We start from the raw sequence: 144179 nt of genomic DNA, 5'->3' as shown, positions 1-144179 counted from the left end.
GCTCTGTCTGACGGCAGCCCAGAAACAATGGAGTCAGGCAACCTCCGACCAAAACCTCTGAAGCAATGAGGTCGAACAACACTTCCTCCTTTCAGTTTTCCTTCTTTTTTTTTTCTTCTTGTGTTTGTGGTACATGCATATGACATTTTCATGTGTGTTCATTTCCCTGCACATAGAGGACAAAGGTTTACACCCGGTGTCTTCCTCGATTGCTCTCAAATGTATTTTTTGAGACACGGTATCTCATTGAACCTGGTCAGACTTGCAAATGTTCACCATGGCTGGATGATGATGATGATGATGATGATGATGATGATGATGATGATGATTATTTGTGGAGGTGGCTGTCTACGTCAGGTATTTTGACACAGTGATGAGAAACTGGCTCATGAAGTTTGTACAACCAAGAATGGACCAGGACTGCCTTTCCCACAGGAAGGATTGCCATCCACTGCCTCTGCAGACTTCACTACTGTGTGTGTGTGTGTGTGTGTGTGTGTGTGAAGGAATAACTCATGTTTTCCCCTTACATTGCCCTGGTAACTAGTCTGAGCATCTTCTCATGCGCTTAGTGGTCATCTGCCAGCTCCCAAAATAAATGTCTAGTTGAGTCCTTTGTCCATGTTTTAATTGTTTTGTTTCCCTTTCCTGTTGAGTTGTGAAAGTTTTTAGTATATGCTGAAAACATGATCCTATCAGATATCTGATTTGCAAAAATTGCCTCACTTTCTGCGTTGTTGGTTTTTTTTTTTTTTTTTTAATGTTTTGATGTGTCCTTTGAAGCACAAGCATTTAAAATTTTGATGAAGCCCAATTTAGCTAATATTTTCTTTGGTTGCTATTTCATTCACCTCCTGATGAGCGTTTGGGTCGTTTCCAGTTTGAGGGCTATTTTGAGTGAAGCTGTGATGAACATTAAGGATGCATTTCTGTGTTTGTGTTTGTGTGTGTGTGTGTGTGTGTGTGTGTATGGGTACATTTGGTCCTGCTAAATATTTCTGGGTGAATATTTAAGCACGAAACTGCTAGCTGTTCCCAAAAGAGTTCCAGGTTGGTTTTGTTTGTTTGTTTGTTTTGTATTTAACTGTTTTATTTGTCCATTGAGAATGTCAAACAAAGTATTTTGATCATATTCACCTCCAAACTCCTCCCAGATCCACTCCACCCTCCCTACCCACCCAACTTTAAGTCCTCTTTTAAAACCCATCTAGTCCAATTTGTGTTGCCCATGTACGATTGGATGAGTAGCCTTCCACTGGGGCGTGGTCAACCCACCAAGGGCTGTGTTCTTACAGCAAACTAGCTGTCTCTCTCCTGGCGCTATCATCGGTCACTAACTCCTGGGTTAGGGGTGGGACTTGGTCTGGCTTGATCTTGTGTGGGCCCTGTGCATGCTTGTCACAGTCTCTGTGGGGTCATAGGAGGACTGCCCTGTGGTGTCTGGGAAACACTATGTCACTGTTGTCATCCACTCTTTCTGGCTCTTACACTCCTTATGGCCCACCTTCTGCAGTGAAGGCCGAGGCCCCTCACAGAAGCCTCTCGGTTTGGCCACCTCCAGGAGGCCTGGCCACCACTGTGGTTTTCTGTGTGATTTCTTGGCATGCAGTAGTGAAGAGGCTCTTTCCGTGTCCCTGCTAGCCATCAGTCTGCCTTTTCCTTCTCTGAGATGTCCAGATGTTTGGGCTATTTATTATTGGGTGGATTCCTTCTGAAGCTTAAGGAACATTGCATGGCCTGATTATAAGACCTTCCCCAGGTGTGTGTGTTAAAGACATCTCTTGTGTTTCGTGTCTTTTCTTTTTATTTTCTTAATGGTATCCCTGTGGTACATAAGGTCTTCATTTCTGCATAAATTGAAGCCTAATTTGCTAATATTTCTTTTGCCTCCTTGGATGCTACTACTGAAATCCTTGCTTCTTCCAGCACAGTCCTGAACAGATGGTCAAGGTGTTACCCTTTGATTTTTATCTAGAACCTTTAAGGTTTGGGATTTACATTTAATTGTATAATTTATTTCAATATTTGCTAATAGCTTGAAGTTAGGGTCAAGGTTCATTTTTCCCACATATATCCACATGTTCCAATACAATCTCTTAAAGAAAAAGATGTTCTTTTCGTTGAATTAACTGAGTATCAGCGTAAACGCTGGTAGAGCTCATCGTGAGTCTATTTTTAGGCCTTCCACTCTGTTGAGAAGAGATGTCAATTGTCACAGGGACATCACCTTCTCTTGATTAGGCTTTATGCAAATTAGACAATGTTCCCTTTCAGCTCTGTTCTCCATGGTTGCTTTGAGTGTGGTTAGTGTACTCTGAGCATTTGTGCAAAGGTCACAATAGTGGCTGAGACAGAAATGAAATGGATTTTTGTGTAGTGGCCTGTCTCTGACATTTTGCTGGCCATTCACAGGTCTCCAAAGCCTTTTGACGATTCTTCTGGCTCTTTTTAAGTTTTAAAAATTACATGGTGTGTGTGTGTGTGTGTGTGTGTGTGTACCCATGCGCATCACATGTGTGAATGTGCATGCAGCATGGCACATGTGTGAAGGCCAGAGAATGAGTTCATTCTCTCATTTTACCATGTGAGACCCCGAGGTAGGAATTCAAGTCACCAGGCTTAGAGATGGGTGTCAGGTGTCTTTATCCACTGGACCATCTCATCACCTCTTCTTGCCTCTGCTGTCAGGAGGAGATCATTCAGCAATAAAACTTTCATTTCTTCTTTCCCAGCCTGTGTTTTCTCCACTGTGTCTAGACGGTACAACCCCAAATAGCAGGCAGATGGTGAGCACTCAGCACAAGTTTGGGGAGGTGACATCAGCCGCAGGCCTTTCTGTCATTACACCCTTACTGAGTGGAGGAAGCTTCCTTCAGACTGTTTCTGTCAAGCACTTAATTTCATCATATGCTTTTCCTGTATCTACCAGGACAAAACCGTGTCTCCTTCTCATTGTAACATGTGTATTGCTCTTTTACATGCTAACACTTTATTTATTAGCTCACAGAACCTTGGAACCAACATGACCTAGTGATGGCGTGGTAGCCTCTTTTGTATGTGCTGCAATTTGATGTTACTTTTTTCTAAGATTTATTTTTATTATTTTAAATCATATGTACTTATATGTGTTTTTGTATAAGCATGTGCACATAAGTTCGGGTGCCCTTAGATGCTAGAGGTGCAGATCTCCTGGAGCTGGGGTTATGGGCAATTGTGAGCTGCTTGACATGGGTGTCAGGCAAACTTGGAAACAAACTTGGTTCTCTGAAAGAGCAGTATGCATTCTCAACTCCGAGCCCTGTCTCCAAACCCATGTCAATATATTCCTTTTTTATTAATTAATTTAATTTACATCTTGGTCATAGGCCCTTCCCTCCTCTTCTCCCAGCCCCTCCCTCCCGCATCCCTTCTCCCCTCTTTCTCATATAGTACAGGATAGACAGAGTACAATGCACAGACCCCAAGAAGATATGTCTGGTGGGCATCTTAGGCTTCTCTACCAGGCCATAGAGGAGGAAGATGAACTCAGTCCTTATGCGTATTGCTGAGCTGGGGTGTCTGGGTAGGGGTGCTCCCCCACTCTTTCTTTCTTTTCTTAAGGCAGGATATCATGTAACCCAAGCTCACCTCAAACTCATCATGTAATGGAGACCACTCTTGAACGTGATCCTTCGGCCTCCATATCCAGAGCTGGGATTACAGGCCTACGCTTGTCCTACCGCCAATGAGCTCATAAAGATTCGTATCCCTGCTTGAGGGGAACTTGCTTCCCTTGATTACGGCACTGGAGAGACACTGGTCTGGTCAGCAGAGCTGTCCACGTTTCTCCTTCTTCTGTTTCCTATAGACCTTATTCAAAACAGACAAGTATTTGGTAGACCCTCCAAGGAAGCCCACCTGTGCTGGGGTTCCACCCAGAGACTCTCTTCCAACTCAGATCCTCTCACTGTATCCTTCCGTTGATTATTGTCTTTCCAAGGAATCGCCTCTCTTGCTGAAGACTGTCATGAGCACTGGTGTGTCCCAGCATTCACCCCTCCCCTGCCCATGTCTATAGAGTCTGAATGGGGGTGGGGGGTGGGGGGCTTTACTTTTTTACTTAGGAAACTGATGGCTTCCTTTCCTGACACCCTAGCTTGGTGCATTTAAATGCTATCGATCTTTCTATGCAAACCATTTTTGTGTCATTCTTGTGTTAATTGCTACCCTACTTTGTCTTTCATGCCCTTTCTTTACAGCAACTCAGTGTGCCCATCTCGGGGGTTTATCTTGTTCTCTCCAGGGTCTCTGAGCCTAGGAGCTCAGCTCATTGATTTCTCTTTTTTACTAAGGGAAGCACTTGACGCTCAAGCTTTCCTCTGGGCATTGATTGTGCTGCATGCCCATGCTTGGAACCACAACTATTTACATTTCCACCAATTTGTATGCCCTTTCCAGCTCTGTTGTGAAGTGTGCATCAAGTTCCAAATGCCTGGCTCTTTTCTAGATATGATGGTTAATTTATTTCTGGTTTAATCCTTTTATTGTTCAGAGAACACACTCCGTTTGGTTTCATTTTTTTCAAAAAGCTGTTCTATCCCTCTTTATAACCAGTACATGCCGAGTCCGTGCACACATGTGCGGGTGTGAGTGTGTTCATGTAGGTGGGCATATAAGCTTGTGGAGGTCGCTGTCAGCTCCCCCGCTGCTCACTCATTTACATACATTGACTGACCAGCGAGCTCCAAGGACCTGGCTGTCCCTTCTTCCCCAGCAAGGACTGCAGACGTGGGGTCTCATACCTGTTTTTTTTACCCTTGTGCTGGGAATCCGAACTCAGGTCCCCATTCTTGCATGGCAAGCCCTTTAGCGAGCCACCTCTGCAGCCATGTATGGTGACTCATGGAACCATACCAACTCCTCCTGGCGCTTTCCTGAAGGCCTACTGCTCAAGTCCGCTAGATGTTATCCTTGAGTTTCTCTAACATCCATGACTTTCCATCTGTCCTCTCAGTTAGTACGGCTGGGTATTGGAACCTCTAAAGGCCCCTGTGGGTCTTCCCTGTTTCAACCCGCCTTTTCCTTCCTCTTGTTTGGTGCCCACACATTAGCAATCACCTTGTCATCATGGCAACCTACCCTTTGTGCTGTTATGGATAGATATTACTGTATTATTATAGACAAGCCTCTTTTACACTAATATTTTTTTTTGGTGGTTACTGTTCTGGTATTACGGTGGCCACTACAACAATCCTTTACCAGAATCTAGGTGACACAAACATTTTCATTTCATAATTACACGAGACTGTGTATTTAAAGCTGGATTCTCATAAATAGCGGGTAGTCACATTTTGCCCTTTCTGCCTGGCCTGACAATATCTGCCTTTCCTCTCTTTAGGTGCAGTCCAATTCCCATGAAGGCTGCTGAACTGCAGAGGTTTTTTCCCCCATGCCTTATGTAGAACACTCTCTTCTGTGAGGCCAGGTTTAAACCTACGACCTTGCTACTCATTCAGTTTGGCTTATCTGCCTCTTTTCCCCTGAATATTCTTAGGATGTCATTGTCACCGCTGATGCTCTTCTTGGCTCTGATTCCCTCTCTTTTGCTCTCTGTTGACCCGGTGTTTGCAGGGCTCATGTCTCCTTTACCAAAACTCATCTTCAGATAGCATCAATTTAACATGAAGACCCTGTCAGCTCTTCTACCTCAACGTCCATCTTCTTGCCCCACACCTGGTATCCCTGTGTGATGGGCCCCGCATTGGGTCACGATTTTCACTTTAATTAGGGACTTAGCGTTCACATAATTTTAGAGACCTCTTTATGGTCCCCCTATTTTCAGTATGCAGCATTCCTCTTTCTGTTGAGACTGAAGTTTCCATCTGGTGTCAGCTTCCCTCTATCCCCAGGACTTCCTGTAGCAGTTTTTGAAGTGTCATTGTTCTGGCGATGTCTTCTCTCAGCTTTTGTCTACAGAATTGCACGGTGATTTTGTTTCTGAAAGGTTTTCACTGCATATAGATTTCTAGATTGACAGTGTTTTTTTCACTTTTTTTTCGCACTTGAAAGCACCATTCTGTTGTCTTCCAGCTTGCATAAACCCATGACAAGGATTTGGGATTATTCTTATCTTTGATTTTTTGCTACACTCTTTCTCCCAACTAATTTTAAAAGATTTTTTTTTCTCTTTATTTGTCTCTTAACGATGGTGATGGTAGATCCAAAGGTGATGATGGTGAAAACGGTGGTGGTGGTGCTGATGTTGCCTGCTGGTGGTGATGGTGGTTGTGATTGTAATGGTGATGATGGTGATGGCAGTAATGGTGGCAGTGATGGTTGTGAGAGTGGTGGTGGTGATAACTGTGATGGTGATGATGATAGTGATGGTGGTGACATAATGTATGTATTTTCTGCCCTTTAAAATGTGCTTGGGTTTGTGGGGATTTTCTAACTCCTGAAGCTTGCCATCATCCCCTCAAGCATACCCCCATGTTCCTGCCCGACACACACATGTTCGATAATCACAATTATCAGCTACCAGACAGTTGATATTATCCCACAGGTCATAAAATCTGCTTTCAGATTTCATGTTTTATTATGTTTTGCTTTGTACAGTTTTCTGTGTTCACAGGATGACCAGTTTTTTTCTCCCTTGTATCTCACCTCTTATTAGAGTTATACCTAGTTTTGTGTCACACCTTAACTCTGTTGTTGAGACCTAGCTGCTATGTATGGCACCCACTCCTTTCCTGTGGTTCCGGCATTTCACTTCCATGCAAGAACCTGAACATCCTACTTTGTAATAGGCTCCCTGCTTTCCCAAGATTTCAATTCCCCCGAAACTGTGTCACTGGATTGTCTTCCTCCCGGATGAGGATTAAAGGTTCATGCTCCTTCTGGCTGCTCTGCACAGGTAAACTTGTGCTCCCGTTTTCTTAAATGCTGTATTTTTGTTAGATACCTTTAAAGAGTCTGACAGCCTGTTAGGTGGCCTAGATTGGGACTATCTTTATCCTCTTCTTTCTTTTTTCCTCATTAATTAATTTATTTACTTTGCATCCCAGTAGGCAGTTCTCCTCCCTCCCCTCCTCCCAGTCCCTCCTTCTCTCTTCCTGTCCTGTCCCCCTGTGCTCCCTTTCCTTTCTTCTCAGAGAAGGGGAGACCTCCCATGGATATCAACCTGCCTCTTCTTTCTTGTTCTTTGGCTCTCTAAGGTGAAAGCTAGCACTCCTTTCAGGGCCTTTGGAACACCTACCAAGTGCGCTGTGTTCTCAACTAGGAGAGAGAAGTACTCGCTCTGGGAGTGCTGGCACTGCACAGCTTGGCCCTCATGTCCTGCGCCTATTCACAGGGCATAGAACCTCTCTGTGCATGGCTTCCTGCTCCCTGTATCTCCACCCTACAAACCCACACTGCACTCAGTGTAAATAAGCCTCTGGGTTCTGTTTGGGTCCCCTTCCTGTGTTTCACCCAGCGTGTTCTTTAGGTGGGTAGGGTGGACGGCAGTAGGTCTGCCTATTTGTGGATTTCTTCTGGGATCAGTCTTCAACTGCCTGACCATCATGATCTACAGATGTCTGCTCTTCTTACTTTTGTAGACTCCTGGGGTTTGTTTTCTCTTTAGGTGAGTAATCCCAGGCCGTTCCATTCGCCCTCCGTGATCTCTGAGATCTTTGCACTGAGAGATACTGACATGAGGTACCACCAGCTCTGGGCCATTGGAATCAGTCAAAATACATCCTGATGTCAGAGAGCCTGGCTGTGGTAGTGGGCAAGAGACAGGTGTGCTAGCTGCTCACGATTGTGAGAAAACTGCCAGGTCCATTGACGCTCAAGTGGCTAGACTTGGAAAGTGGCAGGCCCAACCTGCACGTCAGATACCCAGAGATGGCCACATAGACACACAGGACTCCCACTCTGGTTTCCCCACTGTGGCTTTCTGCAGCAGGGAGTCCAAGGTATTCAACCCTCTCTCTTCAAAGTGCTCCCCAGTCCAGTGAATCTCATTATTCTAGAAAATACTGTGCTCTGAGCCTTCAGGCCACTCCACTCGCCTCCTCCACTAAGTCCCATTTCAGTTCTCTGCTCCATAAACTCTTGATCCCTGCTCCTCAGCTAAAATGGCCATATTCCTTTTTATTGCCCTAAAATTGCCTTAAATCAGTCCTCATTAGACTCCGGTCCCTAAACATCAGCTAAGTCTCTACTGCATGGCCCTACATGCGCCAGGCACATTCTTATTTGATGGATCATAGAATTTCCACAAAAACTCTGAGAAGCAGGTTTTACTCCAGGCAAGTAGCTGATAAAGATAAAAGGCTGTGACTCATCTCATTTACGTAGCTTTGATCCTTATCATATCCCCCTGATTTATGGCTCTTTGAATCTTTAGAAAGATAGTCCTTCATCAGTGTGACCTTGGGTAATTCCCTGGGTTCCTCCAACTTCAGTTTCTTCCAGTGCAAAACAATGGGCCCAGCATACCGTAGCACGCTGAGGTGAGGACAGAGGGCTGGTGACTTCCAGCACGTGACAGATGTGGGTGAGTGTCTGACCCTCTCATCACAGGGATGGGTATGGGGTGTCTGCTTTCTCAGAAAGTGCTAGCGTTGTCCAGATAATTCTACGTTGCCCAACTGAGGCAATTCGAGGGTCATTCAAAGTCACCCAGCATCCCTGATGCCCATATTACCTCCCCAGACAGGGTCATGGGCAATACCACCAAGAGCCGAGTCTCTTGGGTGAGGACTGCTCTATGCGTCTAGACAGTGTCTTACGTAAATGACCTAGTCAGAGGTTGTTAATGGTGGCAATGCCAGTTGAAGGACAGACCAGTAGGATCTTTGAGTTCAGGTCATTTTTCCTAGACCCCAGAGGTCTGGATAACAAGCTAGCTGTCTATCTCTGAGTGGCTCTTTTCTTGGCCTACCTATTGCTAGAGTTCCTCTGAGAAAGGGTTATCCTCCACCCTGGGGACAGGACACATTCTCCAAGCACAAAAGACAGCCCCATCCAGTAACATGTGACCTGACCAGAGGCCACAGAGGTGCCATATTGTTTCAGTAGTAGCCACAGGAGATGGGAATCTGGGGAGCAGAGTCTGAGTGTGGGATGAATACTGAGGCTCAGCATGGGCGGAAGTGCACCCAGCTCTGGCGGTCTCTGGCTGGAGGCAGTAAAGCTCAGTGTGTACACAAACTGGGTACTTCTCTCACTGCTCTGACAAAACACGTGCCAAAGCAACTTAAGGGAGAAAGGGCTTATTCTGGAGAAGGGAAACATAGGGTGCATCTTGGCAGGGAAGGCATGATGGCAGGAGCACACGGCAACTGGTCATGTCATGCCCGGAAGCAGAGAGATGCTTGTCGCTCAGGTTACTTTCTCCCTTTGATGCAGTAAAGGACCACAGCTCAGGGGATGGTGCCATCCACATTCCAAATGGGTCTTCCCTCTTCAGTTAAACTGTTCTGAAAATACCCTCATAGCGATACCCAGGAGTGCGTTTCCATGGTGATTTGAAATCCAGGCGAACTGACAATTAAGATTAAGCGTCACAGAGGCGTCTGCCCTGGCTCCACTGTTTCCAGCTGCGCAGCCTTGAGGCATCTACTGAACTTCCTCATGCTTTGTCTCCCCACCAGGGACGAGGCTGCCAAGGGTTCCTCCTGCATATGACTGTGGCGAGATCTAGATGGGTTCCTAATACATGTGCTCTCTCATGGTGAGTATGTCGCCTGTGACTCCATAAATGTCAGCCTTCACAGTTATTCCAGCCTGCCGAGCGGGTGAGTGGTCAGTGGGAACAGACCTGAATCACCTGTTCCAGACGAACGATGGGGTAGAACAAAGTCATTTATCTCTGTGCTTGTTTGTATCAGCTCCAACAGCTCTCAGATCTTTTCTCCGTGGGTAGAAAACAGGGTCCTTTGGGACCATCAGGCTGACAGTGCTCTGAAGAATTCAGTGAGTTTCTGGCCTCTGTCTGGACCATTGCCAAGCTGACGAAGACATTTAAGCACAGCCGAGCCTGGTGACAGTGGCAGCAATCCCACAGGCAACGTGGCACCCATTCTAGCCTTGCAAGTCATCATGGCTGGTGTCCGGGGTGGAGTCATGGCTATCCCTCAAGCAAATGATATCCACACTGAGAGACGTGGTTGTGCAGAGGCAGGGAAGGAATAGGGGGGCAAGCTGCTATGGCCTCTGTTGGGGCCTCTAGGTTTCAGGCAAGCTTCGGGCTAGGCTGAGCTCTTACATAGAGCTCTATGGCAGGAGAGCTCTCCCGTCAAGCGGTTGGTAGGATGCATTGCCCGGAGTGTGTATGGCCCCGGGCTTCTTGCTGGCTGCTGCACTGAGTCTCGTAAGGTGCCCAAGTGCCACCTGTAGCATCTGGAAGATTGTGACAGTTCACACAGCTGTGACCTTAAGCGAGCCAGGGAGGGGCAGCAGGCAGTCACACACAATGTGACATTCCAACAGAAAGCCATCTGTCACCTTTGTTGCATTCGATGACTCGGAGCTAATCATCATTCCACACACTAGTGGGGAGGGCTGTGGCTAAGGCAGGGAATGGTGGTTCAAGAGGACTTGCTCTTGCTCTTCAGGATCAGAAAAATCCCCTAAGGCCAGCAGGGCTGCGGCTCCCAAGACAGACAAAAGACGTTTTCCCGGTCAAGGACCTCGTGCATAACTGTCCCTGCACAAGCCTCTCTGTCCTTTGACTGCCCTACCCTTCCTGAGCCCCCTAAATGGAATGAGCTGTGTCCTCCAAGGGTGTCTGTAGCTGGCACTGCATGCCTTTCCTTTACCCCTTCTTGGAAGCACAGCTAAGTGGTATGTCCCAGCAATGAGAAGGAAAGAGAGGCGAATGACTAAAGACTAGGAAGATGCGCCCAGAAGCCCTCTGCCAACAAGCCAGTGCCCAGGATTGGGAGAGGCTGGTGTCCTGAGAGGGACCATTCTCCCACAAGCGATGTGTCCAACGCAAGGCAGGCTGTGTGGCATCATCTCATAGAGGGCTGGTGACTGTGCTAGATGCCAGCTAGGACCAGCAGCTGCCTTTCTAAACACAGCCTCCTTGAAGAAGGGCTTGGGTCTTAAGGCCATCACTTGTCTGGACGATGATAATTGCCAGCATTCATGCCTCTGTGGCAGGTAAGCTTTCCTGTGCTTTGCATACACAATTACATTTTAATCCTCACAACAATGACTAAGAGGTTTAAATGAATCTCTGGGAGGCAGAGAGCAGAGGGAGTGGGGATCTGACCTAAAAAACCAGGAAGAAGCTGCAGCCCAGGCCAGGACCTATGGTAGTAAATCTACCCCTAGTATCTAAGGGAGTCGAGAGGCCCATTGGTAACAGAAGCAGAAGCAGCAGAGGCTGGTGAGTACCAAGACAGACATAGTGTCGGCATTGAGCTACACATGGGGCAACCTCCCTGAACAGTTCTCCAGGGCCCCTGCCACCAGATCTCAGGTGTGCACCCAATCTGGAGAGTTTACAACAGAAGCCGAGTATCCTGCAGGCACACCGCAAGCAAGCATGGCAGCCAGAGCTAGGCAGATCCCAGAGAGAAGACCTTTGCACATTGTCAGTGAACACAAGACCCTCACTTCACAGACACCCTCACTTCACAGACACCCTCACAGCACACACCTGTCTTTATGACCTTGCCGAATCAGCGTGATTGAGTATCCAGTTGAGCCAAAAGCCGGTTCTGAGAAGTCATAAACAGGAGGCACACACCATCACCCTTATCCTTTAATTTCCCGTGCAAATAGGTTGTCAGTACACCCGAGGGACCAGCAGTGTGAAAGATAGAGTCAAATGTCCCAGAGACACCTAAAGTCAGAGGAAGCTAGTTTCAGAGAAGCCATGGGATAGGACAACTAGAAAAACCTAGCGAGAACTAGTCACTCCAGTTCAGCACCGGCTCTGGAATATGCTGTGGCCCTGTCATAACACTGCAGGGTGGGAGTCAGGCTCAGAACACTGAAGAGCACAGATCTCAGAGATGTAGGGATGGCACTGTGAGCAAATAGATAAGGAACACTACGATGCCTCCAAGAGTCCAAGAGCCAGGCAGAGGTGAGGGAGGAGAGCAAGATGAGCTAGCAAAGAGTGTGTGAACTTTGTTATTTTCAAGCCCAAGAGAAATGCAGCCTTGAAAAGGAAGAGAGCCTATGCCATGCCAGGTGGGACCAATCCAGACTCATAGCAACATAGTGTCACTAAGTGTTACCCAACAACCAGGACAGAAAAGAGCAGCAGCAGTGAGAGGAACTTCCAAGAGAGGAAAGAGTCAAGGACATAAAGCACACTGGTGGCTGTTCTCGCCTGAGCAGCTGCACCTTAGTGGATTCCATTCATAGTCAATCTGGAGCAAAGAGTTACCCAGGCCCCTCACACACCCATGAGCTCTGTTCACAGGGAGAGAGTGAATAAGGACCATCCTGTTTGTCTTTTAGACCACTTAAGAAAGGCTCCACTGTTTTCCTTCTTCACTGTTTTCCTTTCCTTTTTCCTGAAGAAGGAAAACAGTGGGGAACAGGAATCTAAAGAGGAGAGTGCAGAATTGGCCAGAAGAACAGAGGGCAGAATAGAAAGCTTAGGGAAAGAACACTGGGTCCCTTTCCTGTGTGAGCTGGGGGCTTCTGGATAGAGGGAACCCCGCATCATACATACAATAATTGAGTGTTGGGAGTAAACACCTGGGCTGTGAAAGGCAGGAAGGATAAGACGACACAAAGGTGGCGGGAGTCCACAAAACCATCCACACAACCAGATGGCTAAGCAGGTTAAAAAACCTTGCTTTGAGGCCTGACAACCCGAGTACAAGCTTCATGACCAATGTGTAGGCGACAGGAGAGCTTCACTCCACAAAACTGTCTTCCCACTTCCACAAGCAAGCTGTGGCACAAGCCCATCACACACAGAATAATTATTTAAAAGAAGAAGGAGAGAAGTGAGAGGAGGAGTAGAAGTAGGAGAAGAAAGAAAAGGAGGAGGAGGAAGAGGAGTGGGAAGAGAAGAAGGAAGAAGAATGGGAGGAGAAGGAGAAGGGAAGACCACAGGTCCAGGCAAGAGGGAGAAAATAGAGTCTGGGTGGCCTGGGTTTGTCTGCAGTGACTCTGTGATGATGAGGTGGCAGTTATAGAGAATGGAGCCCTTGTACCCTACCAAGAAGACCGCCTCCACCTCCTGCACTTGGGACTGCCTCTCTATTACTTTTTCTCATCACCCAAGACCTGGCAAGGAGCAACTTAAAAGAGAAAGGTTTCTTTTTATTGGCTCTCAACATGTGGTGCCGTCCATCCTGAGTGTAGACAGGTGTTCAGTCCAGCCCCTGCCTGTAGCTGGGAGGATGCTTGTTCGCACCTAGATGCAGCAGGAAGCAGAGAAAGGGGGATACCGTGTGCGGTTAGCTCTTCCCCTTTTCTCTTTATTCAGTCCAAGACCCCAGCTCATCAATGGTATCACCACATTCAAGGTAAATAATCTGCCCTGATCGATCATCTCTGGAAATGCCTTCACAGATACATCACAAATGCCTCATTAATTCTCTTCAGGTGTTGTCTCAGAGTCTTCGTTGCTGCAATGCAATATTACCAAAAGCAAGTTGGGGAGGAAAAGGTTTGCTCGGCTTAAGCTTCCACACACTGTTGTCTGCCATTGAAGGAAGTCATGACAGGAACTCAAACAGGGCAGGAACCTGGAGGCAGGGGCTGATGCAGACACCATGGGTGGTGCTGCTTGCAGGCTTGCTTTCCATGGCTTGCTCGGCCTGCTTTCTTATAGACCCAGAATCACCAGCCCAGGGATGGCACCACCCCCAATGAGCTGGGCCCTCCCTCATTGATCACTAATTGAGAAAATGCCTTTCAGGGTTGCCTACAGCTAGATCTTACGGAGACATTTCTTTTGCCAGTTGAGTCTCCTTCCTTTCAGATAACTCTAGTTCAGTGGTCCTCAGCTTTTCTAATGCTTTAACACAGTTCCTCATGTTGTGGTGACCCCCAACCGTAAAATTAGTGTCTACTTCATAACTGTAATTTTGCTACTGCTGTGAATCGTAATGTAAAGATCTCATATGCAGGATATCTGACATACAACCCCATGTGAAAAGGTTGTTTGACGCCCAAAGGCGTTGACACACGCAGGTTGAGAACTGCTGCTCTAGTTTGTATGTCAAGTCGACGTAAGACTAGCCCGCCCATGTGTGTCCAACCTCTTCACGTTGGGATGGGCATGTTATCTACAGACTTCATAATTGAGAATGACTGACGTAGGAGGAAAAGCAAAATTATCCCATAATGATTGCATGTTGGGCAGAAATTTATAGCCACCCTCCCCCAACCCCACTGCATGCAGCATAGGCCTCAGGCTGGACGTACCTGTTCAGTGTCTCTTTTTATTTTATTTTTATTTATGTATATATGTGTATCATGTGTAAAGTGCCTTTGGGGGACAAAGGATGACATCAGATCTCCCTAGAGATCTAGTTACAGATGGGTGTGAGCTCATGGTAAACTCATGATCTCTGGAAGATCAGCAAGTACTCTTACCCACTGAACCAAGCTGGCAAGGGAAACCAGCCAACACTGTGGGGTCCACCTAGAGTTCCGGTTTCCCCCTTCTAAGAACATTCCAGAAACAGAGCTTGGCTTGGGGCACCCAGCCTGGCGGCAAAAGCAAATGTGAATGTTAAAACTTGGAGGATGTAGAAGGAGGGGCCGTAAGGACCAGTGTGCAGAAGTGGGAAGCAGAGCCAAACAGGAGGAGCTGTCAACCCTAGCAGCATGGAAACCAAGGGTGAGGGGCAGCGGATAGTGAAGGAAACGTGGTTTAAGCTGCAGATACACCAGCTGAAAGTACCAGACAGCCCAATGGGAGTACTCAGGACTCAGGGTTCAGAGAAGGAAAACAGCAGGTTGGAATTCACCCTCATGCCTCACAGGTTGAATTAAAAATACATCGCGCCTTGGTTTTAGTGAGGTCCACAGGTAAGAAATGGGCATGTAGATTGTCTCATTAGCGAAGGGCACCAGCTGCAACCATAGGACACCCTTGCTCTAGACCTGGCACTGGGATGAGCCGGATGCACTGGAGAGTTTTAATGACACACTGTTTGTGACGACTCAAAAAGTGAGAGGTGAGGAGGCAGCTCAGAATAATGAGTGAGACCCTGTGAGCTTATTGCTCAGGAAATAGCTGGATGGCGTCCGTGTCCCTTAGACTTGACACCAGCTGAGACACCTAGTTACCCCTGAGCCAGGGAAAGCACGAAAGTCACTGTGGGGTGCATGGGGATGAAGTGAAGAACAGGCCCCCCCCCCGGGCCTGAGCTCCTTCTCCGCTGTGGCCTTGCTATCTGCTGGGGCCTGTGGGTTCTTCCCAAGTCTATGGGGTCACAGACAACAGGGGCTTTCTAAGTATGTGAAGTCACATCTGGGCAGGTCTTCTCTGTCAGTTCATCCCTCCTGAGATATCCCACAGACACACTCAGCAGCAGGCCTGGTTAATACTCCGGGCAGATCTCAATCAAGATGGATACTCTAATTAGCCATCACAGATATCAAGGGTGCTCGGCTATGGTCCCTTTGGCTAATCTTACTCATAGGAGTTCAAGGAAGTGGAGAGGTGGAGCCAGGTCTGGAATCGACTGAAGGTTGGCCGGGCAAAGGTCTTTGTCATCATGCACAGAGGCTGTATTGCAGGTAGAAGAGAAGGGGGGCCAGGATGAGCTTTTAGCAGCACACACACTCACACACATTCACATACTGTCGCACACTTACACATACATACATACTCTCACACATATACATACACACACTCTCACACACACCCTCACACACGTGCACATACTCTAACAAGTACACACACTCACACATACATACACATATGTGCAGTCTCACACAAAGCTATATACACACTCTCACATAGACACTCACACACACATATAGTTACACACTCTCACACACTCACACACATACGTATACTCTAACACGTACACATATACACACGCTCTCACACATACATATATACACACTCTCACTACACCCCACACTGACCACACACACACACACACACACACACACAAACAGCAGGGACTCCTTAAAGATGTGGCCCTTAGGGTTGCTGTAACTCTGGGACATCTTTGTCTTAGTATTCTGTACAGTTCCCAAATAGGTAAGAATGAATTTTAAAGTCAAACATGGGGGGTGTGTAAAAATGCTCTATCCAGGGAAAGGAAATTCCATCGATCATATCCCTGCCCCTGTGGGGAAGATGGTCCTGGGCTAACCTTCCCCAAATTACCATCAGTCCCACTCTAGAGACACAGAAGGGATCAGCTGCCCACAGATCCCACCAGCCCCGTCTGGAAATCCCTGTGTCTGTGCCACAGTGCTCTGGAGGACACCCTGAGGCTTGAAAAGCAAACAAATGCTTATGCCTTTTCAGGTTCTTGTCATATGTACTCAAAAAGGATGTGGGTGGTGTCATAGTGACCCTCCTGTCTGAGTGTGTTTGGCGGAACTGTCTCCCCTCCCCAGAGTGGAGCTGGATTTGGGATAGACCCTTCAAAGGGTGAAGGGTCAAGTAAGTAACTGGAGCAAGGCCTAGTCCAGTCTGACTGTGTCCTCCGGAGAGGACCTGTCTGTGGACAAGCACGGGAGGACCATGCGGGGGTGGAGGACACGGGGAAGCAGCAGCCACCTACAGGCCTCAGGGAGCAGCGCTGGGAAGGCCAGTCCTCTGACGCCTTGACCTTGGACCTGCATCCTCCAGAATGGAAGGCAATGCATTTCAGTTGTTTAACCCTGAGAGCCTGTGGCCCAAACTCCATATGACTTAGAGACAGACAGACAGACAGACAGACAGACAGAGAGACAGAGAGAGAGAGAGAGAGAGAGAGCTATTCCCAGAAGGCTCTGGTATGGGGTAGGAATGATCTAGGGAGTTGGAGAAGGGCGTGGGAGGCAACCGCATTTTAATGAATGTGTGTTCTCATCTTCTGTGTTGTCTTTGGGATTTTTTATCTTGGAAATGAAATTTAAAACACATGTGGGAGGTTTAATGAATTGGAAATATCTGCCTCATGGCTGTTCCAAGGGTGGTGGGGGGGAACAACTAAACTAAAATTAGAAGGGAAAGTGTTTGTACTATTTGAGAAGCTAGATTATAAAGCTAGATAAACTCAGTTCCCCCAAGGCTGGCTGGGCTGGGGACTGACCTGCCATTGTGACCCAGCATAGACGACACGCATGTCATTGCAGCCCTGTCACGGAGATCGAGTTAGGAGGCAAAAGGTAAACCTCACCAAGACTCATGCTGACGGCAGATGTGGCAACATACATGCTTGCATTTCCCTGCCCAAATGCCACCTGAGCACGGTGCTGGAGGAAATACTTCATGATGTGTTTAGACAAAGGGTTAATGATCCAAAGACCATCTTAAAAACAAAAACAAAAACAAACCTGTGGCGTACACACACAGGGCGGAAAGCCGCCAAGAGAAGTCACCCAAGCGGTCAGCACGTAAATGAGAAATCGCTTACAGTTAATTACAGAATAGCCACCAAAATGAGTGGGAGCAGGGGATTTACTCTCAAACCCACCAAACATGGCAACAGCTGTGGCTCAGTGGGAAATATGGGAGCCTGTGTGACAGGCTGCCTGTGACCAGGAGGAAGGGGGCAGGGGATGATGTATCATGCCCTGCTGACAGGAGTGTCCTGAAGAGACACTCTGTGTGTGGAAATGTGTGTACAGATATGGGCAGTAAAGGGACACGGTAGCACATGCCTTTAATCCCAGGACTCAGGGAGGCAGAGACAGGCGGATCACTGAGAGTTCGAGGCCAGCCTGGTCTACAAAGCAAGTCAGGACAGCCAAGGCTACACAGAGAAACTGTCTCAGATGGAGTTGGGGCAGGAACCCACTCATTTATTCATCTGCCATCATGCCTGCTGTGTGCCGTGAACTCGGCTGAATGTGTGTGATGGAGTGATGGTGAAAGTGTGGTCTCACGAAGTCTGGAAAACCCAGCTGTCTCTGAGTGCATACTTAGATATGCATGGGGACATGGGGAGCATGGGGACAGTGGGAGTGAGGGTGGGGCCCTTCAGACAGGTGCATCCATAGCAGGGGCGGGTGTATCTGAGCGAGAGCAGGTTGACCCTTGCGAAAGTAGGCAGAGGAAGGCTGAGTTATGGCCAGGGAAGATTCTCAACCCATACGGAAGCTACACTTTCTTCTTTGTGCCTCGGGAGGCCCTTGGAAGGACAAAGCCACCGTCCATGCATGGGCTGGACAGGAAAGAGGTTGTTGGAGACAGGGGCAGAAGGTGTGGCCTTTCAAGGAAGGAGAGACCCAGAGGAGGGGACAGGACAAACCATGGGACAAGCCATGCAAAGGAGGAATGTGGTGGGTAGCCGTGGTTGGATAAAAAAGATGTCCTCAGCCTGACCTCCGGAAGCCGAGAGGATCAACCACAGCATGCAATTTTGATATATGCGCAAGGAAAAAGGAGCGAGGAAGCGGGGAGAAGACAGCACACCCCCCAAAGCGACAACGTTTGTCTCCGTAATTACAGACAATCTTCTCCTCCCATTGTTTGTTTCCCAGGTTCCGCACTGAACAAATATTGACCGTGTAATCTAAAGAAATGTATTATGAAGAAGATAAAAGTGGCTCACAAAGCCTTCTTGCGTCTGTCTTGTTGGATCCAATCAGCTGGCTGCCCAGGGCTCCTGCAGGTGGGCAGCTCTGCCCCAGCTGTCCAGCAGCTGTGCAGACCCTGCAGGACTGCCCTCAAAGGCTGCTGGCCAGACCGCCCACCTTTCTTCTTGTGGTGTGCCAGGGGGACACTGTCAGGAGGTACTGTGCCCTAGCCAAGCACTGTGCAAACACACACCCTCTCTTTCTCTCTCTCACACACACTCCACAGAGTTGTGCATCATCACACAGTCTTGCCATGCATACTCAACTACACATGCACACACACACACACACACACACACACACACACACACACACACACTCAGCCTTGCATGTCTAGCCTAAACAGTAAGAGAAGTAGATCTGGTGAGGATGAGCAAGCTCCCACCCCTTCAGAACCGCCTAGACCTTGGGGTGATTCAGAGCTGCTGTGTCTCTTCAGCAGTGGGTTACAGTGCCCCTGTTTCTTGGGGTGGTGACAGTCAGGTGTCAAGGGAGTCTCAGGTGCCCCTGGACATGGCGTGCACTCATGTTCATAGCTGAGGCGAGACATACCTCATGGTGTGGCCAGGGTTCTGGGTCACATAGGTCCTTCCTGCAGAGCATGGGGGCAGCTGGGAATGCTCGCCCAAGAAGCTGTTAACCCTGCCCCTTGAGGGTGTGGGTGTTACCAGAAGGAAAGGTGAGAAGTGGTCTCTCAAGGGATCATCCAATGCAGGGTGGGGGCAAGACAAGCCCCGCCCTGCATTGGGTTAGGGCTGCAGCATCTTTGGCCATCTGGAGCTTGGCTGTGGAAAAGCATGGGCTATCTTGGCCTCCAAGGATCTGGACCTTCTACAGGAGACGGTAAGTCTCTGCCTCCTTACACACAGCTCCTGTGTGAGCTTAGGCCAGTCACTTAACTTCTCTGTGTTGGGTGCGTTAAGAATTAAGTTGAGGAACACTTTGATGATCAAAATAGCCTTTGGGACACATAAGTGAGCCTGAAGAGCCCCTCAGATGGCCCTCAGTAGCCCCTGCTCTTGGGGCTACTTGTAAGAGCCTTGTAAGCTCTCTGACCCTCCTCCAGCCCCATTTTCCTAGCATATGGGTGGTCTCAAATCCCTGGAAGATGGCACCATTCCAGAAAGTTTTATCCTAGACTTGTAACCAATACCATTTATTCCTCTTCTGAGAGAAAATGGGATCTGGCCAGATACGCCCCTGGAGGAGGAAAAAAAGCCCTGGAGTCTATCAGTGAGGCACAGGGGACTCTTGAAAATGCTGGCAGTGAGGCAGGGGCATGCAGGCCACACCCAGGGTTGAGGATGAGAAGAGAAAGCACCAGCTAATAAGCACCTCTGGCCCCTGGTTGTGGGGTGAGGAAAGCCAATTAAGGCTAGATGCCTGTGATCTGGTCTCATCTTCCTGAGAGAGTTTGGGGCTGAGACAGAGGCCTGAAGCAACACCATTTGCTGCTTCTGGATAATAATTTTCTCCTGCATAGACTTGGGTGGGGACACCTGCCACATTAAGAAGTATTTTCACTGCAGTGTCCCAGTAGGCTTTTAAGGGGTGATGAAGTATGCACATCTGGCCAGATCCCATTTTGTCTAGGAAGGAAGATAAACAGTATTGGTTGCAAGTCTAGGATGGAAGTTTCTGAAATGTCGCCATCTTATAGGGATTCGAGACCACCGGTGTGATAGGAAAATGGGGTTGGGGGTGGGAGGAGGGTCCGATAGCATTTAAGGCTCCCTGAGAGTTGGCCCCATCAAAGCTCCATCCGGGGAATCATAACAGGTAGGGTGGGGGATGTGTCCCTTGGAGCTGACCTTTGTTCTGTTCTCCTGGCATAGCTCACTGCATGAAATGGCAGGCACACGTAGCCTGGGTGGGCTCGCAGGAGGTGCAGGGGGATCCACAGCAGAAGGTGATGGCCAGCAACAACAGAAATGGAGGGTGATGACAGATGCCTGGAATAGAATGAGGGAGCATGAAGCCTATCGTGGTTGAGCAACGAAGTCACACAGGGTAATGGGAAGCTGAACATCAAACTGAGGGGAGAAGGCAGTGTTAGGAAACCTGGATGATTTCCATCCTGGGTGGGAATTCTGGGGCCCAGTTAGAAAGCCTTGTGGGCAGGCACAAGCGGGAAAGGGTGGGCATGGCTTAATGAGAAGTGTTCTGGAGGAAGAAGCTGACCTAGGGTGGCCCCCATGGGTGATGGGGAGCCCAAGAGCTCTGGGAGGAAGTGGGGAGAGCAGAAAACCAGCTGCTGGTCTGGAAGGGAAAGAGGCCACACCTGTCAGGTCAGCCTGCAGAAGAAGGGCTGAAAGCCATGACGAGAGTGCAGCTCTATGTCCACCCTATAGATACCCCAAAGGACACCCCCGCAACCGATGGGCTGTGTGTAGTCTTTTGGTTAAAGACATCACAGTACAGTAGGTAGGAGGAAGGATGGGCAGATGGTAATTTGGAGGCAGCAGTACTGTCAAAGGTCATGTCAGGAGGACAAAAAAGAGGGTCATCAAAAAGGGACATGCCTCCAGTAAGCCCCAAAGGGTTGTACATGGGAGTTCAGGAGAGGATAAATCCACAGAGGAGCTAGGTTTGCTTAACGATAGACTCAGGCAATATTTAACAGCAAATGAGACAATAAAACATGTAATTAGCAGATGTGTGACACTGGCTGCCAGGATGACAATGGAAGGCGCCAAACACATTGGAGATTAGTAGATTAGTTGTCAGCCTGTAAGGGAGCTAGTTAGAGGCAGGTGGGCTCTGGAGGAGGAAATGGGGGCCTGTTGGCAACGAGGCTCTGGGGTTTGGGGGAAAAAAGGGATGTGAATCCTGTGCTCTGCTCGTGGCCCCAGGCATGCAACTCTGTGCTTGCATTTTTATATTATGGGGCAACTGATAGCAGGAGCTTTGTGGGAAGGTCCTGTGTAGGTTAGTCACTCAGCAAACTGTCTGGCCCAAGGGCCCATGGACACTGTTGTCCTTAATACAATTCATTGTCACCAACATCCTCACCACCATCACCATCACTTTCATGGGCACCAACATCGACACTATCCCTGTTAACATCAACACTATCACCATCAGCATCACACTGTCAACACTATAACTGTCATAACTGTCACTCTCCTACACGCTCTCAGCAGCATTAGTATCACACCCCCCCCCACAACCATCATGCCTGTCAGGGTCATGTCATCACCATCCCTTCAACACCATCACCATCAGCAGTGCTAGTACCCCTGCCATATGTCATAACTGTCCTCATCACTCTCAACAGCACCATCGGAATCACCGGTCACACTAACAATGCCATAATTTCCCTGTCACCACTGTCACCATCACTGTTATCATCATAGTCACCACTGTCATCATCATCGCTCTCATAATCACTATCATTGACCTCATCACATCAGCACCACCACTACTGGTACCATCGCCAACCTCATCATCACTATGCCCATCATGAAGAACACCAACAGCATCATCCTCACTATCCCATCACTATTACTGTTGACGTGGCCACTCTTGATGCTTTACTGCCATCACCCTTGTCTTCATCACATCTGTCACCATGGTCACTACTTATGATGAATACTGTTGACTCCACATCTATGCCACCACGATCATCATGATTTTCACCGTCTCCGCTGTCACCATCAATGTTATTAGCAGCATTGCTGTCCCCTGGCAGGTAGTTAGAGGACCCTTGAATCTGCTAGGAACATCTAGACCCAGTCTCTCTGCATCAGATTATCCCAAGAAAGAAAAGAGGGACCGTATGACTTGTTCAGTCAATGTCACAGAACGTTCGTGTGGCATTGCTTGTGGATACTGAAGGTGGCCTCCACTGTACCTGATGACCACCTACCACATGTTATTATTTGCACCCCTCTCTCCCGCTAAGCGAAGTCAGGAAGGAGACAGAAGCCCTGCAGAGCTGCTGTGTTCCCCAGGCTATTCCCAGCTTAGCCTTCATGAGACCCCCAGGGATTTTGAGAAGAAAGGAGGGTGAGGTCACACAAGGGGATGGGGTTCCAGCAGGGTTGGAGTAGAGGGATGAGAGAAGGGAGGGTGGGGTTAGAGAGAGGGTGTGACAAGACAAGACAGACAAGACAGGGCCAAGTCACTCTCCCTAGCTGGGTAGCCTAGGGAAAGTTCCTAGCTTTTCCTTCCCTCCAGAACTCCAGTTTGCCTACAACAGGATAGGGTTCAGTATGTGCTGGTGACCTTGTCTGCACCCCCGCTTTTCTTCTGAAAGAAGCAGAGAGAGCCTGGAGTCTGTCCTCAGGGTTCCCACCATCCAGGGCAAATGGAACTCTGATGACGCAGCATCTTCCTGGAAAGCCACTAGGCTGTGTGGTAGGACAGCCTTGAAACACACCCCATCCCTGCATCTCTGACTAGCTCACCCCATCAGGGTGCAATTGGATATTCATCTTTGTTCCTATCAGGCACTCATGAGGGGCCATTATGTGTAGGAGGAAGCTTTTCCAGTGATCACCGGGGAGAGGGGCTGGGAGCCCCGGGTGAGAATCAATTTGAGCCGGGAAGGGCTGGCCATCTATCTCCCTTTGCCGGTAATTTAGGCCTCTGAGCAGATAGCAGTGGCTGCGGTAGTGACCTGCTTGCGCTGAGGCTGAGGAATGGACGTATCTCTATGAGGCTGAGAAGAGGGGGAAGGGAGGAAAATGGACCTATCTGAAAGAGTCATGTTTCCACTCCAGCTGGCCTCTGAGGAGGTGGCAGTCACAAGTCCCCACTGTGACCCTCTCAAAGTCACTTCCCTGTGGTGACCTCCATGTGGCCCTTGGCTTATGGGATCAGTATTGTGCAGCAGCCACACGGGCAGTATGGATGGACCTGGGAAGTGATACTGCCCGAGCAGCCTACACAAGCTGCTCTCCCCAAGCCACCCATCATTCTCAGGTACGCCCTGGCTTAGATTGTTCACTGTGAGGTCCCGACCTGCATTCCCAGAAGTCAGACCCCAGAAATTGCCCCACCTATAAGCCCATCTGAAACCCAAAGGCCAGGAAAGGGTAAAGCCTGAGGAGCAGTTCAACTGCTAGGCAAAATACCCCAACTCCTCATGAGATCCCCAGTCCCTCTGGGTCCCCCTACCACACTGGGTCTTCTACCCTCACCGGGTCCCCGCCTCACACTGAAAACCGAGCTGATATCAACTCATCGTATCTCACACAGCTCACACCTGGGTAGACAGTGGAGAAAGAGCTCAAGGGTCAGAGTGGTTCAGTGTCTCACTGGGCCACTTGGGTTTCAAAACCGAGTTAAGATCAGCTCGCTGAGAGCTCTGGCCCAATTTCAGCAATGAAAACAAACAAATAAATAAAAGCCAAGAGAGAGGATAGAAGGAGAGAGTGAAGCAAGAAAATCTCTCCCTCACACACACACCACCGTCTGTATCACGAGGACAAGTGATCAATGTCACAGCATGCCCAACAGGAGCCACCCCGCCTGGCCACTGCTCTCACCCTGGCATTGCCTGCTCCCGACACATGGACTGCAGATAGGAGCCCAAGGAGGAAATAGTAACAAACCAAGGAAGAAACATTGTCTTGGTGTTGATAGCAGGTACAGCCTCTGGCTCTGTCCCACAGGGCCTCCTTGAGAGCAGAGACACATGACTGTGGTATTGGGGCACATGGACTGTTGGCGAGGGAGGCCCGGGAAAGCCATTTCTGAGATGGGAAGCCTCTGCTTATCCAGAAGTCTCTAGGGGTATCTGCCTCGAGTCACCGAGAGCTGACCCCTGCTTTTACGGAGCAACAACAGCAGGGGCATAGCCTGAACAAGAAGGCGTAGGGAGGAATGGAGGGACATGGCCTGGGTGGGAGTGGTGAGAACGGGTGGATCCTGTCCTCACCGGCCATCATCTTGAATAATCCGGTTGGAGCAGAAGCATCAGAGAGGTACCCAGACATAGTCTCTCTGGTACACAGTCGGGTAGAGCCAGGGTTCACCAGGCTCCCCACCTCCCAGAAATGGCAGTGGCCAGGAGGTCTGGGGATATATACCTCCAAGTCACCCTCACAAGGTCGGGTTTCCTGTCCCCCTCCAGCAGTGAGGGGAGTGCTCATGTGTCTTGTGTGCTGAGTCATTCAGCCTCTTCCTACCTTGACTCACACTTGTGACAAGGGACAGAACTTGATTTTTTAACAGACATCCATAGCTAATCTAAAAAATATTAGTCAGTTAAAGTGTCTTTCCCAGAGGGGGAAAAAAACCTCCCATATAAAAATTCCAGGTCTTGCAAAGAATACAAATGGCTTGTCTGGTGTTCATTCAGATTTGCGCATGCCTTGCCACAGACAGGAGGAGCTCCAGGCCCTGAGCTGGTAGCTGAACAGGAGCTAGGAGGACCCAAGGGGTACTTTCCTTCTACTCTTTGCACTTCCCGCACTCCACTGGCGCCCTTGAGAAAGGCGTGTTCTCCAAGGTCACATGACCTCCTCCCTCCCAGGGAAAGGTACCACCAATCAGAAGGCCTTGGGACACAAAAAACCCAGTACACAGAAGACAGAGGACCTGGGGTACAGAGGACCTTAGGACACGGAAAACCCAAAGAAAGGCTCCTGACTCAGGTGCTTTAGTATCCCTGGAGGAAGATACTAGCAAGAATCAGAGGTGACTCAGCTAAACTCAGGCAAGGATGCAGGGTTGGGGAGCAAGTGGAGAACACTATGATGGTGGGAGGGTGTTCACCTCACGGGAGATGGGAAGCAGAGAGCAGAGCAGCTCACATCCCGGAGGACAGGAAACACACAGGGGCCATCAAGAGATCTGGCCCTCAAGGATGCTCTTACTTCCTCTGCCCAGCTCACCTGGCAGAGCATCAGGATGTAACCTCCCTGAAAACACGTCTCACTAACTTCCCAAGGCTGCCAATCAAGTTGTGCTGACAGCCAAGAACAACCATCGCATATTTGACTTAGCCACTCAGGCGGGTTCATTATCACGTGAGAGAGTCATGAGACACTGGAGGACCCACGCTTTTGTTTACTTAATAAATGTTTTTACTTCGGACTAGTTTTGGGTCCACAGACACGGGTGCACGCAAGCAGGGCACAGCCACACCCACCAGGTACCTGTACTATTCGTCTGTCACAGTCTGAAGGCACGTTGTCTGCAGTTAAAGTACCAGTGCTGATACACACTTGATGATGGAGGCTCTCACTCTGCTTGGGTTCCTCAGTCTTTCCTGACATTCTTTTCTGTGCCAAGATTCACTGTAGGTGCCACATTGCATGTAGTCTCTGTATTTCCAGATTGAGTGAGAATTCCCCTCTTGGGATAGCCCTCTCCTGTGAGAAGGACTCGCTTCCTGACTCCATGGCCTCCAGACTCCACCCCTAGGAACCATGGGACTAATGATTTGTTGTTGTTTCTGACCTTGAGTTGTGTACTTCAAGTACACAAAGAGCAAAGTTAAGGGGTGCGTTGGTCCCCACAGCCCGGTAACACCACTTTTCATATTCAGCTCCCTGCTCATGGCCTGTGCCCTTTATCTGCTTATGCTCCTCCTCCTGGCATCCTCAGGTGCCAAAAGGAGCCAGCGTTCTCTGCTTACATCCTGCCAGCTTACAGGCATAAACTGGAAGTATGGTTGGCCTGATGGCATTGACCCTCACCAAAATAGCATCCGCTTTTGCCAAGGTGCTTCTGCCTTCCATCGAGTGGAGATTTTTCAGTGCTGCATCCTTCATCCAGCCACCATCACGATGTCTACCCGAAAAGCAGGCATCCCCCTGCTCGCCCCACACTGCCAGTGTTAGATCTTTTCTATCACTCATTCGGAGGCGGCAGGCAACGCTGGACACAAGTGTGAGTTTCTGCCCTATTTCTCTAGACAGAGGATTCTGGGCTGCACCGGCTGCGTGTTCAGCATGACTACACAGCCTCTTGACAACTCAAAACTGCCCGTTGCCTTTGTCCGTGCATCATAGCTGCTAAACTGTGTCGATTGTGTGGCTTCAACGTGCTCCCTGCACAGAGCAGCTTCCTCACGCCTGCAGCGCTTCTGTTTGTTTGTGTGAAATTGCTCACAGTACCTCCCCCTTTAGCATTCTAGGATGCTTATTTCTGCTCTCTTACTTTTTTCTTCATTCTGCCTGTCAGGGGGTCAGTCCTTCTTGTCATCCATCACCAAAAAAAGCTACAAACAAAACCCGAAGTAAGCCCAATGTGGCTGTTTTGTGCTCTATTTTTGAATGTTTGCTTCCATCCTTTATTATTCTCTTTTTTCCCTCCATTTTGACAATTTGTTGTTTTGTGATTGTTCTTATTTTAGCCCTTTGAACTAAGAAATTAACCATTTTTTGTGATATCCAAATGCCTGCTAAATGCATCAGAAGCTAAGATTTGGCAGCAAGTATCAGTGTGCTGTTTATTGATGGTATTCAAGAGAGTAGGGCTCCCTGGGCCCCTTTCTTTATTTTGGGGATCTGGGATAGAAACATGTGAGGAAGATGCTCAGTGTCAGGGTCCTAGTTGGGACAGGGACTCCTCAGTGGCCGAGGGCCTCTCTGTTGCTCTCATGTCCCTGCTGGGTTGGGTGGTCTTGGACTTCTTACTTCTTAGTGGCCACATAGGCCATGAGGTCCACCGCCCTGTTGTGCTGAATTCATTGTCATACCAGGAAATGAACTTTACAAAGTTGTCATTGAGAGAAATAGCAGCCTCATCATCAAAGCTGGAAGAATGGGACTCACTGTTAAAATAGCAGGAGACAGTGTAGCCCAGGCTGCCCTTCAGTGGGCCCTCAGATGCTTCCACCACCAGCTTCTTGATGTCATTATACTTGGCAGCCTTCTCCAGTCAGCATGTCAGATCCAGGATGGACATAGTGGGGGTAGGGCCATGGAGAACCATGCTAGTGAGCTTCCCGTTCAGTTCTGAGATGACCTTGTCTATAGCCTTGGCAGCACCAGCAGATGCAGAGACGATGTTCTGTGTAGCCCCATGGCCATCATGGCACAGCTTTTCAGAGGAGCCATCCACAGGCTTCTGCATGATGGTGATGGCATGGACTGTAGTCATGAGTTCTTCCACGTCGCCAAAGTTGTCCCAGATGACCTTAGCCAGGGGGCTGAGCAGTTGGTGGTACAGGAAACATTTTTGACAAGCTTGAGTGAGTGCTATACTTCTTGTGATTCACACCCATCAGAAGCATGGGGACATCAGCCAAAAGGGCAGAGATGATGACCCTTTTGGCCCCATCCTTCAAGTGAGCGTCAGCCTTCTCCCTGGTGGTGAAAATACCAGTAGTCTCCACAACATTCTCGGCACCAGCCTCACCCCACTTGGTGTTAGCTAGATCCTGGAAGATGGTGATGGGCTTCCTGTTGATGACAAGCTTCCTGTTCTCAGCCTTGACTGTGCTGTTGAACTTGCTGTGGGTAGAGTCATACTGGAACTCGTAGACCATGTAGTTGAAGTCAGTAAAGGGCTCATTGATGGCAACAATATCCACTTTGCCAGATGAGCAAGCAACCCGGTTAACCAGGCACCCAACATGGCCAAATCTGTTCACTCCTACCTTTCCCATCTTAAAGGGACCAGGTTGGCACTGCACGAGAAGACTCGGTTGTTTCTGGAACAAGGAGCAGCCCATCAGTGTGCTTTTATCCTTGGCTTCACAGTGTTTTTAAGATCTCCACCTTTTTTTTTTTTCTTCTTTTTTTGTATCCTGATAGTTTCATCAAATTTTGGAAGTTTACCGCCGTTGTTTCTTCAAATACTTATTTCCATTTGATATTATTGTGTGTGTCCCTCGGGCTGTGTTCATTTTTCTTTAGTCTTTTCCCCTCTGTTCTCCAGATTGGATAATTTCTATTGATCCATCCTCAAGTTCACTTACTCTTCTGCCAGCCCCAATCTTTGACAAGCTCTCGCAGTGAATTCTTTATTTCAAGCATTCATTGCACCTTTCATCTGAAGGCATCTCTATGGGTCTAATGCATGGCCCTTCACAGAGCCGAGACAGAGCATCCACGGAGATGGATGAAATTGTGTACAAGGCACGTGGTGGAATATTACCCAGCCATAGAAAAGAGCAAAACCCCATCATCTGTAGCAAAGTGGATGGGCCTGGAGGAAACTGTGTGAGTGAAACAAGTCAGCGTCATAAAGGCAAGCACCCTGTGTTCCCTGTGAAGTGGGAGCTAAAAGATTGCGGCACTTCCTGGAAGTAGAAAGAGAGGGAGGGAGGAGGAAAGGGATGGGAGGTGACAGGAAGTAGACTCTATGTACCCAGATGTGGATGGACAGGAGGAAAAGAGTTCCACCTGTAGTAATGTAGTTAATGGAGACCTACTGTAAACCTCAAAATAGAGCACTTTATTTGGACACTCCCCAAGTAAAGGAGCCTCACGTGCTTTGCTGCCCTGTGTTACTTCCATCAGAATGGTGCGTGCAGTCACGGGGCAGACATGCTACCAGCTGCTAACAGGGCGCCTTCAGACACATAGAGCCACCCAAGTCAACACGAAAGAGAGAATTCCACTCTGTCTCTCCTCGTAATTTCCACTTCCCAGCAGAGATCGTGTTTCTGGTCACCCCTAGGACCTCATTTCTTTTTAATTCATTGACAATATCTTCCTGGGGGAACTTGTAACCACTACTGGGAACCCCTTACCTGTAGGCAGAGGGCCATGTCAGTTCTGTGTCCTGTTGACTCATTTTTTTTCTAGGCTATGAATCAACATTTTGGGGGCTCCTATGTTCTTCAGAGTGCCCTTTGGTTGGACTCCAGACCAGACCAGGAGGCTCTGGACTCCTCAGTGTTCTTTCTCTGATGCTTGCTGCTGCTCCTGTGGCTGGCAGTGTACTCCAGACTGGTCACCTGGACCTGTGATGCCTGGTATCTGTGATTTGGAAGAGACCTTGGCCATCTTCCTGGCCACTCTACCCTGGGGTGTACACTGGCGGCCTGCCACCTGTGGCTCTCATCTGAAGCTCTCATCTGAGCCCTACTCTAGGCTGGCCTTTGCCTGAGCTGCAATACTTGGTGCCAGCTGTCCCTAGAGCCCCAAAGACCATGATGGGCCATGACGCTTTGCCCAGAGTCAGCTCTCAGTGCCTGCTTGGAAAACTGTCTCCACAGGGACTGTTGAGTGCTCCTGACCCCCTTTCCCCATGCTAGGTTTGCTGTCTGTCACCTGCTGTGGAAAAGCCTGCATTCCTTTGCTCGTGCTAGTTTGAGGCAGCTGATGAAGTGGTCACTCAGCACCTCAAGCTCTTTTGTTTTAGACATAAGAGGCCCCTGAGAAACAGCATATGCCATACAAAATGTCAAAGCTTAAGGCTACCGTTTGATGAGGTGTGGTTGTGATGTCCAGAATATTCTGACACCTAAGCGTCTCTCACCCTATTTAGCATGCCCAGAAGCACCTGCTCCTATGTTTCTGACATCACACGTTGGTTAGTCACGACTGTTCTAGAACTGCCGGTGAATAGAGTACCCCAACAGGGTACCTCTGAGTCTGATCTTCCCTTTTCAACAACACATTTAGGAGTTCATGCCTGGTTTATTTCTCTTTAGAGTCAAGTCATTGTTCCAATACAATGTGCATTTGTTTACCCATTCTCAGGGTAATGAGTATAATAAAAAGATGCCAGATTGCATCACAATAGTTAGGCAAAGCGGGTGAGGTTAGAACTGAACTAAAGGTAAAGAAGAGTAACAGTACTCCAGGGTCATGCACAGGTCATGGTAGGCAACAGGGACAGGTGAGGTGGAGTGAGATCCTCAGAGCAGATGCAGGACATTCTGGCAATGATGCAAACTTGAGCACCACGGGGCTGAGGTGTAGCTCAGGTGGGAGGGTACGGAGCCCTGGGTTTGATCTCAGCATAGCATAAAGAGAGCAAAGTAGCATATGCTTGCAATCCCAGAACCCTGGGAAGTGAAGGTGAAAGAACAGAAGGTGAAAGGTCATCCTCACTTGAATAGTCAGCTCAAGCCAGCCTGTCTATAAACAAACAAACAAACAAGCTGGATAACCTTGTGTTTGGTACCTCATGGTCAGCAGAAGGGGCGTGGTATCCTGAAGTTCTTAGGGACTATAGTTTGTACTAACTGCCTTCTGGGACAAGCTTTCTGGGTGTGGGACATGAGTACTTGTAGGACAGGAGGAGCAGGAAGACAGGGAAGCTACCTGGCTCCTACTTACCCAGCAAGCATGTTGCTGAGGGCACGGATCAATAAAACTCCTGTCGCTTCTGCTTGGGGCTGTGCAGGAGCCGAGAAATTGATTTCGTGAGCAGACACCTCACTCGGGCAGGAGTGAGGAATCATCTCTGGCAGGGAGGAAATGGGCTTTGCATTGGATTTTGCCTGGAGGCGTCCTGCACACTGTCATCCCTGAGCTGCAATGAGCCCACAGAGGAGAGGGAGGCGCCTCCTGGCAGGCTGGTCTTCCAGCCCTGTATGGTGTATCAGGATGCCACCAGGTGAGAGACAAAGGGTATAGGATCTGCCTGTCAGCCCACTCTACTCTTTGGTCACCATTCACACGTAATCCCCAACATGTCCGGAGCCTGGTTCGAGACTTTTTTGTGAAGGCAACTTTGGCTAGCACTAGGTGGGCCTCTCCAACATGGAGGTCAGATTGTGCTGCTGGCCCAAGACTATACAAAGTCTATGGACAACATAAGACCCTAAGGTAGGAAGAAGCTCTGGTCCTTTGCAAAGCCCCTGACTATTCCTCAGACCTGCTCTGGACCTGGCTGGACATTTCCTTCTGCACGGATGGCCCCTTGCATCATGACTGAGAGCCAACCTTAAATGACCGAGATAGGCATCTGAATCAGAGCATGTTATGTTCTAGTTAGAACCTCTGGTCCACAGGAAAGCCTCTAAACAGCTGCGATGTTTGGTTTTCTCCTCTGGAAAATAGATGCTATCAAACAGATAACTGAGCTACAGAAAGCTTTTGGGCAGGGTGATTGTAGGCCCCAAAAGAGAGTGAGCTCAAGCTGGGAATACCACCAGAGGCCTTCTCAAGGGGATATTTGAATCCTGACTTCAACAATCCTCTGTGGCAAGTGACTTGGGATACCATGTCTCATAAGGCATGTGACATGTAGTTTACTCTTTTGGACCCCTAGTTATAAAGAGCAAAACTGACCCAGAAAACCATTCCATCAAGCAGGAAAGAGGCACTTCTTGCCTAAGACTCGCCATCCAGAATCTGCCAACACTGCCAAGGACAGTGGCCTGAGGGCCTCACACAGCACCCACCTCCCAAGGAATGTGTGGTGGGGCTAGCTCTGGGTGAAGGTGGGAAGGCCAAGAGACTCAAGAAAAGGTGAGATGAGAGGAGTGGGCCAAGAGTCTCACTTCTGAGGGAGTTCATCTCCCAAGTAGGTTTGAATGCAAAACACCAAGATGTCTGCCGTCCACGGAGCCCTGAGCACGGTAGGGAAAGTTTCTTCCTGTTTCTTCCAGCTTTCGGGTCTCCAGATGTTTGTGGCTGTACTTCCCTATCCCAAGCCCAGGAATTACAGGCTCTCTTCCTTGCTGCCTGTAGAATCCTTCTGTATATACATTGGCCACAGCATGAAAGCCCCTTAGATAACCATGTTGATATCCTCATGCCAAAAGCTTGGGGTTTGTCACATCTACAGAGACCCTTTTCCAAGTGAGGTCACACTCACACACTCCAGGGATTTGATGAGGATGTCTTTGTGGGGAGCACTTTTGTAGGGAGCACTACCTTCCCTCTAGCTTGCCAAACTGGTGGCTGAGAGAGACCACACTTATCAGCTCTTTCTATTCCCTTCTCAAAAGCATGGTACCCCCATAGGACAGGGAAATTTGTTCAATTCATCTAAAATTGCACACACACACACACACCCCAAGTCATCGGGGAGGCAGAATGCAAAGACTAGAGCTGCTTCTCTAATGACATCCTAGAAAAAGAAAAAAGAAAGAAAAAAGAAAAGAAAAGGCTAGATCAAGTTGCTACCTGGAAGTGCCTTAGCAGGGGTGCAAAAAGCCAGCTGCCAGCACGATGCCTACATTGGCCTCCTGCAACGGGAGTGTGTGTGGCCTCCTGTGTTGTCAGTCACAGGCTGTGGTGAAGAGGAGCTTCTCAGCCTACCACGCGTGGTGGCAGCCATGGGTGTCAGCAAGCTACAGGGAGTGAGCAGGGAAACCAGACCCACACTGAGAGAACAAGCTAGACACAGGTGAAGAACAAGGTGAAGACACGGAACGAGCCAGAGAATGAGAAGGAGCCAGGAGATTAGAGCAGATTGCTGGAGTTAGTTTGAGGCCAAGCAGAGCAATTCCAGGGCCAAGAGATGCCGGATAAAAGAAGTCAGCTGGGAGAGGAGTTTGAGCCAGAACAGCTGAGTTGAACCCGGCAGCTATGAGCTCAGTAAGAACTGAGAAAGGGCGTGCTTATTTAGAGGGTGAAAATGTTCTAGGCCTCGGTTAGATTGTACAGAGGCTAGAAGCTTCCAGGGCTAGGCCTAGATGGAGCTGATGGAGGCTGTAAGCCTCAGAGACAACTTAAAAAAAAAATAGAGACTGGTTCATCTTGTTCTATGACAAAAGGAATGCCATGTAGTGGTTTTTGGAAGAGAAGCCCAGAGGCGTTGCAAGACTGCTCCTGAACGCAGGTTGCTGGTGAGGACGTGGTTTCTTCCAGACAGAACTTTGTCTTCAAACACAGCTGGCAAGAGCCTTGGGCGACTTGTCTTTAGGTCTACATCAGGGAAAGAAACGCCCAAGGCTACAGCTGAGCAGGGACCTGTGGCACCTCCAGTAGGTTCTCACAGCATGACCTACATGCAGCCCTGAGCCTGACAAAGAAGAGCTGTCACAGAGGACAAAAAGACAGCCATGAAGGGTGAAAGGCAGGCAGACGGCAACCGTTACCTCTCTGTGTGATCTAGCCTTGGAGAGGGGTAAGCCTGGTGTGCCATCCAGCTAGAATGCAGAGGTGTGACCTTGAGAAAGGCCTGACTGGACTAGGAAAGTCATCCAGTCTGTGTTCAGGGTTGGGTAGCTCTTGGCTGGCTGTACTTTTCCAGACTAACTGAGAGTGGCGGGCTGTCCAGGTGTCCTGGACCATCGGTCTGTGTGGGCTCCTGGTGGCTGTGGGTTCGCAGTTTGCTGTGGGTGGGGCTGCCAGTTACCTAGCCAAGAAAATGAATTATATAGATCATGGGCCCAGGTGAGAACCTACTAATATTGTCCTACTAAAGGAATAAATAATAATAAATAGCAACCTTTATAATAAATAGCAACCAAGTGACATATTGCTATACTCATAGGTCAATCCTTATTAAATACTCACCTTCTTGCAATTCTTGCAATGGATGGGGATTAACATGGTAACCCACACCTGGACAATGTGCAGAAAGAGCAAGAGGGGGCAGGAGGATATTCTGGAACATTCAGTCCTTTATCAAACCCCTCCCCTCAAGAGTCAGAGGTCTATGCCGAAGAGGAGGCAGGAAGATTGTAAGAGCCAGAGGTGATGGATGACACCAAGGAGTCAGTGCTTCCAGACACAACAGGACTGACCCGCATTTGAACTCACAGAGGCTGTGGCAGCAGGCACACGGCCTGCACATGTTCAAGCCAGATGGTGAGGGTCCCAGGACAGAGAGGAGGAAGTGGACACGGGGTCCCCCACCCTAACTAATCAGCATAAGGGAAATAAGTTTTCTCTAATGGAGTGTCACCGGTTTTCTCAGCCACACTCCAGGGCAGGCTCTATGCCCCAGAGCAGCAGAATAACAGATTCTATAGTTTTGTTTGTGGGCTTTTTGCTTTATCTTATTTTATTTTATCTTATTCTTTTTCTTTTGCTGTGCTGAGGTTTTGCTTGTTTGGGGTTTTCTTTTTTGTTGTTTGTTTGTTCTTCAGACAGAGAACACGAATGTTGTATAGGAAGGTGGAAAGGATCTGGGAGATGTTGAGAGAGGGGAAAAACAAGATCAAAATATAGTGCATGAAAGGGAAAATTTTAAATGAAGAGGCTGCAAGTCACGCTGAGTGAATCCCAAGCCACTGGATTCTCCCTTCCCATGCATGACACAGATCCCTAGTCCTCCTATAATCCTGCACCACACACCTCCATGACAAAAGATGGGAGACAAGTGTGGCGACCACCAAAAGCTCCCATCAGATTTACACACTTCCTGCATGTCCTGCCATGGTGCTTCTCAAGCCTTCCATTGTCTTGCCTGACATTCACTACCCAACAGGTCCCCCCTTTCCGCCTTAGTCTCTCACCTCTTAAATTGATTTTCAATGACATCTGCTGGCCATCCTCAGATGGAAGGAGACAAACACAGAGAGTCTAACTCTTCTTCTCTCACCGCCATGAGGCTAGGGAGAGTACCCTGCCCTTCTTAGATCTGGGCTCCCAGAACCTAGCATGGCTCCTAGACCCTCCTCAGACTAAGACCAAGGTGCCCTTGCAAGGTAGTTGCATGATCAGCAGGTGTGATATCAGGGTCCCTGTCTCCTGCTGGCTCTGTAGTGGCCTCCCTCTCATCTAGAGAGGAGGTTCTGGTGGCTAGAATTACAGTAGCACAGGAGAAAGAGCAGGTAATGAACCCAGAAGAACAGGCAAGAAGCATGTTTGGCAAAATGCCTGCTTGCATTGAAGTTCCCGCCTGCAGTCTTCCTGGTGCCCTCCTGACTGTTTTCCGGCTTGAAATGCACTAATTGGCCAGAAGATAGAATGATAAGGAAAAAAAGAAAAGGATGTCTCAGTTTAGTCAAGGGAAGCAGAACCTGCTGGTGGAGGACGGAGAACAGAACAGGCACCCCTGTAGCCTGCAGCCTGCAGCCTATAGCCTGCAGCCTGTAGCCTGCAGCCTTAGCCCTGTAGGCTACTATTGTATACTTACAATCTGAGGCCTATCTCCCTACCCTTCCTCCACGTCAGCCTGCCTGGGATGGGCTCTAGGCTCACACGGCAAGCCCAATTCCCCACATTGCACCTGACAATGCCTAACCTCACTCCCATGGCACCCACGAGTGTTACCCATGCCACACACTCCCGTGTTCCTTGCTAGATGCTGCAGAGGAGCCGTAGTCCCCTATGCCAGCACCTTTCCAACAATAACTGAATCTGGCATAGTTCCAATGCTGCTGTGATGCTGGACACTGCCTTCTGGTTCACCCTAGCATGCTCAACAGTGGTTGTCTTTGCTGTGGCCAGAGTCACAGGTTACAAGCACACGGTGAAGCTTCTGAGCTCTCAGTACCAACCAGTCACTGCTATAGGGATCTTGTGGAGGCTAGCCGAGAATTTCTTTCTCCTTGCCCATTCAGCAGTGCTGCAAAGTTGATATTTTCACTCCTTACACACGTGCTCAGAGAGTAAATCCAGGAAAATCAGCCAGGTGGCCGATGGCGGCCCAGCTCCAATCTCTGCATCTCATTCTGACCTCCACGGCTTTGGCAAAGATAATCTCTCACAGTTTCAACTTAAGAATTTAGAGGCTAGAGAGATAGCTCAGAGGTTAAGAACACTGATTGTTCTTCCAATAGGACCTGAGTTCAACTCCCAGCAACTACATGGTGGCTCATAACCATCTATAAGGAGATCTGGTGACCTCTTCTGGCTTGCTGGCACACATGCAGGCAGAATACTGTATACATAATAATTTTTTTTAAAGATAGAATTTAGAAAGGTTGAGCCAGGCATGGGGGTGCAAATCTTTAATCCCAGCACTCAGGAGGTAGAGGCAGAGGCAAGTGGATCTCTGTGAGTCTGAGGCCAGCCTGGTCTACAAAGCAAGTCCAGGACAGCTGGGGCTCTGTTACACAGAGAAACCCTGTCCCCAAAACCCAACTAAACAAACAAACAAAAATCAGAAAGGTCAAGCTCATAAGTCTAAGTCACCCTAAGGATGCAGCCAGGACAGCACAGGGAGGCCATGGCAGCACAGGGCAGTCAGCACAGCACAGAATGTCCCCACGAGGAAATACCTGCCTGTGGGATGACTCACCCGCCCTCTGGATGTGAGACTTCAGCTCCTTCCCACTAAGCACTTGCGTTTTGTCACTCACAGGTGGTTGCGGTAAAGAGAGTGGGCTGGACGGAGAGAAGAGGAGGAGCCTCCATCTGGTGTCCGGGCTTGACGTGCAAACCCTCACTTCTGCTTCCTTCTATCTGTCAGAATTAAGGGTTTTCTCCAGCTCATGCCAGGTTGGTGGGGGTGGGGGATGGGGCGGGGGGATGGCAAGGTCCACCCTTTGAAGGAGGAGTGTCAAAGAGCGTGTACACACTGAGGTTGAAGGGAACAAGGGCCACTCTTTGGGAGGTGGGGTACCGAAGAGTGTGCGGGCATTGAGGACTTGTGCTGGGGGTAGAGAGAGGTTTCGGTCTCGCTGTCTGTGTTTTCTTCTTCCCTAGGGCACACCTACTCCAGGCGCCATCTTTCATTGCCTCCACTGGTGCAGTCCCTGCTCTACCTGCTGTGGTTTGCAACAAGCCCTTCCTGGGCCAGTCTGCTCTGCTTCATCTGCTTCTTCTCTCTCTCTTCCTAAGTGCCAGGGTGGCTCCCACTGCCTTTCATCCTGTTACTGTGCAATGGAGCCACCTGACCCCAAGTATCATGTCTGTGTTGTGTAGGGGTGAGTGGGACACTTTTGGCCTCATTCATCAGATAGAACCTTGCTGTAGGGAGAGTGGCAGGGGTGGGTGGGTGGGTACATGATTCGAAGCAGCTTTTTAAGAGAAGAAATTTTGTGCTGAGAGAGAGAGAGAGAGAGAAAGAGAGAGATATGGTGCACAACAATCATGCAATAAGAAGGTCCATAGACAGGTCTCACTTTAGGTATTGTTAAATCCAGTGCCCTAGTGATGCCTGGGGACTTGGTTTCTCTGACTCTCTCAGCTCTTCCTCAGGGTCCTCACAGGTGCAGCATGGCTGCAGCCTTCCAGCCTGCAGAAGCAGCCTCGAAGGAGCATACTCACAGACGCATCGCTGGGAGCAGCTTAGTCACATGCTCATTGCTGAAGCCACTGTAGCCGGAAAGTGCAGGCATGTGATTAGAAAGATATGTGTTCATGCTAGCCTCTGAGTCTTAGGGTTACTAAGGTCACATGGCATCATGGCGAGGGTATATTTCACAGCAAGATTGGGCTGGGGAAGGTGTCATAGGAGGAGAGCTCAGAGACCAGGTAGCACCAGCACCTCCTACTGCAGGCAGAACTGCCATACATCGCTAATGAGTGGGCCTTGCATGGCTAGAGGGGAACACCCACGTGCTACCTAGGGGACGGGGCCTCAGGAGGGTTCATCCTGGTAATAATATCTATCCAGTGAACCTGACGTTTCTCTCAAAATTCTAACAGAGGTCCTCCAAGGAAAAAGAACGTGAACCCAAGGAGTGGCAATGTAGGCAATCAGGAGGCTGAAGCAAGAAGGGTGGCTGTGAGTTCAAAGCCAGGCAAGGCTACGTAAAAAAGATCTTGTCTCGACAAAACAGGGAGGAGAGAGGAATGCGAGGGGCTGAGGTGTGACTCAGTGGCAGGGTCTTGTGTGCAGACGTCCTTGGGCTTGAACTCACCTCTACAGAAGAGAGAAATCTGTGCTGACTGAAAACGAGCCTGGAAGTAGGGCTCAGGGTGAAGCCGCATGTGAAGGCCAGAAGAACAGAGGCTAGCTCTCGAGGAAGAGGAGATCCACAAACACAGCAGAAAAAAGCAGCCCAGGTTGACTCAAGGTGAGAGGCAGAAGCGAAGCAACTGAGCCTGGCAATTTGTAGGTGCCTGGCACCCTGGCCTTTTTGATTCTTATCCTTTTGGCATTTGGAACCCACTGGGCAGACCTGGGTGAGGCCCAAGGTTCAAGCTGACAGCACAGAGCATGCTTGCTGCAGTCTGAGGTGACATGTGGAGTTCGGGGCTGTCGAGCTGACATCTTCCATTAGTGCTGCAATACATTTTTTAATACATCCCATTTTTCTTTAATTTCAGATTATATTGGGTCTGGTAGACTCTCTCTTCATTACGAAGCTCTGCATCGTTAAGCAGTTAGAATAGTATCCTGCGGAGCGTGATGGCCTCATTACATCTTCCTGAAACCCCCTCTTTGGAAGTCATAGCTTCAAACTTTACAGAGACGTGACGCTGTCTCCTCCAGACCACATAGCAGATGTGTATTGGTCAGGGACGCCCTGATTCCTCCCTGGGATGCCTTTAGCCTTCTATGGGAACCTGAGCTCGTGTCTTCAAGTGGGGGGGAGCTTTAACTGATGTTGTGTCACAGTGGTCTCCCCATTTATTTAATGGGGTTCCAGTGACCAGAACATGTCTGGCCCTTCTTTGTATGCCATAGTACTCAGACCAGAGGTTTTCAGTGAACTTAGAACCAATCCTGAGTTGAGCCTTGAGGGAGAGACAGAAGGTCAGGCAGCATCCTGCGGGGAGCTGTAGTCCTGCCTGGCAGGGTGCAGGTTGGCATTCTGCAGTTGCTAATCTGTTTAGGGATAAACATCATTAAGAACGAGGCGATTGGCGGTTGTCTACAGACCCACCAATAACAGAGCGAATGAATGCGGTGCACCCAAGGTTGAAATTAGGGGGAAACGCATTAATCTGGAGGTTGAAATTAAATCACAGACACATCACTGTTCAAATTAAGTCTTTCATTCACACTGCTTCTGGTCACGAGGCAAGAACCTTGGCCACTGATGTTTCTTTATGTCCCCTCTGTGTGACTCCGGATGTGATCCAAACCCACAAATGACCCCACCGTGTCACCAAGAGACACACTAGTGCAGAGGGAGCACGTTCAGATGTGAAAATGTCTGTGTGGGTTGTAAAGGAGGACCCTTCCGAGCCTGAAATCTTCATCTGTGGGTTTTTGGTGATCCTGACATCCTCAGTGCCTCCCCGGTCACTAGCTAACATGAAGGTCTCACGTAGCTGAAAGCTTCCTGCCCGAGGCTAGAGGACTGGTCCATTGTGGCAGCTTCCTTGCATCTCTGAAATCTTTCCTCCTCTGTCTTCCGGGTTCTTGGCCACAGATCTCACTCTGTGCCCTCCAGCTGTACACAGCTGGTGATAGTTCACCTGACTTGCCATCTCCCGCTTCCTGCAGTGGATCTGAGTCCTGCTGGGCACCTAGGCTTAACTCTCTTTAGGCGGGTGGTTCATGTCTAGGACTCACTGCTGCCTCCCTCATAAGCTCTCAAAGCTCTACGCCAAAGGCTGCTCAGCTTACAGGAGAGTCCAGGCCACCCTCGTTGGGGTCAGCACAGGATGCCAGCCACACCTCTCTGCTTCTCCAGGGATGTTCCCCTGGCCCTTTAGCCCCGGTCTGGGAGCCTGTCTCTGTGACTTTGGTCACTCAAGACACTCTCAGTTCAGACTGTCATTGTGAGAAGGGGAAGCTTGACACTGCCACCCACTCAGGCCACTGTGAGAAGTGAACAAGGCAATGCTTTTGACAGAGGCAGACAAGGGCAGACTTATAGATCACACGCTGCATTTCGGCCTTTGGAACTAGCCCTTTTAAGTGAGCTGGGGCTGCTGCCACTGTGGACACGCCAGGACCACCATTAGTGATACCCCTGTGACCACCACTCTCTTTACCTCTACGCTGTCACTGCCACTTTGCTTCCCCCGCCGCTCTTACTGCCATGATGGCTTCTGCTGGTTCCGAGGCGTAACCACTGCTATTGTCTTCCCCTGTCACTGCCACCACTACAGCCGCTATCACCCTCATCACTGTCGCTATCACTGCTGCACACCCCCCCCACCGTGGCTGCCATCATACCCACGGTTGCTACAACCACAGCTCCTACAGCTGTGAAGACCTCCTCAGTGAAGAAAGAATTGGATTAATGCTTACTAGAATTTAGCCCCATCATTCACGGTGGATGAAATGGTGGCTGCGGCAGAGCATCTGTTTGGCAGGCAATTAATGCACAAAGAATGAAGGTGAAAGAGTGCAGGGCAGTGGCCTAAGCTCCGTGGGGAAACACATACAATGCTGATTAGAGCTGCAGGCTTCAATGGTCCTACATAAATGGAAAAAGCTTAAAACCCACAAGCATTTTAAAGAAAGGTCCTGAGCCAAAGAAAGATGTAAACTCTTCAGGCAGATGTTAGTTTTGACCCCCACGGGGATGCTAGAGATAAGAAAGCAAGGTGATAAAATCAAATCACCAAGAAGAGTGGTGTCTAGCCTGGGATTCTACGCCCAGCCAGGCTGCCCCTGATGGCATCGTTGCAGAATAATCTGATGTGCCACTAATGCCACAGATGGCAGAATGATCTAGGGTTACAGCTGAGTTGGGATGGTGCTCGAAGCCCTGGGCTCCTTCCCCACCACTGTAGGGCGGTGTATGCCTGTCGTTTCAGCACTCAAGTGGGACACGTGAGAAGCAGAAATTCAAGGTCAATCTTGACTATGTAGCAAGTTCAAGGCTGATCTGGGGCTACCTGAAACTTTGTGTAAAATAACATCAGAACCAAAAGAACAGTAATTAATGGTTTGTGAATGGAAGGAAGGACGGCTCCTGACCTTGATCAGAAAAAGGGGGGAGGGAGGAAAGAATTCTGAACAATTCCACTCTTCTTGAGATACTGACGTTACTGAGCACTGTGTGATTTTAAGTAACCACTAACATGCTTGCAGGGCAATTCTTTAAACCTACTGCAAGGTATCAGTACAACAGGAGCCAGTAGTGGAGGCAGAATCTGGATGCATGCTCTCCACATTCATAGAGAGAAAAATTTATCTCCATAGATGGCAGTAGCAGGGGGTCTGTGGCGGGAGGCTAGGTCATGATGATAGAGCTCTCCCAATTCAGTTAGTACATTTGTAAGCAAAGACAGGTGGGAGCACATGTTCTCCCAGATCCCTACCACGTGAAGGCAGAAAGAAGCGCCCACCTATAGACGGGTAAGATAGCTTCACCCCAAACCAGATCTGCCAAGCCTTGAAGTCAGATACCCCAACTGTGAGGGAGAAAGGCTTAGGTGAGCCACACACCCAGGGCATTTGTAATGAATACTTCGAATAGACCAAGAAAGGGGATGAAAAGGAAAAGGGGAAAGAAAAAGAAAAGCAAGGGGAGGCGAGTTCAGCATAGCAGCGTTGAATTTAAATAAGTGCATACGTGCTAAAAACAGATTATACAGTGGGAATCGATGTGAAATTCCTCCTCGTCTAGATGGAAAGGTTAAAACAAAAGCAGAGACTGCTAATTATAGTACAGCGATTCTAGCAGTATCAATGGCAGGCGAGAGTGATTCTAGCACACTTGGCTGGGAGAAGTTCCACTTGAGTCAGAAAAAGGCTGAAGGCTGGTTAGATGCTCTTCTCTGTCTCTTCAGCCTGTTGTGTACAGTAAGCTAGGGGAAGTACAAACGGGGGGAGGGGTTTCATGTGGCTATTTGCAAATTACATGGTTGGGTACTTCAAAAATCCAGGACGATATAGGCAAGTTACTAGTGCCGAGGAAAGAATCTGGCAGCATTCCTGTGTTGGTGCAGTGACCAACACAGGAAAATGATAGAACTATCACTTTAAAAAAAAATCAATGGTGTTCCTATGCATCATCAAGGAGCAAATAAGAAGAAAAATAGAGAAAAAGTCCCACTCACATTCGCAACACCGATTACACACTGTCGAGAAATGGATGTGGTGGAGAAAATTGCTAACTGAGCCTAGCGATGCACCTTGCAAATCTGGTTACCTGAGAGGCTGAGGGGGAAAAAATGACTACAGGTTCAAGGCTTGCCTGGGTAACTCAGTGAAGCCCTGTCTGTCTTAGTTTCATTTCCTGCTTAGAGGAAAGGGGGTTTTTCATCTCACAATTCCAGGTAATGGCCAGTAAGTCAAGGCAAGAAGAACTTGAAAGAACTAATCACTAAGAACTAATATAGCCACGGTCAAGAGCAGAAAGCCAGGGATTAATGCACTCATGCCCATGCTTACCTAGCATCTTCCACTCTTCCATAACCCAAGATCCCTTGCCTAGAGAATGACGCCACCCACAGTGGGCAAGTCTTCCAACTGATGGAGATAATCCCTCCAGTACACGCCTACAAGCTAACCTAGTCTAGACAGTCTCTCATTGAGATTCCTGCCCCGTGTGATGCTAGATCGGGTCAAGTGGACAATTAAAACTAACCACCACACTGTCTCGTGATAACATGAAAAAGCGGGTTGAAGAATGGCTCGGTGATGATGACCCTACTGTACTACTTAGATCTGTAATCCGCTTGGTACAGCCTAAAATCATTCAATGGGGTCTCAATTGACATAGTTCCCCGGTCAGACTGGCCTATGGCTACCTCTGTGAGAGACTGTCTTGGCTGACAATTGATGCAGGAGAACCCAGGCCATTGTGGGCAGCGCCCTCCGTAGGCAAGTGGGTCCAGGCTGTAAAGAAAGCTAGCTGACCACGAGACCGGGGGGAGCAAGCCAGAAAGCAACATTCCTCCTTGGTTTCTACTTCAAGCTCCTACACTGAGTTCCTGCCTCAGCTTCCCTCCGTGATGGATTGTGACCTGGAAGTGTGAGCCAAATAAGCCCTCTCCTCCTCAGAGGGTTTTTATCACAGCAACAGAATGCAACAAAAACGTTTGCCTGCCATGTGTGGGAACCTCCGTTCGGTAACGAAAGGACGAAGAGGGGAGGAAGGAAGAAGAAATTGCGAAATGTATTAATGAATACAGAGATGTGAATAAGTGGAACACATTTCATGGATGAGTAGATACTACATCACTGCCCCCAAACTGATTAACAAACCCGATGGCACCTCAATCAGAATCTCAACAGTCTTGTTAGCGAAAATTGACAAATCTATTCCAGAATGTATGTGGGAGAGGCAAATGAACAGAATGATTTTGAAGAGACTAGGTTTCAGGAGAAGGACATGTGCACAGAAGCCAGGGAGGATTACGGAGACAGAGTAAGCACCCCGAGCTGCCCTGGTACAGGAATTACAGATGGATCGATGCTACAAAACAAAACACAGACCAGCCTGCGCCAGGATGACGTGCCCGAGCATCTGATGGATTACAGAGGTGGTGCTGGGAGTCAGTGAAGAGGAGATGGATGACTTCATATGGGGACTTTCCATCAGAAAAAAAAAGTAATTAGATTTTCTCTTTTACTACATTCAGTATAATGAGTTTCATATGACTAAAGGAAAAAAAAAAAACAACAAGGATTTTAAAACTTCTCAGAATTATAGGATATCTTCATGATGACCTAAAAATAAAAAAAAAATGATTTATTAGACAGTGGACGATGTCTAATGAGAAAGAAAGCAAAAGCAACAAATAAAAACCTTCACCACTGCCCCCTCCAGAAAAGTCTCAAGAAATATGAGCCCAGTTGATGAGCAATGTGCAGCCAAGAGACCGAGAGACCAAGATGCACTGGTGTCCCCTAGCAATCAGTGAGAAAAACTAAATAATGTAACAAAAACTGGAGAAAGGATATAGATTTCAAGCCACTGAAGAAGGTCCCCATGTGTCCATCTGATGGCAGGGAAAGAAAGCTGTGTAGTCAGCAGCCACCGGGACAGCATGAGATTAGCAGCCCACACTGCTTCCCGCCACCACGGGAGCAAACCCAAAGTGTGCCAGGATGCCAACAGCTGGTGAGGACTCACAAGAGGCAGTCACCATGCAAGAGGCACCCACCCCACAGCCAGAAGTGCCCACTGCTTCAATACCACAGGAAGTATCTACCCGGCCAGTATGAACGCCAAGCTGCGGGCTATTCTGACTGGTGGCTTTGACATCATGGAGCAGGAACCACATGGTGTGATACACTGTCACAGCCCAGACCCCGAGAGCATCGCCTATCAGTGACTCAACTACCTGAACAATAGTCTCTCTTATAAAGTTCTGAGTTCCGTGAGGTTTCATCCAGAGCTCTGCAGAGAAGGTGCAGCATGTACGTTTAGTTTACATTATATCTGTTTAAAAGAGAAGTGTTTTTACATATAAGAGCCTTAATCCATTTTGTGTTGGCTGTTGCAAAATGTCGGACCCTGAGCACTTGATAAAGAAGAGGTTGTTTGGCTCATGATCCAGAGAGCTGAAAGGTCCAAACAACATGGCATTGGCCTTTGGTGAGGGTTCATGTCTCACCGCATAGTGAGGAAGAGGTAGGGAATCAGATGCATCCAGAAGGGTCCATGGGGGTAGGGGGCTTGTTTTATAGTGACCCAGTCTTGTGAGAACTGCCACCGCCACTGTAGGGTGGCACTGACTCACTGATAGTGATGCAGACACCGTGACATAACCCCTTCCACTAGGCCCCACAGCTTAGTCGAGGACCAAGCACGTGATCCTCTTGAGGTCAAACCACATCCAGACCATCACCCTCTGCCAGGTTGGGTAAAAGTTTACCTCCATGGGTGCTCAGATGGGGCCCTCAATATTGCCCATGATGGAGGCTGATTCTTCCGAAACATACTCATCCATCATGATGTCCACCTCCCCTGGCCTCTCACCTCTATACACCAGAAGTGTAAGCATTCCTATAACCAGATTCCGACAGCTTGACAGTGGACAGTAATGTCTACTATGGGTCAAGATGCCCTGCCAACTTCTCAGGTACACACAGAGAGCTATGAACGAAGCTGTCTAGAGAGGCACTTACGATGGAAAACCTGTGTAGAGTAACCACACATGCCAGAATGTCAAAGAGCCATTAAAGCAAACCCTAGACACATTTGCAAATTATGATGGTGGTGGTGACGTGGTGGTGATGCTGGGGGTCCGTGACTGTGTCGAGTTTTTTTTTTTTTTCTAAACCGGCTCAAAATCTCCAAACAGGCTCTAAAAGCGTTGAGCAATGGAGCTGAAGAGGGTCCATAGCTGACACACAAATCTGGTAAAGGGACTTCTTTTAAGATGTCACAGCAGGTGCTTCTTTGATGAAGGAGGAACCTGCTTTCCAACAGGCAGTGCTGAAACAATGCATGTAAAGTTGCATCTTGATGCCCAGTCTCCATGACACACAGAAACGAACTCAGAGTGGACTACTGTTCTAGGAGCAAAGTGTGAGAGTCTGAAGCCTCTTGAAGAAAGAGCATCAGAGAAACTTTTTGTGACCTTGAGAAAGATGAAGAATAGACTATGGTCCATGATCCAAGTGCAGCCAAAGGCTTATTTTTAAATGAGCTGCTAGTTAGTGGCTTATACATTTTTAAGTTTCTGTACACATGCACACGCATAGACATAGCCCTCCTCAAGGAGACAGTCCAAACCTCAAGACTATGCCATGGAAACAGGTGAAACATCTTGCAAAGACTAACACATCGACTTCATGAATCTTTCAGAAATGGTCAAACCCACTGTGGAATTCTGGACCATACCACAAGACACCCAGCCTTAGTCTGGAATGCAGTTATATGCTCAGCCATATCACAGAATGCTTCACTGCCATAGGGTGTGGGACCGTGTTATTAGAAGCTGGACCATACTGAGAAGTGCTCAGCTACGTCATAGGATAGTTGCCCCATAACACTTGTGCCACTATTGCCGCTGTAGGCATGTCTTGCCTGACAGTTTGCACTGTAGTTCATTGAGTTCACAGCTGGGTAAGAACACTTAGGCCTTTTCTCCTCTGGTGAGCTCCACAGCGCCTTCCAGCAAAAGGAAAGCGAGCCAGCAGGAAGGAAGCTTCTTGCTCAGTTCTAGCTTCGTTTCTCTATACCTCGCAACCAAGGTGTGTGGTGTCTTCAGCAACAGAATGCTTAGCATTTGAGAACAACCAGGAGGAAGAGCGAGGGCCTGTATTGTCTGGGGGCTTCTGTGGCCTGCCTGACCAATGCCTGACCAATGACATTTTATAAGGAGTAGGCCACACCTGGCAGGGAGATTTCTGTTTAACAGCCTTGGCTTCTAAGAACAATGGCATCAAGCTGTGCAGAATATGTCCCTTCCAACCCTCTCTTTTTTCATACTCACATTTTTAATTGGCTTACAAAATAGTAGGTTTCCAGATCAAACAGCAAATTTTAAAATCAGACATTCTAACCCAACACAATCCAAAGATACACTAATTTGATACTTACACGCTGAGCAATGACAGTACAAAAATACCCAGAAATCTTTGTTTTGCGTAGTTGTTATATTTCCATGAGCGCAGAATAGTTTGTACAGTAAAAGCACTGCAGTCATAACAGAGGCTTTGGAGTCTCCGAGATGAGGTGTTTTAGGCTGGTTTCTGTGGTGTACGGAGTGACATGCGGCATGATGTATGTAAGGTACAGAGCACACATAGTTGTTCCCAGAACGAAAGCTGCAGTGGGGTCCTGAGACACAGGCCAGCCCTTTCAGAAGCACCTCAGGCTCAATACACACCGATTTTGAGTTAATCTTTGGGTGTTGCTCAGAACTCTGAACTCCTGAGCTGTTGTGGTATTCTTCATGATCCCATGAAGTTATGTACCCCACGAGGTCATGGCCTACAGTTTAGAAAGCTAGGATCTAGAGGGCTACAAGGTCTGATAGGGGTCTAACACGAACGGAGATCCACGCTGAAGGCTGCTCACTTCAGCATTTAGAACTGCGAACACTGGAAATCCACAAGCCAGGGCTCTATTTGTTTGCACATATTCTGAGGCAGGCTTGAGATGCCGGTGGATCAGGGTGGAATGAATGCTGTGGACCAGTTCCAAAAACAGCCTGAGTGAAGGCAGTGGGCTGTGGAAGGCACACAGCACAAGGGCAGATAGCCGTCACTTCATCACAGGTGTTGATTTATAAATCCACTGTAAGGGAATTCTTGAGATCTCCAAGGCCAGTTACACATGCTGGTTGCTGAAACACGTCATACGAATGAAAATGTAAGCTCCAGAAAGCCAATCTCCACAGGTCAGAAGGTAATTTTTCTGGGCCCTAGGAAAACAAAACAAACAAACAAAAAGCAACTTCAAACTTCAACTTTTTGGGGGATGGTTCCTTTCTTTATGTTACAGAACTCTGAAGCAAAAAACAGACACGGTGTTAATTTGGACAGTCAGGCGCAGGCATATGTTTTTAATTTACTGTGGGTTCCTTATGAAAGATGCCGCATCCTTTGCCTGTGGACGAAGCTGTGTGACACACCCGTGTCAGCCCCTAACCTGCCCTTCTATGCCCTGCTCTGTGAAGCTAAGGCTGGGACTTGGAAAGCCATTATCACCAGATTCTTCTGCTGAAAGGACATGTCAGCAGAGGTGGCAGAAAGACCCTCACTGCCAAGTTCCAGAGCCCACTGAGTGCTTCCTAGCATTCACCCAGGGGTTCCCAACTGCCTCCAGCCTCCTCGATCCAAGCAGGAAGCAGAGCTAAGATCTTCCTTCTAGGTGTGCACACTATGGGGTCCTCTGGCCTGCCAGCTATTGCAAACACCAGCCACTCTAGAAACCCTAGTGCCTGTCACCTCTGTACACCTCAGTCCCCCAACTACCAGAGGCCAAAGAGGGTCACCAGCTCTACATCTTCTGATGGGCTTAATCACAGTCCTCAGCTTATTCAGTTTTCCCTGAGCTACAGGGACACCCCATACCAGCTAAGCTTAGGCTCCACGGAGCTTTTCTCCAGGGTCTGAAGGGTCCAATTTAATGAAAACACACCTGCCTGGGAAAAGCCACAGAGCAGAGGACACACAAGGAAGCTGAAGCTGTAATGCGCATGGCTTGAAAGCGAGCAACAGCCAAGAGAAGGCGCCAGCGGTGTGTGGAAAAGAGAGTTTGCCATGTGGAACTGAAGTACAGCGGCCCATTCTGAAGCCTCCAAATGGAAGACCAAAGGGGTTTTTCTGGGCCTGAAAAGCTGAGGCCATATCTTTCTGAAGAGCAAGGGGGAAGGACATGCAGGGCAGAGTGAGACGAGCAAGAGGGCATGGGAAGGTCCAGACAACCCCACATGATAGAAGCCCCTCAGAGAACGGGAGTGAGGGCAAAGCGGGCAGCTGGCCACAAAACCCACAGTGCCGAAATGCCAACGTCAATGCTGTTGGTCACCAAGGAGCTCTGAGCAGAGCAGCCTGAGGTGGCAGTGGAGGGAAACAACCTCCATGCTGTGCCCAGGAAGTCTCTGATACCGAGGGAATGGGGCAATGAGCACTCCCGGGACAGTCACTTGAGCTCATATCTGCTGACTTCCTGTCTGCCCCCCTCATGCCCAGACCATCAATAATCCCAACGGGTTTTACTTTCTTCCTGTCTCCTGCCTTCACGGTCATCATTGCTGATGTCAGTGGCAATGACTTCTATGTTCTTATCTCTCCCCTTCTGCCCTTCCCAGCTTCAACTAATTGCCACTGGACAGACTGAAGCTCTGATGATTTCCAGTGGTGGCAGGATCCTGTCCCAGCCTTCCTGTCCATCCTCCTTGTGCTCTTTTCCCATCCTTGCACTGCACTGGGTCCTGCAGCTCCATCCTGGTCCCTGTCTGCCCTGTGCTGTATCCGTTTCCAGGTATTGGCAGAGTCTCAGAGCCAATGTCAATGTGCTACCCCACTAAAAGTCCCCCTATTTTCCCCTTCTTCCCTGAGCCAAACACAGGTGTCTTCTCCATTCCCGGGCCCAACAGGCTCACTCCTTTACCTTCTTATCCTACACCATGTCTTCCCTCACAATAAAACCCGAGTGCATCACTTTAACAACCCGAACATAAACTTGTGGTTAGAAACACTTGGAGAGCAAAAGCAGGGAGAAACTGCTTCCATTTAGTGAAAACGTCTACAAAATTTGTACTTGACACTGACACCAGACAGAATGGTAAATATCACTGAAAGAACGGACATGGTTGCTACAGCCATACTGACAGACAAGGACACCCACTCCTACCGCAGCAGTTCAGCTAGAGGTCCTAGAGAGTGGGAGAAGACAAGAAAGGGAAATAAGGGACAGACGAGTCATAAAGGAAGACATGAAACCAAGTGTTGACTGGAGGCATAATCTACACTGAAAATATCTGGGATTCCACTAAAACATATGCACATTTCCTAGATCCAGAAAGTGTGTTGATCAAGGTTTCAGGATACAAGACCAACACACGAAGATGGATTGTCCTTTTAAATACTTGAAAAGAGTATTGAGAAATCAAAACCCCAGAGACTGTTTTTAAGCAATCACCCAAATGAACTGTATAGCTATTAAAAAAATACCATTTCACAGTCTGAATATATATATATATATATATATATATGTATATATATATATATATTCAATGAAAGAAATCAAACAAGTTCTAAATCCATAGAAAGACATGTACCGTGTTTATCAATTGTAAGATTCAGCATAATGATGATGACGTTGATTTTTCCAAATTGATACACACATTTAAATGGATTCCAGGTGATATTCTAATGTGACGTTTTCTTATATGTGGTTAAGATTATTTTAATGTTCACATGAAAAGGCAAGTAAATTATAAAAGCTAAAACAGAAAAGGAGGAGGGCAGGAAGGGAAAAGAGAACAGAAAAGAAACCCAGTTTGAAGAGAAGAGAAAGAATAAGAAACCCAGTCTGAAGATTAAACTTTATATAAAATTAACTCAGAATGAAACACATATTTAAATGTAACTATAGAGTTTTAAAAATATAACACAGGAGAAAATCTTGATGAATGGTTCTTAGATCTGACATCAAAAGCAAGAACCATAAAAGAAAAAAAAAAGATAAGTTGGATTTCAGCAAAATTAAAAGGGTTTATTGCATAAAAGTGTCTGTTAAGATAAAAAAAAAAATATAGCCCATGGGCTGAGAAATGTATTTGAAACCCACACATGTAATAAAGGACTCATAACTAAATTATATGAAAAGTTCTCAAATTTTAATTAGTATGAAAACAAAACCCAAGTTTAAAAAGTGGGCAGAGGACTGAAGGCCTTCTACTGGGGAGGACATATAGGCACAGAAAGACTGAGGGCCATTCACTGAGGAGGGCACAGGGACACAGAGACTCGGGGATGCGCTGATGGTGACCCCTGGAGATAGGAAGGCCCACGCAGAAATCTCTACAGGACAAACAGCGAGGAGGCAGACAGAAGAGCTAGAACTGTTGTGTATAAAGAAGGTGAGAAGCAGGTGGAGGAACAGAGAAACTGGAGCATCCATGGATTTCTGGTGAGAAGGTAAAATAGTAAAGGCAGTTCAGAAAACGGTCAGGCAGGTAAATATTTACCATATGGCGCAGCAACCACACTCTTGGGCATCCCTTCCAGAAAAATGAGAGCCTCTGTCCACTGTGCACAAGAACACCCACAGAAGTTCAGCTTCCAGCAGCCAGAGCCACAGACAATCCAAACTACCTTCCACACTGTGGAATACTACCTAGTTGCTTCTATATCTTTTCCAGAGCCACAGGGGTTCTAGGCAGGGGTTTGGGAATTGGGTCCTTTTTTTGTAGCTTACCAGAGGGTGGGGAGGAGCTCCACGCTAGAGCTAGAGGCTTGGGGTCACTCGTGATTTCTCAGTGTCCCTCCTGGGTCCTGTCTGTGGAGCGGGATGAAAGTGTTAAGAAACAAGGCTGGTGACAGGCGTCAGACGCTTTGCAAATTGAAAAGGTGTTATGGTGGTTAATTCCCACTCTCAGCTTGATTGAATTGAGAAATGCTTGGGGCAGTAGTGTGGTGCATTTCTGGATGCGTCTATGACTATATTCTGGAGAGGGGTAACTGAGCAGGGACCACTCACCTTGGATGTGCTGACACTATCCCATAGGCTGTGGTCCCAGATTGAATCAAAGGGAGGAAAGGAGAAAGCTGCGGAGGGCAACATTCCATCCCCAATCCACCAAGCTGTAAGCAAACAGCATCCCCCTCCCACAGCCATAGGCAGGATCCCTCCCCTCCCCACCCTCTCTGAGTGTATCCTCTCAAACCGTGAGCCAAAACAAACTTGTCAGGTGTTTAGTCACAAAAATTAAAAAAAAAAAAAGTAACTAATACAGGTGGAGGACTGGGGAGAGCAGGCATTTCCTTACCAGCTGCTGAGCACCCAAGGACATCAAGGGGACTGTGCGGGTATTCTTCCTGGATCCTGGGTGCTGACTTGGCCTCTGCTTCGGGTCTCAGATGGGAGGACACGTGGGAGACGTCATTTCTCCTATCTGCAGGGGATCTTCACCAAGGAGGTGAGGCACCCCACCTCTGTTGCCAGGGCCTCAGAAATGGCAGCCATAAGTAGGAGGCTGGTGACAGCCACAGCCTTCCAAAGAGCAGGGAGGGCGGGCAAGCTGGACAGCTGGAGGCCTCCCCCTGAGAGCTTTCATAATTAGAAGCAAAATCAAAGAAAGGCCCAGCCCAGTGATGGCTTCAAACAAGCCTATTTTTAAATCATCTAATGCCAGGCCTTGTCTGGAGATCATGATTAAACGGGGTTGTGTGTGCATGTGATGTGCGTGTACGTGCGTGCGTGCGTGCGTGCGTGCGTGTGTGCGTGTGTGTGTGTGTGTGTGTGTGTGTGGTGTATGTGTGGTATGTGTGTGTGTGCATGAGTGTGTACACTGCACCTCTGCATGGTTTTACTTTTCCTGTAAATATCCCTCGCCTTCTCTGAGCTCAGCATCTTTCTGGCTTCTGTGGACTCTCCTGTGACCATCTTGCAGCTTCATATCCATTCACTGGGTGTTTTAGCTGGAGAGAGTGACCTTTGACCCATTCAGTAATGGTTGACTGAGCAAGGTCAGGGTTAGGCCCTTGCACATCCTCCCAAAGGAGAAGTCCATAGAAGCCAAAGTTCTCCAGTGGCTCGGAGGAAGAAGGATCCTTCCAGAAGGTAGAGAAGAACCAGATGGTGGATGAACCAGGGGCACAAGCACCACTCTCAGCCAGACGTCCAGGGAACCCAGCAAGTGACAGGAAAGGGCCTTGAATTCCTTCTCTGTGACGAAGACTAACCCAATCAAACTCTCAAGGCCATGTGCAAAGTCACCATCTTTAGTTTACATCTGCCTGTCCTCCCCCGCCTTTGTTCCCCCACTCTGCCTTAGGCAGCTCAAATGCAGTAGTCCCTCATCCACTGTTGACCTAAAGGATCTGGAAAGACAACCCCCATAGTTCCTTTCTCTTTCTCTCACTCCCCCTCCCCCCGGGCTGCTCAGGCAGGCCCTAGACATAATTCCTGTCCTGCCCACAGGGCTTCCCCTCATCCCGCCCCCGTCCCTGTATTTGAACCTGCCTCACCTGCTCTCTGCTGCACAGGTCAACCAGGAGCAGAGCAGCACCCCACCGTCAGCCATCTGGGAGCCTGCCAGACATAGAGCTGACTGGTGGGGTTTTAGGCCAGCCAGGGAACTTGCTAGAAATGAGATAAGCGGAGGTCGGGGGATCAGGGGATGAGCCAGGAGATCTGGAGTTTCTATAGGGTGGGGAGATAAACAGACCCACAGGAGCTTGCTACCCTCGCTGCCATCCTGACCTTGGAGCTTCCTGTGCAGAACTTCAGCTCCAAGCTGCTGAAAGCATCCTCACAGGACTGGAGGCTTGAGCAGTGCCTGACGGCCCCCTGCAGAGAACCATCAATTGTCCCAGTGTGATTTCTTAATCATCTTGCAAGTAATTAGCCAGCATCCTCATTAGCACACCGAGCTTTGTAAAAGTTTCAGGGAGGAGGCAGCTGCAATGGGCAAAATTCAAATTGGGTGATTTTTAATTACAGAGGAACCTACCAGGGAGAGTTGCCTTGTCAGTTTTGCAGCCTGCCTTCATATTCATTTTCCACCAGTTCTTGGAAATGAAGAGCCAAATGCTGTCACTCACCTTTGTGCTCACCCAGCGGGACACAAAGCGACAAAGGAACGGAGTAGCAGGGGGGCAGACACTGGCTGTGGAAGATCCTGTCTCGGACATCCAGGCCAGGCGGGCTCCTACATCTTGAAAGTGATGGGCTAACTGGGGGGAGGGACTGCCTCCACAGCCTGGCTGCCCTAACAGAACAGCAGAGACCGGAGCCATCAAAGACTGGAGTGCTCATTCCCGGTTCCAGAAGCTGAGTCCCAGAGCCAGGCAGGCCCTGTGTCTGGTGAGGGTTGCCTCCCACCAGACCTCCCCGACGACAGATGCCTTCACACCAACAGAATGGCTGCCACATTGGCCTCATCTTAGAAGGACACTGATCCCACCATAAGGCTCCATCCTTCAGGCCTACTCACCCCCCCAAAAAAAACTACTGCCTCCTGGAAGCATCACCTGAGGATGAAAATGTCACCCACCGTGTGGGTTTTAGGACAGATGTGAATGTTATTTCTAGCAGGGATTTATCTGTAGACAGTTCTAGAACTGGGTGCCAATGTCCTCATTCGATGAAGCAGGAGTCAATGGAGACCTCAGAACCTGAAAAAAAAAATGTTGGGATAGTTCGGGAACCCAGTGGTAACTGTTGGCTGAGGAGGTAAGGTAGCCCATGTCTGTCAGGTGCTCTCGGATGCAGGCACAAATTATAATGGTGGCATAGCAATGCCACTTGAACTATTAAGACAATCATTAGAAGATTCAGGCAACACAGGGTAAACGGGGTGGAGACAGGATGAGGAAGGGACCAGGGGACAGTAAAGAGTAACTATCGGTGGCTTCCCTTTTTTGTCTACTGTATCTTGGCATGTGATACTTATTAACTGACACATCCTCAATGTGGCACAGTGAGCTGTGTCTACCCAGCCGGCAGAGGGAACAGACGCAGGTGTGTTCCGCACAACGTGCTGGAGTTGCCCCGGGTCAGGTAGGAATGGCCTTGTGATGGTCTAGTTTCCCTGTCACTTGGCTCAGAGGAGCCAGCATCACTCCAGAGAAAAGCCTCTGGGTGCATCCTGTGAGGAACTGTCTGGGTTAGGTTGGCTGAGGCATGAAGAGTCACCTTTAGTGATTGGAGTGGTGCCATTTCAGGAGCTGGTGTCTCGGGTTGAACGTAAAGGAGAGCGCTGAGCACAGCGACATCTCCCTCTGCTTCCCATTGTGGGTGCACTATGACCACCGACCTCGGGGTCCTGCTTCCTAAGCCTAACCCTAACTGTAATCCTAATCCTAACCCTCCAGCCCTAACCAGGGCTCTATCCTTGAACTGTGAGCCATTATAAAGCCTTCCACTTTTAGTCACAAAGGCACTTCCCTTCTCTAAATAACTCTGTGTTCGGGGCATTGGAGAGATGGCTCAGGGGTTAAGAACACTGGCTGCTCTTCTCAATGACCAAGGTTTGAGTCCCAGCCCCTACATGGTGACTCAGCATTGTCTGTGACTCCTGAAAGTGGGGAATCTGATGCCCTTCTCTGGCCTCTGTGGGTACTGCATGGGTGGGGTGCAGAGTCGTACATGCAGGTGAAACACTCACACACATAAAAACAAAACAAAACAACACAAAAAAGTCTGTGTTGTCCTAAGTGGAGTTGACATCAATGTCAGAACTTCTTCCCCAGCACAGTCCTCCTCTACATCAGGTTTGGTGGCTTGGCAGGACTAAGATCAAGATGTGCGCCGGTCCCAGGGACAACTGTAAAAAGTTGATGTCCACTGATGAGAGCAATTTTACAGCAAGGTCAGACTTGTTCAGGCCTGGATGAGTGACCCCACATAGAATGCTGAAGCCTGAAAAGAGTGTGAGGGTGTTCCCCACGCTTAGAGGAGATCCCTTGTCTTGCAAAAGCCTTAGCTATGAGTTGGAGAGCCATAAACAAAAAGCAGACCATAGACCCACTGGGGCTGAGATGAGGCTGAGCCTGGGTGACAGAGGGAGCAGTGCTGTACAGGCAAGCCAGTAGATGCCAGACATGGGATGTTGCTGGGGACTGGAGTAAAATAACTGCAATCAGTTTTAGACAAGCCACGTTTGGGATGCCCCAGAGTCAATCAGCAGAGAGATCAAGTCATCATCTGATCATTTATTAAATTATCACTGGGCACCAGATACCTTTCAAGGTGAGTTACAGATGTCACCCATGTAATTCTCCCAAAGACCTTACACTCACACCCCACAGGTTAGGAGTAGAGTGAGGCAAAGAGCAGTTAAGTAAATCACTTAGGCTAAGACCACACGGATAATAGAAGGTGATGTGGGAGGACCATGGTCCTGGCAGGTGGTCTGTGCTTCATCTCTTCCTTGTCTGATCTGAGATCCAGGCTCCACGTCTTGCTAGAGCTTAGCCTTCTCTGTTTCTGGTGAGCTTAACTTCTGGGCCTCTTGGGGGTGGGAAGAGTGAACTAGGGTGTTGGTATCCTACCCCCCCACTTGCCATGTTGGGCCAGACCCTTCACATTGACCCCAATCCCATAGCTCAGGAGAATTCTGCTCCCCTTCCTTCCTTTGCACCTCCAGTTCTGGGGAGTGCTTGGCTCCCTACGGTGCTAATTTTGTTGGCTTTCCTAAAAGAGCCCGCATGCTTGTAAACAGTCCTTGCCTGCATCCCGTGCGAGCACACCATCTGTTTCCTGGTGAAACCTGCTCTGTGGCGAGGCACGGGGGAGATAAATTGGAGAGTCATTAACATAAATACAAACATTATCGCTACAGGTATCAGGAAGATTTCCCATGGAGAGATGGTGGAGGGACAAGGGCTTCCCACCACCCTTGAAAGACATCAGCATGGATGGATGGTGGCCAGAGGGAGAGGTGGGAAAGTAGGAACAGGACTGTGCTACCAAAAGAAGCCACTGAGTGTGGACACACTGAGCGGTCCATTGGGGTAGAGACTGAGAAGGCCAGGCTTATTTGCCCTGGCTCCCAGTTTTTCAAGTGGGTCAGGTGCAGGGACCACTCTGCAAGAGAGATGGAAGCAAGGTGATGGATCCGGCTATTCAGAGAATTGAAACTACAGAGATGAGGAAGTTACAGGGTGATGATCCAGAAGGCAGGAGTGGGCTGGGTCTCCTCTTTGCTCCACTGTCACAGCTCTGTTCTGGGAAATGGGTACCTGTGGCCAGCACAGAGAGTGCCTTGGCCCTATTTCTCCTCAGATATACACAAATAGAAGCCAGGTTAGAGGAAGAGGGCCAAAGCTGTGGCTTCCTCTGCCCTCCTGTCTAGTTTCTCTCTAGACCTCAGTAGTGTGCCTCCCTGGGAGTAGTCTCAGCCAATGTGGGAGATGCAAGGGTGGGCTAAAGGCAGGAAGAAGCAGAGGGGTCAGATAAGAGGCTTTTGCAGAGCAGGGAAACACCAGTGTGGGTGCCAATAGAAGAGTTGAACAGATCAAGAAGGTCCAGAACTCTTATTCCTGCATGTGAGATGCCTGCACGAGAGCAGTGGGGACAGTAGAAGGAGACAGTTGTCAGTGAGGAGAAAGAAGCCTGCAGGAGCTTTTTGGCCAGATACTGTATTCAGCTTGGTGCTTCCTCATCAGTGGAGTGTCATCAGCACAGGAGCATGAGAGCCGAAAGGATGGGAAACTCAAGAGTGACAGGCATAAGGTCATGGCCAGCACCAATAGCTCTGGGGACAGACTATAAAAGAGGGAAGGCCTTAACTGACAAGAGTCTTAGCATCTCCTCTGCAGCCCAGTGATGGCAAGGGTCCTGTCTCTGGCCAAGCTTGAGCCAAAGGCATCCCCGAGGCAGGAATTGATAGCCAGCCCTACTCCCCAAGGTCATGCTACTCTTCTGAGAACTCGCTGCCAGCCCCTGGATCATCTTTGTTTTCAGCATCTCTTCCTGCAGGGCCTCTTGCCTTGTGAGAGGCACTGCCCAGTGAGGCACAGGGGAGGGCTATCAAGTGTTAAGTCTGTGCTGAGGTCAGAGGCAGGGGTGAGGAGAAGGGAAAGGAAGTAGAGCTTTCCATGCTCCAGCAACATGTTAGCTGAAAATAGAGAGCAGTGTTCTCCCTGGGAAGCACTGCCAGCCCATATGCTGTTCATGAGACCAGATAGGATGTCAGTGCCTTCTACAGCATGTCCAGGACCCCAGGATCCTTGCTGCCCCAGCCCCGTCCATGGCTCTCCACTTAGGTCATATCCAACATGTACTTTCAAACAGGTCTCAATTCCCTGGGCCCCCAGATATGGGGTTTGTCCAGCTGGGCCAGCATCTGTTGTACCCAAGAGCCTCAGAATGCTAGTACTGGGGCTAGGACATCTGAGGTATCATCTTTCCTGTTTCCTCAAGGGATGTGGGGCACACTGGGGACAACATTATAACAAAGAATGGCTTCCCAACCTGCAGACATCTTACACCGCTTTTGACCTCAGAACCTGTCTTCCACACTAGACTTATAGTTATTTCATTGGCCAGAATCCCCAGAGATAAGGTTTGGCAGTCTCCACAGGTTCCATTAAGCACCAGAAGGTGAAATGTTCCAGAGACCCGGAACATCCCATCAATCTCCCTCAAGGTATATCCATCCCAGTTCCTGGGATGGAATTATGCAAGCTAGCTCAGTATCCTGAGGGGCACCCTCACTGCACTTGGTCACATCTCTGAGAATGGTAAAGGTGGGTAGTAGCTCCCCAGGGAACCATGTTTTCCAGACATATAAAATGCCCACATATTACACATATGTTAACCCTACCCCAGGGTCCCTGAAGGGAAGCAGGGGGATTGGCTGTTAGTTGTCCCAGCGGTTTCTTCTCCTTCCCTTTCTCCTGGGTCCCTGTATCTCTCGAACTTGGCTGATGGAAATGACAAGAACAGATATTCCCTGTGTTAATGCTGGTGCTTTCCTTAGTCTTTAGGGACCTATGCCACAGGAATTGCTGGGGCTGAGTCTTGGCCACAGTCACTTTGATCTGCAGCAAATCTTCCAAGCCACGCTCCTTCTATTCTTTGGTCCTTTCCCTTCATTTCTGAGACCCCTTTATTGAGTCTTCTCAGGAGAGAGTTGCAACAGTGTCGCCTGGGTAGAAGGTCTCAGCATTGGGAACCAGGACCTCAGAGACAAGCAAATTAAAATTGCTTGCCTCAGCAGACATGAAGGGACAATCCTAAACTGAGAAGGGCTTGTCAGGTGCACCTCACCTCTGCCTGCCCCACCTGTAACCTTACTGCCAAGGACATAAGAATGCTCATGTCTGAGATGACAGGGTACACAGCTGTTTGTCCCTTGGTGAAGGGGTACAACAGATGCTGGCCCGGTTGAGTCTTATGTGTAACTGGGGTTGATATGCTCTTCTGTTGCTGTTCTTCTGATAAACAGTGAAGAAGATGTGAAGCCTAAAGGATGAGGCAGATAGCCTGGCCGCTAGAGTCAGGGGTTAAATGGAAGCCACCGCCTGCCTCTCAGCTTCACTGGCTCATTCAGGCACCCATGTGGTAGCTACAAGGACCACACTGCTATGGAAAAGAACCTAAACTCTACTTTCATGGGAGATGGGGAGAGCACATATTGTGGAGTTCAGGGTTATCTTTGAGCTTGTTCAAGGTGGTACTGTGGCCCAGGATCCTGTAAAGAGGGAGGAAATTATGAAAACAGAGGGGGAAGAAAGGCAGAAAGTGTAGGTGAACAGGAAGTTATCCCTTCTAAGAACCAGAAAGGTCCTGGGAGGTGCAGCCCAGGGCAGGATTGGGAGTGAGGGAGATGAGGCAGGAGCCATCATTCTGAAGGCCTGGGAACCCTACCCTGAGGTAGCTATATCCTGGCATCTGGAAGCCCAGAGCAAATGATCCTGAAGTGCTGTGATGACAGTTGCCCGTGGAGATGAAGTTTGTACGTAAGGAACCCGAGGCTTTACATTGGGCATGAACAGGTAGGTATCTGTGGCTAGTCAGAGGGTCTAAAGAGAGTAATGGTGATCACCATGGAGGGTTGAGAGTGAAGTAAGGGCCTGGAAAGAATGACATGTGGTTCTTCATAGAACAAGAGCAGACTCTAGCTGGCTAGGTCAGGACAAGAGTATAGTGATCACTTGGGACACTCCACCTGAGATGTGTTTCCAGGGAACCTCGACTGTTTAGGCTGAGGCACCGATAAAAGGCTAGGTGGGGCGGGGAATCAAAGGCACTAGCCCAGAGGTGAAGCAGAGCAGTGGCTATACCACAATGCTTGAAAAATGGCCGTTCAGGAGGGCTATAACTTATGTGAAGCCCAGCACAGCTGCTAGGAGGGTCAGAGGTCATAAAAAAGGGGGCACATAATATCTCCCAGAGGTGCTTAAAGGGAGTAAATACTGTCCAGAAGGGAGAACAAGGCTGTAAGGAGTGTGCAGGAGCTGGCATGAAGTCACCTGGTATTCCACCACTCCCAGAGCTTTTCTGTTTCTGTGCAAAATGAAGCTTTACTGTGAAGTATTCTGGGTAGATGGTCAGGAGAAAAGAACAAGAGGCTTGTCTATGTAGGAGCAGGGCTACAGTTCACAGGGGAACAAACTAACGTCAAAGCTCTGAGATTGTTTCTTATGTGAGAAAGATCTGGACGTGTTAAATACAGATATGGAGAGTGCAAACATTTCAGAAACATTTTACTTTAAACTCTCTGTGTATGTGTGGAGGTACTCACCTATAGAGTGAGTGCCTATAGAGGTCAGAGATGTTGTATACCCATTGAGATTTTGCTATAGGCAGGTATGAGCCACCTGCAGTGGACATGAGGAACCAAATCTGGGTCATCTGGAGGAGCAGGGAGAGCTCTGAACTGCTGAGCCATCTCAACTTTTAGATTCCACAGAAAAGAGACAGAACCCTGTACAAGGAGGCTGAGTCAACAGGATGTAAATTTGCTATGTGGTGTGACGCACAGAGAATCAGTAACCCCTACCTCCAACAAAACAAAACAAAAACAAACAAACAAACAAACAAACAAACCGTAACCCTATTGTTAATTGAGGTCTCATATGGGAAGGGGGGGAGACGTCAGCTTTCACACTCAGAAATCTTTTCAATAACATCCATCATCCTGACAACCTGGAAAGAACTTCAGCACCAAGGACAGATAACAGTATTTGATGTCTTTCCAACTGGATGACCTTGAACTCAGTTCTCAAGGTCTCTGGGAACAGAAGATGTCTATAAATATCCAGTGGGTAGGATCTGCCATGTCCTTCCACCAACAAACCAGTCCTGCACAGGGCCATGGGCTCCATGTACTGTGAACCAGGTGCCAACCCACACCTTGCCCTGGCATGGTGCAAGGAAAATGAACTGACTCAGACCAGGCACCAGCAGAGAAAATTCAAGCAGGAGCCAGTCCTGAATGGGCCTGGAGCCTGAATTCACACTCACTGTGCATTTTGGAAAACAGCAAGGTAATAACTCAATTTAAAGGCTGACAAAGAGTTCCAAGACCCCAAGAGAGCACGGGGTCTTGTTCATGGCCCTCTGGGGGACGAACCAGGAGTCAAATATAAAACCATAGTGACAACAGGAGAACAGTGAGAACTGACTGAAAATGAACGTGTTCCCAGCTTGTTGAAGCCAAAGCAATAGACTGGAGAAAATGGATGGCCTGGACGCCATCATGAGGATAAAAGACAGACCATAGTTCATGATGAAAACATCCATCATTGGAAGTGAGAGGGGAAAACCTTCCAAATTAAACCCAGCACAGACTAATAAAGTTGCAAAATTAATAATAATAAAGAGAAGCTAAATTAATGAAATGGGAGAGCAACAGATAAGAGAGAAGGCCAAAGCTGCTCTTGAAAAAAACATTCATTAAAATGCAAATGTTGAGGCTGTAGAGACGGCACAGAGGTCAGGAGCACTGGCTTCTCTTCCAGGTGACCAGAGTTTAATTCTTAGCAGGGCACACACAGGCACCTGTAACCCTAGGCTAGAGGTCTGATGCCCTCTTCTGACCTCTGAGGTCACTACATACATGCAGTGCACAGACATCCGTGCCGGCAAAACATCTGTGCACATAAAAGAAAAATCTCCAGAAAGATGTTTTAATAAAATGTTTGTCATGGTGAGACATATGTACAGACAATCAGCGAAGACCAAGTCCAATAGACAGGGCTGTCCGGTGAACAGGGATGAGCAGGGGATAGAACTCTCGTTGTGAGGGGTAATAAGACTGCAAGGGGCAGTGGCCTGGCCTCTCGTCCTCATCGGACAAGAACAGCCTGTGACTGGACATGGGAAGTTGCACACATAAGCCAGAGAGCCAATGACACCCCCAAACCATTAGACCCTTGATGGTGAATTCAAGTTGGATTTATAGTAACTTGGCTGTAGCCTCATTTGTCCTGACCTCATCAACAGAATGTTGAGGGGCAAAAGAAATTCCCCCAAAAGATACACACAGCTGCCTCCACTGCTATGAAGCTCAAAATCAAGCAAGATTCAACAGCAGCATCCTAAGTTACATACAGAGAGAGTAAAGGACACAAGGAAAAAAAATATGACTTATGCCAGGATCACAGGGGAGAGAATTGAGGCTCGAGAAATGTTCCTGTTTTCTGTTTTTTTTTAGCCCCCTAGAAATGTTGTGGACACTCAGGTCACCATGGATACGTGGGTGTGTTATACATGCTCTGGGCATATGATGCATTTTATATTGACTAATGAACAGAATCTCCTTGAACGCTGGGAAAGAATAACATGTAAGCCAGAACATTCTAGAAGGCCAGATCCCTAGCTTATGCACAACACCACCATTCTCTAAAGCAGGCGCAGAAATGCTTGGAAAGCGAGCCAAGATAAAAACGAGAGTTGAGAGGAGAGAAGCAGAGGCTGCCGGCAAAGGCTGAATGCTTTTGTGAGTTAAATATGCACAAGGGGCGTAAGGGAAGGTGGGATATGCCAGAAAACCAAGTCAGCAACAAGCTTAAGCTGCAGCTCCCCACCTTAAGGAAAAATCATAAAATCCCGAATCTTAAGTGAAAAGGGTTGTTTGTTTTGTTTTGTTTGTTTTTGCTAACATGGACAGAGCACAACAATGGAAGCTCTGTGTATGGAAATGCTTCTGAGGATGCCTGGAAGCCTGGAACAATTATGAAGAACATGGCTGAAGTAACGTTACCGGACAGAAAGAGAACAGAGTGGGAAGGTCAAAGGACCTGTCCTTCCCCAGTGCCATCAGAGGAGTGCCAGGGGCCTGCCAGTTACTGCTCTATTTCTGAGATTCCAAGAAGGAATATGTCATCCTCCAGCACTGTCAGGGAGAAGAATTATACTACGGATGCACAAAAATAACACAGGTCTCTGACTTGTCATCCACAGTAAGAGATGCCAGACGATGTCAGAGCCAGGTGGGCTTTCCAGAAAGGTCTCCATGGGAGATGAATGAAAGGCAACAACTTCAAATAAGCCAAGGGAAGAATAGACTGTATCAAAGTGTGGTCCAGTCTGGAAACTGTAAACAAATGGATGGTGATGGACGCCGTGAGCATGTTCATGAGTGGCCAGAGGTGGATGGTGAAGACCAGAGGGGACGGAGCTGACACAAGGTTACAGAGGCATGTCAGGGAACCAAGAGCCACCAGAAGGAAGCAGGAAAGAATAGGACAGGAACAAGGCTGGGCATAGCAAGAGCATATGTGAGGCCCATGATGGCAGAGTGGCCCATACTGCTTGTATGGAGGGAAAGAATCAGAACAGTCGCTGTGTATGTGAGGAGGAGGAGCCTACAGTCAGACCCCATGTTTTCCTCAGCAGGTCCCAGCCACTTGTGACCCCAGTATCGACGGGTCACACCAACAGTGGAACCCACCTGTCTCCTTTGACTCCCATCTGCCTGTCATGCCTCCTGCCTGTTCTCTGTGACCCCCACCTCCCTCAACAGACACCCTGTAGCTCTGACCTGTTCTCCATGATACCCATCTGCCCCCATGGTTCCAACTCGCCTCCCATGGCTCTGACCTCCCTTCTTCTGGGCTGACTTCCGACCTCTCCATATTGGCAGCAGCCATAGACTTCTTGGAGGATAGGAGCCAGGCAAAAAAGTGCTACTCACAGACCACCCAGCTGGCCCTCTACTAGCCATCAATTACTGTGTCTGCCTGGATGGATTTTTCTACCCTGTGTCGTCAGCACTCCCAACCTTTCCCAGGGACCAGAGGTCAAAGCTGAACCAATTAATTTGAACTCGTAGTTCCACAGTTAATAACTTCCCGGCACCAAGCTCCTTCAGAGGCTTCACCGGCAGGCTGATGGATTGATGATGTTTCGCTAAGGTTTATTGTGTTTTTCTTCTGCCCTGTACAGGGTGGAGGTAGGGAGGGGAACCTGGTTTCCCCAGGGAACAATTAAAGCTCTTTGCTTCTGTGCCATGTTTAAGATCCCAGTGAGCCACACCTGTGAGCTGGATTAACCGGGGGGGGGACACAGCCATGGCACCCCCTTGCTGTACGAGGATATATGAACGGCCCTGTCAAAGGGAGGGCTGCCGCTCCCTTCTGGGAATCACCGGCTTCCATCTGCCATCAAAATGATAGGAGCATTTACATATTTTAAAGGTCAGAAGGAAAGCCGAGTGTGAATGCAATACAGGTTCTTTGCTGGTCTGTTCATAAGACAAGGAGATGGCAGAGGTGACTATTGGTCACTCATGAGCTAATTCACAGATCATTAATAGGCAGGGAGAGCAGGAGGGAACCCCAGGAGCTCCCTGAAGCAGCAGTATCTCAGGGGAGATGCCTGGAGGGGAAGAGCCTGCTCCTTGGGGAGGAACCAGAACTCACAGTGGTAGAGGTCATGGTGGGGCCCTCCTTCTGCCACCTGGGCACTCTTCAGCAGCACATGTCAAGATGCCTGTAGATGCGGTGTAAGTCTCAGGATGACACAGATAAGTGGACAATCTAGAGTCATAAAGCATGGTGCTTTATTAAATGTAATGCAGTGAAATAGGAATAAAGTGACAAACACAGCATCGTTAAGAGCCAGTGGCTTAGAGCTGCATTCCTCCTCTCAGGTGTCATTGATAACTGAATGTCAGAATATTGTTAAAGATTTCCCCCCCTTATTTTAGCACATAAACCTTAGGCTCAGGATTTGCCAAATGTCTTCCTCCTGTAGAACCTTTAAGATGCTTAATTAACTGATTTAAAACTGTTATTTAATTTCCCTGTACAAATGCCCACCTCTGCATGTTTTTGCATAAATGTGAGCACATGGCCAAGTTGGTGCAGTCCTTTCTTTTGCCTTTTGCTTTGCACATCTCCCCTGCACTGCCTCCCCTCCTAACCCCAGACGGGATGCGGCTTCCTGCTCTAAATGATGATTTATGCTGCACCGTGTGTGCAGGGCTTTGCAGTCGCATCGGCTTCCACCTGCCTAACCTCGTTTGATGCTCTGGGGGACCCTGCGGGAAGGCAGAACGGGGCTCAGTGTGTACTCCACAGAAGGCAAGGGGCTCTGCAGGAGGAAATGGTTCCCCTGGGCCCTCGCAGCATATCCCAGGAAGCCTGGAAGGTAGCCAGAGCAGCAGCCCGCCTCCTGCCGCTGCCTAATGTACAGCAAGGCCTGCAAATGGCACTTAGCACATTGTAGGGCCTTTGGCCTGCCTCCAGGTGACCAAGGGGAGAAGGTTAAAGCTTGGGTGTTCCTACCTGTCCCCATCTCATTGTGTGGCTATGCTCAGAGGCCAAGGGGGTCCAACACAGCATACAGAAGGCCACCTAGTGTGGGACCCTCCTATAAATCTGGTCTCACATGGCTATGCCGGATGTCAGGACTGAGCCCATGGACCCAGCTGTGGTCCTATGGCACAATGTCCTACACCTAAAAGGCCTTTAAATACTGTTTGTTTCCAAGCACAGAGTAAAAATGACCTGGCTGGCTAGATAACTGTCTAAGCCACAGCCTTGGCTGCAGAGCTTTCTCACTTAGTGTGCACTCCATTCCCTTGCTGACCCAATATTCCATTGGCAGGAGTCTCATCTCCAAGCAGGAAGAGAGGAGAGTGTGGGAATTTGGCTCTGCCCTTGCCTGCCCAAGCGACTGCTCAGAAGAGGGCCCTTCACAGAAGGGTCCAAAGAGTATGTCTTGCTGTGGCTCTACCCCTTAGAATGAATAGAAATTGGTTCCTAAGCAACAGGCAGGGCTGGTGAGGAGTCTCAAGGCCCTTTTAGTTTGAAAACATCAGCAAGGTCAGCTATACGGACTGAAAGCACCCACTCCTAGGCTATACCCTGACCTAAAGCCTCTCCACTCAGATGATCTGGCTGCTGCAGTGGGAGCCACAAGAATGTTGTTGTTCTCTCCCTCTCTCTCTCTCTCTCTCTCTCTCTCTCTCTCTCTCTCTCTCTCTCTCTCTCTCTTTCTCTCTCTCCAGGATAAGTGGCTATGGCCTCCTTGGGCTCTTTGGGCTGAGTTGGGGATGACCTCTATAAACAGGAGTGTCTGAACTAGAAGGTAGGCAAAGACAGGCAAGATGGAGACAGTATGCCTCGGAGATGTACTGCTACCCACTGTGGCCTAACAAATGCCCCATGAGCCCGGCATAGATCCTTCCAGGCTCTCCTCCATGCAGTCACTGGTGTCATCTGGCCTTCCCCCTGTGGGCACACTTGATACTGGCTGTTGGCTGAGCCTTCTCAGCCTCATGAGGCCTCATCCTTAGAGATGAGTCTCCAGAGGCCAGAGGAAAGCCGTAACACCTCAGGACATGTGTCTTTCTACTGAATCCTGTCAGGGCCAGCCTGGAACCAACATAGAAATAACCCCTGCCTCCCAGTCGTGGTAGGTAGCTAGCTTAATCATCACAGAGAAAAGGGAGCATGGAAAGCATGTGGAAGAGTACTGGAGCCATCTTAGCCAAAAATCTACCATATGTTTTAAACCCTTGACCAAGGTTATTACACAGGACCCCACAGAGACCTGCCTGCCCAGTGATGGGATCACATCAGGACTGAGACCCCAACCTCCACCATCACCAGCATTGTGTAAGACTATGCCTTGAAAGAAGCTGGTGTTCTGTAGGGTGCATGGGGCAGGCATCACCCGGCCTACCCCTAACATCCCTGTGGCGCTCTCTGTGGAGAAGCACCGGGGCTTTCTACAGCACAGAAGTTTCTGGATATCTTCCACCAGATCAATCAACAGAAATTCCAAACAGACCCAAGGAATGGGGACTCATTTGGACCCTAAGCCATTACTGTTTTCAGGACACTGATAGGCAACATGGCATAGATTTGTCCTCCCTGAAAGCCCAGTGAGATGGGGGCTTCACAACACTGGGTTGAAAAGCTAAGGCCGCATACAACTCCTGAGGTTTCTCATTTTCTCATATTGGACTTTTATGTGGTACTGGGAATCAAACTCAGAATCTCACCTATACCAAGCAAGAGCTCTGCCACTGAGCTACACCCCAGTCACACAATGGTTTCCTTGCTGGACATGCTTTGCCCACATCTGCAGTGAGTAAGGAGGCTCAGAGATCATCCAGCACAGTGGTTTCCAACCTCCCTATTGCTGCAGCCCTTTAATACAGTTCCTGTTGTCGTGACCCCCGACCTAAGTTTTATTTCCGTTGCTACTTCATAACTGTAATTTTGCTACCGTTATGAATCGTAATGTAAATATCTGTGTTTTCTAATTGGTCTTAGGCAACCCCTGTGAAAGAATGATTCAACCCCCGAAGGTGTCCACACCCGTAGATTGAGAACCACTGATTTGGTGGCTATAGAAAGTTTGTCACCAGGGGCTACAACCCTGGCCACATTCCAGACTCCACAAGAGGCTCTGGCACATCCTGTCTTGGCCATTCAGATTCTTTCTTTGGAAGCCTGCAGATTACAGATCCAATAGCTATCAGAGCAGCGGTTATTTTAAGCCCTGCAGTTAAAATCTATGCAATGGCATACTGGTCTGATGAGACCTTATGTTTTTATTTTGGGAAGCTCACTCCAGGGTCATTCTCCCCGGAGCTTCAGCTGACTTCAGTGTACCTGTGCACGGCTCTGGAAGTTTTTCAAGGCAGGGTTTCTGACTTGAGATGATGGGGCGGGAATGGGATGCAGGTGATGGCAGGTGAGCCATGGGCTGGCTTCGTTTCACACGCACCCCTTTCCAGGGTGTTTACGAGTCCTCAAGGCCCCAAACCTGCCTCTCTTCAGTGCATCCTACGTGTCAGATTTTCTCCCTAGAGGCGGCTCAGGAGCGTGATGAAAACACCTCGGGGCTTTTCGTGAGCTGCACAAAGGAGTCGGTGGTGGGGAAGTCACAAAAACCGTGTGTGTCATCACTGAGCCTAATTAGAGCTCCACTGACAGCCCTAGAGATACTACCAAGGAGGCCAGAGCGGGCAGGGCAGAGTCACGGGCTCCCCGCTCGCTCACAGGAAACCGCTCTGAGAACATGGGCTCTGTGGAGGCCCAGCCCCCCAGATCTGCCCGCAGGTACTCTGATATCTAGGCCTGGTTCTCTTCACTGCCACTGAGAGCTCACTTCACCTCACAGCCCTGGTGTGGGCACCATCCAGGATGGTGTCGTGGGGCTGAGAACCTGGTCACTGTGGCTGACTTCTACCACGGTGGTGATGACCAGACAGAAGCCCGGAGGCTGGTGGATCTACTTGGTTCAGCAGCCACCCCATTTGCCTCTCAGCCCAGGGTGAGCTGCCCTGGCTTGCTTAAATCGAGTAGGATGATAAGAATCTTATCTAGTCTTAGATAAGATTCTAAGATTAATCATCTGTGTTGGAGGCACCGGGCTGGCAGGAGCTGCAGACTTGCAGAAGGCGTACCTTCCTAGACAAAGGGTAATGGCTCACCTCACTATGAAGCTGTGGTCATGGAGGTTTGGTGCCGCTCAGTGACCCCAAACTTCTCCTAAGCTCCTCTCTTGGCCTGGGTTGCTCCATTCAAGTGGTCCTGATTCATTCCTCACCCCATAGAGACTACAGGCTCAAAGTCCATACAGGCTCCAGCAGAGCCCCACAGTGGCAGAAGGAGATGGACAAAGGTCAACATGGAAGACACTCAGCACGGACCCTGAGCTGTATTGTCTTTCCAAACCCCGGAGTTCTGGGCTGTCAGATCTTGTCAGGGTCTGGGGTTGTTGGAGGAGGTATAGGGAAGCTTTTGCAGCCATGGATCTTCACACGTGTGACCCTGAGGGGTCTGGACTGTAAGGTCCACCACTCCCTTTCACTCCTGACCCTGAATTCTTTCCATCCACCCACTCCCATATGCTATCTCCCATCCAGGTTGCTCAACCTGGACACGGTCGACCCGTTCACTGTAGAAGGAGCATCCCACTGATGAATGCATTCCTCACGTCCAGCAACAGTCCGGACCTCCACACCCTAAAGCCTTTGTTTCCACCTTGGTGTGACAGCCAAGAGTCCACAATCCCTGCTAGTGCCTGGGGTGGGCTGGGGGTAGGGAGGCATGGTGAAATCGTGCCACTGAGAGCTTTGGGTTAGCCTCATTTTTGCTGTGGTAACACACATCCCTGAAAAAACCTCTAGGAGTGAGCCCCAAGTAGCAATAGCAAACACGTGGTCCCTGAGCCCGTCCAGGACTGTCACACTCATTAGTCCCTGTAACACTCACAGCAGCCTACGAGGTGGGAATTACTGTCATCCCCACTTTACATGCACAAAAACCCAAAGCAGGAGTAATTTTGGTTATGCGACAGAATTTCAAGTGCCTGACTGTACGGGCCTCACCCTCGGCCTGCTTTGTCATTTGTCGGGGCTGGAAAGCGTCCAGAGACTCCCTTGAAGGGTCAGGTCTGGCATGGCTGCAATGTTAGCATGAGGCTCTCTGGCCACCTTGCATGGCCCTTCGTCTTTACACAATTCAACAGGCATTCCCGAGAGCTCTCTTTTCTACTCGATCCCACTGTTCCTTAGGCAGTCATAAAGGGGAAGGGAAAACCCGTGCCGGCTAATTGTAGGTTCTCTGCAGAAGTAGAGTTTGAGGCGTCACCATTGAAACCAGCTTATTATCGATCAGCGAAGACAGGCCTGCACAGGGCTAGCCTTTGTTCCGAGACGGCTGACATCGCTGCGTTGTTTTTCAGCTGGTAATTCCTTAAAGACTGAGACAATAGTCGTTTAATATCGTTTGCTCAAATGAACAGTTCCCCCAGCAAATAATAATAATAAAAAAATGTCCCCAAGAAGCCAATTAGACTCTGCAGCTTGTACCCAGCGACGGCCTTTTTAATAGACGCCCTTTTTACAAGCACAGCTGTGTCACCCAGATGAAAAATCGGCCCCCCTTTTGCTGCTGATATGTAAATAAATGCAGGCGATTGCATATGTAATAGCCCTCTTCCATCAACTGGCTTTAGAAACCCAGTAGGAATACTTCAGATAAAGGAGCAATTTGTGGAAGAGATTTTTCTAAAGAGACTGAGGGATGGTGGAGGGAGGGGAAGATGAGGGATGATAAGGGTCAAGAAATGTGATAGAGCCCGAGAGAAAGCATAGCTTTCCAGGAATAAGAATGTCCACAGGCTTCTATGTGCATGGATGCTGGAGCAGACAAGTCACGGCAATTCTCAATTTGGGGTGCACACACCCCTTCAGAGTTTCTAACCCCTGAGATCTCTTTTCCACAAGCTCATATATGCACTGTTCTGCATGTATGCCCAGAGTTCAGGGACCCCTGAAGTATGGATTTGCATCCTAAATCAAGATCACAAGAGACTTTTTGGGCAAGGGAAATCCACTGTGGCAATTCTGCCCTCAGGGCCATGTAGCAATGTCTGGTGCTATTGTTAGAGACAGAGACAGAGACGGGGGGGGGGGGACTACTGCTTCGCACACTATCACACAGGGCAGCTCTGCCAACAAGGAGTCACCCAACCTCCATCTCTGTGCTGGGGCTGAGACATGGGCTGTAAGGGACTTACTCTGGACCTCACACAGTGTCCTCCCAACCACTTTGCTCTTGTACATAGGGGAACCGAGGCCCAAAGCAAAACAAAGATTTTGCTTATGTACAGGTCTTGCTGTTCATAGACAAGTCATATCTGAACAGTGCAACCAGCCAGCCTCTGCCCACCACCAAGCTGGCCTCTTGGTTCTACAGGTGTCCATGAAGGTCCCCCCAGTGACTTGGGCAAGGGTCCATGAGGCTTTAGTAACCTTGGCTGTGACCTGGAAAAAGCTACTGCTCCCTGGCTTCAGAACATGCAGTGGCCTTTCGTGTCTTTTCTGAAGTGGAAGAAGAGCAAACCAGCACTTCCCTTCTCACGTGGCCATGGGACCAGGCACAGCCAGGCCACAGCTTTATGGAATGTGCTATGGCCACTTGACAGAGAAAGGGTAGCAAGGGCACCTAGGAAGCAAGCATCTCCAAGAATCAGAGGAGCCCAGGGCCAGGAGGAGATGGAACTGGGAAGAAGTGGAGGTGGAAGGCATTAGCCAAATGTGAGAACGGGTGTTAGAGAGGAGAAGATGCTTTGGGGGATGTCGGCAGCTGGACAGCTGGGCAGCTACCAGCAGGAATCATTCCTCTAGTACCCTTAAGGTGCAGAGACACTGTCTGGCTAGTGTCATAGTGGACAGGGGTCATCTCAGGGAGGGACCTTCCAGTAATAGAGCCCCTCGCTACTGGGTGCAGTGAGAAGTCTCCATTATTTGGAGCCCCTACCTGCTGTTCTGGCAGCCTGGCCATCACACACTGGAGATCCATCACCCTTTGGGTCCAGTGTATCCTGTGTCAGGCTCCGATATCCATGGGGCCCCATGGAAATCCTTGCAGGCAACTTGCCACCTAATCTCTGAGCATTGTTACCTTGCTCTCCTCCAGTCTCTAACCTCCACAAAACCTGAGAGGTGCAATATTGGGGTCTCTCATCATCTTAGACACCAGCCGGACAGTGTCCTCTGAAGCTCCAGGGCCCATCCTCCTGGCTGCTTCCTCACCCCAGGCCTGAGCTGCCCTGGCATGGTTCCTCCCCACCATTTCTTGCAGTCCTTTCAGCTTCTCTTTGAGTACTTTTTCCGTGACAAATGCCACCTCATTCAGGACTCCCAAGAACACAGGCTTGTGCGTAGAAAAGAAACAAGCCCCCATTCTCTCCACCAAGGTCACCGGAGAGATGAAACAGCACCTATTCTGTTGGCTTGTTTCTTTAATCTCATACAAACACAGGGCAGTGCAAGTTTGTGTGTGTGTGTGTGTGTGTGTGTGTGTGTATGTGTGTGATGGATGGATGTATATTTAGATGTGTAAATGTGCAGCCTTCCTTTTTTAACCAGAATGGAATCCCACGGCCTCGGTCCCCAGAGACGCTTAGCTCACGTAATAATCTGCAGAGGCCATCATTCGGGTCAGCGCGCCACGCTGGGCCTCATCCATTTTAATAGCTGCATAATAGCATCTTGCCAGGCCCTACTCACGTCTTTATCGCTGCTGGGCAGTGAGCTTCTTGGGGAGGGTAGGCCTCACTTAGCTCAGTCACCTCAATAAGATGTGTGAGGGTGTGTGTGTGTGTGTGTGTGTGTGTGTATTTGTGTTTATGTGCTCGTGTGCGTGCCTCCGCACCCTATACACTGGAGGGTCTGATGAAAGGACAGTGTTCTTTTAGGTGCAATACCCCACCTCTAAGTCTTGACTTCTCTTCAACTTTAGGACAGCATCTGAGCTCGCAGAACCTTCCATGAGACAGGAGACTCCATGAGGGTTTACTCACTGAAGACTGTACTAGCCTGACATGGGATTTTGAATAGGGTATTTCTCTTTCATGTTCTGACTACAGCCCCTGTGACAAATTGCCATACTGAGTGGGTTATACAGAAGACATTCGAAGCTCAGCAGTCTGGAGGCTGAAGTCCAAGAGGAAGGTTGGCAGGGCAAGTTCCTTGTGAGGCTTCTGCCCTTGGCTGTGCCCGCCATATTTGCCCTGTCTTCTTGAAAGGTAAATCCTCTATGTTTCTGGGTCCTGATATCCCACAGGATTAAGGACACCCTGTTGATCTCTGAATGATCTTGGTGAAGGACCTGTCTCTACAGTCAGCTCCCAGGTACTGGAGATGGGGTCTCTGCATTCACATTTGGGGACATGGTTTCGCTCTTGCCAGTGCCCCTACTTGGCTAGATGGATAGACTCCCTTTGTCATGAAGATCTGTCCAGGAATGCCACAGTGTCCTCATGGCAGGACACACAGAGCAAAGCAGGAATGGTAAACTATATTTTTCTGGCCTTGTTTTCTGAATGTGCTCTGTAGGACCAACATGTTGAGGGAGAATGCTGTATTCTAGAGTGCACTGTGACAGGAAGGGTTTATTGCTCCCCCTTTTCTATTTTCTTTCTCTTTTTTGTTCCCTGAGACAGAATTTCTCTGGGTAGCCTTGGCTGTTCTGGACTTGCTTTGTAGACCAGGCTGGCCTCAAACTCAAAGAGATCTGTCTGCCTCTGCCTCCTGCCCTATTCTATTTTCTAACCTCTCCCTCTCCTATCACACTCTCCTTTGGTTTCCTAATGGAAAATCAGCAACAGGCCTAGGAAGAGGATAGGACCATGAGATTTGATGATAGTTTTAACCTCCACTGAAGAACTTTCTGCTCTCTTGCTTCCCCAAAGCCTACACATGCTCCTTTGGGTAAGCTGCCCATTCCTCAACCTCACCCACGGTACTTGTCTCTTGCATCCTCCTGGTGGCTGTCACATGCCATGTGCATGTCATAAGCCACACAGTCATCTTCTGTTCTCTCTTTCCTGACAGCTGATAACTGTGTCGTCAGATCCAATTACAGCTGTCACTTGCTACCAGGGTGTCACAGGGAAGCAAATTCTAAGAGGCTCTGCAGCATCAGGGCCCCACCTGCAAACAGATCTGCCAGACTCCAAGCTACTCCTGTTGGCCCTCATCAATCCTGCCCAGTCTCATTTTCCAAAGACATCCAAGGCATGTGGTCTCTACATGCCAGCTCAGCCCTCAGGCTGCGTCTACCAGGTAAAAAGGTGAAGGGTAACCTCACTCTTATCTGCAGCAAGCTGTAAGCAATCTCTCCCAACTTGTTCATGAGTTATAGGGAAACTGAGGCAATGATGAGTTGCCTTGCTTACTCTGCCTCCCTCAGAAACTAGAATCCCAGCAGCTCCTGCCTAGGTGTCTCTAGGGCTGTAACCACAGCTCAGAGAGTTTGGTCTTAGAGACTGTCTGAGGCCTGTCATGGTCTCACTACCCTCTTTACCACACTGGCCCTGGGAACTGGACATGCTGCCGCTTATCAGAAGCAGACAACTTGCTTAGGGCCATACAGTAGATTACTGACCACATCTACTGCTCAGGAACCTGCATGTTCCCTACCTGGGGACCTAATCAATACTTTCTCAGTTGTTCAGGAAAATGACAGAGCAAGAGGTAAGAGGAACTGACCTGAGACCTTTTTTAATCTTGCCAGGTAACTACAAGTCACCAATGTCCCTGTCCCTCTGCAGAGCTGGCCCAGCATCCCACTGAGCGTTGACCCAGGCAGTTAGCAACCAGGCTGTTCTCTTCATCTCAGCCTCTTCTCTTTGGAGGCCACTGCCTGTGAGGTGCTTTGGTCCCTTGCACTGGATAATGGAAGCAGTCTGTAACCAGGCCTTTCCTCTAACTGCCTTGGGTATCCTGAGAAGGGATAGTCTGAGAGTCTTGAGTTCTAAATTCTCCCTACACCGCCCCTCTGTCAAGGTCATCCTCCACTGAGGTGCTCCATCGAGGTGACCTCCCCTGAAGACCTTTCCGCCCTATTCACCTGGCTCAGAGTCCTCTATCCAAACATGTCCTCCTGTGCTGACAGGCAAACGCATCCATCTCTTCATCAGGATGTGAACCACAGGATGGGACCCAGGAAGTAACCACTGGTATTTACTGAGCTTCCTACAGACATCAGCTTCTTCAACCCATTGCCCACCTTCCTTGGCAGTCACCCCCAGATCAATAATGAGACTCAGAGACACTGAGCACTCTAGGGACAAGCCGAGGTCACATGGCTCATAAACCATCCACCAAAGCTGCAAAGGTAGAGCTGACTCCAGACCCTCTGCAAACTAGCCACCAGGTTGCACACCAGCATGGCTGTGTGCAGCCCACAGCGAGTCAGTGCAGAAAAGTACCACTGAGCTCCCTATATGGGCAAGGTGGCTAAGGCTCCAGGACTGACAGGAAAGCTGTGAGAAGGAAATCAAACCCTCTCTGCTGCTCTGCTCCCAGGTCACTGTGATGGCCACTGGGGTTGGGGGTTCGGGGTGGGATGTGACCTAAGAGCTCCTTGGAACACCATCCATACTTCTCATCTCACAGTTGCCAATCAACCCTGGGGTTCTGGCTCAGAGTGCACAAGCAGAGTTGTGTATGCTCCATCCCTAGAACCTACTCTCGCTTGTGGCTGCAGGTCATACATACACCACAACCACCACCATGCTGGGTCAGCCCACCAAACATAGAACAGGGCAGGGCAGTATGAATCCTAGCACTCAACGCTGGTGGTTAGGTCCGTGTCCCACCAGAAAGCCCATGCTCCAGCCCCGCTGCTACCATTCAGGAGTGACAGAGATAGAGGTTTGGATTCCTAACAGTACCTGCCTGGGTTCACATCATGAGTTGATGGCGCCGTTCAGTGAGAAGGCAATCCGCCTCTGAACACAGGCAATCCAGCCACCAGTACTTGGGGGAAGGGAGACACTGTCTTGGTAAGCTACCTACCCAAGGAGATCCAAATCCAAGATGAGAGGAATAGGATGGAAAGACAGAGAAAATTGTAGGTACATAGAAGATAAAGCGCCCTCACCCCAGAGTCAAGTTGAAGCTTCTCTCCAGCTGAGAGTCATGAATTCCAACACAATTAACATTTGCCATGACGGTTGTCAATGTGGAGACAACTTTTTTTTTTTTTTCACATAGAGATATTTTCATAAAGAAGTGTTAACATAGCGATGAAGCATGCTTAAGGTTTAAGGGCATATGACCTGCAAGTACAGCTGTGTTTCTTTCCCCAGATGCACACTTAAAATTTTCTGGAGCTCTCATGAACTAGACTATAAACTTTTATTTACAGAAAAAAGAAAAAAAAACACACACCCTAACTTCACCTTCAACTGAAGGTGTTTATCAGCTTTGTCATCCCACCTAGTGGAACTTAGGGACCTTCCTCCAATCTCACTTAGGCACTTTAGGGACAATCCTGAGGAAACAGCTTGGAAAAGAAGTCTGGCCGCTGTGGATGGCAGCGTGGAGCTATGTCTCTGATATCACCCCTCTGCTGCTAAAGGTTGCCATCCTGGCCACTAAAGGTCACTGCTGGCGCAGGTGCATAGACTAGGTAAGGATTTGAAGAGGGAGCAGCTTTGGTGAAACGGGCTGAGAGAACCATCAGAGAGGTAGTCCTGCAAGAGTCAGGTGTGAGTAAGCAAAACAGGTGTGACAAAGGGGATGTGACAGGAGCAAAAGCTGAGGTGCTTCTGTCTCCTCTGACTCCCATTTCTGGAACAGAGCCCAAAAGTAAGTAGCGGGGAGCTGGGGTAGTGAGTACAGAGGAAAAGAGCATCATGGACCTTAGGTAGGAACTATAGTCTCCCCCGGGGTCCTAGGTATTGGGTCTGGGCCCCTGAAAAATGCCCTCACATTTAGGAGCAGCACCAGAAAGCTTATGTGCGTGCCAGACACTTGGGTGGGGCCAGAGCAAAGGCACGGAGAGCTTGTCTCAGATACCAAAATAGCATGCTGAGAAAGAGCTTCCCAGGGCTTTTGGTCAAGTCCATGTGAGTCCCTGGGTGTGGTGTGGGAAGCCTGCTTACTGGCCTGGGTTGGACTGAACTTACAGGATGTCAGGCAAGGGCCTGTTGTACTTGGCACTAGGGGCACCTTTCAGGCCCCTCCATCTCTCACTGCTCCTCCCTTCTGTACTCTTTTCTTTCCTCCCCTCTCACCTCTCCATGCCCTGAGGTAAGCAAAGCCCTCCAGAGAGACAGAGCATGCTGACGCACCTGTACACATACAGCTATTGTCCCTTAGATACTTCCACCTCCCCCTGGCCCAGGGTCTCCAGCCGTCCCCATTCTCCTGACCTTGACATCCAAGCTGCCGAAGCCTCTCCCAAGCCCAGCTCCAATAGTCAAGACCTCCCCCAGCTGACCCCATCCTGGACCCCATAAACAGAATACCCCTTCCAGCAGTTGTCCTGGGTGATATGAGCAGGAGTTTAGGAAAGTTCTGGATTGCTGCCCAGGTCCTCCCCCCGCAACCTCCCTCCCCTCTCCCTCCATTTCTCCTTGTGTCATCTTTCCTCTCGGAAACAATATGTTTCTGTAGGAAAAGCAGAGTCCACTCCCTCGAGCTACTCAACACACTGCCCATCGATACAAGCTGATGATTGGCACCACTCTCATCTGCCCCACTCCTGAGCAGCACTATACCAGGCACTGACCCTGATTTCAGCGGTGCCGAGAGATCCTCAAAGCAGATGGCACAAGGGAGCCTGGGGCCTCCGGCAAGAGTCCGGGCATGGCCAGAACCATCTGTCCGCTGCAAGTATCTCGCTACTGCCAGCCACACATTCACACTTTCAGCCACATCAGCATTTTGGAAAGTGCCAGCTCCGAGCAGGGACCCTCACGGTCTTCCATGGCTGCCAGCCATCCAGTTTTGACATATTCTGGCCATTGTAGCTTCATCTGTGCACAGAAAAATGGAAAAAAAAACCCAAACACCATGTCAAGTAACTCCAATTTATACAAGCACTGCAGGCTTAGGGGCCATCTTGACTCCCCCACTCATCACTCCCACCTCCCATGGTCTCTGTAGGGATTCCTGGTCTCCAGGGACCAGACTGAAGCCTCTCCAGGGACCTTGCCTTTCAAAAGTCAGTCCCTCTGTGGAGCAAGCCTTGCTCCAAAATGTCCCCTACCTGCCCCTCCCATGCTTTATCAGATAGTGAGGGAGAACCATTGGAGCCTGCCCAAGATGGGTTCTGGAACATAAAGTAGCCAGGAAATATTCGACCACAGGGAAGAGGCCTAACTAAGGCCTTCCATGGAAGTCCCCCAGGGTCATGGAGACTGGAGACAACTATGAGTTGCCCAGCTGTGTAACTCAGGGATGTCTACTGTAATAGCAACCAAATTAATGTGTATCACTCAAACCCATATATACACAGAAGTGGGGAAGGGAAGGGGATGGAGGGTAGAGGAGGGAAAAAAGTTCTGGCTCAAAGAATAGCTGGGGAGACAAGAGCATCTCTGCTTCAGTAGAGTTAGCTCAAGGAGCTTGAGTTGGTCTCATTCTCCCCCCCCCCCCCCGCCGTGATTCCATCCTCCTGCATTGGAAGTCATGTGTGGTGAGCTGTTCTGGGCTCATGTCCTCATGACTGTTGACCTCTCAGAAACTTCAATTTGAACCTCACTTCTTGACTCAGGGGCTATGGCCCAGCCTTTGTGCACCAACAGGGCAGAGGTCACGTGTAGTGTGAGACCCAATAGGTGTCTGTGGAGCAGCCAGTGCTGGCTTCAAGGGGAGCAAAATGGACGTTCCAGACCCCGAGTCTCCCTTTTTAGGTGGAGGAGGTGAGATGCCAGCCTCACAGCATAGTCTAAACATCTGCTCGGAGCCCAGAGCCACACCATCTGGAGAAGCAGAAGGGCAGGATCTGTGCCTGAGAAACTCCTGTCTGCAATGTGTCACATGTCACTGATCAGGCTGGGCATCATGTCGAGTTTCCATCAACAGACAACTCAGTGATGTCCTGGGTACTGAGCTGATGGCCGTACATCTGAGGTGCCCAATTGCTGGCACCAGGTTCAACCTGCTGCTCTGGGTGCTAAAATGCCTTCCTGGGAACCCAGACACAGATGGTGCCAGGCTGGGGAAAGCCAGGGTCAGGCTGGTAGGAAGCCAGGGTTAGCCCGTGAGGGTTTCCTGAGGAGTGGTATATATGAAGAGGGTGTGGCTGTGAACTGGTGCTTCCTTCAGGCTGGCCTTAGAAGGCAGTGACCCTGCTGCAGTCGGGTGTGGTAGGGCACACCTGTGATTTCTGCATTTGGGAGGTAAAGACAGGTAGAGCAGGAGTTCACGACCATCCTTGCCTACACATAGAGTTCAAGGCCAGCAATGTTCTTTTAGACCCCGTCCCACAAACAAGAACAATAAAAGACCCCATTTGCACAAGGAAGCCAGTGAAGGTGACACTAGGAGTGAGGCTGGCATGTGTCAGCGGAGCAGATTACAGATGATCTCAGCCTCAGCATTGAAATCATAGATAGGCAGGGTTCAGAGGACCTAAGTCAAGATCAGCACGGCAAGTTGCAGGGCTCAGGTGTACACTGGTTGGATGGTTGAGTTGGGTGTGCTCTCAACTCTGATGTCCCCACCTTTCTCCACTGACCTCCAAGGGTCAATCTGGCTCTTAGGGAGACCGTAAGGGAAACCTGACTGGCCTTAACCACAGCAGAAGCTGAGAGCTCTGGGTGAACCTGTGGGTCCAAGACTCCCAATCCCCCTCACAAAGTCACTTTCCTGTGGACACTACTCCTCTGAAACTTTCTCAAGTTTCTAAGTCACTCTGTGCCTAAGGATATTTGTCTGTCTGTCCTGAGGATAGATTCACTATTGGCATCCGACCTAAAACTCTGTACATGCAGCTAGTTGACCATGTGGGCCTTGTCCCCTCTGTCCTCTGATGGGTAGCATTTTTGCCTACACCAGAAATCACTCTAGAAAGCCTGGGTGTAGTCAGTGGTAAGGACTTTTTTCTGGCCATGAGGGACATTGAATTGGTTTGTACATCACATGACCGCAGGGCCTTCTCTCTGAGGGAGACCTCTTCCTGAGTGCTGCTCAGTCAGATGGCTGTCCCACCTTCCTCTATGTGGGTAGGACATCTTTACTGCCCTTGCTGAAGATCCTGCCTGGAGTTCACACATTGCAAAATGTGGTCAGTCATTCTGCCCCATGGCCTCTGGTGTCCTCTCCTTGAGAATAAAAGGTCACCCTCACTGAATGATTCTGTGGCTCCTTCTTGCCTTTGGACCGACAGCACGGTCTTAAGGAGAAAAGTGGCTCAGCCCTATACCAGTCACTAGCAAAACTGAGTCAGGAGGATTGCCTCAGGATCAAATTCAAGGTCAACTTAGACTTTATAATGAGGTCCAGAGCAGCCTTGGTTGGCTACAGAGTGAGAACATCTCAAGAAGAGTGAAAAAGAAAGGAAAGCCCTTCGCTCCATCCCAATGTCACAAAGGTATTTTTTGGATTATAAATGTTATCTTCATTGTTTATCTTTCTGGCTGATGTAAAGGTTCATCTGGAGTTTAGTCAGCATGATGTGAGAGATAAAACGTTTTATTTTCTCCACATTTGCCCAGCATTTCCCAACCCTATCAATGAACAACTTACCCTTTCTGCCCATGTCATGATCACTTCTCCAGGTCCTCTTCTCTCCCTGCCTTGCTGTCTTGAAGCCCAGTAAGTGAGCTTCCTTCATCCCTCTCCCCAAATTTTGCTCATCTTTATTTTTTCCAAAACGTTCTAAGCTATTCGTAGGGCGTATTTTTCTACGCATAAATTGGAATCTGTTTTGCCAGTTATAAAAATGCTGACTGAGGGTTTGATCAGATAACGCCGAGCCTCACTGAGCTGAGGAGAAGTTAACTGACACCTTCGCACAATGGTTGCCTGGGTCTGACACGGTTGTACTAGTCAGCACTTGCTGTGCTAATGGTGTGTAGCAAGACCCCCCCAGAGATTCACAGCAGCAAGCAACATGGCTGTCTGTGGGGCTGTGGAGCTGCAAGCCTGGCCATCAAGAGAAGCAAAGGCTGCTTCCAGGGTCCTTGTTTCTTCGGTGGACTGGCCAGGGCAGGCTCTGTGGTAACCAATAGAGCAAGAGAACTCTAGTAGGGAGTCCCTGAGGACCTCCCTCACACTGCCTCTGGCACCTTTCTTCAGCCAAAGGTGGACAAGTGGACAAGTTCCATACCAGGTAGAACAGGAAGCAACGGGATCACAGCCCTGGGATCTTCCAGATCTCTTGGTAGGGGACAGGGCAGCTAACACCGTTCGAGAGGAATAGAGATGGAGAATCATTATTCCATCTCCTGGTGCAAAGGGATCTTACTCATCCATTTCTTTCCTACTGTTCCTTAGACTTTCAGGTGATTGCAAGTGCTACCATGTGGCCTGGCTCCCTCCTCCTGGCCAGCACCTGCTTAGTGACACCACACTGGGGCAGACAAGAATAGGGCTCCTTCCCCTCCATCAGCATGGCTCTAAGGAACAGCAGGTGAACAGCTGAGGACAGACAAAGAACTCAGTGGTGACACTGGCACCAACCCAGCTTGTCCGTAATGCGAGCGTGTGTTCCTAGTGTGTCCCACGTGATTTCTGGGTACCTGATGATATCATGTCTCATTCCAAGCCTGCAATGTGCCACAGACAGAGAATCGATGAGATCTGTGAAGGCAGAATTGGGAAGCCTGCCCACAGGAATGGATGCATGAGGGTGTTTAAAGAGGGCATGTACATGCAGGGTCCATGTATGTACGTGTGTGCACACATAAATGCATGCTTGTATGCACATTTAGGGATATGGGATACAAGAAAGTTTACTGTGCCCATGTCTCTATAGGAAATAATGGGACAGAAGGAACCATCTTCTCCAGCATGGCTACAAATGTCAGCCCAGGAGCTGATGTCCGAGAACACAGAAATGACCTCAGCTCAAGCCAAGGCAGCATGTATCTCCATGTGGAGTTTCCCAGGTGAGAAGGACTCCATCTGGGTTCCTAAGATGCCCTTGGCACTGACGCCTAGACTGCGCAGACAGTTGGCCTGGGCCTGGCAGGCCTGGACCCTAAAACTTTCAGCTGGTAATAAACTTGACTTCCAAAGTACTCTTCCTTGTCCAGCAGCACAAGGAAGACACCCTCACCTAGCCCTCTCTCCCCTGCACACGGGCTCTGTGGGTCCTTGCTGAGGCAGCTGAGAAAGCTGTGCTCCAGTATGCCACAGTAGCAAGTCTGTCTAGGGAACTCTTAGTATGGGTGTGCCTAAACTCCCTGGTGTGGAGTGCCTGGGCATCCTATGCTGGGTGGCCCACAGTTGTAGAAAAGGTAAAGAGCTGCTTGATGGGACTCTTAGGGATTGTAGCTGCCTTCTAAACTGCCAGAGGACCCTCTTCAGTGCTGTAGTCCTCCATGCTGTGTATGGGATTCTACAGTGGCATATGTGCCTGTAAGTTGCCCTGGAGACTTTCCTGGTGGTGCAGTTTGCCTTTGGGTCACCCATACTTCTATAAGTAAGCCCCCAAAAAACCCATCCATTCACCAGGCTGGACTTGGACAGAATTCTTTCTTTGGCCTGCTGGTTCCTCCCTCTCTAGGAAAAGTCACATGACAGGGAACAGGGCAGGCTGCAGCTCTGCAGAGCTGCTGGTCCAGGGGACAGAGAAAAAGGCACCAACTACTAACAAAATGAACAAGGTTAACAGTAATTCAGAAGGTGCTGAGCCTGGAGCCTTAACAGCTCTGTCTAGTATGAGGGCGGGGATAATGACCCCATCTTTTTCTAGGAAACAAACAAACAAACAACCCCCCCCCCAAAAAAAAAGAAACAAGGTCAGAAGTAAGTCCTGAAGCTTGAGGTCTCATCACCACTGACAATCTAAAGTCTGTACTGCACAAACAATAGGAGAGCCCTGGGCCCCCCTTCGGTGGTGTTTCTGAGCACATCTGGTTGGTGATGGGGTTGGCACCTGACGTCCTCATAGGCTTCAAGGCAGCCTTGTCTCCAATTGATTCTTATCAAAACTATCTGGAACACGAAGATGCAGAGGTTTCCAGGACTGGCATAGCTCTGGTGGCCACAACTCCCGAACACCCCAGCCTCTGCCTCGGCTCAGGAAAAGCCAACGCTTTCCCTGTCTCTCTCCAACCACCCACTGGACTCACAGCAGGTCCCTGCTGCCTCTTTCCACCTGGATGTGGCGGAGTTCCTCCCCATAGCCCGGCAGTCTCACTCTCAGAGCACCTGCCTTCACGTTTCCATGGTAACCATTTACCCCACCCCCACCCCCACTCCGCAGGAGGACTCATGGAGTCCTCCTCTTTTCTGTAGCCCCAAGTTCTGGCCCAGAGCAGGTGTGTGCAGAATGCAGCGGGAACATTCATGGGAGGAAACTCTACTTTCCTCCACAGCACTGCAGTGCATAATCGCTCTGCCAGACTGGATCAGGCCAAGCTCAGGACTCCCATGAGATATAGGGTCAGATGATGGAAGGACTTTCTGTGGGGTCAGGAAGGAACACGGCATATATATAGAGTAGTGTGTGTGGTAGCCCTCTCCATGCTTATACACGCCATACAGAACTTGCACAGCAAATTCTTGAGACAGACACTACATTCTCCTTTCACTATTGAATAGCTGGAAAATGGAAAGAGTCAGTAACTTTCACCAGACCCTTGCTTAGAAACTCTACTTGGATGGGTCTCGCCTCCAAAGGGACACGTGATAGCCTTGGATGATTCCAGAAGGATAGGTCTATCGTGTCGTATTAAGGACACATGTTCTCTTTCCTTTGCAGGTGAGATTATAATTGGAAAACATGCTTGTGCCCAAATCTGCCTCTGAGGCCTTGTGATACAGGAGCAATGACACTTTGTGAGGCTGTGATGGTCCCACAGGGAGAGAGAGACTTGGAGAGGCTGTGGTGGTCACACCAGGGCTACATTTTCCTGCCCTGGAAAAAATGAGTCCAGGTGGAGCTGAGCTCGTATGAGTCGCAGCGTTGGCTATGGTAGAACTCAACTAATATTTATTTAAGAAATCCAAATGTTTGTGTTGCCTGCACTGCAAAGCACCACCAAATTATTCCTCAGTTTGACTGGACTTTGTACAAGCAGCCTGGACAAATTAGGACCAAAGATGACTTTACTGAAATAATCCAAGTAATTGCTTCAGTTCAGATTTAAAAAAAAAAAAAAAAAAAAAAAGCATAAAATCATGTTTGCCAGACCCCCAGAGTGTGCTCAGGACCAAATTAGGTTGTGTGAAATTGAAAATTCAGAGGAAAACAGAGGATAGGAGCACTCAGCCTGCTTATGGGAAAGCTAATTGCTTGAAACAGATGCCCACCGCAGCTAGGGCGATGTGTACCAGCCCAGCCCAACACAGCTGACAGCTCGAGCACTGGGGAATGCCAGAGAAGGTGCTGCCTGAGCGCACCAACATGCTCTCCCAAGCACAGGGCGCACAGAGGGAATCAAGGCATCCTTGGGGCCCCGGGCAAAAAGTGACACTGCTCATGCTGAGAAGACCAAAGAGAAACTTGGGGCCACCTATGATGTTTCTGCCATGTCCTAAGCCTTAAAGGGCCACAGGGCTTCAGAAACCAAACAGGAAGTCACTGCACAGGATTGGGAAGCCTTAAAGAGATCCAGTGAGAGGCTTGCAGAACCCAGAAGAGGATACCGGGGAGAAGTATAAGGGCCCAGGGAACACCTGTGCTAGAGCTCTGTGGACCAGAATGAAGACCAGGTGTTGCAAACTAGCCTCACCGGCACCCAAAACCAGCTTCAAAACACCTCAGCCCCTGCACTGGGCAGCATCTTCCTCCACTCCACCCTGTGGGCTGGAGATTACGGATGCCTAGAGAAGGCGACCTCATAAGGAGCCGTTCGTGCACAGTGTTCAACAGTCGATCAAAACATATCAGGCGTGAAATGACTTGGAAAGAAAAACAAGACAATGGGAACAGGCCTGCACAGAATCTAGATTTCGAAGTTTGCCGACACAGATTTTTAAAATCAGTTTCATTAACGCATTCAAGAAAATGCATGACTAAATTGAGAATTTTATCAGACAACCAGCAAGCGCATCTGCTGAGAAACGTAATAACCGAAGAGAAGGGCCGTGTGAGTACCAGGGACCCGGGCTAGGAGATCACAATCACTCACAAAGAAACTTTAATAGAACAATGACCTGATAACAGAAGACTACAGGATGTGTGTGTGTGTGTGTGTGTGTGTGTGTGTGTGTGTGTCAGTCAGAAAATAGGAACTTCAGGGGAGGCCCTCCTCCAGCAGGGCCACAGCATTAAGATGTTGGGAATAGGAGACCCTGAAGCAGATGGCCCAGCCTCACTGAAGAAGGTATATGGGCACTCCTAGGTGGAAAAGATCCCAGAAGCCACAAGGCTACGGTGCGGTAGTTTAGTGCCCAAGGAGTGGGTGATGAGACAGTCTTTGGGAGGGGTGTGCTGTGTTCTGCTCTTGTCGGGGAAGCCTGGTGACTCACTGGGAAAGGAGAAGTGAGGGGAAGGGTGAGTGGGGGTAACGGTGCCGAGAACTGGCAGGCTGCACACACATGTAGAACAGAAATACACGAGAATCTCGCAGCTCCCAGAATGGGAAGTGGCTTATATTAGACTAACCTTCTTGCCAAAAGCAATTATAAACTCCGGGGAAGGATTAAAACGACTGTTGGAAGGCACCGGAGAGTGACTAAAGCAGGCAGGAGCTGGAGGCAATGCCGCCCCAGAGATCAGGGACTTAATTTGGGCAGACGCTGCATTTGTCTGGCCTTTCTCCCAGGGGAATCCCCAGTCACAGCCACAGCAGGTGTGAACTAGGTGGCGGCAGGATGGTGAGGCTGTGGAGCTCTGTCCAGGACTACAGGAGGCTGGAGGTGACTAAAAACTCCTGCTGTGGAAGGGTCGCATGGCAGGCCTTGTATTATTGCACATGCATGCATGCTCACATGCACACACACATACTCTCTCTCTCTCTCTCTCTCACACACACACATACACACACACACACAGAACACCGAAGTCAAAGGGACAGAGCAGAGACTCTAGAAGCTGACACTGCAGAGAGACAGAGTGCAGGGTCCAAGTTTCACTACATCCTTCGACCTTAGAAAATACCGAGTATTCAGCAGAAGCCCAGAAAGCAGTTTAGGATTAAGAACTACACCCTAGGGCCGGGTATGGGGGCACATGCCTTTAATTCCAGCATTTGGGGAGCAGAGGCAGGTGGCTCTCTGAGTTCAAGGCCAGCCTGTTCTACACTTTGAGTTCCAGATGGCCAGGGCTACATAGAGAAACCCTGTTTCAAAACAAGAGAAAACAAACAAATAAATCAAATAAATAACAAGCAAACCCAAAACAAACAAGAAAAAAAAAAGCCAAACAAACGAAAACCACACCCTAAAACAGAGTCTACCTAACAGCCCACAGAAGTGCAGGATCAATAGACATTCCTGACCTTTTCTACATCACTGGGACAAAACGCCTGATGGAACAACTTGCCAGGAGAAGTTGGTTTTAGCTCATACTGTCAGAAGGTTCAGTCCTCTGGCCGACTGTCTTCTTCCTCTCTGCGGCCCACACCTGAGCTTCTGGGGAGGAGCACATGAGAGAGCCGAGCTGTTTGCTTCATGGTGACAGGAAAACAGAGAGCACAATGCCATCAGCTAGCTTCCGTTTCCTCCTTCACTCTGTCTGGGTTTCTTGCCACCCACCTTCCGGGCAGGTGTTTCCCTACCTCCTTTCATCTCTGGAAACCTGCTTGTAGACACAGCCTGGGACTGTGCTTTATGTATCTCCTACCCATGACTCAATCCAGTCTAGTTAGCAATCAAAAAGAATCCTTTAATCTCCTGTAGAGCAAGACTTGGTACCCTCAGGAGAAGATGGCAGAAACCAAAGACCCTATAATTCAGTACTCATGTGGGTGCCAGAGGAAATCTGCCACTCCCAAATCAGAAGAAGAAATCAAAGGTAGAAACAAAGCTAGGGCGTAGGTGTTGGATAGGTGAAAATCACTTTAATGTGTATTGACAATGGTGTTGGGAGTCAAGAGGGAAATAAATGCATGAGTGTAAGCAGTGAAGAGGTAGGAAGCCTAGGGCAACCAGGAGTGTCTGGAAACGAGTGGGAAAGCCAAACTCAGAAAGGCTGCTAGACTTTAAAATAAACAGCGGTGTTGGGCAGATGGGGTCAGGCATGGTCAAGGTGGTTTGGCTGAGGACTGGAGTACAAGGTCAAGTATAAATGTGAATCAAGCCTGAGGGTTGTCAATAACTCATGGGGCAACAGGGGGCCACCTATCATACATACACACACACACACACAACTGAACAAGGCAAAGCAAAGGAAATAGATAAAACATCTTTAATAAATAGTAGCAGAAATATGCCAACTTTTTAATCCGAGAAATTCAATAAAATGGGGCCTGATGACCCAAGCTGTAGCTTGGAAACCCACATGATGGAAAAAGATCACCAACTCCCTAAGGCTGTCCTTTGACTTCCACACATGTGTGACTTCACACACATACACATATACACATTAATATACACATTATATTCACACACACATATGCACATCAATAATAGACAAAATAGAATAATACTAAGAGAAATTCAGTAAAAGGAAGGATAGCAGGAAAACAGAGGGCACAGGAATAAAGCCGCTAAGCCTCATGGTTAAAAGGCAGAAAGATGAGTGTTTCCCACAGAAGGCAAAGACAAAAGTCACAGCTGATTTGCCCCCAAGAACAATGAAGCCAGGAGACAAAGACGAGCCATCTTTAAATCTCAGCCTAGGCATGGGTACCCAGACACAATGCCTTTAAAATTGAGGGTCAAATAAAAATGTTTTCATAAACATGAGAACAGATAATCCACTATCTGTACTCCCACACTGGAAGGAAAGATAAAATTCTTTCCACCAAAGGAGAAATGAGAGACGCTTCTCGGAGAGCTAAACAGTGGGCAAGCGGTGACTTTCCCCTTAAATTCTTGAAAAGCCAGTTGACAAATAGAAAGAAAAAAAAAGTAGTGCAGAATGGAAAGGCATCCTTTGCAACTCTGAGGGACAGAGAGGCTGCAGGCATTGACAGCCCGGAGCTATTTGTATGGCAAAATGAGATACACTCAACTTCTGGCCAGACACCAAATAACGACTTTACAGAGGGCTTAAGGCTTGGCCTGACTCGGTCCCTGGCTCAGACTCTCGTGTGCAGGAAGGCATAAAGGGCAGAGGCGGGTGTAGAGAATGCTATCGGCAACATCCAGCCTGGAGGGAGGCTATGAGTCGGAGGCGCCAGGCTTCCCTGCAGATAATGGCCGTGAGAGGAGAGAAATGAGAGGAGAATGTACAGGGTGGAGGAAACTGAAAAGACATGTTAGATTTTCAAAAATCATACAGGACTAAGCAGTAATGTCCAGGAATTCACATTTAAATGATAAAACCAGGCTTTTAGATACTGGGAGTCGGGCTGACGTTTGCATGAGGGTGAAGCAGTGTGTGTGTGGGGGGGGGGGATGTGCAGGGCTCACTCCTAAGTAGGCAAGCTTTCTCTCTTGAATTCGTGTTTGCTGGAGGAAGAAAAAAAGAAATGTGTTAACCACGCATTTGTTTTACGTGATTTTCTGTATGCATTTTATTCTGCAATATAATATTTTTAAAAATAACCCCACATTTTAAAGCATGAATAGAAATTCAGGATGGGTTGTCTTGGTTTCTTTTCCTGTTGCCATAATTATTTTCTTTCTTGAGGGGGAGAAGTTTATTTCTGCCCACAGTTCAAGGCACAGTCCGTCATGGCAGGAAAGTCAAGGCGGAAGCCTGAAGCAGCTGCCCACCTCACATCCACAATCATGAGTGCATTTCTACACTTAGGAAGTCCAGGATCCCAGCCATGGAACAGTGCCGCCGACAGTGGGAGAATCTTCCTACCTCAGATAAAAAAAAAAAAAAAAAAAAAAAACAGGATAATCCCTTTAAGGCATGCCCAGAAGCCTGGCTCCCAGGTCTACGGCACCAATTACCACAGAGTCTCTGACACAAACGGAATAAAAGGGTATGACTGGACATGATGAGGAAATTGACAGGGCTAGAGAAAAGATTGGCCTTAGTGACCACAGCTTGACCCCTCAGACTCCCGCAGGCAAGGTGGTCACAGCAAGGCTTCAAAACTCAAGGTCTGAAGGGGCCAAAGGGCCTCACCTTGACCTGGAGCACTGCTTCACTTTCTCTAGACTCATGATGCCTCCTTGACTCACCAGACTTCAGAGAAGATTGTGGAAGGGTCCTCTGTATCCATGTGGATCATAGCAAAACTCAACGATGTCTGTAGAAAAACCAAAAACCCCCAGTATCCCATAAATGAAAGTCACTTTATTCCAACCGAAACTCACACATGAAAAACAAACCAAACAAGCAAGCAAACAAATAAACAAACAAAAACCTGACCAAGGTGAGTGAGCAGAAAAGCTCAGAGAGCAGGAGCACAGCACTGGCACAGATGTTAGCAGCAGCGTGTTCATGCTGAGGCAGAGAACTGAAGGCTGATCAGGCAGAGCAATGACACAGATGTGCGAGGTCCTGAACTGATTCCCAAGCTGGAAACCACCACGTCCATGAAGGCGGGAAAGAGGGGAGCAAACCACAAACACATATAGTAGCAGGATAGATAGAAGCCAAAATGGAAAATACCATTAACTAGAGTGTTACTGATAATTGAAATATATTTTTATTTTATTTAGTATGTTTGAGCATATGTGTGTGAGTGCATGTATGTGCATATGTATGTGTGGATATGTGTGTGTGTGTGTGCACGTGCAATGGTATATGTGGGGTGGTCAAGGAACAACTCTCCAATGTGAATTTTCTCCTTCCGCTATGGAACAGGTTCTCGACCTGTGAGTCGTGGCCTCGTTGAGGGGTTGAATAATTTACAAGGATTACCTAAGACCATCGAAAAACACAGATATTTACATTACGATTCATACCAGTAGCAAAATTACAGTTATGAAGCAGCAATGAAAATGATTTTACAGTTGGCGGTCGCTGCAACATGAGGAACTGTACTAAAGGATCTCAGCATTACAGAGGCTGAGAACCACTGCACTCTGGATTCCAGGGGTCAAGCTTAGGTCATCAGGTTGGCCATGCTTTTACCCACTGAGCCATCTCAACATCTCTATTACTTTTAATTTAAACCTTACCCACATCTCAAAGAAAATACGTCTGAACTCAGGGTACAGGCCCTGGTACAGGCCCTGGTGTAAGCTGTAGAAAAACCAAAAACCCCCAGTATCCCATAAATACGTCTGAACTCAGGGTACAGGCCCTGGTACAGGCCCTGGTGTAAGCTGTAGAAAAACCAAAAAGCATGTGGAATAGACAGAACACAGAGGCCAGTGTTCCAGGCTCACACTCCTCCAAGAAGAGAGGCCACTGCGGCATCAGTATCAGACAAAGCAGCTTCCAGAGCAAAGAATGGCACCAGGTACTTAAAGATGATGTTTTTAAGGGACACATTTCCTCATGTTGTAGTGATCCCCAACCATAAAATTAATTTTTGTTGCTGCTCCGTAACTGTAATTTTGCTACTGTTATTAATCATAACATCTGAGATGCAGGATATCTGATATGCAGCCCCTGTGAAAGGGTCATTTGACCCCCAAAGGGGTTTTGACCCACAGGTTGAGAACCGCTGGTACAAACAGTGAGGACCACTCGCCTCAGAATGGTCTTGGGCGTTCATGAAGGGGTTTCAAGCTATGCTCTGCCCAGTGGCCTTCTGCCTGAAGCTAGTATCTCTCTCCTCAGCAGGACCTTTTAGTCTCCCCCAACATGGACCTTACAACCTCCAGGTCTGTGAGAGCATTCCTCAAGCATTACCCAGTCTCAGGTATTTTGCTCGAGCTGCACTGATGGACAGAGATGTGATACATAGTGTGTTCAGTAACTGCGATGAACTTAAATCAGAAATCGATAGCAATATGATCCTCCCCAGAAAGGCCCTAAGTGTTTTAAATACAAACAACATATTGGTAAATAACTCACACACCAAAGAAGAAATCCAGAGAGAAATTTAAAGGTGTCCTTAAAAGAATGCGAAAGAAGGTGGGCGTGTCTCATGTGTGAGGCAACACTGAATGGAAGGTGGAGAAACTGAGAGAGTACAACCTAGGCAAGAAAGAAAGGTGTCAAGTTATAACCCTCTGCTCTTCTTTAAGGGAGTAGCTGAATGGGAGAGAATCAAGGTGAAATCAAACAGAGATGAAGAAACAAAGGAAAGGAATCGGAGGGCAGGAAAACAGCAAAGAGATCAATGAAGCCACAGCTGATGGTTTTGAGACCATTTCAGCCCATAACCAGATCAATCAGGAGGAAAGCAGCAGTGGACTGTAAATATCAGAGGCCAGAAAGATGACGTCAGTACTGGGTATCCTGACACTGAGGAGACATCCAGGAAATATTGCGAATTCGATTCCAATAACTTTGACAGGAAAAAAAAAACACAGATCACTTAACTATACAAACAACCAAAGTCTCCCAAGGAAATGGCCTTTTACTGGTTGAAAGAAGCCAGTTTTGCCCTATGGCTCTTCCCACAAAGGACTCCCTCATTCTGGATGAAGCAGGGAGAGATGGTCCCAAAGACTTCCCAAAGACTGCAGCAGCTTAACCAAATACCCAGATGGGGAAAATAAATGTTCCCTCCCTCACACCACCTGAAATCGATTTAAAACCCATGGGACTCCAGTTCCAGATTTTAATCCTAAATGGGAAAAGTTAAACAGTGAAGCCTCTAGAAGATAGTTGACCACTTTCTTTATGATCTCGAAGGTGTCACTAGGGAGGAAGGAACTCATACATTGTGTTCTATTAAAATCTACCCTTCATGTTTATCGAAAGGCTTATATTTTCAAGAAAAACTTCTGTTAATGGAGAAACCAGTCAACCCATCTTTTAAAGGATGGCAAATGGCTTGGTGGGAGCAACCATGAACCAGATAGTCAACAGGGTGCTGGGTGCATTAGTTATCAGAAACACACAGATTAAGGTTACAGAACAGTGTTACATCTGGAATGACTAATTAGTGTTTGAATACTTGTGCGATTAATGATTGATGTGGAGGATCCCGCCCATTGTAGATGGCGCCGCCGTGGGCAGGTGGTCCTGGATGGTGTATAAGAAAGCACTGAGCAAGTCGTGAGGACCAAGCATCCTTCCATGGCCTCTGCATCAGTTCCTGCCTGCAGGATCCTTCTCCTTCCCTGTTTGAGTTCCTGCCCCCCTTCTCTCAGCAACAGAATGTGGCCTGAAAGTTGTAAGCTGTTTGTGGTCAGGGTGTTTTACGACAGCAATAGAAATATTAGCTATTTTACCTCCAGCAACCCCGCCCAGGGGATGAAAGAGAGGACTGAAATCGCTGAGGATAGGTCTAATTGTCTTCTCCCAGGTTAGGATTCGGCAGACGAAGGTCCCGGATTTGAATTCTGGACTCTCTGGAGCATGTGGGATTTCAGGACTTGGTCCTTCCAGCTGACACATGTGCACCTGGCAGGAATGTCACGTCTTTAATTGATGTTTATTAAGAGATAAAAGTTTATGGCTGCTGTATTTGTAATAGCCAGAAAATTAGAACCAATTATACTGCCTGTCAGCAAGGCCACAGGTAGACATAAAATTCATGTGTTCATATGGTATACTATATAACTACAAAAAAAAAAAAAAAGCAGCTACTTCTGTAGTAGTTAAAGAAGAAAGGAATCACAAGAGAGCATGCATCATGCCCTAAGCAAACAGAGCTGAGCACTGATGTTCAAGGCTAGGAGATGGGTCCAAACAGCAGGAGGTATGGAGGCCTCAGGACCAGCTGTCATTCAATTCCTATCCTCCTTGGTTTTGGCAGGAAGTTCACTGTGATGTCTTATCACCTGTTTGTTCACCTCTGAGCTGAACATCTTTTAGACTGTTTATTCTGTTTTTTAAAAAAATTGAATATTATATGAGCTAGCCAACAGTGAGATCTGAACAATGCAACATGGATACCTCACAAAGAGTTCTGAGTTCAAATCCAGGTCCCACAGCCACCTGGCCCTAACCCAGGAGAAAACATTTCACCTTCCTCGACTACAATGGCCGCATCTTACAGCCACAGGACAGTGTTGCTTGAGGGTGAACAAACAACAGAATCGATGCACCTAAGCCAACATGTGGTCTACAACAAGCAGTCTAAGAAAGAGGAAATTAAAAGCCAGCAGTGAGGCTAGGTATCGGATGAGTGTGAAGGCTCTAGATCCAGCGGCCTAGGGTGGAATCTAAGCCCCATGCCTGAAGCTGCCCGACCTTGGAAGTTACTCAACATTCTGTTCTCTGCTTCTTCGTCTATGAAATGCACCTAATGATGTGAGAATTCCCCTAGTTAAGACTTAGAAAGCACACAGAACGTGCCATGTCTGTGTTGATAATTACTCTAATTAGAGCTTGGGGAAGGAAATCCTGTAGGTGGCAAGCCGTGGGAAGGCTGAGATAAGAGGGTCCTCAGGTGGCCTCAGGAAGATGAGAGTTGAGACATCTTCATTCAGGTGAACTGGGGCTTCCTCCTTTGTTTCCCTTCCACTATGTCTAAATAAGATTCTCTGCCAAGCAAAGCAGAGGGTTGGCAGCCTACCTGTGAGCTACCTTCTTCTGTTTCCTGAGAAGGAACCTCCTGCATAAGAGGCCAAGTCCCCTTCCAGGTTCTGGGTGGATCTGAAGTGGGGCGGGGCCAGATTGATTCAGTCTAAGATGGGAGGAGCCAGGTTGGTTCAACCTAAGAGGAACCACAACGTCTGATATAGGAGGGGCCACGTTGCTGCTGTCTGAGATGGGAGGGGCCAGGTTGCTGTCTGAGATGGGAGGGGCCAGGTTGCAGCTGTCTGAGATGGGAGGGACCAAGTTGCTGTTGCACTGCTCCCCAAGCCCCTGAAAAAATACTCTGCACTCACTCTCCCATCTTTGCCAGGTTCCGTTCCCCAAGAATCCAGTGCCTAGCTTAGATGTGATGCTTCATGAGCAGATACTGTATCCACGTTCTAGGTTGGTATCCAGCTTCAAGGACTCCCAGGAGCACAGATGAAAAGGGAAATCTTAGGCATTTAACTGAGAGAACATGTGTCTTTACGCTGACATGACCATCACCAACTTCCCCCACACTCCCCTTCCATCCAGTTTCTGAACAGTAAGCAGAGAGCTAATGGGCCTGCACGGCTTTTAAATCCCACATTCTAATTATAGTTCAAAGAACCTCAAGCAGATTCAGTCATTTTTCTCTTACCATGTTTCCTGATCTTCATGAAGAACTAATTAAAACCTTTTTTTTTCTTCTGTTGTTGCTTGTCTGACAGTTTTGTCAATTTGCAGTCTGACACTCAGAGCTAATTGGAAGAGAAGGCCATCAGCAGGTCCTTCTGACTAGGATGCTAGGGCCCAGGAGGGCAGGGGAACATGCCCCTGAGAATCGTGGCACATCAGAGATAAGCCAGCTCTTGATATAGGCTTAGTAAAGTCACTAGGTTTGAGAGAGCCACACTGATGTGGCTCTGCCTGGAAAAGCTAAGGTCACCATGTAGCAGGAACATGACCAAGTACATTAGAGGCATGGTGAATGTCTCCCAAGGCTCAGTGCTGCTTCACATGGGACACTGAGGCATTCAGATCAGAGATCAGGAATGACAAATGCATACATCCCTAACTTCTCCTAGCAGCCCTACAAAATCTGAGGGCTGTTGTCATCTCCCAGATTAAAAAAAAGAGAGAGAGAGAGGTCCAGGGATTAATGAATCTCCCTGCCATGAGGAGGAAACAGGGTTTGACTTTATGCCAAACTGAAAGATGCCCTTCTCTCACATTGCAAAGCTGAGCAGATTCAGGACCAGGAAATAGCATGGGCATACGCCTGTATCATAGAACTCCAGCTTGGCTCTTTCTGACCCAGGACACTCCTCTTCTATGTATGTGTAGGTGATATAGATACCAGGTATATGGACAGACTGCTAGATAAATAGATATATAGGTAGATACATAGAGGTAAATGGCATAAACAAGTATGTGATAGATGGATAGATATAAGCCAATGATAGATAATAGATACTTAGATGATAGATAATTAGATAGATGATAGAAAGGAACAAGTAGATGATGGATAGATATAAAACAATGATAAATAAATGATTAGATAGATAAAACATAAGTATATTATAAACATACAGGTTGTAGATAGATATGACAGATATTAAAAGTGAAAGATGGTAGAAGTGGCCTTGATGACAGTGCCCTGGAGGAGCCTCTGCTCTCTCGGCTAGTTTGGAATCACTATGGGTAAAGGAAAGGAAGTGGAGAAGGCAAACGGGGGAGGGCAGCTTTCAGCGCCTTAAAATAAAAAGGTGGGGGAGAGGAAAGAGACTGGAGGCCTTAAGAGGAACACAGCAGCGGCTGTGGGGCCCAGTGGACTCTGCTCCCCACAGCTACAGGTCAGAGCACATACATCTTCAGAGTCACGGTCTTGTCTCCTCTGAGAACATTCTCTTGCCTACCGCAGGCTATGTACTGTGTCTCAAAGAGACAGTATCTCAGTGGGTTATCTCTGTTCACTGTGTGTGTGTGTGTGTGTGGTGCAGTGGCTTGAACACATCCGTATTTGGTGAAAACATACTACTTTATGGAGGATCTAAGATATTAACTAAATCTTCTTCCAGGTAGTGATCCACACAACACAAGCTGCCCCACACATTTTTAGCCAGGCTGTTGGCCTCTGTCCTCATCTTGATGCCATGGATCTCATGGAAACCATGGTAGTGAGGCAGAGATGAAGGCAGGAAACGTGTCTTGTGGGAGGTGGCTAAGTCCTTGCAAGTACACAAGGGGGTGCGAGCAGAGTTGGGAAACAGATCCTGACATTATTGTTAACCGTCTGGTCCATTCATGTCCCTGAGACTCTCTGAGTAGAAGCAACTGTGGTATCCATCTTGTAGGATGACCAGAGAGTGTTATGAAAACCTCGGCCTCCAGGGTATCTGCCTATGACAGGTCTTGTGTACGCAACCAGCCTCTTCCCTGCACCCCAGCCCCTCCCTTCCAGACTCCGCCCTGCTACTCGGAATAGAACCCAACAGATTATTTAAGGCTTGTGATTTAATGGGTGATAAAATAGCAATTGAGCATGCAGGTGGATGTAGCCCACACCATGCCATAAATTGTATGTTGAGCACCTTCTCTGTGCTCCCAAGGTAATCTTGACTGAAAGTTGAATTCAGAACCACAGACAACATCACGTGCCGAGCAGGCTCGGCTGAAGGTCCTAGGCCTAAAAAACTAGTGCTTTGCATTATTCCACCCTTGGGACTACTCAACACAATTCCTGCACCATGACATTTCTCCACTCCCCTGAATTATAACTTTCTGTTGCAAATATCACGCATGTGTGGATAGGTCAGTCTATGAAATGAATATGAACACCTGCGGCCCAGAGAATGGCTCAGTCAGTAAACCGCTTGACGTATAAGTGTGAGGACCTGAGTTCAATTCTTAACATCTGTGTAAGCCAGGTGTGCTGGTACATATTTATGATCCCAGAACAGGGAGACAGAGGAAGGTGGATCTCCAGGCCTTGCTGGCATCGAACCCCCAAATCCCAATGAGAGCCCCTGCCTCATAAAAAGGTAGATGGCTACTTAGGAATAACAGTTTCGGTTGACCTCTGGCTTCCACACGCATGGGCAGCCACATATATTACACACATATGTTCACATAAACATATACCCAAAGACAGAAATACATGTGATCATCTTCTGCACATACGTGTTGTGTATCTGCTTGTATGCATATGTACATGTATGTGCACAGGCCCACAAAATGTGAGCCCATGTTCTTGTTACTACCCTCCTGGTTATCACATGGCCCGAGGAAATGTTCTGCTTGCTTCTGCCTCCTCTCCCTCTGGTACCAACTATAACGCTAATCTGGGAGTTCCCTCCTTTACCACAGTGCTTGTCAGCAACTTCCTGTGGCCAGGCATGATGGTTATTTCTCATGCCTCATTAGATTCAACCTGTTGCCAGTATTTGGCAAGATAGACCCACCTGGCCCCAAGGACACCTTGCACTCTTGGTTCTCCCTCATTTCATCATTACTCTGCAGGTCCCTGAGAACCAGGCCAATCTTTTCTCTTAACTCACTTCCTACATAGGATAAGTTGTCTGGGCACATTTTTTCTCCGAAATTTCATATTCATGTATCCAAGTATTGAACCCAAACTACATTCAGAGGTCTAAAAGAGGCAATGAGCCCATCAACCTAGCCCAATCCCTTGCTTTCCCAGACACCTGTTCCCCCCACCTCATCTCCATCCATAAGGAAGAGATCTTCTCGATAGCTTCTTGTGTCAGAAGCCTTGGAGATGCTCTGGCTCCTTCCTCCACACCACACCAACTACATCCAATTCAACAACAGAAAAGCTTTCAGAATAAACTAAGGTGCCTCTCACCAACTACTGCCAGTCCCTTGGGTCCATCTGCTGCTATCTCATACTGTCATATTCCTCTCTGCTCTTCCATATCGCCTCTTCACTATCCATATCAATCTCCAACTCTATCTCTACAGCCTCCTGTCTCCTTATAACCTGTCTTCCCTTTCTCTGTGTGTCTCTGACCCCTTCTCTGTGTTCCTGCCTCTGTCTCTTTTTTTTTTCTGTCTTCTTTCTCCTTCTCTCTCTGGTCCCCCTTCTTCTTCTCTGTCTCTGTCTGTGTCTCCATTCTTTTTCTCTGTCTATCTCACCATCTCCCTCTGTTTTGTCAAAACCCTCTCACTTTCTCCATCTGCCTCTCTTCACCCCTCTTTCTTCTTTCCTCTCTTATCTCCATTTTTCTTCCTCCCCTTTCTCTCTTTCCCTCCCTCCTTCTCTTCTCCTTTATCTCCATATTCAGCTTTAGGCCAGTGTTGTCAAAGTGGCCAATGCCTCTTCTCTGCTCAGACTTCGCACTGTCCTCCCCCGCTCTAAAAGTGTAGAACTTCCTGGAAAGCCTTAGGACTTTCCCCCACAATCTCTCAGCATCACATCCCCTCCTGATGACATGTGCCCAGCCAGGGCTTTTTTCTCCCTTTCTGTCCTCTGTTGGCAGAGATAACTCTTTCCCCAGTGCCCTCCAGCCCCCTCAGCCTTCAGCTCTCAGTTCAAGGGTCATCTCAGCAGGTACCTCTCTTGCCCACCTTCTGCAATGTTTTTTTTTATTTGACTCATGTCCCCCAATCTTGTTTCCTGTTCTAAAATGTCCATATTGTATGAACAGAGTTCAGAAGGGATAAGAGAATGATGGCACAGGCCATGCCCCATTACTGCTTTGTTCTGGAAGTCAGTGCAGTGATGCCAGTCTGTCTTCTTGCCTCTGGTATACCCTGCTCTCCATAACTGCTGGTTCGCCTGGAAGATTGCTAAGGAGTGGAGTGACAGCTGCCAGAGTGGGAGGGTCCTGTTTGGGGACCTTTTCAAGATCATGTTCTCCTAGTCCAGCCTGGACTCTATGAAGTTCAAGGACTCTGAGCCATGGGCTGGCATTTCAGTGGGAGAGGTCAACCAGTTGTCTCTGAGGGCAGGTTTGGGGTAGGAATGAAGAGGCTCTGATCTAACCTGTCACAGCCCTCCGACTGGGACCTCCACTAAGGTTAAAGTCTTTGAAAAGAAAGAGGTGAAGGAACATTTCTCTATTTGTTTTCCAGGGTAGATAGATCACAGAGGGATGAGAGGCAGCACACCTCTACGGGACTCCTGGGATCACAATGATGTCAGCAAGAAGCCCGGGACCCCAGCTTCTGACTTCCCCTCCGTGTTCATGCCTGATGGGTGACTTTCCTTGAAGTGACTTCTCAGAATGCCCCCCTCCAAAGGAAGATGGGCCTCCTGCTGTCTATAAGAGTCAGACAGCTCTAATTCAATCAGCAACTCATGGGTGATTTGATGGGCTACCAGTCCGAAAGTGTGCACATAACAGAGGCACATGGACGCCTACGCATTCTTTCTAAGTGGCTGTATATAATGAATAAAAGAATAAACTGACACATCATAACTCAGGCCCCAGAATGCAATCAGATACTTGAGGGAAGTGTGGTCACGTCTGAAATGGATGATCAGGGGGACAGATTTGTGGCGGCAGCACGTAGCTGCCTGCTCAGAGTCATCCCCCAGGCGCTTCACCAAGCCCCACCATCAGAGACACATACACTTCGTCACCATTAATTGTACTCAGGATATTTATGAGCTCGGTTGGCTGTTAGCAAGTTGGCCCTGCCGCAATTAATATTTACATGTGCAGCACCCAGTGCTGATAATGGACAGCTAACAGGCTTGGTTAATTGGTTCGCCACCCCCACCCGCTCACTGTATCTTTCCTGACCAGGGGAGGCGTCTTTCCCAGGGAATCTTATAATGGGCTTTTCATGTGTTGGTGACTTTAATTACTTTTTATTGCTATGCAAATCTCTCTTTCTCTAATCTTCCAGCTAAAAGCAGGGACCACAGAACTAGCCAGGGTGGAAACCAAGTGACAAGAATTACCCTGCAGCTCTGGCTGCACAGGCTGCTGGCCATCGTGCTGAGGTAAATCAGGGAAGAGGCCACCAGGCACAAGCCAGGTTAAGAGAGGCTCCATCCCTGGGGTAGTGTTCAGAGATAACCCCACAAGAGAAGGGGTTCCCTGAGGGGGGGCAAAGGCAGCCAGGGCATTGTGTCTTGGGAGCCTGGCACACAAATAAGAGCACCAACCCACATTCCCTGTTAGTGGTATATAGGAACCAAGCTTGGAGAAGGTGGACAGCAAGGTAGAGCTGAGCAAGGCCAATGAGGCTGCTTGCACTGTGTTGCCAGAGCCATCACACACCCTGGCTGTCCTGCCATTGTAGAGAATCAGATCCTGCTCACCATGAGGGGACTTCAGGAGGGAGGGCCTGGCATCCTGGTAGTCTAAGAGCATCCCAGAACTTCCGGGACAGAACAGGATGGAGGAAGGGAGGACATCCTCTGACTTCTGCCCCTGTTCCTCCTAAATAGGGCTGGACCTGTAATGCCTTAGCAGTCTGGAGCGGTGTGTGCACTGCAGGCCCTGTGCAGGGACAACCTGACATGGATGAGGCCTGTAGAAATTTAATGAGGTAGTCAAGGTAGGGGGGAGTCTCTTCCTCCAGCCAATCATCCTTTGGGTCCCATCTCATTACACCAGAGCCATCATAGATGTAATCTCACATACGCTCACGCACTAGAGTTCATGAACCAGAGAGTGGCCAGCCCAGGAGGGCAGTTGCTTCTCCCTGGCTCCTTTGGCTTCAGGCCTAGGTAGAACCAAGGATACTTCTATGGAGGATGATGAAATAGAGACATAGGGGACACTTGGCTGGCCTGGCTTTCCAACACCCAGAGTGAGCCTACCCGTGTCTCACTCTGAGGTTATAGATGTGCAAGCCGCCTCTCTCCCTGCTACCCACTGCTCTTATCTCCAAAATGTTAGGACTCTTCAAGGAGGCTATGCTGGGGGAACAATTTGTAGGCTACAAAAATACTTTGCAGTGACCAGTCGCAGGACTATTTTAACGTATATAAAGAAAATGTAGCAAAAGGAAAATGCAGCAGCCAGGCAGAGTGGAAGCCACCGGGTAATGAAGGCAGGAGAATTGCCAGCTTGTGGACAACCCGGGCTTCATACAGAGATCCCATGTCAAAATAAACAAGAAAAAAAAAGGTGGTGGGGTTAATGAGAGAGCTCAGTTGCTAAGGACACTTGCTACAAAGACTGAAGACCTGACTTTCATCTTTGGTGGAAGGAGGAAAGCAACTCTCACAAGCTGTCTCTGACCTCTGTACACACACACACACACACACACACACACACACACACACACACTAAAACAAGTAAATCTAACTTTCTCAACAGAAAGAAAGGAAATAGGGGAACAGCAATCATGCCAAACTTACGATTTCACAATTATTGTGTAGTGGCTTTAAAACAGTTAATGAAAGAAAAAAAAAAAACATTAAGTTTAGTTAAAAACAGCCTGCTAGTGATAGCACAACTCTGAGTGGGCAAGATTAATTGAATGTTGGGAAAGTCAAGGGGAAATCTGGTCCCAAGATCATGCGTGGTTGCAGGCCTGTACCTTGGTGAGTAGCCACTTCCTCGGGAGCATCTCATTAGCAAGTGCAGGCAGATGAAGAGATAACTGTGGAGTCCAGATGCCGAAGCCAGGGAGCTCAGGGTCACCCCAAATTCACACCGAGAGAAAGCTACATTAAAAAAGGCGCCCACTTATGTTCAGAGACACACATGCTCTTCCAGTCCATAAATCAATTAATTCCTGCAACTGAGTAAACTGTGAGGAAACATTCAATAACCCCCCTAAATGTTCCATCCGGGCCCCTCAACGGCTCATTAGACTATACGAGGTGTGGGTAATTGCCCGAGAAGCGCGATTCCCCATCTCATTTCCTTGCCTCAGTCTTCAGCTGCCTCTGAGGCGAAGCAGAAAAAAAAAAATCAGCACAGGACTACACAGAGAACCTACATGTGTGCACGTGTGTACATGGGTGCAGACACGTGTATGGGTGATGTCTCTCTGGGATCAGCGCCTTGCTCGTGCTTACAGAGGGAAGCAGCTGTCACACAGAACATGCTGGCTTCAGGGCCTTGACTCTGCTCCACTCTCCTCTACGTGGGTAGGGAGAAGATCCACTGTCACAGAAGCTTGGGCTCTGGGGGACAGAGGATGGCTTCTGCAGGAAGGAAGGCACCTACCTAGCCTTGGGGCTCTGGGGGAAAGCGATTCAGGTCACAGGGCCTTGTGGCTGCTCACAGAGCAAGATCTAGGGGAAAGGGGAAGCACTTGTTTCCCATCTCTTCCATAAGGGATGTCTTCACCTTGAGCTTCAAAGAGGAGAATCAGGGCCCACTGTGATGTTTGTTTGGCCACACGTGTTCACCATCCATGACCAGAACTTCAGAACACAACTTCTGTGGGAGAATCTGTGAGATTAGTCAAGGTAGGGCCATACTAGGTTAGGGTGTCCTTGACACAATGGCTAGTGTCCTTCTTTATAGAAGAAATACAGAGACACAGGTGAGAAATCTCTGTGGAGGTAGGGCAAAGACTGCCAAGGTGGCAGGGAGTGCCAGTATTGCCTCTCTTGATGCCTTCAGGAGGAGCCAGCTGCCCACACCTGGGCTGTAGCCTTAAGGTCTCCAGCACTGCCAACCATCAAAGCTACAACCTGCCAGTTTGTATGGCCCCAGCAGACGATAGAGGAGAGGAGAAAGGGAGGTGGGCTCAGGGTTCTCCTGCTACTATTTCAGCTGAGGATTTCAGCATCTTTAGGGTTAAGGGACAGCTGGGATTCAGGGGAGACACTCTGGCCACTGAAGGCTTCCCTGCCCTACAGCAGCACACACCTGTCAGTGACAGGGCCAAGATAAAGGAGAGAAAGATTGAAGAGTGGAAGGAAGTGCTGGGCCCCTTACAGCAGGCTGTAGTTAGTTAGGGCAGGTACATATGGTCAGAATCCCAATCCAGCAGGAGCCTTGACCCTGAAGGACCAGGGGCCCAGAGTGCAGCCCAGAAGTTATGGACAGGGATCCATGAGGAGACAGTAGATCTGAGGGAGGATGGACGAGGCTCAGAGGCACCAGGTGTGTGTGAAACTGAGACCTGCTCAGCGAGGGGAGAGACAACTCCAGACTAGAAAAGCATGAGTTATGAGGCAGGAACACCAAAGAAGGCAGCTACCACTCTCCCTGTGGAGAGGCAGCCTGCTTTTTACCAGGCTTTTTGGAATGCCTAACGACTAACCACATTGCTGGTATATCTCATTAAGATAGCTCTCTCTTCAACGTGATCACTGCCCCATTTCCTTCATCACGGTGTAAGTGAGGGTCACTGGCAAGCTCCTGCTTTCCTGCTTCACTCACCCAGGGCCAGAAGGGGGTAGGGATGGTACCTACAGCATGTCCCAGGGGTTGCTGAAGCAAGATGCCAACAATGTAGACAGGGTCAGAGGCAGGGATGAGCCAGAGAAAGAGGAAATCAGTGTTGTGTATCTGAGAGGGAAAGAAAGCTGGCCCAACCTGATAGCTGAGGCCAATTGGAAGACACTAGCAGAATCATGCTGATGGTCAAATAGGTCCTCCTCAGGTTTAACCTGAAGAGAGACTCAGGGATGGTAGTGGTCTTGACCTCTTGATCCATCATGCATGGAGCCAGTGCCTGGGTGCAGAAGGCCCTAGAGTAAGCAGTCTTCCCGAAGTTTCTCTCTGCCTGATCCTCTCATCCCTAGTCTTTTCTGTCAGCATGGTCTCTCAGGGCCACCAGCTGGCACTGGTAATTAGCAGTTGTCTTTCTGGCTGTCTCAGTCACTTCCCAGGAAGTCCCACTCTGTTCTTCATTAGCGACCATTCACTATGTCAATTACCAGGCAAGAACAGGACAAAGGATGCCTAGGGCAGCTCCCTACTCAGCTCTCAGCTGGGGGACTCAAAGCTGAGTAGGACTTTGGGGGCAGCTGCTCTACCCGCCTCCCTTGCAGGTCATCTCTAGAGATGGAAGAGGGGTAGTTCTTTAACTGAGCACTTTGGGGCATTTACAAGCCCACCATCTTTGATGCCACACAACGTGCTCCCTTGAGCTTCTGTGACCCCATAACTCACGCCACTGCTCTTGTTCCTGGCTTTGGGAACCACATCAAGCAGACTGTCTTCCTCGAAGCCCCTCAGATGACTATGTGTAGTAGATATCTGCTTACCTGACGACCACATTTGCTCCCGAGGGAGCAAAGCTGAGGTCGAGACATGCTTTAGTGGCTGTAGATTCCTAGAGCCCACCATTGGTCTTTTGTCCTTCTTAGCGGTACCTTAAGCCATGGACTATTTCAGCATCATCCATGCATGCCCTTGGTTTAATGAGATGTGTCCCGCGCTTAGTTGACTTCTTTTATGATGCTCACAGCTACACAGAACGGGTGGGAAAGCACCCTGCTAAGGCAGACAGCTGAGAAGTCACAGATGCAACCCGGAGGCAGCAAAACCTGCACTTCCTCTGCAGTCCAGCTGCTCACAATAAACTGGGCTGTCTCTGGGGTGACAGAGGATGCTGCTCTACCCATGTCACATCCAGTCTCCAAGCATCCCAGGCCTCAGTTCTGGACACACAGGAGGGACAGGTTCTTGTGGTTGTGGGTATCCGTCTGTATGTACAGTAAAGGGTGAGGGCCCAGAGAGCAGGCAGACGTGCATTCAGGCTTATGCTGTTCTGTGGCCAGCACTGACTTGTTGCTGTCATTTACTTCTAAATGAGGTTCACTGTGTAAGTATCCATGACCCATGTGTATTAATCATGGGCTGCAGGCCTGTGTGGTCCTTAAAATTTACCCTCTGTACTTACAGAGATTAGGACGATGGCCATGTAGCAGTGACCCTTGATCACTTTCAAGGTCCCTTTTCCCTGTTATCTCATAAAATCCTTGGGGCAGACCTTGAGGCAAGACAGCTGTCCCTTTCAGTCAGAGAAGAGAAGATGGGAATTCAGTAGCAATGGAGGCAGAGGTCCCCTTCTGGGTGTTCATGCTAACCACTTCCTGAAGCTGGCACTTTGATGGTCTGACCAAATGCAAGGCTTTCACCCTGTCTTAACCTTGCTTATGAGTTTTGCCTCTTATCCCCGCAGCCCTGGTGAGTATAGAGGCAGATCACCCACAAAACACCCAAGGCCAGTAGGAAGGTGCTGCCATTCACCTCTCTTTGCCAGTGGGGCTAGAGCCCTGAGACCCAGCAACACAATTCAAGGGCACAGCTCTCCGGCATGCAGAGGAACAGGAATGAAGACACTGGCCTCTCATATGAGCCTCAGTGTTATTTGTTGGCACCGGGCTCCTCTTGGAGCTGCAGATTAGGGTGGATGCCATTGTGGCTACATTTGGCACATGGAGCTCCCTGTGTCCAAGAGCAACTCTCCTATCCATCTGCAGCAAGAAGGCAGGGACAGTGTGGAGACGTCCCATTCTCCACATGAAGCAACTCACAGGGCCACCAGCATCTAGCTCAGCGAGCTGCACTCATGGCTTCACCCCTGTGCCTGGTAAGTAAGTCAAGATACACAGCAGTGTGGTAGTAGGAAGCTGTTCCCAGATACCCTTGAAGGACGGGGTACCATAGGAGCTGCATGGTCACAGTCTCTGCCCAGAAGAGCTGCATTACATGTCACCCAGCCTGAAGTCCCTCCAGAGCAGGGGCCATGACAGGTGCCAAGGTTCCAGGTCTGTTCTTCACTCACTCCCATCCGGCACCTCTTGGTTCTTGACTGGTTCACACTGTCAAGGGAGGTGAGCCTTTTTCCCCCTGCTGGCATTAGCCTCACATCGTGAGCCAGCCAAGAGACACCTTCTTGTTCAGCCTCTCTTAAATGCAACATTAGGCCTAATCTTCCCCAGGAGGCATTTTTGTCAGCTGAGGTGACAGAACTTAGAAAGCCATTATAACTGGCCTGGCAGACACGAAGATGCTCTAAGGAGACACCTGTGTCTCTCAATCTGACTAATCGCCTGATGACTATCAAAACAATGGACCTCAAAAAAAGTGGGACTTTCCCCCCAGGAATTGCACACTAGGAGAAGAAAAGGGCACGGGGGGGGGGATTTTCTCCCTTACAGAGAGAGATATCACACAGTTCTAACAACTTGTCAGACTTCCTCACAGGATGAGACTGAAAATCTCGGGAAAGATTGGGTAAATGGAGAGAGAGGGTTGTCAGTGGGGGCGGGCCACTGCGACTGTTAGATGTGCAATCTTTGGCCTTTCATATAAACTTTAATCTCATTTTAGAACCCCCAAAGACAGGTTTGGGGGTTCTAAATCCCCAAATCCCTTGGTCTCTCTTTCCAATGTGAGCATATTGAGTAAATCTCCTTTTCCTGCTTTCTGTGGCTAATTGAACTCTTTTAGTGGGTTTATTGAGAAAGGGTGGCCAGACCTGACTAGGAGCACAGGCTGTAACCCCCAAATTTGGTAACATGCCCCTGGGATTTAAAAGTTCAGAATAAAGCCCTGACTGGGAAAGTGCCTATGAGAAAGTATGAGTGAGTTCAATCCCATTGTCCATCTAAACAGCCAAGAAGATGCATTTGTAATACTGTGCTGCGGAGGTCAAGGTCAGGGAAGACAGATCCCAGGGCTCACTTGGGCCAGCCTAGCCTACTCAATGAACTTCAGATCTGTGAGAGACCTTGTCTCCAAAAACATGGTGACAGCACCCAAGGTCTCCCATAGGCACATGCACAAAAGCCTGGGCACACATACACACACAATGCAAGCAAGCAAAGAAGGAAAGAAGGAGGCAAGGGTAGGAAGGAGAGAAGGAGGGAGGGAGGAAGGGAGGGAGGGAGGAAGGAGAAAGAAACCAATGTGGACTCCTAAGAGTGGGCAGGTCTCCCACAACACCCAAAGGCATAACATATAACCGAATCACTATATGAGCATGCAGACAGTGTCCCATATGGAAGCTCAGGAGAGAAACTGGGAAGAAAGGTGTGTATGTGGGCGGGGGGGGGTAGGCCTCTGAATAAGGGACAAAAATTTTCTGAGAGCTGACTCACCAAGTTAAGGGAATTCTTCCCAGCAGTCAAGCAGGAAGTGATCCATGATGGGAATGCCAAGCGAACATTGCACTGTGTGTCTGCTGGCTGTGTCCACAGGGAGTAGAGTACACTGGGTTTCTTCCTCAAGGGCCTCCTGCTGCTCTGTGGATCTGTCCTCTGGGCGCAGAGGTTGAGGGAGGGAGAGGCTTTGCCCAAATGGAACTGGGTCTCTGTAAAGACACTGACTCGCAAGCCAAGTTCTATGTTGAGAGTCAGAATTCATTGTTCGGCTGGGTCATCAGCCTAGCAGTACCCTACTCCTGACCTCAGGCTTCCACCCTACCTCAGGGGGTCATATCCCATTTGGCACCCAAAAGGATAAGGTCTAGGGTGGGTAGGGTTGTAAGGTGACCAGAGCCATAGATTTGTACATTCAGGCTTTGTTCGGGCGCACAGGAGTGAGGCTATCCACGTATCTAAGAGTTCATGTTCGTCCTCCCCATGAAGGTTTCCACCAAAGCCAGACCAGGCCCAGGCAACTCTTTGTCATCTTCCCTCTCTGCTTATGGCCTTCCTCCAGTAATTGGGTCTGCTTCCTGCCTCTCATTTCTGAATGCAAGGGCAGTGGTACCTGTCTCCACAGCTCTGGGGACATATTGTTTGCCCATCAGGATATAAGGCCAAAGCCTGCCATGAGGTCACGAAGAAGGAACAGAAACACCAGGCATAGAAACTGGGACCAATAGGTCACAGCAAGAGAGACTGTTTGAAGAGGTCACTCAGGAAAGTTTCTAGGCAGAGGCAGATCCCAGGCAGGGCTAGGAGACAGGCCAATCAATGAGTCCTCAGCCTGGGCTCCAGGATCAGACCCTGCAGCTATCCAGTGACCCAGAAAGACAGGGGTGGCCAGTATGTGGTGTCCTCTGCCATCCAACTAGTGACTGATGGAGGATGAGGCGGAGACCCAGGTCTCCTAATGTTTTTTTTTTTTTTTTCCATGCTTAACATCTGACCCATAAAAACTGTCTTCCAGGCCTCCTGTCCCCAGGGATGGTACAATCTTCTGACTCTGAGACTCTACACTACAAGTTCCTGCATTGGGGCCTCACCCTCTTTCTAAGTTGCCCAGCCATGAGTGGTCAGCCAAGGATCACCCCAGCAACCCAGAGCCCACCAACATTATTCAAAGTATCCAGCTATAGTCCTGTGTCCACCTCACTCATCCTATAGGAATCATGAGGCAGGTTGGTACCCTCTGCCCTGTCCCTTGTACATCCTTAGAGCCCTGCATCCTGCTTCAGGAAACAGCCAGCTATCATTTCAGTTTCTGTGTCTGAACACAACCTACTTCAAAGTTCCTCTTAAAAAAAAAAAAGCTCCCACTGTAGTAGAATCCTGAGTGACTTCTTGCCCAAGGTAAAAGACCTGGAGAGACACGGCCACAGCAAAAAGTGTAGTAGATCTCTGTCAGAATCTCCAGCTGTCAGCATGTGGCTCTTTCTGAGCCCCTCTACAATACAAAGTCAGAGGGCCAGGGCCACTTCCCATCCCTCTCAGCACCCTTGGCCCCCCAAGACTACCACGCAAGCTTGGGTCCTATTCAAACAACCAGGCCAGTGTCCCGGGACACTAAGAAACAACAAAATAAAACAAAACAAAACAAAACAAAAAAGTCACCACTCAGGAGGGTGGGTAACCTAAGCAAGCCACATGAGGATCACATTTCATTCTGTCAGGGACTTCAGGGACCTCCCCTGCCTAAGACTTGGCTGGTATGTTTTCGGTCTGGCCACAGCCTTCCGTGCCATTTTAGGAAAACCAGCTCTAGGTGAGTCTGGGGGCCTTCTCCCTCCCTCTAAGGGAAATCCTTGACCAGGAAAGAGAAAGACCAACCAAACTCTATGTCCTCCACCGATCCTTGGCCACAAACACACACACCACCCTGGAAATGATGCCTCTGATCAACATCAGCACCAGCTGATCCTTCACAGGCTCACATGCTTTCCACAGCTCCCTGCCATGCCACTGAACAAAGTCCTCCCACAGACCTAAAATTGCACCCATCTCCTCCTCTGCCCACCACACTCTCTTCTGGGCCAGGCCCATTCCTCCCCAGGCCTACCCAGGCCTAAACAGTTGCACCCACACAAAACACCCTTCTTTCCTTGCCCACTCCATCTGTGACCATCAAAGCTTGCTCCTGGCTCAGGCCAGTGGCTGCCTCTTCCCAGAGGCTCTCTCACCTCCAGACTGTTAGCTTTCTTTCTCTCTTGCAGGCTTGGGCTGCTCAGCAGGAAATAACCGCTCCTTCTCCCATCCTTGCCAGGCCTGGAGACAGCGAACATCCCCAGGAGAGACACTTATTCTGCACTAGACAGTGTGGTACCCCTTCCAGGCTGTCCCTGTTCTAGCCCTGGGAACCTCCCACTCTCACTCCTGGTTACCTCTCTGCTCTCCGGAAGCCAAACCCAATTTTTGGTGGCCTTGTGGAGCCAGAATTCAAAAGCCCAGATTGCCTCTTGCGAAGTCTCCTCCTGGCTCCTCCTTTGTGATTTTCGAGCTAAAAATAAAGTCCCCAGAGACCCCGGTCACAGCCATTGTGGCTGCTATCAAAACGTGATGAGCGCCTGATCAAAATTATTATGCATTGTTGACAAGGGAGGCAACCAAGCACTTATCTCCCAGCGACTTTTAAATTGAGCCTCCTCCTTTTGTGCCAGGGCAAAGCAATAATTTAGATAATTGGACTGCGAAATGAGTTGGAGGCAAGCCGCTGTGGCTTTGGGTCTTCTGCAACACTTCCTCTTTGTAGAAAAAGAATGGAATCAGAAGATGTAGGCTTTGGTCAAACAAAGACCCTGAGCAGATGAGAGTTGTCAATGCAAGACTCTGCTCCAGGCCCTCCTGGTGCTGTGAAGCTGCCTCCGTGTGTGGCTTCTCAAGTACCTAGCCTTCTTTTTGCCCCAGGAGTGGAAGGCTCCTGAAAAGGGCTCTCTACAGTGGGTGGAAGATGGTGGTTTCCTGGGAGAACTTGTCTTCTTCTTATCTTGGTGTTCATGGGTAAGCAAGGCTTCTAAGGCTGAGCCCCTGGACATGTACTGTAGAGTTTCAGGCACATTGGTCCTCACTACTTAGGTTTCTCTGGAACAGTCCTCTCTCCTCAACTGAAGTCTGTAAATGCAACACATGCTGGCCCCACCATTACCCTGTCCATCACAGAGTTACGCTCGCTCTCCCAGAATCTCCACTACTCACGCAGGGACTCCCCCATAGCCCCCCAAACATGGTTCTTTTCTCTACCCCAGTAGCCAGAACAGTCTTCATGAAGTAGACTCTGGCTCCTCATTCTCCAGCAACCACCCATGGCACATGAAAGCAGGAAAATCCAGGGCCTGCTCTGTCAGCTTGCAGCTCCTTTGTCCACTCACTGTCCCTTGGCCGTTTGGCTACCAGGACAAGGGACTTCTGTGCTATCCCAACCCTTTTGCTGATGTTCCCTCAATTTTTCAGTAATATCACCTGATACTATACAGGGTCTCCACTTAAATTTGAGTGTCCTGTAAGCAAAACAAAACAAAACAAAAATGAAGAGTAGTCTATTCTGAACAGAAACCTTCAGTAATTATCTCTGAGAGCCCACATGAGACTTCAGACAGGGCAGCTTGCTGGGAGATGATAGAGACCGTGGGCATGGGGGGAGGGTGAGCTCCTTAGGTGAGGACTGGCCTTGCTCTACTTTCATCTCAGTCTCTGGCCCATAGTACCTCCTTTCAGGAAATGGTTCCCCCACTGACTCAGGCCAGAAACCAGGACCCAGAAGAATCTAGGTAAAGAAGAGGCCCTGGGTACAGAGTGGCATGGTAAGTTGCAAGGATGGAACATACTTCTCCCTCAGCTAGAGCAAGCAGGATATTAAAGCTGGCTATGGAGCCAACGGTAGTCCCCTAAATGCTGTGGTGAGTGAAAGACCCTGATGACTACCAAAGATGAGACTTATTCCTTGTGGTTTTATGTTATGGAGTTTATCATCATTCAGCTCACTTCAGCCAGTTCTGACAGACAAAGGGGGCCAGGTTTCCTGTGGGGTGTCTTGGATCCTCCTTAGCTCAGAGATTGGCTCCAAACTCCAGGTATGGGGCAGACAAACTCCCATACCTCAGTGGCCTAATATAGCTTACATGTGTTCCCTGGTGAGTCAGAAAGCTGTGTTTGGAATGGAACTATGGCTGGTAGGGCTTCTTCTGGAGGTTTGAGGCAGGCTCTGTCCAGACCTCTCTCAGTTTCAGGGGCAAAAAGGTCTCTCTGTGTCCTGCCCTCTTTGTAAAAGCACCAGATATTTAGAACCCGACCAAATCCATTGCGAGCCCTCCTTAACTCACCCCATTTGCTGAGATCCTCTCTCAACAAGAGGTCACATTTGGAGGATCTGGGTGACTCTGAACTTGGGGAAGGGCTGGATGCTACTCAACCCAGCCACTGCTCTGCTTCGGCCTGCAACCATTCAGAAAGGCTCACTTCTTCCAGGCCTATGCTGGCATTTGCTGAAGTGTGAAGAATTTCACAGTTGGTGGCATGTTGGAGACGAAGGTCTTGGACTAGTCTGATGGTAGAAGCAGAGACACTCTGAGACAGTCTCCTATAGCACAGAGGGTGCAGATGGGCAGAGTAGGCCTTGAGATCCCAGGAACCATGTGAATGCCCACATCTTTCACACTAACCACTGTGCCTCAGGCTGGGGCCAAGTGGTAGGAGGGTCTCTCTAAGTGCTGCTGGGCCCTATCACCCGGATCACACTCATCACCTGCTGTCTTGCCATCCTTTGTTCACAGAGACCATCTGTGAGAGACAATGGGCCAGGCTGTCATGGCCGCCACCCAGCTGGCAAGCCTGGAGATCTGTTCAGCAACACTGGACCAGGCCCTTGGCTCCTGTGAGCTCAGCACCTCTCAACAGCACCCACTGGGCCCACCTATTACAGCAGAATCCCTGTGCCTGTGTCAGCCTGCTCAGCAGGAAGTCACACAACACTTGGCTCTTGACCCACTGACCTCTTGTGCTGTGTCTGTGTGATGTAGGTAGCACACTGTGGTAGCAAGGTGACAACTAAAGGATGATATGCAGTCTGCATGCACTGTCTACCAGAGACCCAGGATGTAAGGGTCCTTGGTGATCTCCCCAAAAGGGAAAAAGTAGAGGAACAGGGACCCAGGACAACCCCGATGCACTGCAGAGCCTCAAACAGAGCTCAGGTTGCAGCTTCCTTAGCTGTTCCCAAGGGTAGGGGTGAGCTGGTTTCTCTCTTAGCATATAGTGTAGAGGCTGCTGTCAGGCAGTCAGTCAGGCCAAGGCAAGGGTCTCTAGTTTCCTCTTGGTGGCTCTTGTCTCCCAGGGACCCAGGTTCTAGGAGATCCCCTGCTACAATACTCCTGGTTGGTTTGTGGAGGAAGCAACCAGTCTCCCAGGGCTGGGCACCTGACTGGGGCCTGATCTTTTCTGTCACCAGCTGTGTGTTCCACAGCAGCCATCCCTTTCACCACCCCTTAGGCAGGTGCATGCTTCTAAGTTCCTTCAGGACAGAAGCAGGAACATAGAAATGGCCAGTTACAGTTATGGGGCCCCCAGCAGCCTAACAGCAAGTCCCACTACCTTCCCACTTCCTGCTCCTGCTGCTGTGCTCTGCAAGGACAGCCTGCATCTAGCCAGTCACAGCTGCATGCCTAACAGCACCACAGTCATCAGTAAAGATATATAGGACAATTGAAAACACAGCAGTGTGGCCAGCATCCCCCAGTGTCTGATGAACTGTGTAGCCGCATGTGTGTTGTGTTGTTGGAAAGGGCAAACATTGAATTCAGCACTTAGCAGACAATATCCTGAAGCCCCTTCCCTGTTAGTAAACTTCTTAAGGCCTCATGTGGCTATTATCTGTCCCCAGATGCAGGGCATGGGGCACAATGTCAGGGGTACCATCTCAGGGTTAGCTTAAACCAGAGGACAGGGCAGGCTTGGTACTCATCTCCCTTGCACTTCCCAAGACTATGATTTCATGTCCCTGTCTTACAGAGGGGCCTGATAAGAAAGACCCATCTGAACAATGTCATCGCCTCTTGCCAAACTTCCACCTCCATGATCCATGCCTGCTGCGTGACAAAGTTTCCCCAGAGAGACCATGCTATGCATTGCTCCCGATCATTTTGTTCTCCTAGATGTCCCTATGGGCTTATTAAGATGGGATATTGGGGGCTGGGAGAAAGACACACTTGACTTCAGACGCAGGCCAATCAGGCATGAGACTCAGGACTGGCCTGTCTGGCCCAGGCCACCAGAGGCTTCTCACAGCAGGACAAGCCAGAACTTAGAGTCTTTAGCTGTGGCAAGGCATTTGGGAGCTGCAGGTAGGGCCTCCGAAGAGGGCCTCCTGACTATGCTCCATGTGAATTGCAGGACCACAATCTTAAAGTATACATGTTGTATCCACCTAGGCAGCTCCAATTCAGGCCTTTGCTCCAAACCAATTCCTCCTGAATGTTTGGAAGGTCTCATCCTAGCCAGATGTGGCTTGTGCCTGGGATTGCACACACAAGCCAGCACCCAATTCTCTGCTGTAAGTCAAAGTCAGGAGAGACATCGCAGGCCATTTCCTCACTTGAAGGTCTGTCTCAAGATTCCTGTTGCCTAGATTCCAATAGGGGTCCTCCCCACCAGCACTGGCTGGTTGAGAACCTGTTGAAGGCTTAGGTAGTGACTGGAAGGCCCCTCCCTTACCTTCTTTCTCTAAGACTTAGCCTGAGTGGTGCCTACTTGAGCCAGGAGCCTGTAGTACTTCCTCTGGTACAGAAGGGCCCAAAGGAAGAGCCTGGACTTCCCAGGATGGCTCTACTTCCACTGGAAGGAGCCAGTGGCCTCTGCCAGCCCCATAGGCCAGTCAGGTTTTGAGGAAACCCCACTGCTACCCACAGCCCTGAAGCCCTGCATGCAGTACCACCCTAGCACCACACAGCTCCTCTGTCTTCCCTGGGCCCTGGGAGACTGTCTGCCATTTCATCCGTGGAAGGTCCTTGAATGGAAAGAAGGAAAGAAAGAAAGAAAGAATGAAAGAAAGGAAGAAAGAAAGAAAGAAAGAAAGAAAGAAAGAAAGAAAGAAAGAAAGAAAGAAAAAGGAAGGACATGACTGCTCCTAGGCATGGTGGAGAAGGTTTATTATAAATAAAAGAAAGAGCGTAGTCAGAGGAAGGACATGTGGGAGAATACAGAATGAACATGACCCTGAGCCAGGCCATGAGAAGCAGGGGTTGAGGGTGGGTAGAGGGTGTGCCAGGAGAGGCCAGGAGTTGTAAAGGTTAGATCAAAAAGATTCAGTATTTAAAATTGTCAGATTATATAGGAATGCAGAGCTGGGTGAAAGGCAGCCCAGCCCCTGGGCTGGAGAAATTTAGGGTAGGGGGTAGGATATGCCAGCCATACCCTGTAACAGGTAGGGACTGAAGGATTCTGGGAAAACCTGGCAGCTAGGTCCACCTTGATATGTTAAATAGTCACCTCAGTTAGCCCTTTGTCCCAGGTTTGAGATCCTAACAGCCCTGAACTGAGACCTGGAAGCAGATGCCTCCTGTCCTTCCCCTGACTGCAAATGGGCCAGCCACTGGGAGCACACAGCATACCGAGTTTCCATCAGACAGTTTCCTTTCGTGACAGAACTGGGCTTGGGAAACCTGCCCCAGGGAGGGTCTGTGTGAAGGAGGCTGGTGGCTGCTGTCTGACCATAGGGCTGTGTGGGCTCTGCAGGCCTCAGCTCTGCTGCCTCGCTACAAGAAGGTAGTGGATGCCTGCCAGGTTACTGGGGATGCCCACTTTGGGGTTACTGGGCCACAAACGGCCTTAGGGCCTTCCTCTCCCCAGTTCTGAATGTCAAAGCACAAAGCCAGTGCCTGGGGCTGCCCACTAGGGCCAGTGCTCTGACTCCCTCAGGCTAGAAACAATGGCTTTTGCACTTTTCGGTTGTCTGACTACCTGTGCCTAAGGCCAGGCATGGGTACCATCAAGGCAGTGCCAGCCATGAGCAAAGGAGCAAGGGACACAGCTCCCCTCCACCTTTGGAATAAACAGCTGTCAGATGGAATGCAGGGCTTTCCTGGAAGGTGACCCAGGAGGCATCATCAGGGCGAGGAAAGCTGCTCAGTTGTGCTGTGCCTGGGGACAGGTTCTCTCTGGAGAGCCAGGAACCTGCACCTCAGTATGCTTCACTCAGAAGAGACTAGGGCGGCTCTGCTGTGAACCCCCACCCGCAGGTGGCTTGCAGGATGGCAGCTTCTGCAGCCCCAAATTCATCCTCTCTCTTTTTGTAGATATTCCACATTCCTGACAAACTGCCGTATTTCAGGTAATATGGCTGTGCACTGGCAGGTGGCTTAGCCTGTTGGTCTCCTGGTCTTTCAATAGTGCCTTGTGCACCGTGGGAATGGCCCAGGTCAAGAACAGGAAGAGGACCTGGGGATGGTTTCTTCTTGGAGATTCATAGTCAGGGCAAAAACCTGAAGGCCTGCTGACTGACTGAGACATAGCAACGCAGATGAGGCAAACTTGCCTCTCCAGGCCTCAGTGTGCCGCACACTGTGGTGGAGCTGTGCAGGAGCCAGGCTCCATCCAGAGGAATGTGAGTCCCAGACTGAAGGGCTTGGATGAGACACTGCCCATCTTTCAGGGATTTTCAGGGTAACAGTGGTTTCCATTGTTTAGCTAGGCCCTCAGCCAGATGAATTATTGCATGTAATCCTTATTCTGGGACAGGTTCCTGCTATTATCCCCAATTTGCAGCTAAGAAAATAGGCTCAGAGAGGTTAATTTGCTTGCTTGGCTCACACAGCCTATAATTTAAGGCTAGGGCCAAGGCTGGAACAGAAGCTCATGGCTCTAGTTACTTTCTGTTGCTCCTGTCCTTGGCCTTCTTGTGGCTGACCCCTTTAGGGACTGCACCATCTGGCACTGAAGGTCAGACAGACTCCCTTCTGCTCAGAATCACCCGAGGACTGAGCAGGGAAACAGCAAGGCCAAGCAGGGGCTGGGTACTGATGTGCCTTCTAGGAGCATCCAGCGTCAAGGGGTTCCTTGTGGACAACCCCCTGCTGGTCTAGGGGTCAGGGACAGGGAAGGAGCCGTGCAGAGGACAGGAGGCCCTCAAAGCCCACAGGAAATTAATGCGAGTCCCTGGGCCTCTGAGGTTTGTATCTGTATCCTTTCCTCCACAGCCAGCACCCTATTTTCTAAAGGAACAAAAACACGTATGAGAAAACTCAGGCCTCACATGTGCATACATGCACACACACAATGATGTCAGCCAAGCATAGCAATCTCATTCCAAGGCCAAGGGAAACACAGTGCGGAGCCAGCACCCAGGCCAGCAGGTGATGGGAGCATGCCAGGGATACCTGCTCCTGGTTGCTACAGGTTTCAAAGGGGTCATGAGGTGAACGCTGGGGCCCCTGTCAGTTTGTGGCTCAGCTCCAAGGCAGAGTGCCCTGTGTCTATCCTCAGGTTAGAGATTGGGTCAGTGAGCAAGAAAGTGCCCAAGTGACCTGAATCAGTTGCAAGATGCTCAAGATGCTGAACAAAGTCCTCCCTACATCTTAATAGCCAATTGGACGAGCTTAACGCTTAAAGATCAGGGGAAAGTGTGGGAACCTGCCCTGTGCACCTGCTATACCCACCTCTTTCGATCCCTGACGACGACAACGAGCCTGCAGTTTGCACTGGGTCACCCGTCTCTGCACCACCTCACCAACCTGTCCACTGGGACAAGAGAACAGGTATGTGCTGAGAACAGCAGCCTGTCCATATCCGGGGTCGTGGGTCAGACGGGACCGATTTGAATGTACAGGTGGGGATGATTGCTGGGGGACTGAATGTCACACACCCACCTTAGCAGAAGCCTAAAATGGATGCCCACCACCATGCTTGGCCCATACCCCTAGGAGTCACTGCCCCCTTTCCCACACTGGGACAGCTCTCCCCCATACTTGTGCTCATGTCTCTGTTGGATGTCACTCTGGGCTGCAGTGCTTTTCCAGACAGGAAGAGCTATAAGTCACCTCTTTTCCTGTTAGTAGCCCTTGGGAAACCTGATAGATGAAGGCCCACCGGCACCTAGTCTTGGTTCCTGATGGGATAAGACAGCTCAGGACAAAGCTCCCGTTGGCTCAGAGACTGAAGAAGGTTGAGCCAGTGGCCTATAGCCATCCCCTTTCTGTGTTTCTCTCCACATGTCCAGCCCTGTCTTCAGTCCCTGCCAATAAGTCACATGAGCCCTCCCTCCCCTTTCTTCTGTACCAGGAAGTCCAGCCCAGAGCCTCACCAGCTGCACGGAACACTGTATTAGTTCCAGACTGTCCACTGTGGAGCACACACTTATTGGAAAATTTTTTTAAAGGAAAGGAAGAAAGAAAAGAAGAATAAACACTTTTAGTGTTTTCTTCCTGTAGCAAATTAGTCATCCTGGGGTATAAGTGTCTCACCTTGGAGACATCCCTCCTGGCACCACACTGGACTAGAGGACTAGACAGCCACAGAGGACTAGACAGGAGGGACACTGTTTAGGATGGAAGGAGGATGGAAGATGGGGTGACACAGAACCTGGGCTAGCCTAGTCTCCCTCCTCATCTTTTGTGTAGTCAAGGCTGGGAAGAGCTGAGGGGTAGGAGCCCCAGAACTTCGTTGCTGGATGCCCTAACAAGGGTCAGATACCACGTGAACTGTCTACAGAGTTCTCTCTCATTGCAGTTAAAAAAATTTACTAAATTATTTATTACCATTTATTCACTTTATATCCCAGCTGTGGCCCCCTCCCTCATCTCCTCCCCATCCCTCCCTCCCACATCTTCTCCTCCTATGCCCCTCCCCTAGTCCACTGATAACCAGTGTTCATTTATGGACTGGAATTTTTCCAAATCATCCATCAACAAGAAAATGTTTTCGAGGCCGGCTAGTGCTGTGGCTTGATGTGTGTGTTACCCTAAACTCTTGTGGAGAGGTAGGCCCTCTGGTGACTAGACCATAAGGCTAGGGCCCTCACGAATGGAATGAGAGGTGTTATTAAGAAACCCAAGATACGTTTCACTCGTCAAAATTTGAGGACATGGGTATGAGATGTCACTGTTCACTGCCCAGGAAACAATCCTCACCAGACACAGCATCTGTGGCCTTCAAACCTTCGGTGCCAGCCTCAGGCTCTATGAATGATCACCTTCCATTGGGCATACGTCTCCCATGTCAGGCAACGAAAAGAAGACCAAGCCATCTGGTAGAAGGTAGATGAGGGCTTGCCCTCTTGCTCATGGCCTAATTGTGTTGACAGCTGCAAAACCCACAGAATGCACAATCTATGACTGCCGAATCTGGGGATATCAGGTTCATCCACTTCCACAGTGACAAGAAAATATGCTTACTAATGGTTCTTGTCATCAAACCAGAGGACTACAGAATGCTTAGCCTTGAAAGGTTTGGGCATCCATAATATGCTTCACTGGGGGTCTGAGACTCCTGAGATAAGGCATGGGCTCAGCCTGGGGCAATTTTCAGACTCAGATACAGGAGGTAGCTTCAGCTCAAAGCCAGCTAATGGTGCCAGGCTCTGCCTGTAATAGATTGTAGTTCACCTGTGTCCATCCTACCAGGCCATGAGTGAGCAGGGTCAAGGCTCAGCAAAACCAAGATTAGGGTTCAGTGTAACCAAGGTAGGGGCTCATGAGTACCCAAACCAAGACTCAGTACATCACCAGGATCAGGGCTCAACTGTGTGATCAGAGTTGGCGGGAGCGCTAAGAGTATGAACAGGGTCAAGGCTCAGTATATGGCATGATCAGAGCTCAGTGAACGAGGGCTGAATATGTGGCTAGGTTCGAGGCTCAGTGTATGCCCAGATCAAGGCTCAGCATGTGAGCAAAGGCAGGACTCAGTGTGTGTCCAGGACCAGGGCTTAGTGCATAAGTAGAATGTCAGGGCTCAGTATCTGACAGGACCAGAGTCTGGTGTTTGCCTGGAATCAAGGCTTAGACTGTCATGAGGGTCACCTTGCGTTCTATGTTGGGATTCTGAGTAGGTCTGGAGCAAGCGTGTGCTTATGTCCGGGCTGTGTCTGCACCATGGGCTCAGGTTCTCACTTTCCCGATTCCTAGTGTGCCTTTAGAGCAGCCCACACACCTTGCTGCTAGTGCGGGGTGGCCCAGCCCTAGGCACTTTGTCCTGTGGAAATCTCCTTTGGCTCTGGTCCTAATTGTGTTTAAAATCCTGTCCTGGCTGAGGCATCTCATCAGGGAGCCATGCTCAGAGCCAGGGTGCTGAGAGAAAATTAGGGCTCCTGGCTGGACAATTCCCACAAGCCAATCAAAGTGCCCAACACCCGGATTTGCATAAATCTCTAAGCCGATTAGAGAAGCTTTCCAGCAAGCTGCCAGGTACCGCCAGCAAGCTACTGCCCTCCCTCTCCCTGGATTAATTGTTCCCATCCCAGCTCATGCCAAAGCCCAATTCATTATCTCTCCCCCCAAAACCCACCTCTCTGGCTCACTGTGGACACCAACTTAAAACCTGCATGCACCTTTTACACAGCTCCCTGTCAGCATCACCTGTCCTGGGTCATTTCTACCTTAGAGGCCCATCTTGTGGGGACACCTCTTCTCTGTCTCCCCTCTCTATTCTGTTCCTTCTGAGAACACCCTAATGATGAAGTGTGTCCCCTTGGTCCATCCCATGGGTAACACAATAACAATAGGTAAGATAGGAGAAAGGAATTTCAACTTCGGTCCTTCCTGTGAATCAGATGAGCTCTGTGTTCCAGAGACATTGACCCAGCCAGAATCTCACCAAGGAAGGATGAGTTGTCTTGTTTTACCTCTGACCTTTCCCCTAGCTGAAGAACTGAATCATGGGATGTATTTGAGAGCTTCAAATAAAGCCATGGGGACTTGCCTAGCATCTGTAAGGTCTAGGATCCAAGCAAACAAAATGGGAAAGTGTGTGAGTAAGTGTGCAAATGGAACCATGTGTTACCAAGTGGCCACATGCTCAAGGGTAAGGAGTCCGTGGCCATCCTGCTACGTCAGGCTCAGACAACAGTCAGCGCATACTGACAATGGGAAGTAGGTAGCTGCTATGTGCAACAAAAACCTGATAGTCCCGGGAATGTGGAAGACCCATTTCAGGGCCCAACCAATTGCCTGGCATCTCTGTGCCTCGGTTTTCTGTAAGAAGGGAAGAACAGCAGGGCTTTGAGACATGTGGCCCCACTGTCTGCAGTGAGGGCTTGTCCATGATCACTGGTAATTCCCATGTTGGGGAGGGAAGAGAAAGGATCTGTAAAGTTCATGAGGGTCAAGGGTTGTCTGAAGCTTTGATCAAAGCAGGACTTACAACCTATGCTGAGCAGAATCGTCCCTGTGCGTATCTGTAACGTCATGCCTATGGAGCCACTTGGTGCCTCCTTATCACAGTTTGGTGGCCTGTGTAATTTACAAACTAGCAAGATGACTACATGAGGCACAAAGGGTGCTATGAGCGATGGAAACCAGGTACCAGCCAGTGGGGGATTCAAGGGGGCTAAAAGCAAAAACACAAGACAGGGTAAGTGTTTGTATCTGGGGTCGGGGAGAAGAAGGAGTCTGAAAATGCTGAGACATTTCCTGGTAAAGGCTTCATCTTAATGTTTAACTTTCAAGGAAAGTTTAACCAGAGTCAGTAAACGGTTTAAGCAGAAGTTTTAGTGAAACAAGTATACACTTTAGAGAGATTGTAGTGAGCCAATGCCAAGAGAGGAACTGTGTATCCTGATACCAGAAAAGAAGCCGTTTCCTAATTAAGGGTTTGAGGAAGCTGGTCTGATGAGCTAGGTGCCAAGTATCTAGCAAAAGACTCTGGGTATCGGTCCTGTCATCATCACCGCCGCCATCGCTGCCATCACAAACACTGCCATCATTATCATCATCATTGTCACCAGCTAAGAAGGTGGGCTGAGGCCCTCAGAGGATGGCACTATGTGGCAGCAAGCCCCTGATCTAGCTTCCTCATCTCCATGCTAGGTGAGTGTTGGTGCTTTTTTCTGGCCTCCAAGGAAAACAACCCCTCAGATTTCTGCCACCTCCAGGCCTTGCCTTAATCTCCTTAGTGTCTTATCAAGCTTCTGAATATCCTGCTTAGGATCCAGGACCACCGGGGTGCCAGGCTGGATCAGGAGGCCCGTGCACACTGAGTTCCTTTGCTCTGTGGGGCCCCTGAGTGCATGCTGACTCCCCACCCCTACATGAGCTCTACTGGCACTGCCTGGCACTTGAGCCCCACCATCTCCCTCTTCTGTCATCGGAAAGCTAGGGCAGGTCCTGAGCCAGCTCTTGGGCTCCCAATTTCTTCCCTGACCTTTTCTCTCCAAGACAGCACCAGCTTCCTGTGGCTGTTAGCACACATAAGTATAAAGCAGATGGCTTAAAACCTCAGGATGTACTTTCACACTTTTGGAGACAAGTCAGACTCCAGGTGTTCACCTGGCCTTGCTCCATTAACAGACTATGAGGGGCACAGCCTCACCTCCTGCTCATGGCATGCCTTGGGCTGTGGCTGCATCTCTCTGATCCATTTATTCAGCTACCTCTTCACCTTTCCCACCTGCCTATGCTCCACCTCGGCTCTTCTCCGCCTCTCTCCTCCATATATCTCTCCATCTCTATCCTACTCCCTTTTATGTCTCCACCTGTCTTTTCTCTTCTGTTTCTCCCTCTTTATGTCTCTGCTCTACTTCTGTTTCTTTGGTCTCTTCTCTGTAGCTCTGCTTTCCATATCTCTCTGGACCCTATCTGCCTCCTGCTCTTGAGGACCCTGTGATGGCTTCTGGGGCACACTCCTATAACTCAGGACAATCTTCCTGAAAACATTCTTTACTAACCCACATCTTTGGCCAAAAAATTTTCGTTGTCTTTCTTCTCAACAAACATGGAAACCAACCAACCAACAAACAATCAAAACAGCTTCTGCCTAAAAAGGACCTGGCAGAGGGATGGAGAGATGCTGAGCACTAGGTAAATCTGGGGGCCTGAAGCCCTGCCCTGGCTTGGAGTCTTAGAGTGACCTCAAGGCTTAGTGTCCTCCCTGCCCCAACTCATTTTGACTCAAGCATCTGCATCCCAAGGTCCCACTGCTGCTTCCCTGCATCCTCCTCCCAGCCCCTTGCTCTGCCTTCCTGTCTTTCTTCTCCTGCTCACTCCCAGGATATGCCCATCTCAAAGACCCAGGAACTGCCACACACACACACACACACACACACACACACACACACACACACCTCTTCTGGTTCTCCCTGGGTGCCTGTCCTGCCTCCTTGGCCTGTGGAGTGGATTCTCTGTCTTATTTGATTTTGTCTGTTCCAGCCTCCATGACAGGTATAGCACTCAGGCTTGCACCACTGTAGCTCAGCACCAGAAAAAAGCCAGGCATGATTCTGCTCATGGAATAAGTGAGGGAAGGAGTAACTGAAGGAGGCACAATGCTTGGTCATGGCTTCCTAGGAGGCCAGTTACAAAGAGAGCCTGACCTTGGAAGCCAGGCAACCCTTTATCCTAAGTCTCCAGAGTGCCAACTGCAAATGAGTCCTGTGTCCTGGGCAGGGGTTGTTGGCCTGCAAAGCCAGGGGCCAGGGCTAAACGGGCTGTGGATAAAGACGCCATATTAGGTAGACAGGCCTGGGGGAGGCAAGCATGCCTAGGAGGACAGGAGCACAAGTGGGCTCAGAATGCTCTTTCAGAAGCTCCAAGGTCTGTTGCAGAGATGTAGTTGGGCCTCTGATGCTAGAGCAACTTGAACCACTCAGGCTGCACCGGTGCTCCCCACACTCAGCACCCTATGTTCTGAGCTGCTCAGGAACACGGCAGCAGCCCTTATGCATCCATCTAAATCCTGACACCTCACCCCTCCCAGATCGCACGTGCTGCCATAGGGCCCTGCCGTTACAGCCTCCCACATTCCCACACAAACAAGGAAGATGTACACAGAGGAAGAGCTGTCTCAGCTACTGCAAGGCCAGGGGCGCTCGTTTCCCAGGCTCCTGGGAGGTAGCTAACGCTCCCGCTACTCCCCCTTTGCTGTAGGACTTTGGCTCTGAGCGTGTCTCTAATTGCCAATGCATAAATGGCAACTGGCTGAGACTCCCAGCCCCAGGTCCAGCTTTGCCAGCTCTCTGGACAGCTGACAGCTGCCTCTCACTGTGCAGGCATACGCACACACGCTTGCTTGCTCGCTCACTCACTCACTCACTCGCACAGCTCACATCCTGCCAGCCAGGGACTTCAGGATCCCAGACAAGCCCTGAAGTCCTACTGCATCCTGCTTCTTGCCTGGAATCCCCTATATCCTAACTCTGGCCTCTGACCACGGAGAAGGCAGGACAAGAAGACCCTGGTGTCAGTTTGGCCAGTCTCTTGCTCAGAGTGTGCGTAAGCATCCTCTCTCTGCATCACTTCCTCTTCGACTGACAAAGTCGGAACCAGTGACCTCACAACTTCTTCCAGACTGACACACAGCTTGCTGACCCGGTGGCTCTCCTCCCACTGCTGGGGCTCTCGCTAGGTAGTAAGAATTTCCTCAGATTCTGATGCTGTCCACATCATCAGGCAGCCTTTGTCTCCCACTCCCACACATACACCAAGTAGAAGGGGCCCCTTCTCTGAAGAAGTCAACTTGGCTGGCAGCAGCTTAGCACACATTTCTTTCTCCTGGCTGGTTGGGTGTTGAGAGGGCTGTGATCTGCATCTCTCCTGAAGCTCCTGGCAGAGCCTGCCCCGAGTCCTCGAGAGAGCTTTCTTTCACTGGAATGGGGTGCATAAAGAGTATTGCCTAGAGATCTTCTTAAAGGACACTCACGTACAGATCAGACCCTTCTCCAGGATCTCATTTAACCTGTTTGCTTCCTTGGAGGCTCCTTCTCAGAATTACAGCCACTTCAACACATGAACTTAGGAAGTCACAGAAACTCAATGGGTTAGAAACCTATGGCTGGAGAGACAAATTAGCCTGTTCTAGGTTGCTGTGAGCTTGGGGCTCAGCCTGAATCCCCCCAACTTCCCCTACCCTCATCCTCATGCTGTCCCAACTCTAGATCAAGTGTGGCATCAGCACATTTCTTCGTCTGCTTGAACCATCTAGACAGTGCTTACCTCCAATGCCTGAGGCCAGACATGTTAACCCATCCCTGGAGTATGTACTTACTCACAGCACCCAGCATGCTCCGCAATGTACTCTTGAAGTGTCTGCAATGAGACACTTGAAGAGAAGGGCTGTCGGCACAGGAAACTCCGAACCCACAAATCCAGTTCAGACTAATAGCTTTCTCCTCTGCACTGGCAGCCCATCCCTGAGCGTGCAAAAGCAAGAGGCACCATCCTGAAAGGGCGCTCAGCAGGACTTGGTCCTGGGCAGTAAGAAAGCCCTTGGCCTGCTCTAGCACTCATAATCAAAATGAGCTCCCTACAGGACTTCCCTCTCTGTCTCTGTTCACCCGTTTTCCCCAGGGGCCAAAGTCACAGTCCAGGAAGGCTTATATAGGTTCTTGTGGAACCAGAACATGTGGTATCCTGACTATGAAGAGGTCCAGCAAGCTTCCTTTCATGAGGGCATGGGCAGACCACTCCACATCTCCTAAGTACTCATGTCAACGCTCATCCACACAGCTCCCAACAGGACTTTTGACTGGGACCCTCACCCCTACAATGGCTTCATTTCATGAAAGCAGAGCCTGATCACTCCAAATGGGGCTGCTTGACAAAGGTCCATGAGAAAATGACGCTCTTGGGTGGGGATGGCTTTGAAACCCAACCCCTAGCGAGTAGGCAACCCCCGAGGCAGGTCCTGTCCATCTAGCCTCAGATGGAGCCCCATTTCCAAGTCTAACCTATACCTCAGAATCCCGAGGATGCTTCTCAAAGGTCCAGGCTGAGCCCCCAGATGCCTGGAGATGATGAGCTATGAATGTCTCTTTTCTCCTTGTGTTCTGTGGTCGCTTGTCCCACAGCTATAGGGTTCTAGCCCCAGGAGTGATTGACCAGCAGGTGTCCAAGGATAAAGCATAATGAAAAGGAGGTGGGCCAGCTCAAGGTCTAAAATAGAGTATAAAGACAATAGCAGTGGGAGACTTGTGGTCAAGATATTCAGGGAGCGGTAGTGGTCAACTCCAGATGAGCCAGCTCAAGGCCCCCAAAGTGAGACCTAAGGAACCATGGAGGGTGGTGGTTCATGCTTGCTAATGCAGACTTAAAGCAGCTTCAAGACTTCCTCTCAAGGGAAACATGATCAGAGTGCTGTTTTCCTTGCCCTAGTTCACTTTTCAAACTCTGCGGTACATAAATCCCTATGTACATTCTTAGCCCATGTACGTCTAATTATAACAAGCTGAATTCTGGGTAAAATAGGCTTCTGAGAGGCACACACCCCTCTTTCTAGAAATGTCTAAACAAGGAGAGGGAGGGAGGAGGGGAAGAAAAATACAAGCCCCAGGTCTGCTACGGTCCATGCTGTAGCCCTTAGCTCCACCCATTTTCTTTTTCCAAAGAGGATATTCTTTTGCATCCCTCCTTGCTCTCATTAAACCCTTGACTGCTTGCTCTCTGCTATTATGTCCTGTCTGAATTCTTCTCTTTCAGTAACACAAGAACCAAGGCTGTCTCAGGGTTGAAGCCAAACGAAACTTGAGACCTCCTCAATGTATTTAGACGCTGACCTGAATGTCCCTCTGTGTACCACAACCTGCTCATCTTCTGAACTGTGTACCCCACACCCACTCTGCTCTAACCATCACAGCCCTCAGCACGCCTGCTACACCTCATGATATTCTCAACACTGGTCATTTGTTCCCTGTCTGTACCTTGCTGAACACAGAGGTCTTCACAGGTGTATGCTACAGGCCCTGTACTGCACCTGGCACATGGCGTGTACAGGGGCCACTGACAATCCCATGCCTCCTGTGGCGCCCGTCACTGAGTGGTAATAGGGACCATCAGCTGATCAACCAACTCCACACACGTTTATGTACCCTCATGGCCAAGTGTGCCATGACTTGGAAGGTCCGGGGCACCAGACCAAGCCTCCTACAGAGCAGAACCACAGCGAGACTCCAGGGCTGGAAGTGATTACAGCCATCTAGGTGTTCGCCTCACTCTGTCCCGATGAAGAAGTGTCCAGTTAGGAGGTCGGTCTCTGCACCTGGGGAGGAGAACAGACAGGTACACCTGGTGGACTTACCTATGAGCTGGGACAGGCCAAGAGCGTGCCCACGAGCCGCAGACACCCATCCAAACATTTCTATGCCACTGTATTCTCTGCCCAGTGTCTGGAATTTGCGTCTGCTGCTTTCTGCCCCTCCTCTGGGACCAACAGTGCTTCTGGTGCCAGCATCTGCTGACAGCTGGGCTCGGTTATCTCTTTGATATGCAAATTCTCTGACTAAGAGGTGCCCCTTTCTAGGAGGCTTCTTCTCACTCCAGCCGGCTGCCTCCTGGTCAAGACTGACAGCCCAGAACCAGAGAGGGGTATAACCCAGAACCCCAGCTCCCCAGTTTTCTGATGAGCCCCCTAGCTGAGGGGACACTTTCAGAACCTGTCCAGATTTCTGGTTGTTGCCTTGCACTCTTGCTACTTCTGGAGACAGTACCTTCCCTCTTCCTGTTTCTATCTGGAAGTTTGCCCAGGCATGCTCCTAAGGAATGTGTCCCCTATAGCCACATGTACACAAGACTTGGAAGGTCCTAGGCACCAGGCAAGACTCCAGGGGTGGAAATGGCTACAGCCATCTAGACACTTACCTCAATCAATCACTGCTGAAAAGGGGAGGGGAGGTCTGCCTCATAACATGCTAGCCCTTTGTGGGCACGGAACCTCAGCAGCTTGCTCTGTTACACTGTCTGGCCATCTGTGCAGAAATATCCTTCCAGCTCCCGGGAGCCAGGCAGCAAGGTTCAACCCCTTTCCTCCTTAGAAGCCACACGAACTAATGAATGTCCTTCCTGGTGAGGGTTCAAGGCCAGGGTAAACATTAAGCCAATATCACTCAAGGGGGAGGCAGAGGCATGGCTTTGATAAAAACAAAGAAACATTTGGCCATGGTTTGGCCCTGCTTCTGTCCTCTGATGCAGAGGCCGTGATCTCCTGGTTGAGGACCAAAGTTGTGTCCACTACAGCATGTGTGATCAAGTCATATACATCGTTTCTTCAGAGTTGAGGATACCTTTCCAAGTGGCCCAGCCTCTTGTTCAGGGCTTTCTATAACTCCCTCATCCAGCATGGTGGGGAAAAGGATGCTGGCACCAATTTGGATTAAGCAGAAGGTAATGTCAAGGTTGTTAGCTATCACTGTGACCTAGGCCAGCTTCATCTGCTGGTGGGACCACAGCTGGAGCAACCATCAACGGCCACACACCACAGGCTCACAGATGGCTTTCAGGGTAGGGAGTGAAGTGGCTGTGCCATTCTAGATACCCACGGAGGTTTGGGGCATCATGAGGTGTGTGTGTGTGTGTGTGTGTGTGTGTGTGTATGTGTGTGTGTGTGTAGTGTGTGTGTGTGTGTGTGTGTGTGTGTGTGTAGCTGTACACATATGTGCATGAGCATGCCATTGTACAAATGCATGTAGGCGTATGTATCTGTGTCTATGCCTGTGTGCACATGAGCATGCAGATGTGCTTGTGGCTATGTACACCATTGTACCTGTCTATGAGGCACGAGAGGCAGGGTCGCTGCTTTCCAAGGTTCCACAGCAGCCACACTCTCCTTGCTCCATGATTGAAGCCTGTTTTCTGCCACCACCTGCCCATCTCTGCCACAAGAACCAGGATTATTCCTCACAGTCTCCAGGTATCTCCATTCTCCATTGACCCACGCTGTTACCGTGTGCCTCTCAGGGAGGCAGGACCAGATGGGATGTGGGTTGTACCCAAGAGAGCTTAAAAGAGGCTGCGGCCCTACTGTGGAGACAGAGGGGAACAGAATGGCTTAGGCATAAATGCTACAGGGACTCCCCAGAGCTGGGGAGGGGCCGACGGAAGTCCATCAGAACTGAGATGAGCCAGTGTCCAGATGCATGGGCAGTGGGACAGTCCCTCTCCTGACAACTGCCAAGTGCCTCCTTTACTCCCAATGCTCAGAGCCCAGGGGAAGGAAAGTATGCTCAACCAGTAAGTATCTGAGGATGGTCCAAGGGGTCTGTGTGCTGAAGAAAAAGGAATGGCTGTGACACCCATGCATATCAGACCTCTTGGGAGGAAGTTCTTTGAGAAAGGGATGTGTAAGCCATGGTATGGGGTGAGTAGAGAGGCAGGATGGCTCCCATAGAGGTCCAGGTGAAGAGAGAGCTAAGACCAGCATCAGCATGGGACATAGGGTGAGCACAGAGTAGCAACCAGATGGTAAGGATCCCCTCAGGCTACTGTGGTATTGAACAGGCATCCTGAGCCTCCATACAGCAAAAGGATACACAAAAGATAGAGTGAGCCAGCTGAGGACAGGTACCAAATACACAGCCCTCCCCAGGAGGAGTTCTTGGGGCTCCTTTCCTTTTTTTTCCTCCTAGACAGACTCCAGCCTCCCCCAGTTATGCTCGTGTGTCTGCCCACCTGAAATCAGTGCCCCTCCCCAGTCCCTCCTTGATGCCCTACCCGCCAGGAGCGGCATCTTCTGCCATTCCCCTCGCTGAGGATGAGCTGTAAAGTCCCAACTGCTAACTCAACTTCTTCCAGCTCCTGGTCACTGTGAGAAGATAAGAAACGGTGCTTGAGAAAGGCCAGTGTGTGTGCTGTATCTGCTGGTGTCTGTCAGGGGCTTGGGGCTTGAAATGACAGCTACTTCCCAGAGCTCCGTGTGAAGAAGGCTAAAGGTCAGAGCTTGAGCCCCTGGGTGGGGGTATGGCAGAGCAATGGCTGACAAGAGTGATAGGCCCCGGATCCCCATGTATGCTGTTACCTTCCCAACTGCTTCAAAAGTACCATACAACAGGAGCAGGGCCAAAGTCCTTGGCTGCCCCTATAGGCTCTCAGAAATCCTGCCAACTGCACCCCTCAGTCACGTGTCTCAGGGAGGCTCTGTTGATGGCAGGCTGAAGGCAACAGCAATCTGGGTGAGCCTCCTCACAGGTGTCCTGAGCTTGGTGTACCAAAGAGGCTGGCTACAGAGGCTTAGCTGAACTCCCCGGGAGCCCCCACCATTCCATATCCCCAGGACATGTGATAGAGACCCGTCTAGGAGTACTCTCCAGTGTGTACTCGTGGCCCACAGGATGTGATTTAGAAGCCTTTTGAGGTGTTTCCTCAAAAATGAGGATAATAAGAGTCTCTAGGTCATAGCTGCTCAAGAGAGGGCTTCCAGCAGCTCAACGGCCATTTCAGTCAACTTGGACTCCAGAGCCAGACCCGCAGCAGGATTCTCCGCCACCCAAGGGATGGACAATGCAACCCCAGAGGCCAGGTTGTCCTCAACCACATAGCCAGAGCTCTACACAGTGGCCCCTTTATTACTCAGGCCTTTACTCTACTGTCACTTAGACACTCTAGCCAACTACCCTCTCCCCAGTGTCCACTCTGCTTCTTGCTCTGCCACAAGATGATCATTCTTTGGAAACTATGTTGTTACGTATCCACCTGTCACCCTACTGTGAGGTCCCTTCAGGAGAACATAGTAGGAGCTCAACTAATATGATCAAGTGTGTGGCCAGGATCAGCCTCAGAGAACAGGATGGAAGTTGGGTCTCTAGATGGAACAGGACACAGTGGACACTCACTGCTCCTAGGATGGTGCCCAAGAGAGGATCTCCCATCACTATCAGGGTGGGCAAGGAGTCAAGGACTGAGCAGCTGCTGGGAGGAAGCTTTCTCTAATGGGACGGAACCAGTAAGAGCCTATATGTCCGAGTTCACCTCTCCTTTTGTCTCCCAGACCTGCACCTGGGTCAATGCCCCTTGTCTGTTTCTTCATGGAGAACTTATAGGAGGAGAGTCTGCACACAGAGCTTTGACATACTCACCTCTGCCCAGCAAGTCCTCTGGAGTAGCCAGCCAGGCAGGCAGCATCTGTCTTCTACACATGAGGGTATTAGCCGCAGATATGTTGGGCCGGGCTGAGGTATGCTGCCTTCCCGCTTCCCTGTTGTTTTCATCCTGCTTTGTGGCACAGCTTACCAGTGAAGGGTTAACAGGAGGCTGGCAGGCTGGTTAGGTACCCTGTGTAAGCTCTGAACTTGCAGCATGTGGATGTGGAGAGACCCTGGCTCATATTCTAAGTGAGAACTGGAGTCGGGAATATTCCTCCACCATTCGGGGGACTTTGCAGACAGGTAAAGGATGGAGGATAGGATTCTGGGAACCCAGGTCTGGAGAGGAGGAGGAGGAGACAGGGCAGGTCTGTCACTTACAGACATAGAACCTCAAAGGACAGCACTTGCATCCCATTTAAAAGAGATGAAGTAAGAAGCAGCTGTCTAGACAAGGAAGCTTAAAAGGGGTGGAGAATGGACTGTTTCCTCCAGGATAATCCTGGAGACAGCAGGGCAGGATAGGGTCCATGGGGTGTGGCCAGGGCTGCTTTCTATCTATGTCCTACCTGAAAGCCAGGAAAGCTACTGTGGGAGTCTGGCTGGGTTGATCAGAAGGTCAGAAAACTCTGTTGCATTTTGCAGATGACTCTCAGCCATGTTCATCCTGCCTACACCCCCACCCATACATGACATCATGGCCTCATCACTGACTACTGAAGAAGGAGTTGCAAAGATATATTGGCTGGTGAACAGCCCGACCTGAGCTTACATCTTCATGGGACAGGCATGAGACTGTCCCTGCTGCGTGAGGAGAAAGCTACTGGTCAAAGAGGCCAGGATACTCTTAACTGGTCAACTTTGGAGGCTCCATGCATTACACCATCATTTCTGGTCCTTAAACTCACATGCACGTGTGCACCCACAGATGAAAAGGGGGGCTATCCCAAGTCTCCAGTCACAGTCCATGAAGAGTATCTCAGTCCCTAGCAATTTCTGGTCAAACTTAATAAACCCTGAGTGTTCAAGAGAATACCACGCCCTCAGCCTTGGGCTTCCTAGTTCTCAGCGAATCCCCAATTTTTCTTTCTCCCTCATTGATATTGACTCCCCATCTCTCCAGAAGCTCTGCAGTCCTGCTCTTAAAAGAGAGAAAAAAAATCCCATCTTGGCTATTTGAGTGGTTGCCACAATCAACATGGAAGTCCAGACATCTCTCTGATGTCTGATTACATAAACACCCCGGAGTGGAATTGCTAGCTAAGTGTCCATCAGCAGATGAATGGACAAAGAAAATGTTACGTGTGTGCACAATGGATGGCTATTCTACCATCTTTTAAAAAAATAAAATCCTGTTTGCATTCGAGGAGGCAGATGGAGCTGAAGGACATTGTGTTCAATGTGATAAATCCAGACACAGAGAAAGTAACCCCACATGGTCTCAGTCACATGTACATGCTAGACAAGCTCATCTCCTAGAAGTGGGGGCAGAGTGCTAACCAAATGCTGGGGAGGAACCTGGGTCGTTAGTAGGGAAGGCTGGTCAGTGGGCACAGGGTTAGGCAGGAAAGCGTGCTGTGTTCTGCCATATGGCACGTGCCAAATGGAGGCCAATGACTGGCGTTAAGGTAGGTCCCAAAATAGCCAGAAGAGCAGATGTTACCATCTCCCTACAAAGAAATGACAAGCTTTAGAGATGACGGACGTGTTAATTATCCTGATCTGATCATTGTAAAATGTACACACACGCACATCAAAACATCACATCACATCTCTTAAATTGCTACAATTATTATGTGTTAATTAAAAATAAAATAAATCTCTGGAAGAAGGAAAACACGCCCAAGACAGGGGGGCAGGGGTGAGATAGGGAGCAGAGGGGGAAGGGTTTCTTAACACCTGCATCGCACCTGGATCCATAGACATGGTGCCCACTCTGGTCCCTGGCCCTGGATGTATCCCAACCACACAGGCCATCCAGAGGTGTGGCATTGATCACCTGCAGCCTCCTGCCCTAGGCTCATCTTCTGACCCATCCATGCCAATCTGGGCAGGGTTCTAGCAACTCTTTCTGGTGTAGATTACCAGGTAATGCGGGAGTGAAGCCCCAAGAGGAAGAGGGAGTGAGTGGTCATCATTGACTCAAAGCATAAAGGTAACTTTTCACAGGCAAGGAGGCCCGCCTATCCCATCACAGCCTGCCTGTCCCATTACAGCCTGTAGGTTTCAGCACAGTCTGCAGATCCTGGCCTCTGAGCGAAGAGACAGCAGGCAAATGACAACAGGGATTGGGGCACCAGGAGCTGAGTGTGCTGAAACAAAGTTCTTCCTGAGTATGGCTCTGTGGGCAGGCTCACCAGAGAGGGTCTCCTGAGCCTGAGCCTGGGATGGACTGGTGGAGGTGAAGCAGTGATTTGGGGGCGGGGGACAGGTGGCAGCCAGAAACTTCATGAACACTCCTGATTTTTCTCTGCCTCCTGATGAGACACCAGAAGGCTGCATGAGAGTGAGGACGGAGACCAGAGGAGGGCTACTCTGGACTTCAGGGATCCAAAGGGGTCCAGCTACTGCTCATGCAAGAGGCAGACAGCAAGACAAGCCCAAGAAGTGTGGAACCGTGGCAGACTAGAGCCCGGAGCCGCCTCAGGTGGCTTCATAGGCTTCGGCTTTCTAGTTCTCTTCCTGGGATGCCATGCTCTGTGGCTAGGGTGAAGCTCACTAGACACACCCTGTGGGCATCAGTTGGACAGCTGATGGAGCAGCCTCCCTGTGACAGACCCCTACAGTGCTACACAGGAGGTAAATCTCATCTCACTGCAGAAGCCCGAGGGGGGGGGGCAGGGGAGACATCCTCCTAACGCACGTCCTTGATGAACCTCAGGAAAGTGAAGCGCTCACGGCAAGTAGCAGATCCATAGCACCCTCGTCTCTCCTGAAAGACTCCCAATGGGACAGGCACGCCCTTGGAACCAGGGTAGAGCTTCAGAGAACAAGGAGTCCAACATTGTGAGGCTTCAGGAGGGAAGCCAAGAACCAGGTGAAGAGCAAACCATGGAGGCCATGGAGGACAATCCGAGAAGCCTCTGAAACTGCCATCTATGCTACATCTGTCAAAAGAGAGTTCATCTCATCTTCTTCCTAGCACTCAAAGTGTCATTGATACACATACATAGGTGCATGATTACATATGAATGCATGCATGCACACACATACCACTGAGAGGTGAACATTGGAGATTTTTGTGGAAAGGAATAGAAAACTTGCTTCCGGGACTATGAGATGGCCCTACACATTCTGTCCAGTCTTTCAAGTGACATATGAGACACAGCAAAATAGATAAAACAATGGTTTAAGGGACATTAGTATCAGGCAATGAACAGTGATTGGGAGAGATGGGAAGAAAGATAGGGTGGTTTTGGGGTGCTGACAAAGGGGGCTGTCAAAGCAGATCTCTGTGAACTCTCTGAATTGAAGACATGGATCTGAGAGTTCAGGAGACTAAGAGAGTTACTCACAGGCTAGAATAACAGACACCAGAGAGGTACAGAGAACTCAGGGGCCTGAGACCTGTAACAGTATCTTTAGTCTTCAACATATTACTGAAGGCATGGGAGGAAGCTACATAGCCAGGAGAATATCCAAGCAGATCAGAGGGAACAGTAACCAGCACTTACCCAGGGCCAGGAGCAGGGCTGTCCCACTACCTTGCCGGCACAGCCTCCTGTCCACAGGGCACAATCCACTGCCTGGGCTTGCCTCAGTTCACCCTAAACTGAACATTGGTCTAGTCACAGCTGTCAACTCTCCAAAGAGGACTTAAAACAGTAAAGGCTTTTCTAAAACAAACTTTAAGAAGATTTATTGGAATGCAAAAATATCCACCACGCAGCAGGATAAAATGTACAGTGTCTAGAATCCAATAAAAAAAAAATGACCAGGCATGAAAAGAAGCAGGAAGATGAGGAGCCAAAGCAGACTAGGAACTGACAAGGATGATAGGATTAGCAGGCATTAAACCACTCATTAAAACTGCATTTCATATGGCCAAAGTCACAGAGAATCAAAAACATCCTCAAAAGAGGCATGGAAAATAAAAAAGAAAACTCTAATAAAACTTTTAGAACTGGAAACTCTCAAGTCTAAGATGAAAATCATGGCGGACAGGACGGGTTGGCAGATTTGACACTGTAGAAGGGACTGAAAGAGAAAAATGCTTAGCTTTAAATTTTAGTGGAATATTTATTGAAAGGATACAAAAACCTGCCTAATTCATATATCTGAACAGGGAGAACATTCCAAATTTCCAAATAGAAATATAGTCCTTCAGAAAGAAAAACTTAGAAAGATACACACACACAGACACACACACACAGACACACACACACACACACACACACACGCACACACGCACACACACACACATTCATGCACGCACACGTACACACAAACCCAAGCAGGAACAAAATCACACCAACACACACTCAAATCACTCAATGCCAGTGACAAAGACAAAAGAAGTTTTTTTAAGATATATTTTACATGGAGAAATAAAGACAAGGATCATTGCTGAGAAATGATGTAGTAAAGACAACGAGGAAGCCACAACCTTCCAAGGACCAAAAAGACAAGAAAATCAGCTGACTTAAAAGTAAAAAAAAAAAAAAAAAAAATTGCCTTTTCAGTAGTAAGGCATGAAGTACCACCATTTCATGGTTTTGTAGAGCTGGGCACAAAGTCTTTAACACATGGGCCTTGGAAGTATCCAAGAGCCAGATTATATCTGGTAAATGGTGCCAATATGAATAAACATGCCTACGGCATTGTTATGTACAGCAGGTTGGGACTGGACCTGTTGCCTGACCAGGGTCACTAGGTGTTGGTGCAGGGTCAAGGTCACCTAGTGCCAGTGTTCAGTGGACCATGTAAGGCCAAGTAGGATCAGTCTTCAGAGGCTTTTTAGGTATGGCATTCTCCAAGGCCACCATGACACTGTGCTGCAGGCCACGAGGTTTAAAGGGCAATAGCTGATGTCTCTGGGCCAGAGGCTGTAGTCTTGGATGGAGGTGGGTCAGAGCCTGCTCCATCCAAAGTCTCTCTCTTGGGCCTGGAGACACCAGATTTTCCTCACATCTCACATGGCTGCTCCTCTGTGTGTCTATATCCTGACCTTTCCTTGTACTGATGCCAGTGAGATTAGCTTACCACAGTGATCTCATTTTAACTCTGTTGCCCCTTTAAGGAACCTTGTCTCCAAATGCAGTCACTCTCTGAGCCCAGGGATTAATGCCTCAACCTAGGCATTTCAAAGGATGCAATTCAGCCCACCTCAGGGGTGATGAACACAGAAGGCTACCTCATGGTAAACTCAGTCCATATTAGGTTTGGGTGGCCCAGGAGGGAAAACTTTCTAGCCACACACAGCTCCACTGACATTTGAGCTGCCCCCGTGACCTTGGTCCTGGTTCCCAGCTACAGACAACATACAGTTAACAAGTCAGCAGATGGGGCTGAGGGACCCCGAGGCTGTCAGGGGAGGAAGGGTCTTGGTGTTGCAGCGCACTGCTGTCCGTTCTGCTTTGAAGAAGGTCGTCAGTGTTTCCTGGCTCTGCCATTCCCCAGAGCTGCTCTTTTGTGAGAAGACTGGGTATTAAATGCCACTTGGGGTTTATTTACTCAGCTCTGACAACCAGGAAATCAATGTTGCAACTGAACTTCTGGCAGCGTCTTTTATTAATGCTTTTAATGTCTGACTTTTAACCGCTGGGGACTCTCTGTTGAGGGCATGTTTTGTCTGCCCTTGTGAGTGCAAGCTTATGCACGCACAGGCTGTGTGAATCTCTGCAGCGGCATGCATCACCTGAATGCCTATACGAGCTGGTGTGTTCACATGTGCACAGAATGTGTTCTCATGTGTATGCCTTTCTTTATGGCTGTGCAGTATATGTGCTTATATTTACTCATTACACAAGGACCATAATTGTGTATATGTGTTTGGGTGGATATCCATGTGTGTAGGTCTGTATTGAGATATGTGTCTGTGTCTGTGTGTTTGTGTGTGTGCTACAGAGAACACATGCCCGGCTTTTGTATTGTATTTGGACCTATGAATGTGAAGGCAGATTCACAGCTTTAATCTGGGGAGAGCAAGGGAGGGAGAACAAGATAAAAGTAGGAGAGAGAGTGACAGAGAGAGACAGAAAGAGACAGAGACAGGGACAAAGACACACAGAGATTTGCATCTCTTAGCTCCGAATGTGACCCTCATTTAGCTACAAAGTGAACATAGCAGGAGGACCTCAAAATCCATCAGCTCTTACTCCCAGACCCGTGGATTTGAAACAAATCCTGCTGGTGAGTGACATTTCTCATCCCGGCTTCCCTCCCTGAGTGCTGTTTACCAATATGACCTGGTTCAGGGCAGCCTCAGCCTCTGCATTTCCTTAGAAAAACCTGAAACAGGAGGCTGGGCCAGGACAACCTTGGATATGATGGCAGGCCCACTGAATCTCACCAACGTGCAGGACTCTCTGACCTGCCTACAAGGCCACAGGGCGGTGCACCATTCATAGAACCCAGTGATGTCACCCAGCCATCCTGGCCAGATACTGCTTAGGGGCAAAATTTAGACTATTCCTCCCTCACTTCTTCCTCAGAATAGGCAGAGTGCAGTCAGGAAGCTCTTATGCCTAACAGGAGTCAGGCAAAGGGGTCTCTGCTTGCTCCTGCCTGTCCTGTGCTACTTGGCTCAAGAGCCTGATCTTTGAAGTGCTCCTCAGGCCAGTTCTTCTCTTTGCTACCACCGTGACTTCACTTCACTTCCGTTACTGCCAATGGCTCATCTCCAAAACCAGCCAAAGGCTTAGGGTTTCACCATGGGACCATTGGACCATAAACTCAGTCCAAGGTACCTTCCAAATATAGCGTCCACCCTCACAGAAGCCCGGGCAGTAATTCTGAGCAGCAGGTGACACCTGCTTGGGGCTCAAGGAGCAGGATTTACTTGGCTTGCTTTCTTTAAGCCATTTTGCCTTGGGTGTCTAGAGTGTTCAGGCCAGGGCCACGGATCACTGCCAAGCCCCTCTGCTCCTTCTTGACCTGCTCAGTACTTCTTGGCCTCCCAGAGCTTCCGGGATGGCTATCTTTCACTGTGTTCTTATTTTCACATAGCCTGGAAGCTTCTTAAGTCTGTGGGAAGCATGGAAGCTCCAGCAGGTGGTAGTGGCCACCCCTCAGTCCTGCCACTTCCTCTCTTCCTTGGGAGTTTTTGCCAAGAGCTGATCAATTGAGTTATGATCATTTTCTAGAGCCCCTGAGCCTGATGTCTGTAACAGCTTTCTGGAAAGGTTTCCCAGAGGCCAGGTCACCAGGGAGATGTCTTCCCTGCACTGCTTTGACAAATAGATGCCAGTTGACTGTGATTAGCACGTCATTTGCATTCTAAAGCTCCCCCCCCCCCCCCCGCACATATAACCCACTTCTTCTCTCTAGGAGCCCCCAGGCCCCTGCAGCCAGTAGGCCCTATATACAACCTTAGGCCCAGCAGCCCCACGAAACAAGCATGGACTTCTCCTGCTGGTGGCTACTAAGCAAGGTGTCTCACCCACGGAGATCTTGTCACAAGGGTTGGGACTGCTTATCCACTGAGGCACATAATGAGTCAGTCCCATCAGGAAAATGCAAGCTTTCAATGAATTTGCTAGTTCTTGGCCTCCATCAATGATGATGGAGGGCAACCTGGTTCAGAGTACTCTGAGCCCCTCCCCATGACACTGGACTTGAGCCACACCCCCTACTGGATAGGGGAGTTTGGAGGCTACCTGGGCTGTTACATGATGCCTTCCTGGGCTGAAGTTTCCCTAGTGACAGACTTGGGCCTGGCCCTTCTTAGCCTGGCTCATATCTGTGTGAGAAAAAGGGACCACACTCGGCTCCATCCAAATACAGGAGAGGGGTTCACAGCCAAGGAACAGGAGTGGGTGGTGGACAGATGGTGATGGACTAGAGAAAGCATTGAATGCTGTAGTTATTCTGAATAACACTGCCCCAACAGGCTTCTCAGTGAGGAAGACTACGGTGTTGAGAAGTCCTTTGGGAGACTGTGAAGGAGGGGGGACCTGTTTAGCTATCAGGGGTGATCTGACATAGGAGATAGAATTCTCATTATTTAGTGAGATCCTGGAGGACATGGCCAAGGCCAGGTCAACTCACCTTAGAGAAGGTGGTCAAGACTTTGTTCAGGGACAGTCCTCATTACCTGCGTTAAAATGGCAGCCTCGGGATCCTAACACCTGTGCAGTAGGATGAACACACAGCTTTGTTTTCATGAACCCAGCTGAAATAGGTTTCCTTCAGTATGAGCAGGTGTAAGCAGCAAACCAGTTTGGCTCAGGTGGCTTTGCTGCCGGGAGACAGCACAGATTTCTGGAAACATCACTAAACAGGTGTGATTACTCTGGGCTGTGTTATGCTGATAATGACCACCTATGTTGTGACTATACCAAAAATTTGGTTTCTAAAATTTTCATAGCTGCATTTCCACATAATTATTTTTTATGTAATTGTACAATTGAAACTATTGATTCTAAAGATCCTGTCCTGGAAAAAAAAATCCAAAGCAAAACAGAGCAACAACAACAACAAAAACCAGTCAACCAACCAACCAAACTAACAAACAAAACACTATACCAGGTGTCACAGGTCAATGACACCAAGCTTAAAATAAAGTGGATTTGCAAGCAAAGGCTTGCAATCATTCAAGGCCTGACTTAACCACACAGACAAGGGTAGAAAATGGACACCCACTCACAGAACGGACATACCAGACCTCACAGAGGGGTGGCAAAGACATGCGCTGGACTCTCCTCACTGAGACACTTGGGAAAAGCAAAGGGGCAGAAATGTATTTTGGCTCATGGTTCAGCGATTTTGCCATGGTCAGCCGGCTCGGATGTTTCTGGGCCAAGGTGAATACCACGTCATGAGGACATGTTCACCTTGTGGTGGTCAGGGATAAGAGAAGACAGGCTCAAGGGAGCTAGGGGCAAAATACCTCTTTCCAAGACAACATCCTCATTGACCTACTTCCTACAACCAGGCCCCAGGTCTAGAAGTTTCTGCCACCTTCCAGTCATGCCATCAAATTAGGGTTCCACTAGTGGATTAATCCAGAGCCTCCAGAATCCACTCTCTTCCCCTCAAACACTGCCCGAACACTGCAGCACTAGGAATCAGGCCACCGGCACACCTCACAGTCTTTCAGATCTTAACAGTGTATAAGCCATCAAAGAAATAGGTATCATAAAGCAAGAACAAGACTCTACAGAAGTCCTGGGAACAAGCTTTGGATTAGAAGGGCCATGAGTGATGGTCACACATATATATTATATAAACATATACTATTGTATATAAATATAATATGTGCATATAGAAAGATATGTATGATATATGTATCATTAAGATAAATATTTAATTAATCTATATCTTAAATGAAATTATGCCACTTGGGTTGACAATACCCCGCACAAGAGCCATAGACTATCTAACAAGAACCTCAGTACTAGGCATGGGATTTCTATTCATCTTGTTGGTCAGGATAGTCCAAGGGACTCCCACACAATTCAGGCTTTCACTGTTGCCGTTGGTTACCACTCAGAGGTTGAAGGTATGAAAGACCCCATTGCTAAAGACATTGCACACGTTGAACACAGGACTCAGAAGTTTTGATCGGGAGCTAGCTTTCATATTAGCATAAAGTACTATTCAAGCTACAGAGAGAGGGAAGTAATCCCTGTGAATCACATTGGCCAACATGGCAAGTTATCCCTAAAGGTACAATAGTGGTACTCATATTTTGGTGGTTACCAACAGCTTTCTTCCTTTCTTTCCTTCTTTCCTTCTTTCTTTCTTTCTTTCTTTCTTTCTTTCTTTCTTTCTTTCTTTCTTTCTTTCTTTCTTTCTTTCTTCCTTCCTTCCTTCCTTCCTTCCTTCCTTCCTTCCTTCCTTCCTTCCTTTCTTTCTTTCTTTCTTTCTTTCTTTCTTTCTTTCTTTCTTTCTTTCTGTTTCTTGGCTGTTCTGAACTCGATTTGTAGACCAGGCTGGCCTTGAACTCACATCGACCTGCCTGCCTCTGCCTCCCTGAGTGCTGGGATTAAAGGCATGCACCACCACGCCCAGTTTGGACTATATTTTCTAGCTGTGAGACAAAATAAGCCCTTCCTAAAGTTACTTTTGTCAGATGATTTGTCACAGCAGAGGGACAGGAAGTTGATATTGAGAACTGGGGCCATTTCTGAGATAGAGCTGACCCTGTGTTTCTTAGGCCTTTGGAATACTTTGTCGGAGAAATGAGGAAGAGTTTGGATCTTCAGGCTAGAAAAGCCCTCAAGTGCTGTAAGCAGATTCTACTGAGCTATTCTGGTTTGGAATGGGAGCTTAGGAGATCAGAAGGCATAGAGAAATGCAAACTGAAGGTCTGGCTCATTAGGTTCCACGGGGAAACAATGAATATGATGGGAACTGGGCCAGAAGCCATCTGCGTTATATTCTGGCAAAGGATCTGTCCTCAGTCAGCCTGTGTCCTGAATGAGTGAGACCGAATTTAACACTAATAGACTAATGGGCATCTCAAGACCTGAGAGCATTCCTACTGCTCACCGCTCTTCAGGCCTACAGTAAGGAAGAACGTGTGAGACAGGAAGAGTTAACATGGGTAGTTTATTGAGGAAAATAGCTAAAAACAAGTCTGAAGTTGTAGCCAAGATATACGCTGAAGCAGAAGGTAACTGTCAAAGCGAAGTACCACTCCTCACCCACAGCTCAGCAGTAGAATGGTAGGAAAGCTGTCCTGGAGTAAGACCCCAACCATCAAATGTTCCAACTTGTGAAAACCAAATCAATTTGAAGGAGACTAAACTCAGAATGCTAAAGGAGCTCCCTGTCCCTGGTACGTGTGGTCCAAGGAAGCCAGGCTTCATCCTGAACTGGCAGCAGAACTTGGCAGCATCTTCCACATGATAATGGTTTTGGAAGCATGAAAGATATAAGATCTAGTGAGTCATGAGCCTTGCTTCAAGGTTTCAGATGTATAGCAGGACCTGAGTCCCCGAGAAGAGGTCCTGAAGAGGCTGCTCTGAGTTGCTGTGGAAGTTGCAGTGGAGCTCCCTGGATACCGAAGATCCTCTGCTGAGGAAAACATCATGCACCAGAGAGGCTGTGGGCACTGTAGGCAGCAGGGCAGAGGAGATGAGATCACCCACACCCATTTGAGCCCAAATGCATCATGAGTCCCAGATGCCGAGATGCGGAGCTGCAGGACTTGGTGTTTGTTCTGTTGATGTTTAGTCTTGCCGTGATCTGATCTTTTGTTTGTTATGCCCTTTTCTTCCCTTTTTGAATGAGAGCATTTACTTTCTGCCATTGTATACATTTTCAATGGGGGTGGGGGTGTCAGGAGATTTGCTGTTTCACAACACCAAGCAAAATCACCCCTTACAGCCAAGCACTTCCCCACCGTGAGAGGGGCTCAGGTGCTGCCCATTAGACTTTTGAACAGTGTTGGGACTGTTAAAGCCTAGGGACTTTAACGTTGGATTGAATACACTTTACAAATAGAGTTACTGTGAGCCTATGTGGACGAGCGGTAGAAGGTTATCACTTAAAGGTAGTGCGGTTGAATGTCGGTAATGGTTAATAGTGTCAACATCACAGAATCTAACATCACCTGAGAATAAAGCCTGCAAGCATGTCTGTGAGGGATTATCTAGAGTAGGGTAAACGTCAGCATGTCAGCAGCACCATTCTTTCCATGGACTGAGGCTCTGGATTGAATACAAAGAAGAAAACTAGCTGAGCCCCAACATTCTTTGCCCCCTGCTTCCTGGTTGGACCCAGTGTGACCAGTGTCCTACCACTCTGATTGCTATGGCTTCCCTGACATGATGGGCCACACGCTCGGTCTGTGAGCCAGGAGAAACCCTTACTTTCTCAAGTTGCTTCAGCTAGGCATTTGGTCACAGCAAAGAGACACGCATCTGGTATGGAGGGTCATGAAAAATGCCAAGCAGAGGCAATGATAAGTCCTTCCTGGACAGACCCAAGCGAAAGTTAAGAGAATTCCAAGACCAACAACATACTCCTGTGAAGGGCAAAGGCAAAACGATCAACAAAAGAATGAGCGTGGGGCAGAGTGGTACGTCCATGACAGGTCAGAGGGCGTCAGAGTGTCAAAGAACAGAACCTGGGGTGTAGAATGTAACACCCAGCAAAATCATCCCTCACAGCCGGGTGCTCACCCTCACGGAGCGTGGAACCAGACAAGTCAGGGCCACCAGGCAGTAGCTCTTTATCAGGTAACACCTTTTGAAATAAAACAAGCAAAAGAATTCATATCCGCATGAAAGAAAGACTAAGAAACAACTGCACAACAAACCAAAAGGGAAGTTCTAGAATATAGCAACCTGGCTCAGGGAGAGGGGAACAGTAGAGCCCCCCCATTCCAGCAATGTCCACACCCTGCCGGAGCAGAGGGCCATAGTGAGAAGCCTGCAGTACGCAGCCTGAGCTTTGAGGAGAGGGAGATCTTCATTGGGAGAGTGATTCATCTGTGAGGATGGGATTGTGTGTGTGTGTGCGTGCGTGCGTGCGTGCGTGCGTGTGTGCGTGCGTGTGTGCGTGTGTGTGTGTGTGTGTGTGTGTGTGTGTGTGTGTGAATCGGGAAGATGGCAGGAGTAGGTCCTGAAATATAGTGGTTGAAATGAATGCAAACGGGTGAAATCTGTCAATTAATTTCTCATTTAGACACACTGCCCAACTTGAATTCTGGAAAGACAGTCTCATTCCTATCTACAACAGATCCCAGGAAGCAGGAGGAAGTGGGCAGACACGAACACTCTCCACGTTACTGTGGCCTGAGAGGAACCCAGGGCACAGACTCAGCAGGGTAAAGGGAGAAATTAGAAGAATACTTATCGCAGTGCAGAACATGACTTGCCACAGAGCACAGATGACCGACGCTTACACCATTAGCCCCGTTGTATTGTGAAGTCATGATGTCATGGTACCTGGAACATGGTGTTGTCCACACTCTGCTCAGAAGCGATGATCCAGTCCCACACGATGGGTGATCCAGATCTGCCCAAGGGGCAACTGTTAGGGTCCACCCCCTCCCACAGTCACAAGCTCCCTGTTGGGTGTGCACGGCCCAGCTCTGAAGTTAGTACCTGGCTTACATCCTAGCTACCCGGTACTTACTGGGATCGAACACCAGCCACCTGGCTGCTGTGGGCCTTGTTACCCCTCCATCCATGTTGGTGGGCTCTGAAGGGTGGTGAGGCTTCCAGCGGTGGACAGTGAACACTCAGAAGGAGCTCAGGGGATACAGTGTGACTGTTATTCTTCCCGGCGGTAGAGCTGAAGGCAGATAAAAAGAGACCAGCATGGATCAAGGTGTACCTCTGCCGCCTCTTCCCTGATCTCAACGATTCAAAAACTACAGCCTTCTAACCATCTAGACAATCCTCAAACTGTAGCTACAAGCCTGGATCAGCCAGCGCTGTGAGCAGTCAGGTTGGTCACATGGGCCAGTCCCAGTGCAGGCAGTGGGGAGACTCTGTGACAAGCTGTGGTCGGTGTTGAGTGTGTGACTCAGTGATCCCAAAGGCCCCCTTATATCCTTGGGCAGTTTGTGTTTAGCAACTGTGTCTTTCTGAAACTCGGGTCAGCTGGACTGAGCTGAGCCACAACCCCCTGGAAGGCTCAGAAGTTGGCCCTGACCCCTGGCCCTCCAGCTCTGCTACTCGGCTACCAACCCAAACATCTCTCATTCCTGTTGTGCTGTGGATCCCAGGGATGGGCTTCACACCCTCTGAGCAACATATCTTGTGCTCCTCAACCACTTACACAGGAGCAGGCACTGCCAGGGAGTGCAGGATGGATGCCTGGGAGGACAGTCCGCGGGGCAAAAGTATGTTGTACCTGCAACACCCAAGGCTAGAAAATCCCAAGTGAAAGGAAGAGTCCAGGAGCTGAAGAAGACTCAGACTTACTCAGCCTGACATAACAAGATGAGGCCCAGTGGGACCTGTCAGGTTCCAGGAATAGAAATGGTTAGTGTGTTTATAGACATTCTTAGGGGACTGAGAGGTAGTAAAAGGGGCATAGGGAAAACCTATTTGCCCTCTAGAGCTGAACACAGAAAGCAGCTGTGTTCCAAGATAGTGGGCTGGGCAAGAGGAAACAGCTCTGATCATCACCTTCCTTCTCCATCAGCTGTGCCAGAGAGAGGCAGGTGACCTGGCTGGCCAACAGTTCACACATGAATGGTGAATCACAGTTAAGTGCATGGAGGCTTTTCCTCTTGCCTCAGGTGGACTTAAACTCAGGAGCTGGGGCACTGGACACCCATAGTCACACATTTCTGACTTCTGGGTTCTTGTTTTACAAGTTAGAAAGGTAAAATCCACAGTCCAGAGGGTGAGATGTAGAAAGAAATTTATTGTAGATTCATTAAAAAAAAAATCATAGGTAGAGTTAAGAGAGACAGAGGACAGAGCTACTGTAAGGAGGAGGGGTCCCCAGAAATGGGCTGCCATTGGAAGGACTGATGGGTGAAACTGGGGTGAGACATGGAAAGAAGGATGAACTGGTCTGATCAATTGGCCCAGTCATGTCCATGTGCTCCTCTCAGTTTTGGTTTTATCCTCACATAACTACCTTAGTTTTATCTACTTGGTTTTAAACTACTTTGGCTTTATCCTCATATAACTACCAAGAAGGGATGAGAAACAATGAAGGACCAGGACCAGGAACTATCTTCTGGTGTCCCTGGCCTCCAGAAGGACATTCTCAGAACTGCTGCTCTGAGGCCCCTGGTCTATCTGAACAATTTTCGCTTCATGTTCTCATCACAGTATCTTGTCCCACATGCCTGATTCAGAGAACCATCTCCAAGACAATGCTGAATGATGACTTCCCCAACTGGTCCAGGGTGGTGATGGTCCAAAGACAGGCTTTATTTTGTTCATAAGAGTCAGGTACCCAGGTTAGGCTTGAATAAACCATGTCCAGGCAAGCCTAGAGCTGGCCCATAGGACAGGTCATTGCTTGGGACTCTGTCTAGAAGGGTCTAGGAAAGGCCATGGGAAGATTGCCACCAAGGCCACCACACGAGACATAGCCAAACAAGCAGGGATGCTTCCAGAGCACAAGGACACTGGAGATGGCTAGCTGCAGGAGACCGGATTCTGAACATCACATAAGTCGGGCCCGAAGGAAGCTGGGCAGCATCTCAGGCCT

The 144179-nt window shown here is 49.1% G+C and overlaps 2 long non-coding RNA genes and 1 pseudogene across 2 annotated transcripts; all 3 read right to left on the bottom strand.

Moving 5' to 3' along the window:
• Positions 1-27289: 27289 nt before the first annotated feature.
• On the bottom strand, positions 27290-28267 carry LOC110562779 (glyceraldehyde-3-phosphate dehydrogenase-like; annotated as a pseudogene).
• Positions 28268-44223: 15956 nt separating this feature from the next.
• Positions 44224-52765, bottom strand: LOC132655815 (uncharacterized). The gene is made up of 3 exons (XR_009593685.1): positions 51660-52765; positions 51089-51169; positions 44224-47582 (listed from the first exon to the last, which is right to left on the bottom strand). It is a non-coding gene; the product is annotated as an uncharacterized LOC132655815 (long non-coding RNA).
• A 34093-nt stretch (positions 52766-86858) lies between these two features.
• LOC132656003 (uncharacterized) lies at positions 86859-125203 on the bottom strand. The gene is made up of 4 exons (XR_009593960.1): positions 125114-125203; positions 91593-91764; positions 88476-88543; positions 86859-88145 (listed from the first exon to the last, which is right to left on the bottom strand). It is a non-coding gene; the product is annotated as an uncharacterized LOC132656003 (long non-coding RNA).
• Between the last annotated feature and the right edge of the window lie 18976 nt (positions 125204-144179).

This window comes from Meriones unguiculatus, chromosome 8, assembly GCF_030254825.1.
Source record: "Meriones unguiculatus strain TT.TT164.6M chromosome 8, Bangor_MerUng_6.1, whole genome shotgun sequence".
Classification (NCBI taxonomy): Eukaryota; Metazoa; Chordata; class Mammalia; order Rodentia; family Muridae; genus Meriones; species Meriones unguiculatus.
Note: the sequence above shows the minus strand (reverse complement) of the source record. Positions and strands in the feature narration are given on the sequence as shown.